Here is a 107,258-nt window from a genome sequence, read left to right as displayed (position 1 = left end):
AATGCAAATTATTGGGTCCTATTCCAAACCTACTGAACCAGAAACTCTGAGGGTGAGGCCCAGCAATCTGTTTTACCAAGCCCTCCACGTAATTTTGATGCCTGCTAAAGTTTGAGAACCACTGTACTAACGTTGGTTGCCCTAAGATGGCCTTCAATCAAGAAATAATTTACTAAGGTCCTACATGCACTGCAGTATGCTGGGTGCGGAGCATCATGGATGCAAAAAAGACAGTCTAGTCAAGGGAACAGGACATATGCTTGTGAAAAGTAACCAGTTATAGTTGATAGTCGGCAGTGCGTTCTCAACATGCCACACAGTGATGCAGGTAGAAGATTCCAAGGAAAGTTCAGTGAGTAGGCCGGGTTGCCAAAGATTTTAGAGCTGACTCCAGCTAGGCCTTAAGGGAAGAGAAAGACTTTGGGGGTGGAGGTGAGGGAAAACAGGTAGGATTTCCAAGAAGGGACACTGGCGTGAACAAAGGCAGGATGCTCAAGAAGGGGATCACCTTACGGGCAATGAGGCTGTTTTCTTCTCTCTTCTCAACACTACTATTCCTGTAATGTTTCTTTCCTTGGGACTTACCTTTCCTTTTTCATGGTTACCTTCTTGTTCACTCATAAACTCAGTGGGGAGGCCACACTGGTGTGTGCGCAGGTTTCTGTGTGCTGTCCGTGAGCTTAGGTGCTGGGGTGTACGATGTGGTTATCTGAGGACGTCTGAGGAACCCTCCGCCTCTGTCACGGGGGTTGTATGTGTAGAAGGGCCTGTGCCTGCTGTACATCCGAACGATGAGTGTTCTGAGCGTCGGCATAAAGCTTACGTGGTGGGGTAGGACATCGCAAGCCGAGTATCTTCGCGCTCACAGGTCCTGAATGCCAAGCCGGCAAACCTCAGAGTGGGCGGGGCCAGGTCCGGGAGAGGCGGGGCCAGGCTGCGGGGCGGAAGCTCATGTCCGGCGGCGGCGGAAGCGCGGCCTTTGTGGGGCAAGATGGCGGCGCCCGGGAGGTCTTAGAGCAAGTAGGTGACTGGGCTGGAGGAACGGACTTCAGGGGACCCCGGCGGAGGGCTCTGTGCAGGGTGTTAAGTTCCTTTGTCGGAGCCTGCCCGAGTGTGTTTGGTCTGCACAGGAGCGGCCGCGGCGTCTTCGGTGCGGAGATCCCGGGCACGGCCTTCCATCCGCGGGTAGCAAAGGCTGAGTCTCGGTGATTTCTCTCTGCTGACGCGGTGGTCTAGGGGCGCCCGCGACCGCAGAGCCCTAGTGGCAGTTGTGGGGCCCGACTGTATACAAGTTTTGTAATTCTTTGGGGAAATTTTTCCCGAAGTATTTTATTCTTTTTGATGCTATTGTAAGTGGAATTGTTTTCTTAATTTAATTTTCTCATTGTTTTTTGCTAGTATATAGCAATACAAATGACTTTTATATATTGATCTTTTACAGGGCAAAGTTTTTAATAATTTGAATATCTCTAGGTTAGGCATGTTCTCTCCAGTTTGATACAGATTCATCACTCCTTGGTATGACACATTTATCTGCCTGGCTCCTGATGGCATTTTCCTTATTTCCCCTACAGTTGTTCCTGAGAGTTTTTATCATCCACAGATTGTAAACAATCTAAGTTGGCAGTAAATATTGTTGCTAGGCTGATGACATCAGGGAGGGCTAAATAAAGAGGAAATGACAATAAGGTATGAATGAGGAAGAATGAGTTGACATGAACGGAAGGAAAAAGAGAGTCTTCTCTGATGCACAATAAAGAGAATCAGGGTTCCATTGCAGAGGGCCCATCATTTTTATTGCTTTTAAGGGTGAATGAGAGGGAATCCCCACACTGAAGCAGTACTGGAAAGAGTTACACTGGGGAGGCAGCTGGAGTGTCAAGATGCTGTCAAGACCAAAGCCAGGGGAGTCCGAGGTGGACCTGCTGCGCTTCCAGAGTCAGTTTCTTGCAGCTGGTGCAGCCCCTGCGGTACAATTGGTGAAGAAAGGAAGTAGGAGAAATGGTGACAGTAAACCGGACCAGCCTCCAATGCAGGATCACCGGGATGTGGTGATGCTGGACAGTGAGTGGCTGTGGCTGTGAGGCTGAGAAGGAGAGAGGGTGCAGCCTTAGGGTCCCCTTCCTCTTCATATGTGGCTGGATTCTGCCCCATCATTATTTCAGACATTGCATAGCTTCTGTTGCTTCAGCCTCATTTTTACATTTGAAGAAACTGAGGCTCAAAGAGGTTAAATGTCTTACCCAAGGTGACACAGCTTGAGCCAAGGCCCCCATAGAAGCTGCCTTTCTTTCTTTGGCTTCCCCTTAGACCTCAGTCTCTTCCTGGGAAGGTATGAATATCCTCACATTTGGGTTTTTGTCTTTCTCAGATCTCCCAGATTTACCCCCAGCCTTGGTTCCTGCTCCTCTGAAGAGAGCCAGGCCCAGCCCCAGCTGTCCCCTGCCTGAACATGAGGACCCTGAAGAGAGGCTGAACAGGCATGATCAGCACATCACTGCTGTCTTGACTAAGATTATTGTGCGTCTCACCCTGGCTAAGTGGGACGAGGTGTCTTCAGGCAGCAAGGATATTGGGTGGGGGTAGTGAGCCTTATGAATAGAGGATGATTCGGAAAGGTGAGACTTTATCAGGTTGGGGGCTGGTTTAGAGTCACTGTGCCCTAAGAAGCAAGGTGGGTTCATGACTCCCTAGATAAGGTTCTAGTCATACAGAACTGGGGCTGGTGGGATAGGGTCCAGCCTGGGAAAATCTCTATGTCTTCATTACGTTGTGCTTTCTTGCTGCAGGAACGAGATACGAGTTCAGTGGCTGTGAATCTGCCTATGCCCAGTGGTGTTGCTTTCCCTCCTGTATTCCATCGCTTACAGGGGAGACAGGTAGGCAGGGGTAACCTTAGATGGTGCTTAGGGGACAGTCAGGTGAGCCTCATAGTGCATCTTCCCCCGGTTGATAATCTTAATAATTATAAGCAATTCTGTTGTTAAAGCAGCGCCATACTAAGCACTTTATAGACATTACTTCATTTAATCCTCGTAACAACCATGTAAGGTAGGTATCATTATTCCCATTTTTCAGATGAGGTAAGTGAGACCCCTGCAACGATAAATAACTTGTCCAACACCACACATGTAACGGATAGAAGAGCTAGAAGTCCAACCCAAGACCTATGCTCCTATAGAGCCCTGCTTTTTCTGAGACTAGGGTTGCAACCCTGGAAGATTGAGCAAGTCTCTTGTATCTTTTTGTTCCAGGGACTTTGGTATAAAGAGGTTGAGAAGAAAATGGGGTAATGAGCGTCAGTCACCTGGGTTTTCTTTTTGTCCCATAGGGGAAGACAGCAACATCTGGTAAGAGAAGCATCTTTGCCCAAGAAATTGCAGCAAGGAGAGTGTCTGAAGCCGGAGTCCCACCAGTTAGAGAAGTTGTGTCTACCCTGGACCCACCAGAGGGTGAGCTGGGACTGAGGAGGCTTGGGCTCGCCCTTTTTGTAAGACACGATCTTAGTCATCTTTGGCTATATGTCTTCCCTGCCTCAAATATGAAGTGCATTTGAGCCATCTAAAGAGAAAGCTGCCTCTATCCCCACTTAGAGTATTGAGTGTGGGTAGCTTGGGTCCACATCTGGGTCTTAGGTGCAGGGAGAGGTCAGGCTATTACTCAACCCTAGGAGAAAGGAAAAGGATAGAAGTGTCTGCCAGAGACTGTAAAATAAAGATGTAGGCCAAGGCTCCTTTAATGATACAAATTACTAGCAGAGGAGCTGGGAACAGGCCCATACAGGCCGGTGGCTTTCTAGACATCCAAGAGAAGAGTCAGAAAGTAGGATGTTTCTGAGGGAAACCTTCTCATATAAGTCCAAGGGGAAGAATGAGTGGAGAGATCACCACCCCGACCCAACCCCAGGGTGTCTGGAGTTCTATGCCAGACCCAAAGGCGTCTTCACTCCGTGCCTGGGAAAGCTCTGGGCCTTCATCTGTCTCTAGGACTAATGGGATTAGAGAAGAGGGCCAGAAGGCCCAGTTAGGGTGAGACGATGAAACTCATCATACACTTCTTCCAGGTGCTGTGACCTGTGAGGCACTCACACCTAGGGAGCAGGGCAGCCAGCTTCCCTGTGGCAGCTACAGCTTCCAGGGACCCCATCTGGTCACAGGGAAGGGGCTCAGGGGCCAGGAGGCTGAGCAGGAAGCCCAGATCATCCATGAAGAAAATGTAGCGAGACTGCAAGCCATGGCTCCTGAGGAGATCCTGCAGGAACAGCAGCGGTTGCTGGCTCAGCTTGGTAAGGGCACCTGGCTTTCCTGCCCAGACTGGGCTAGGAAGGGACTGCCATTTATGGAGGAAGGCTTACTGTGAGTGCCAGGCACTGTGCTGAGTACTTTAATGCATTATTTCATGCTGTCTTCAAACCGTTCCTGTGAGATAGGTGGTACTAACCTCATTCACTTGTGGAAAAAAAAAACTGAGGCTCACTACTTAAGAAATCCTCCCCAAGGTCACAGAGCTGGTAAGGAACACAGATGAGGTGTAAACCCAGGTGTATCTGGTGTCACAGGCCCGGCTCTTAACCCCTGTACTGTGTGTACCATACTACGCTAGTGTGATATACACTGTATTATTACAGCTTACTCTGTAAGCTGTAATAATACACTGTATTATAGCACAGCCACAGAGTGCTCTGTTATATGACGCTATACTATGCTACACCTCCCTCCTCGTGTCTGTTCACCCAAACAGTAGCACCAAGTCAGTCTTGTTCCAAACTGTATATCTAGCACCTATATAGAACATAGCATATATTAGGTTTTTAGTGAATATTTGTGCATAAATAAATTAGCTGAAAGTGAGAGAAATTATTCCCCTAAATGCTTACTCTTTGGCCCTAGTCAGCATTCATTCATTTATTCCCCAGGCACTTATTTGGGCCTCTGACCTGGAGCCAAACACAGGGATGGGCAGAGGGACCTGGGTGGGTCAGGGGACTGTGAAGGGTGGAGTGAAAGGTGGGCAGGCAGGTCTCTGACAGATATGGGTCACTGGGGCCCCAAGAGAGCCCAGGGGGCCCAGGTCAGGGCTGGGAAGTGGCTTGTCCTGGCACTCATAGGCAGGCAGCATTCAGCACGTCTCAGGTCTGTAGGAGGCTGGGGTGGATCTGCCCCCACCTACTCTCCCCTCCATCTCTCCTCCAGATCCCAGCCTGGTTGCCTTCTTGAGATCTTGCAGCCACACCCACGTGCAAGGAGAGAAGGCCGCAGAGGAACAGAGGCCAGGAGGCCCCTCTGTTGAGGTCACTGGAGAGGAGCCCATCCTGCCAGCTCATCATGCCAGTGAGCCCAGGCAGGAAGATGAGCAGGAGCCAGGAGCCCCAGGTTTGGAGGAGGGTGAACATCTTTTTGGGAATAAAAGTAGAGGAAAGTATCCCTTCTCCTAGGCCCGGCGGAAGGGAAAAAGAGAGAATCTTCTCTCTGCTTGGACATCTAACATTCATCCTCATTATTGGCTTGAAATCAGTCTTCACTTGCTAATGCATATATTCTTCCTGCACATGCTTCCTGTTTTCTAGTCCTGTGACTGTTCCTTCTCTCCCTTCCCTGGTAAGAGGCAGCAGAGTGTGGTAGCTGAATGGCCCCCTCCGCCAGCAGACCATCTGCCCTCTGCCTTTGCAGTAGCTGCCCCGGCTCTGGCTCCATCCGTCCCACAGTTCTTTTTGCCTCTGTTCTCAGTGTTGTGAGGAAGGTGGCAGGGCCAGGGTGATGGGAGAGGAAGAGTCTGACGCAGGTCTTATGGATATGCCAGACCTGAAGCAGAGAGGCCAGTGGGAGCACTCATTTCCCAGGAACTGGATTATTTTATTAGTGATTAACAAAAGAAGAAATTGGATTATGAGAGCCAGGAACCTCCTGCCCCTGGATGAGCTCTGGGCCTACTGAGCAGGTTGGGTGGGGGTTGGGGTGAGGAAGGAGGAGGATGCTGTGGGTGTGTATCTGTTATCTTGCCGTGCTGAAGCGGTGTAGCTGCCCCCTCCTTATTGTCCCCACTCTTGCTCCTTTAGAAGGTTGGTACTAGAGAGTTGAGAACTATGTTTTCCCTGGTATATGTGGTCCTCCCTTCCTCCTCTCTTCTCTTCCTTAACCTCCACCTCTTCCTCTTTGCCCTCCCAACAAATCATTGGGGTCAGCAGGGGGCTAGAGCCCAGGAATGGGTATGTTCTGTCATATCTGAGACATTCGCCCTATTCCCAGGAGTTCTAGCCCCTGGGCCATGCCATTAGCCCTAGCTGAGGGCAGAGGCTGCCAGACCCTTGGGCAGAGGTGGATGTGGCAGCTGCTGGGTGATGGCTGGGACCCCAGTGGATCAGTGAGCTGAGACCCTTAGGGAATACTGCTCTGCTTCTATCCCCCCAGCTCTGGCACTGCCCATGACCCCCCACAAAGAATGGCTGCACATGGACACTGTTGAGCTGGAGAAGCTCCATTGGACCCAAGACCTGCCCCCACTCCGGCGGCAGCAGACGCAGGAGGTGAGGAGGGCCAGCTGGCCTACAAGAGGTGGGCGGGGTGGAAGTGGGGCTGCAGCTCTTGTACCAGCTCTTGTATCAGGCCCTTCTCTTCCCCCGAGCTTGAGAAACATCTGTCCTTTACACTCAGCCTCCTCTCCCTGCCTTGCCCCCAAGGCCAGAGGAGCCCCATTTCCATTCGGGGGTAGAGTCAGGAGCTATGTCCTGAGAGGCCTGGGATTAAAGGTGAGGAGTGGTATGGGGAAGTTGCTGCTGCCCCAGCCCGTGATCCTTTTTCTCTCCCCGTTAGAGGATGCAGGCCCGATTCAGTCTTCAGGGAGAGCTACTGGCCCCCGACGTGGACCTTCCCACCCATCTGGGCCTGCACCACCATGGAGAGGAGGCGGAGGTGAGGCGTGGAGCCCAGGGAGGACTGGGCAGCTCTCCCTGCTTTTCAGCCATGTGGAAAAGGACCTCTGATCAGTTGCCTTGGACTCCTATGTGCTCTGTTCCAGTCATGGCCTTGCTGTCCATTCAGGTTCTTAGGCTCGAAATCTTTTTCCTCGTTCCCTCACATTCCAGTCAGTTGCCGGAACCTGCCAATTCTGTGTCTGTTACCTCCCCATGATGTTTCCTAGATAAGAGCCTTGCTCCCTCTTGTCTGCTCAGTCTTCCACTCTCTCTGCCATGCTATTCTGTCCCTCATGGGGCTGCCATACTGATTCCCTCTCGTCAATCTCAGGCCATGCCTTACCTTGGAAAGTTTCCTGGCTTCCCTCTGCTCACAGAATACAATCTTGGCTCCTTAGCCTGGCAAGACAGTCCTTCCACAGTCTGTCCCTGCTGACTCTACAGCTCTGCCTCCCTCACTCCTGCTGGACCTTCTCCTGCCTTCTTCCCACATACACCCTGTGCTCAAGGACCTCCAGGGCTCAGTTCCTGAAGCCCGTTCTGGGGAATGCCTTTACTGTTTGTTCCGTGCCAGGCTGTTGAAGCTCTATCCACCCACTGAGACCAGATCACTTTTGCAGGTCTCCCTTCTCTCTCTCTCCTGTTCTCTGGTTGCAAGGTAAACACTGATTACTACCTTCTTCCTGACCTGCCTTATGCTGTGGTTACTGGTATGCAAGTCCTATCTTCTGTACCAGTTTGAGGATCCATGGAGAGCAGAAGCAAGAGTAGCACTTACTTCTCTTTGTCTTCCCCTTGACACCTAACTCAGTGCCTGGCATATAGGGTTGCTGCGTGTTTGTTGGAGGGGGCTGCCCTGTGTCTTGGCTCCTTCTGACTTCTTGTCCCTGCCCCAGAGAGCAGGGTACTCCCTTCAGGAGCTGTTCCATCTGACGCGCAGCCGGGTGTCCCAGCAGAGAGCACTAGCACTGCATGTGTTGGCCCAGGTCATCGGCAGAGTGAGTGGACTGCTGGCCTGGTCCTGTCCCCCCACCCTTCACCCCCCAACCTTACACTTTCCCACCTCCTGCCCTTTTCACTCTAGCTCACTAGCCCATACACTGGTGGTCTGTGGGTCAGACTGGGAACGGGACAAACCCAGGGTCGGAGGTCGGCAAGTGAAGGGTTAGGACAAAGACTCTATAACTTCAGCATCTTCAACAAGATTTTATCCTCCTGCCCCTAAGGCCCAGGCTGGTGAGTTTGGGGACCAGCTAGTGGGCAGTGTCTTGCACCTCCTTTTGGATGCTGGTTTCCTCTTCCTGCTGCGCTTCTCCCTGGATGACAGAGTGGATGGGGTCATCGCAGCTGCTGTCCAGGCTCTTCGGGCTCTGCTGGTGGCTCCTGGAGATGAGGTACAGCAGGGATAGGAACGGGGTTTCGAGGCATCAGGGTCCCTACTCCTCCTGCCAGGCCTGCCCTCATTGCTAAGGCTTTGCCGGGCAGAGCAGAGATTGGGATGGCAGCATCAGCCTCTTCTCCTGAAGGCCCCAAAGCCCAGGAGCCTTGCCTCTGTCCTTGGTGGGTAGCTTCTGCCCTCTCCTCCTGGACCCATTTCTTGGCCTGACCTCTTCTTCTTTTTCCCACCCTCACTGTTTTTCCTCTGGCAGGAGCTCCTCGACAGCACCTTCTCCTGGTACCATGGAGCTTTGGTGTTCCCTCTGATGCCCAGCCAGGAGGACAAGGAGGACGAGGATGAGGACGAAGAGCCCCCAACAGAAAAAGCAAAAATGAAGAGTCCTCAGGAAGGAAACCGGCCTCCATCTGACCTGGCCCGACATGATGTCATCAAGGTAATGTGCTGGGGCAGCTGCACGTGTCCCATGACCTTGAGGGCAAGCACGTGTCGGGCAGGAGGGTCATCAAGGCCTGGGGCCCAGCTGCATTTGGCAATGAGTTTACCCCTCTGATCCTCAGGGGCTTCTGGCCACTAATCTGCTGCCTCGGCTGCGCTACGTGCTGGAGGTGACCTGCCCCGGACCTTCTGTGGTCCTTGACATCCTGGCTGTGCTCATCCGCCTGGCCCGGCATTCCCTGGAGTCAGCCACAAGGGTGAGAAAGAGAAGGAGGCAGGGAATGGGCAGAGAGCATAGCTGGGCCTGGTCTTGACCCACAGCCTCCCTACTTCCCCTTTCCTCCTATTCCCACAGGTCCTAGAGTGCCCTCGGCTGATAGAGACTGTGGTTCAAGAATTCCTGCCCACCAGCTGGTCCCCCATGGGGGTGGGGCCTACCCCCAGTCTACACAAAGTGCCCTGTGCTACTGCCATGAAACTACTTCGTGTCCTGGCCTCGGCTGGTAGGAATATTGCTGCCCGTCTGGTGAGCAGGACACAGGGCAGGGATGGGAGACTCGAGACAGGGCTGGGTTGGGGGGCTAAGCATGGCCCCTGGACTCTGGGTGGCCTGCTCATGCCATCTTCCTCTTCATATCTGTTCCAATTGCTTAGAAATGCAACAGAAATCACCAGGCAGGAACCTAGTCACCTGGAGCCTAGTGTATCCTGTAGCCCTACTCTGCTGTCATATGAAGGGAGGGCTCTCTGTTCCCTGGACCCAGACCAGAAGAGCTACATACACATAGGCACCCATCACCTGTAGCCAAGTAGCCCTAGAAAAGGTGCCCAGCAAGTGCTTGCTAAAAGGAGGGAAGGAGAAAGGGAGGGAGGGAAGGAAGGAGGAGAGACGGGGGGAGGGATGAGGTAGTTTCACCCTTGCCCAGAGCTATGACCCTGTGGCACTAAGAGGGACCTGGAACAGGGCTGGGACATTGGCTGAGTTGAGCCAATCTCCGTAGTGAGAGAACCTCAAGCTTGAAACTTGGGACCCCCAGCTAACTCTGATCCCCAGACTCTCTGCCCACCCCCAGTTGAGCAGCTTTGATCTCCGGAGCCGCCTGCGCCGCTTTATAGCTGAGCCTCCGCAGGAACTGGCCTTGCCCCTGGAGGAAGCCGAGACTCTGAGCACCGAGTCCTTCCGTCTGTGGGCCGTGGCCGCCTCCTATGGCCAGGGTGGTGACCTTTACCGGTGAGGAGAGCTGGGGGTAGGTTCCCTTGTAGACCCCCGTGGTTCTGCATTCTTGCCTAACCTGGTGACTCAGCCTTGCTCAGGTTTCAGTCTTGGAAGGAGGCTGAGAATGAAGAAGAGGGGATTCTGGGAGGAATGAAGAAGGCTTAGGGGTCAGGACTAGCTGGGGAAAGTGGAACAAAACAGGGTTAACCACATTCTGTGCACAACAGCATTTGTGTCTTGGCGAAATCAGATTTACATTCCCTCTTGGGGGGAAGCTTTGCAATGCTACCTCCTTCCCTTCAGCCCCCAGCCTTCCTTCCCTCTTGAAGCCTTCCAAGAGTACCCAGCCCTGGGCCTCTTCCTCCTGCTCCTCCTTAACCGGCTGCAGATCCCTGGGCGGGGCCTTGCCTTGTGTCTGACATGTCCATCTCCCTTCGTACACTGAAGGCAGTAATTGTTCTCCCCCAGGGAGCTATACCCAGTGCTGATGCAGGCCCTGCAGGCTGTACCCAAGGAGCTCAGCCCCCACTCCCCTCAGCCCCTATCCATGCAGCGGATAGCCTCGTTGCTCTCTCTCCTCACTCAGCTGACCCTGGCAGCCAGCAGTACTGCCCCTGAACGCAGCAGGTAGGTTACAGCCCTGAGCTGCCAGCAGGGATGTCCTACCAGGAGCTCTGGGACAGGTGGGAGTGCTCCTCCACAGGGAGAGGGTTGCTAGAGCTTAAAGGGGGGTTAAGGTGCCAGATCCTCACTGCAGCCCCTTTTGGCACTCCTGTAGTGACTCTGCTGAGGCCAGTCTGTCGGCCACCTCTTCCTTGATCACTTGGACACAGGTGTCTGGGCTCCAGCCTCTCGTGGAGCCATGTCTAAGACAGACCTTGAAGTTGCTGCCCAGACCTGAGATGTGGAGTGCCCTGGGCCCAGTGCCCACTGCCTGCCTGCTCTTCCTGGACGCCTACTACCAGGCCTGGAGCCAGCAAGTGAGTGTTGCCTGTCTGCCTTCCACCATGCCCTGGGTGTCCTGCCTCCATCTTACCCCTCCACCCTCTTTCTCCCTCTGTCTCTGCCTCTCCACTCCTGCCTCCCCATTCCCACCTTTTGCTATTCTCCACCTTTTTCCTCCCACCTTTCCTCCTCTTTCCACCTCCATATCCAGTGGAGCTTCCAAGGAGCCATGTTGGTGGGGACCAGAGACCCCAAACAGCAGATCAGTCTCCCTGGAGCCTTTATGCTCTCTTAGGAGCCCTAGAGAGTGGGTGCCGGAGCAGCCTCGGGGTCTTCTCTCCCTCCAGAAGGGTCAGAAGGCAGAAGCCTCCAAACACTGGCTCTTTGGGGCTCTTGGAATCATGGGCTTAGCCTGGGTTCACAGGGTCTAGGAGAATAGGTGTCCTTGGCCATCAGCTCAGTGAGCCCCTTGATCCTCCAGCCAAGCTTGTGCCCAGGGGACTGGCTTCAGGACATGGAGGGCCTGTCAGAGGAGCTGCTGCTGCCCTTGCTGAACCAGCCCACTCTGGGCAGCCTGTGCGATTCCCTTGGGTATGTACTGTGTGTGTGGTTTTGTGGAAGGGAGTGAGGAGGCGGTTTCTCTCCTTGTGGAATTCCTGGGTTTAGCTTCCTAATTCATCCCAAGTGGAACCCCTCAGCCTGAGGGAAACCTGAATCCCTAGCAGGCAGCAGTTACGGTGAGCTCTGAGGAATGTGGGCACTGGTTTGCACAGCCAAGCCCCTGCTGGCCTTGGTCGCAGACCAAGCAGCTCTTTTCCAGCCTGGCACATATCAGGCCAGAGCCCCCGTCAACTTCTCTGTTTTGCCCTCAGGCGCTGCTCCCCTCTCTGCAACCCGCTGTCCTGTGCTCCAGCCCCTGAAACTCTCTCCAGCCTCGTGTCACTGGGCTGTACAGGAGGCCGCCCCCCTCTCAGTCTAGCTGGCTCAGCCTCCCCCTTCCCGTTCCTCACTGCCCTCCTCTCTCTTTTCAACACCCTGGCCCAGATCCACAAGGGGCTATGTGGCCAGGTGAGCTGTGGGCGCCTGGTTAGGGGCCAGACAGGGGACCAAGATAGCAGGAGTCAGAAAGAAAGGGGGAGGGTGCCCCTTGGGAAGGGAGGCCTTTTCTGCCAGTAGCAATTTCTCTGAGTTTGGCTAGGGAGGAGGGAGCTATCTGGGGAGCCCCAGAAAGAATCAAAGTCACCTTCTAGATCTGAACAAGCTTGCTTTTCCTCAGCTGGCCGCCATATTGGCTGCCCCAGGACTCCAGAACTACTTCCTCCAATGTGTGGCTCCTGTGGCTGCTCCACACCTCACACCCTTCTCTGCGTGGGCCCTGCGCCATGAGTACCACCTGCAGTACCTAGCACTCACTCTGGCCCAGAGAGCGGTGGGTGTCCCTGTCTGTCTGTGTCGGTTCCTCCCCACCCCGCCCTGCATTAGCTCCATCCTGCTTCTCTGGAACCTGTGCCGCTTCTGGCAGACCGCCAGCTCCTGCTTTCCTCCAGACACGCCAAGGCTCTGTGCCCTTCAGCATGTATCCCTTTGCTTATCTCCTCTTCTTCACTGCTTTTTGCTTTGTCCCGTCTCACCCTCTCTCCCTGCTGCCTCCTGGTTGTTCTGTCCACAGGCAACACTCCAGCCAGAGCCGGCCACAAATGCTGTCCTCCATCATGGTGTGGCCTTGGCCCTGCTGAGCCGGCTGCTGCCCGGAAGCGAGCACCTCGCCCATGAGCTACTGCTGAGCTGTATATTCCGGCCAGAGTTCCTCCCGTAAGTCCAGGGTTGGTGGCATCAACTCAGCCCTTTGAGAGGCTGCTGTGATTGTTGACAGAGCAGCCTTGAATTTGCAACTAGGAGACCTGGGTTTCATTCTCTTTCTTCCATGGATTACACTTAACCTGTCTGACCTTGCATTTCCTCATCAGTGAAGCGAGGATGAGGATAACCACACTAGAGAATATCATGAGACTTCAGTGTGACTGTATGGCTAAAAGTGGTATATAAACTAGCTACACACATGTAATAGCTAACAGTTACTCAGTGCTTACTCTTTGTCTGGTAGTCTCTTAAGTATTTGTCTATATTTTAAGTATTTTACCTGTACCATGAAATAGGTATTATTGGGGCCAGCCCTGTGGCGCAAGCGGTTAAGTGCGCGGGCTCTGCTGCGGCAGCCCGAGGTTCGCCAGTTCGGATCCCGGGCGCGCACCGACGCACTGCTTGGCAAGGCAAGCCATGCTGTGGCAGCGTCCCATATAAAGTAGAGGAAGATGGGCACGGATGTTAGCCCAGGACCAGTCTTCCTCGTCAAAAAAAAGAGGAGGATTGGCAGATGTTAGCACAGGGCTGATCTCACAAAAAAAAATTACAAAAAAAAAAAAAAGAAATAGGTATTATCGTTATCATCTCCATTTTACTGTGAAGAAACTGAGGCACAGAGAAGTTCTATAAATTCGCACCCAGGCAGCTGGCTCTAGTGTCCATCCTCTTAAGTGCTACACACACTGCATGGCAGGTTATTAGGGGAACAGGGAGGAGTAGGATTGGACCTAGGAGCCGCTGGGAAGCCCTGGAGAGCTGGCATGGCCTTCTGGGTGCTGTGGTTCCAGCCCTCATTTTTGTCTTTTGGATTCTTTTACAGGGAAAGAGCTTCAGGGGGTCCTGAGGCAGCTGACTTCTCTGACCGGCTGTCCTTAGGGAGTGGCAGGGACCCTGGGTGTAGACGAGGGCCTCAACTAGCTCAGGCCTGCCAGGACCTCCCCAGCATTCGCAGCTGCTACCTGACCCACTGCTCACTGGCCCGAGCCAGTCTGCTAGCCTCCCAGGCCGTGCATCGAGGGGAGCTACAGCGAATCCCAGCCCTGCTGCTCCCTGTGCCTAAGGAGCCACTGCTGCCCACTGACTGGCCTTTCCTGCCATTGATTCACCTCTACCACCGGGCCTCAGACACTCCCTCGGGGCTCCCTCCTGCTGACACTGTGGGCACAGCCATGCGGGCCCTGCAGTGGGTGCTAGTCCTAGAGAGCTGGCGCCCCCAGGCCCTCTGGGCTGTACCTCCTGCTGCCCGCCTGGCACGGCTCATGTGTGTGTTCCTGGTGGACAGTGAACTGTTCCGGGAGACCCCAATACAACATCTGGTGGCAGCCCTCCTGGCCCAGCTCTGCCAGCCTGAAGTCTTGCCAAACCTCAACTTGGATTGCCCACTTCCTGGTCTGACGTCTTTCCCTGACCTCTATGCCAACTTCCTGGAGCACTTTGAGTCTGTCTCTTTTGGGGACCACCTCTTCGGGGCTCTGGTCCTCCTTCCCCTGCAGCGTCGGTTCAGCGTAACCTTGCGTCTCACCCTCTTTGGGGAGCACGTGGGAGCCTTGCGAGCTCTGGGCCTGCCTCTGACCCAGGTACTTTCTCAGCCCAGCAGAGCCTACCATGGGCACCCACACTGGACCTTGGGGGCAGTCCCAAGCTGTGGGGAGCTTTGGTGGACCTCAGTTCCTTATCTTACCTCTGAGGGGCTTTGAGGAGATTAAGAGAATCCATGAAAAGGTTTTTTTTTTCTTGTGCTGAGGAAGATTAGCCCTGAGCTAACATCTGTGCCAGTCTTCCTCTACTTTGTATGTGGGTTGCTGCCACAGCATGGGGAGAGATGGGGGAGGGAAGTGGTGTAGGTCCGCGCCCGGGATCCAAACCCCCAAACCTGGGCTGCCAAAGTGGCGTGCATGGAACTTAACCACTAGGTCACGGGGCTGGCCCCCATGAAAAGGGTTTAACATGGTATCTGGCATATAGTGGATGTTTGTTATTATTAACAAACATGGCTCTTGCTCCTGAGCTGCTATAATCTAGATAAGAAGAGATGTACTAAAAAACCAACATAGTTCTAAATCATTCAAATTCTAGGTGTTAGTCAGGATTCAGAGAAGGAAAAGATCAAAGTGGGCCTCCCATAAGGAGAAGGCTTTGTAGAAGTGGGGATTGATCTGGGTTTTTCAGGTTGCGTAGAATTTGGATTGTTGAGGAGGAAGGGCAGGATGTACCTAGTGGAACAGCATAAGCAAAAGCTCAGAGGCAGAAAGGAGTATGACGGTGGGAGGAGGGAGGAGTCTAGAACAGATTTCAGTTTGGGAACTTGTTGGAAACAAGACTAATAAAGCCTTAGAGGGCCTCAAATATCAGGCTAAGGAGTTAAACTTATAAGCTGTAAAGAGTTACTATTTTTTTGTAAGATTTATTTTTTTTATTTTCATTATAACTTATTCTGGTAAACTTAAAATATAAATATTTTAATATATAAATACACGATATTTGTATATAAAATATAAGTGTATATTTTATATAAAAAACTAAAAATATAAAATATTTTTAAGAATTAAAAAGAACATTCCAGTTATCCGTAATGCCACTGCCCAGTGGTAACCATTTTGATTTTGATTTGTCTTTTTCTAGTCTTTTTTATGTGCATATATATTTTTATAAAATTGGGATCACTGCATAATGTTTTCTTCATTTAACATTACATAATAAGCATTCCCTACATCATTAATATTCTAATAAATCAACATTTTTTATTATTACATAATAATCCATTGTGTAGGTATCCCCCAATTTATTTTATCAGAACCGCTTGGTGGGCATGGAAGTTGTTTCTGATTTTTTGCTATTTTAAGTAGCACTGTAATAAACACCATTGGACATTAACTTTATCTCTATTTCTCTCATAATCATTTCTGCATGGAATTAATAATAATTTTTAGAAAGAGAATTAGTGGTCCAAAGAACATGAACTTTTGAAAGATTTGACAATATAATTGAGCAGTTGAAGATGACATTTTGAAAGTTTTAATTTTACATAGATTAAACAAGTAGTGGTAGGCAGTAAAAATTCACAGCTTCTTCTGTTTCCCAGCTTCCCCTGCTTTCCAGCTCTTTAGTCTTTCACCTTGATCCTTGTGGCAGAGAGGGACACGTGTCTGTCTAGGACCTGATCTCTGCCCTCATGACTTGGTTCATGTGACCATAAGCCACCCACCCTGCATTCGGGTGATACGCATTCCCACCTTCACCCAACATGTCTCATTTCCCCTGTCACAGTTGCCTGTGTCCCTGGAGTGCTACACAGGGCCTCCTGAAGACAACTTGGCCCTCCTTCAGCTCTACTTCCGGGCCCTGGTTACTGGTGCACTCCGTCCACGCTGGTGCCCCGTGCTCTATGTTGTGGCTGTGGCCCATGTCAACAGCTTCATCTTCTCCCAGGACCCAAAGAGCTCAGTAAGTTACATCCCCATCTCCAGAAGGAGGAAGGGAGCCTGCGATGAGCTGCTTCTGGGGAGGAGGTGAGGGCCAGGCAAGCCAGTGATGGGTACCAGCCCTTGGCCCAGTGCCACCTGTCCCTGTTCTGCCTCTAGGACGAGGTAAAGGCTGCCCGCAGGAGCATGCTGCAGAAAACTTGGCTGCTGGCAGATGAGGTAGGTGGGGCACATCCTAGATGGGGGGAGAATAGAGGGTCTTCGGGGACAGAGATCTCAACAGGATCTCACTACCCAATTCATGAAGTTTCCTCCCTTTTTGTAGGGTCTCCGGCGGCACCTCCTCCACTATAAGCTTCCTAATTCTGCCCTCCTGGAGGGCTTTGAGCTCTATCCCCAGTTGCCGGCTCTGCGTCAGCAGTACCTCCAGAGACTGACCTCAGGGATGCTCCAAAATGGGGGATCAGAGATCTAGTATAGCTACTACAGATGAAGAGATGGATGCATTCTCCTGGGGTTCACCAGCAGATACCTGGCCAGACAGAAGGGCTTTGTGTCCTACGGGTGGGCAGGAGACAAAGGAGCAGAAGGCTTGCCTTCCTGGAAGCAGGCTGTATGAACTTTTCTGGAGCAGGGTAAGCCCTACCCTTAAATCCTGATATCTGGAGCTCAGGATCTGGGGCTTCTGAGGGTGTGTGCTGGGAGTGAAGGGTGACTTAGCTACTTAACTCCCTCTTGGGGACAAGGCAAATTTAGTATCCCCGCCCTCCTCCCCAGCCCCAGGCCATGGTATATGAATGCTATAGCTATGCATTGAAATAAAAAAATTTTTTATCTCTTGGGAATCTGATTTGGACTGATTTCAGACGTGTTAGTTCAGGATTGGTATTGAGGGATGGGTTATCCCAGGGGAGAAGCAGGACTACTGTGAGAGAGATGGGAGAGGAATCATGAGTGGGAGGTGAAAATTGAGTCCACATCTGGGATAACAAAAATGTGAGTCCCAGTTCTAGAGTGGAGCCAGACCAGGGCAGTGCTCTTGAGAACAGGGCCACTTCTGGAAGGACTCTCTCTGCAGTTGACTTGAAGTATAGGTGTGCTTAATGAGGTCAGCATCTTGTCTTCTTGTGGTCCCCTGTTTCTATCAACTGCTGTCCTGGGACGTGAAGAAGCCAAAAATCAGACTGGTGCAGTAGCTGTCTCTTAATTGTTTAGGTAGCAGTACCGTAGACTGGGTTGCTTATGAACAACAGAAATTTATTTCTCATGGTTCTGGAGGCTGGGAAGTCCAAGATTAAGGTGCTGGCAGATTTGGTGTCTGCTAAGGGCCAACTTCCTGGTTCATCGACAGCCCTCACATGGCAGAAGGGACATGGGAGCTCTCTGGGGGCCTGTTTTTATAAGGGCGCTAATCCCATTCCACCCATGAGAGTGGAACCCTCCTGACCTAATCACTTCCTGAAGGCCCCACCTCCAGATGCCCTGACACTGGGGATTAGGTGTCACTGTATGAATTTGGGGGCACACAAACATTCAGTCTATAGCACTGTCCTACAACACCCCTTCCACTGTGGACTTTATTGGTGGTTAGGCACAGGCTGGGGAGGAGTGGGTCAAAGCATAAACTCTGGTTCATCACTTCATCTTTCTTTTGGTAGAGTTTCCAGGTTGTTGTTTTGTCTGAATTCTAACACATAAACTTTCTTACAGTGTCATTTGCTGTGTGGAATTACTTACCATCATTGTTTTTACAGGTCATCAGGGTGAGTGCAGAGTGCCCTGTCAGTAGGTAGAGAGAACCCACTCCCCATAAATGGAGCTGCTGAACACAAAACTATACAATAGGTTTTATTAAGCGACTACTATATCTGCAAACAGCAATAGTTCTCAAGCTTATCATGTGACAAAACTCATCTGGAGAGTGTGTTAAAATGGATTGCTGGGCTCTACTACGAGTGTTTCTAATTCAGTATGTTTAGGCTGAAACCCAAGAATTTGCATTTCTAACAAGTTCCCAGGTGATGCTGCTGTCCAGGACCAACTACACTTTGAGAACCATTGGCTGACAGGGACCTTGCAAAGTAAATTCTGTGACCTCAAAGTGGGGTGTCTACAGAGATAAATAGGGCATGGGGACCAGAGATTTTACAAAATCACTGTTATGTCTACACCTAGCACTTATACTCAGAGACTTTACCAAGTAGCTAACTACTATAACTTCTTTTTACCGGTGTTTTATAGTAAACGCAGGCCTCAGTCTTCAAATTAGTATTTTGAGCACAAGAATGAGGACCCCAGACACAATCACCTGAAAGCTAGTGGCCCTCACAGTTGCAGGGTGCCTTGTGGGTTACAGAGGAGTTTCTCTTCATAGGATTTTCCAGGTGGTGAGGACATTGTCTCCGAGCAGTTGTGACCTGTGCACCATCACCCGTTGACTAGGGATGCTAGTACTAGCATTCAGAGCTTCTGACATCAGGTCTAGGACTTCACTTGGCTTTCACATCACAGTAAGAAGTTGTGCAGTTAACACAGGCAACAGAATTGTATGAGGTGAACCCAGAGATCCATGTTTCTGAGGGTGTCGGCAGGTTCAGCCTGGCAGTCACAAAGGCACTGAAAGACACAAGTAATGGCAAGTAATGATGCTTTGGGGCAGTTTAAAAAGTACTTTCCATGTGTTATCACCACCCCCCCCACACACACACAACCACCGCTGCCGCCACCACCAGTGAAGCGCACACCCGCCTACTCCTGATGTGAGAGACCTAGAAGCCCAGCAGGGTGTCTGGAGCATGGCGTGCCACTTTGTCACGCTTCTGCCTCAAAAGTGGTGGTGGCTTCCTCCTCTGCCTCATACGCACTACGTTCCCTGGGGCAGCCAGCAGCAAACCCAGTGGCTAGAGACAGAGAGCCCTTGGGTGAAGGCGCTGCAAGCTCTGTTCAGGAAGCATGGGGACCTGGCTGCCCACATGCCCCTCCCTTCCCTCCTTGGCATCCCAGGGTCTGAGGTGGGTGTGGCCAGGCCGGCTTTAGGACCTGGCGGTGACTAGAGAGCGGCTGTACACTGCTATGAGCGGCAGTCTGGACCGAAGTGGCAAGATCTGAGCATGCATCCCTAGCTGCAGTGGGCTGAACAGGGGATGGGCCGCCCGGGCTGGCTGCTGCTGTGGCTCGGAGCCGCAGGTAAGTGCCTTCTGGCAGTCAGCGAACCGTCCAGCCAGAAGCACCTTCCTAGGGTTAGGGACGGCGGTCGCGACAGACCGAGTCCCAGTGGCTCCTCCAGAGCCTCCACCCCTCGCGGCCAAAGCTCCCAGGTTCGTGTTCCGGGAGGGCATGCTGAGAAGCGCGGTGAGTGCCTGAATCCGAGGACCCGGATCACGCTTGGGAAGGAGGGACAGGCCCTGGGGTCTCAGCACCGCCCGTGGGCGGAACCACCACGCTAAGTCAAGGAAAGGATGGGGGCCCTGCAGGACTGAGCTCAGTGCGGCCCCCAAGTCATCCACTGGGAAGGGCTCTCCAGGGGAGAAACTTGCAGAGGTATCAGTGGGCACCCCGCGGGGCCTCGGCGACCAGAGTTGGGTTGTGGCCGGCTTCCAAGCGCTGGTGTGCACTGGCTAGGTGGGGTTAGGGGCGTGGCCGCGAGAGGCAAGGGCTGGCTGTCGAGAGGTTATATATCGCTTTATTTCCCGTCCTCCATTAACATCCTGCTCCCTCTCCCAACGCTGCTCTCTCCCTGTCAACTTTCAGGCACAATTTTCTGCTCCAGCTCAGGATCCCAGGCGCCTTTTCTGCCATCTTCGCTTCTGCCGCCGCCAGCTCCAAGGCCCCGGGTCCCGAACGTCACCGCCCTGCTTAGCGGCTTGGAGCCAGCCTCTCCCCTAATTCCCCGAGGTGAGCTCCGAGCTCCTTCTCCCTTCTCCGCTCACCACGCCCAGACCTTTGGGCCGGGGGGTGGGGGGGGGGACAAGTGCTCTATGACCCTTTCCTCCCTCCCTGCTCCCAGGCACCCAGGGGCCCTGGCGGTTCTCCACCTGCGGGGCCAGTGGTCCGCGCGGGCCCACACAAACACAGTGCGACGGGGCGTACGCTGGCAGCAGCGTGGTGGTGACAGTGGGGGCCGCCGGGCCTTTGAGAGGAGTGCAGTTGTGGCGGTCGCCCGGCCCCGGCCAGTACCTGTAAGTGCGGAGCAGGGAGAGAGGTGGGTGGAGAGCTGGGAGTCGGAGGTTCTGCGGTTAGAGGAACGAAGGCCACATGCGCACCACATTGCGTCTTAGGGCATACCGCAGCGACCTGCGGACTGGGCGACCTTGACTGTCCCTTCTTCCAGCGGAACCTGGGGAAGGGCCGAAATAGTCGCCACCGAGTTAGCTCGTCCCGGAGCCTGTTCCTGTCCAAGCAGAGGGCCCCAAACTAGCGGCGGCGCCAAGGGATGGCTTGAGCCTCCCCTATCTCCATTAAGCCTCCTTAAAAAAGTGTAAAATGTAATTTTTTGGTGTGCAAACCTAGTCTCTCCATCTCTTCAAAATCGACTACGGCCTCTAAGTGCCTCAGATAAGAACTTCTGGGGCCACCTCTGTCACCAGCCTCTACCCCAGGCGGGCGGCCTGAGGACCGATGGTCGAGGGCTGTGGACTCAGCGCCCGCTTTCCGCAGGATCTCCGCCTACGGCGCCGCGGGCGGCAAAGGCGCCAAGAACCACCTGTCGCGGGCGCATGGCGTCTTCATCTCGGCCATCTGCTCCCTTCGTGGTGGGGAGCCGCTTTACATCCTCGTGGGGCAGCAGGGAGAGGACGCCTGTCCGGGAGTAAGCGGAGCCTGTGGGAAGGGGGCGTCTGAGGCGCCGCAGGGCGAGGGCAGGGTGGAGGGAGGCGCGCTCCTCGGTGTTCAGACATCAGCCCCGCGAGGGGAGGGTCCCGGGTCCGCTGATTCGGGCGCGCGGTGCCCGCAGGGGAGCCCGGAGAGTCAGCTCGTCTGCCTAGGAGAGTCTCAGGCCGCTGAGGAGCACGCGGCGACCGATGGGACCGAAGGTGTCCCAGGGTCGCGGCGCTGGGCAGGAGGTGGCGGGGGTGGCGGGGGCGCCACCTACGTCTTTCGGGTACGTGCTCGCCCCCGCTGCGGCCACTCGCGCCCCCAGCGCTCAGCGTCGGGGTCCCAAACCTCTCCCCGCGGGCGCGCGCACACGAGCTCTCCGTACCGGCCTGGGGGTCCCCAGATCCCGGGGGCTGGCTGGGAGCCCCTTGCCTTACTCCAGCCCGGGTGGCGGGAGCCCTCGCCCGGTGCCGGGTCCTCACGTGACTGCCGCTGGGCCGGTAGCTGCGCGCCGGCGAGCTGGAGCCGCTGCTGGTGGCGGCCGGAGGAGGCGGTCGGGCCTACCTGAGGCGGCGGGACCGAGGCCGGGCTCAAGCCGCCCCTGAGAAACTGGAGGACCGCTCGGCGGCGCCCGGGAGCAGCGGGAGGAGCGGGGCGGCAGGTGAGGGCGCGGGCCACGGGGAGAGGTGGGCCTGCTCCCCACCCCGCTACCAGCCGTCCCGCCGTTTCTCCGCAGGTGGAGGGGGCGGCTGGACGTCGCGGGCCCCGTCTCCGCAGGCCGGCCGCTCCCTGCAGGAGGGGGCGGAGGGCGGCAGGGGCTGCGCCGAGGCCTGGGCTACGCTGGGTTGGGCCGCAGCCGGAGGCTTCGGGGGCGGCGGCGGGGCCTGCACTGCGGGCGGAGGCGGCGGCGGCTACCGGGGTAGGTGCATCGTTGGGGAGGGCAGCTGGGCAGCCCTGGGGTGAAGTGAGGTTAGAGCCTTAGAACAGGCCGGAGTCCCTCAAAAGGATTAGCGGGAAAGGCGTTGAGTCCCGCTCCAGGCCAGAGCAGGTAGAGAGCTCTTAGAAAAGGTGGTCACATAAGTTGCAAATCACACGTGCAGACAGGACGCTCTAGATTTTATTTAAATCCAGGACCTCTTCCATCACAACACGTCCCCCCCTTGTTCTGCAGCAGTCCCAGGAACTTAGAGCTGGGCGAGTTGGCAAGCTGGGCAGGGAGGCAGACAGGCAGGGATAGTTTAAGTAAGAAATTCTCATGTGGTCTCTGAGTCAGCATCAGCACCACCTAAGAAGTTGTTAAAAATGCAAATTCTCAGCCGCCCTCCAACCTACTGAATCAGAAACTCTAGGGGAGGGTCCCACCATCTGTGTTTTAATCAGTCCTCTAGGTGATTCTAATACACCCCAGAGTTTGGAAACCACTAGTGTAAAGAAACAGAGCCTTTGAGTCTATCTGGGCTGTGCTGTTCATAAGTACTTTATACACATCATCTCCTACACATTATCACAGAAATGGAATATGTGGGTTGGGCCTCTCCCATTTCATAGCCCCCCCAGCCCTCGCCCTGACTGCTTGGCTCCCACTTGTGAGCTGGCAGCACCTGTATTGTAATGCTAGTGTGGAGAAGCTACACTGGGGTTTCCACCAAGAGACTCCAGCTTCCCCACTGTTCATAAGCCAGTTTTCCAGCTGTGAGGCAGCTGTGTGCCCCTTCCTCCCCGCATTTTGTAGCCAAACCTTCTATCACTTTCAATTTCCAGGGGGTGATGCCTCAGAGACTGACATCCTCTGGGCTGATGGGGAAGATGGAGTGTCCTACATACACCCCACCAATGAGCTCTACCTGCAACCTCTGGCAGGTATTGGCCCCTGCCCCTGACCTTTCAGCCTGGCCTAGCCCTTTTCCTCAATCCCTGAGCCCACTCCCATCTGAGCCACCAACTCCGCACTGTGAACTACCTGTTCTTGCACAGCACAGGAACATTTGGGACCCGGGCTGTCAGTTGGATGTCGCTTGGAGCATTCTGGGGCACTTGCCAAGTATCTCCTTGCCATGAATTCTCTTTAAATACCTGCGAGCTTAAGGATCCCTGAAGAGGGAGTGTGCAGGCTTGACAAAAGTCCCCCTCCCACCCACCCTTAAATGCCAGGCACCACTCCTTGTTCCAAAGTCCAGGGCTAGAATTAACCATGTAGCTGGAAAAAGTCTGTGTGCTCCCCCCTCACCCTGCAACATCAGTTCTTGTACTCATAGTCACAGAGAGCCATGGTGAGGTGGAGATCCGCCAGCACTTCAACTGCAGTCACTGCCTTCTCACTGACTGCCAGTGGCAGGCAGAGGTCTGGTGGGCCGAATGCATGTGCCCAGAGGGCATGGAGCTGGCTGCAGATAACATCACCTGCATGGGTATGTCCTGCCTTTGTCCAGGGTCTGGACTCCTGGGGCCATGGGCTGGGAGGAGCAGTAGGGCATGGGGAAAGATGCCTGCTATGTGCCAGGCACTGTGTTGGGTGCTGGGTGGGGGACTGGAGATGCATCAGTGCATGCTCTGCCTTCAAGGAGCATGTAGGCTAATGGTCTAGTGTGGGAGGGGAGATGCCTGTCTACATCTATATCTAGATATCTGGATCTAGAGCTAGATCTATCTCATGGGGACAATTGCCATGGGAGGTGTCAAGTGTTTTAGGGGTTCTCAGGAGGGAGAGGTTGTGTTTGTCCAGGATAGGTGGGGAAAGCATCATGGAAAAGTTAACTCTTGAGTTGTGTCTTGAGGCGTGGGTAAAACTTGGGGTGGAGAGATAGAGAGGAGCTTCCCACTGGAGATGTCTCTCTTTCTTCCTAGACCTGCCCACCCCCCAAGGCCCTCTGGTTCTGATGGTGGCTGTGGTGGTGACCTTGACACTGAGTTTCCTTATGGTGTGTGGGATCCTGATTCTGGGTATGGAGCGTCCAGCAAGCACGGCTGATTCAAGGCTGCCCATCTCTCCACTGAGCTGTGATGGGCTTCTGTGGGGTCTCAGGGGCAGCCATGGCTGATTTCAAGACCCCTACTTCTAGAAGAGCAGTGGTGGACTCTTCTGGGATTCTAAGAGTAGAAGCAGCTGGGGAGACCTGGGGAAAACATTTACCTTAATGGGCATCTGGAGAGAGTCCTGGTCAGGGGGAAGCAAGGCAGGGCAGGTCTGATGGGCAGGTAGAGAGTACGCCATTGTCCCTCCCATCCTCAGTGAACCATCAGAAGTGGCAGGGCCTGTGGAGGACAAGGCTGCCAGGCCCTGAGCTCGTCGAGCTGAGCAAGCTTCGAACCTCCACCATCAAGACAGCCCCAAACCCCTACTACTGCCAGGTGGGGCTTGGCCCGGTCCAGTCCTGGCTTCTGCCCCCAGGGCTTACCGAGGTTTCCCCAGCCAATGTCACTCTGATCAAGTGAGTCCTCCCCCTCCTTCTGAGAACCTGTGCACTCTAAATCCCTCTCCCCCATCCTGCTCCCTGCTGTGGTGAATTATGGATCCTAGAGAGCATCTGGCCCAAACTCCTTGGGTAGAGGAGATGGAGGCCAGAGAAGCTCCAAAAGGGAAAGTAACTTGTCCAAGGTCAGCTGTCATCCCCAATTCTGGGATGGTAGGGACCCTAGAACATGATTCCTTTGGAGCAAAGGTTGCCTCCACCCCAGGATGTCTGCAGGGACCCAAGGGAAGGCCTCACCACAGACTCCCACCCCGGCTCTGACCCCATGCCTGCCCTCCTTTCTGCCCTGGGTCTGTGCTAGACAACATCGCCCCTGCAGGGCTTGTACTTGGGGATATGCCATGGTGTAGAGCGAGCTCAGATCCTCAGCTAGGGCCAGCTGGGCATATGAGGGGAAAGGGAGGTAAAGGAGGCCCTAGACCCTCTAGGACCCTTCCTGGGGCCCAGCCACCCACTCCCTTCCAACCTGTCTCCCTGCAGAGCCCTGGGCCATGGTGCCTTTGGAGAAGTCTATGAGGGACTGGTAATCGGCCTTCCTGGGGACCCCAGCCCCCTGCAGGTGGCTATCAAGGTGAGACGGGGTGGGACTTCTGGCTGTGGGTAGGAGAGCAGGGCTCCATGGAGGGAGGAACAATTGCCAGCACTAGGGTCAGCCTGTCTCCCTGAAGAGTCAGGGGAGCTCATGAGCTCTGTGCTCTTTTCCTCCCAGACCCTGCCAGAACTTTGCTCTCGTCAGGATGAGCTGGATTTCCTCATGGAGGCACTCATCATCAGGTGCACCTGGGCCGGGGGCAGGGGTGGAAAGTGGGAGGGAGGCACCAAGAACTGCCTGCAGGAATAGCCTCTCTTCCCCCTGGGGCTGAGAGGTAGCAAGTCTAGGGACACAGGTCCCCTCCGGTTTTGTGGAGCCTAGAGCATGGTTTCTCTCCCTGCTGGTGTTGGGGTATGTGCACCACTCGCTCAGCAAGTTCAGCCATCAGAACATTGTGCGCTGTGTGGGGCTCAGCCTCCGAGCTGCCCCTCGCTTAATTCTGCTGGAGCTGATGTCTGGAGGGGACATGAAGAGTTTCCTGAGGCACAGCCGGCCGCACCTGGTGAGTCCCTTCTCCCAGCTCTCCAGGCCCCTCTAAAGACCCTGACCATGTGTCCCCAAACCTGCATGGACTGATGCGCCCTCTGCCCAACCCAGGGCCAGCCATCACCTCTGGCCATGCAGGACCTGCTCCAGCTGGCCCAGGACATAGCCCAGGGCTGCCACTACCTGGAGGAAAATCACTTCATCCACAGGTTGGGAGTGATCTTGGTTCAGGGGACCCCCAGCCTAACTCCCTCCCCAAGGAACAGCCCTTCCACATAACTTTTGAGGAAAAAGATCAGGGCTGGAGCTTCTGAGTTCTGGTAGTGATTTTTTTTCCCCTGACTCTGCAGGGACATTGCTGCCCGGAATTGCCTGCTGAGCTGCACGGGGCCTAGTCGAGTGGCCAAGATTGGGGACTTTGGGATGGCAAGAGACATCTACAGGTATGGGGCCTGGGGAGGTGGGGAAGGCTGCTGCTCGAGGGGAGTTTATCAGCACCCGGATGGCATTCGAACAACTCATCACTCCCCTCCTCCCTCCTGTAGAGCCAGTTATTACCGCAAGGGGGGCCGGGCTCTGCTGCCAGTCAAGTGGATGCCCCCAGAGGCCTTCCTGGAAGGCATCTTCACATCCAAGACAGACTCCTGGTGATAACATGCCCTCCTTCCTCCCCTGCCTTGGGCCACCTCATGTGAAGGAAGGGGAGGCTGCGCCTGATGGGCTTCATTTGGTGCCCCTACTTGTGATGCAGGTCTTTTGGGGTGCTGCTCTGGGAGATCTTCTCACTGGGCTACATGCCCTACCCTGGGCGCACCAACCAGGAGGTGCTGGACTTTGTCGTTGGAGGGGGACGGATGGACCCTCCCAGGGGCTGTCCAGGGCCTGTGTGAGTATGAAGTGTTGCCCAGAGAAGGAGGTCCTTCACAGCCATGGGTGGGCACGAACTCCTGCCTTCTCCCAGGTACCGTATCATGACCCAGTGTTGGCAGCACCAGCCTGAGCTGCGGCCCAGTTTTGCCAGCATCTTGGAGCGCCTTCAGTACTGCACTCAGGTGTGCCCCTGACCTGCCCTGACCATCCTGGTCTTGGGGGTCAGCAGGGAAGACATAAAACAACACTATGGCCCCCTGCTCCCCTACCCTCCCATTACAGGACCCTGATGTGCTGAATTTACCCCTGCCAATGGAGCTGGGGCCCACTCTGGAGGAAGAAGGAGCTTCTGGGCTGGGGAGCAGGTCTTTGGAGGGCCTAAGATCCCCACAGGCCCAGGAGCTGAGTCTGGAGAGCTTGAAGAGCTGGGAAGGGAGCCTTCTTGGCCCCTGGCTGCCCTCTGGCCTCAAGCCCCACAAAACCAGGGGCCTCCAACTTCAGAACCTTTGGAATCCCACCTATGGCACCTGGGCCCCAAGGGGCCCTGAGGGTGAGGACTCAGGCATTGATGGGAGCAACAGCTCCTCCCTTCACTCCTCCTCAGGCTTCTAGGTGGCTTGTTCTTCCAGTAGCCTCTGTCCCCTGCAGTCTGTGCTGCGTGTCTGGGCCTGTCTCAGGACTTTCCATCCTGGTAACCAGCCCCAGGCCACCCCAGCCTTTGATCTTTGTGACTAGAGGCCACCTGCCCCCCCCACCCCCCCAGGTTTTGGGTGGGGCGTTGAAATTGCCTCCTGCAGGAAGCCTTCTCTGGATTGCCCTTTCCCCATGAGCGTCCTTCACCTGGGCAGCCCCCAACCCTACAGATGCCTTTAATAAAGAGCTCTTATCTTCTCCAGTGGTCTGAGTGGACATGAAGGATGCAAGGGAACTAAGAAAGACAGGACCTTGGGGCTGGCCCTGGTGGCCTAGTGGTTAAGTTCACCGTGCTCCACTTGGGTGGTCTGGGGTCGGTTCCCCAGCATGGGTCAGAGGGCATGCTGTGGTGGTAGCTCACATACAGAATAGAGGAAGATTGGCAACAATTGTTAGCTCAGGGTGAATCTTCCTCAGCAAAAAAGAGGAAGATTGGCAACAGATGTTAGCTCAGGGCAACTCTTCCTCAGCAAAAAAAAAAAAAGAAAGAAAGAAAGAGGGGACCAGAGGAGGGAGGGGATAGGCCTGAGTTGCCAAAGCTGGTGTCTTTGTTTTATTGGGAAGGGGAGTCCATTGTAGTGTGGGCGGTTAGACCAGTAGATCTAGTGCCTGCGAAGTAAAATTCGTTATCTGGCCTCTCTGGAGGGGTATGGAACCCCTTCAGAAGAGCTGGGCTGAGGAAGAAGCCCATTGTCCCACTCTACCCCGCCCCCCCCTTAAATTAGTGTCATCAGCTCTGGGAACACTGGGGCTTGTATGGGGGACAGCCCCCGGTGCGTGCAGTGCGTCCCATAGTGGTTGGCACCTGGCCCTGGTAGACCGTGTGAACCTCCCCGCACGGCGGGGTTTCAGTCTCTTGCCCTCATGCTCTTCGGGGACGCAGCCTCAGGTCCATCTGTCAGACCTGCCAGTCTGCGCAGACAGAGGCCTAGCCTCATCTCTGGGCCAGGCTGGCAAGGATGCCAATGAGATTGTCCAGCCCCAGCAAATAGCCGTCCTCGCGGTTGCCCTCCTCCCAGGGCCGCCGGTGGTCCAGGGTCTGGCCGTCGGGGAGGGGCGTGGTCTTGCCGAAGTCGATGAGCCACACACCGGCGCGATGGCAGTGATCATGCACGAAGAGGAGCGAGCTGCCTATCACCTGCCGAGCCCCACAGGGTCAGGTTACGGGCTCTTTCCCGGAGCAGCCTTCCACCCTATTCCCGCTGTAGAGCCCTCAGAGACCACAGACTCAGCACCTGAGCCTACCCCTCTTACCTCGTGCCTCCTAAAAAACTCAGAGACCTCCAGGGTGTCCCGGATCTGCTGCAGGCGGTTCAGATACCTCCTCTGGAGAGGGTAGGGGAGGAGAGGACGAAAATTAACTAAACACTAATTGAGCCTCTGCTAATATTAGGGGCCACGATGCATGCTCGGCTTGACAAATACCGTGGTGAGGAAGACAGGCCCCCACGTGGCGCGCAGCCCGGAAGGGAAGGAACGTACAGCAATTACAACAGTGCAATAAATGCTACCATGGGGGTCACGTAGGCAAGGGCACTAGACCGGATGACCTGGGGGCACCCCTCGGTTTCAGGCTCCCCAACACCTCAGGGTTCTAGGATCCGGTGCTCACCAGCACTTCCGCATCCCCTTGCACAAACTCCTCGAAGACGCGAATCACCTGTTCCCGGCTTCGCGTGGTCTTGAAGTCGGTGCTGCAGGAGCCATCGGCTTTCTGAAGGAGGTGGGACAGGAAGCGTCAGGGACCCCATACCCACCCGAGGGGAGAGGATCAGGTTAGAGCAGCAGTACCTCCCGGGACCTTGGCTGCCAGGGACAGCGAGACGGCTGCCAGAGGGTGCCTCTTCAGGGGGTGGGGGTCGACAGGAGGGCAGACACCGCGCGGCGGGGCTGGAGTGGAGGAAGGGCCGGGGCGGTGCAAAGCGAAGCGGGCCTGGCTCACCTTGATGCCCTCGATGCGGAAGCCGAGCGTGGTGCTGGAGCTGATGCCTTCTCGCCACTGCATGTAGCGCGGCTTGGTGACGGCGCGCTGCGCGTGCTCCTCCTCAGTGGGCGCCGCAGGGTCTACTGCCAGCATCTTCTTGTACATGTCCTTCCGCAGCTTGGGCCGCTCGCGGGCTTTGGTCAGCTCCTCTTCCAGGTAAGTCCTACGGAGGCGAGGCAGCGGCGGGGCATGAGCGGGCGCACACCCGGACCCCGTCGAGCTTGGCCTTGGACACGGGTAGAGTGCTCGCCCCAGCCCTGGGCTCTCGCCGGGTCCCCGCCTCGCCCGGCAGGGCCCGCGTACCTGATGCCCATCTTGCAGTCAAGTACGCAGGGCCCATCGAAGCCGTCGAGCAGGTCCTGCAGCTGCAGGTAGCTCTCGCCGTCGCGCTCCACCACGCCGTGGAAGGCAGGCACGCAGCCGCGCAGCGCGTCCGCCATGAGCCGCGCCAGGCAGTAGCGCTCCGGCTCCGAGCTGCGCTTCAGGATCAGCCCGCTGGTGCCCGCCGCCTTGAAACTCCCTGCAGATGGGCACCGGTTAGCGCTGCCTAGTCCCTTCCTCCCCCGGGCACCCACCCTCCCCACCCGCGCCTGCCCCGTGCTCACCTGTGTGCCCAGCCAGCTGCACCCAGGCGTAGCGCTTCTTGAAGGGGCTCATGACAGGCAGATTCACCATGGTCCGAATCTTCTGCCAGTGGCTTCTCTGAAAGCAACACAGTCCGGGTCTGCATGTCAGCGTCTCAGCAATGCATGAGACGCTGGAACAAGGTCTCGCCCTGCCTCACCCCACCCCACCCCACCCCACCGCAAGCAGCTAGGGCCCGATGATTCGTTCATTCATTCATTCACTCAAGGAAAGTGTATTGTGAGCCTGTGTGGCGGACACTGAGACAGGCACAGGGTGGTGACAGATATCCAGCTTCTCGAATGTGCTGAAAAGAGCCCTGGACTTAGTGTCAGAGGGCGACCTCAGGTTTGCAACCCAGTTCTGCCGCTCAAAAGCTGCGTGGGCACGTTACTAAACTGCTCTGTCCAGGTTTTAGAACTTTTGTGAGCATGAGAATCACCTGATTCTCACCTTGTTAAAAAATGCAGATTGTCAGGATTACCACAGGGAAATTCTGAGTAGGCCTAGGGTGGGACCAAAAATTTGCATTTCTACCAATGCCTCAGGAGATTCTGGGGCCTGAGAAACAAGCCTCTGGGCGTCAGTTTCTTCATCTATAAAATGGGGAAATAACCACTCTCACTGGGTTGTTGTGAGTAGTAAGTGAGACTTGAGTATAACAGGCTCCCCTCCCCCCCATTCCTTGGCATGGTGCAGAAGCCGGACAAATCTGGATTATTGATTCATTCACTTGGGACAATCGGTTCTTCTCATTTAGGGATACAGACAAACACAGAAACAAACCTTTACAAAGGCCCAGAGCAGGGAGGCCAGCCTGGCAGGGTCTGGAGAAAGGATGGCTTGGGACTCCCAAGACCCTCTTGGTATCCCTGGATGCACTATCACTCCTTGCCACTTGGCAAGGCCCAGGGCACCCTTGCTCTTGTTCTGGACCCAGAAACTTGAGCTTTGAAAACAGGATGCAGGGCTGAGGACTTGTCATCTTAGGTGAAACTGGGAGGGAAATGTAGATGTTGGTGTACCTCTTGCCTCATAACCATTGCTTCTGGCCTCCACCCAATCCTGAGAATATCTCACACTCGGGACCTTTCCTCTTCCCACCCAGAACTCATCAGTCCTGTGTCTACTCTCTGAAGTACACAGGTTTGCTCATCCAAACTGTGGGTCTGCTGCCTCCTCCCAGGGGTGCCCGCCTTGTAGAGGAATTCCACACGTGTGCCCCCACAGGGCTGGAACCCAGAACTCCAGCCTTACTGACCAGAGGGAGTTCCAAGAGGGAGAGGGAGAACTGTGGCAGTGGCCAGAGGAAGGCTGCTGACCATACAGCCTTTTCCCATGGGATGGGAAAAGTTAGTATGGGGTTAGTGACAGAGCACTGGATGGGGAGTCAGGAGTTGGTTCTAGCCCTGGCTGTGTCACTTTCTAGCTGAGTGAACCCAAGCGAGAATTTCATCTGTGTGAGCCTGTTTTTTCTGGGAGGACATAGCTGCTGCCATAACCCAAGCCACCACTTACTGACCGCCTACTGCACGCCAGGCACTTCTCATCCTCCATCAGACAGCATTGCTCCTGCTTTCCTACTGAAGTCTCTACATGGCACACTAGGCTGTGATCACATGTCCAATCCCCAGGTATCTGGGGGTGTAGCCAGAAGCAGCCCACTAGAAGCATGACATCTCTTTCAAAACTCCCTTTTTACTCTTTAAATATATGCAAGGTTTGCATTATGCTGCATAATAAATCCAAGTTTTATTATAAAACTCCCACTTCCAAATCCTCAAATAAAATTCCAGGAAGATGTATGTGCCATGTGTATTCAGTGTCACCATCCTAAACCTCTTCTCCCACACAGTTTGAGAATCATGATGATGATGATGATGATGCATATGCACAGCGAGTGCATGAGGTGGTAGCATTATTGCCATTTTACAGAAGGAAATCAAGGCTCAGAGGAGTTAGTCCCTGCCTCTGGCCTCCCAGTCGCTGGCTTAAGGTCTCTACCAGCCTGACCCCCTACCCATGTTTCAATTGCCCCAGGAGGTTCCAAAGTCCATGCTACCACCCTGACTCCCTTTGGGTGTCAAATGGAACCCCACAAGAGAAAGAGCTTTGTACAAGGTGAGGAAGATTCGCTCTGAGCTAACCTCTGATGCCAGAAGCCCCAATCTTTCTCTATTTTGTATGTGGGTCACCACCACAGCACGGCTAATGAGTGGTGTAGGTCTATGCCCAGGATCTGAAGCTGCAAACCAGGCTGCCAAAGCAGAGTGCACTGAACTCAACCACCAGGCCACGGGGCTGGCCCCTGGTGTGAGTGTTTTGATCTCTGAGGAACCACTGAGATCTGCCTGGGAACCCCTCTCTGTTGACTGGACACTTTTGCCTTCATCCAAAGGAATGGGTTTAATGGTGGGGCTTTGGGCAGCCTTAGGGGCCTACTGGCAGAATTTTGGGGACAATGGGACTAAAACGGACTTAGAGGGTACATCTAGCTCTGTAGCCACTGCAGTGGAAGAGGGAACCAGCCATGGGTTAGGTGAGATGGGAGAACTGCATCATCCTTTCTTCTGGGAGCACGTGGGAGCAGTGAGTGGGGCTGGAAGGTGGAAGGAGGGCCTGGTAGAAGAGGATTTAGTACCTGCAGTTCTGGGCTACAACTCGCCCTACCCCAATTTTGTGAGGATCATATCAGCCAAGAGCAGCAAAGACTAAGGCTGGCTCCAGCCATGCAGGTTACAAAGGACTTTCACACCCATCACATCATCTGAGCCCTCCCAGCCACCTCCTGAGGTTGGTATGACAAGATTTAGCTCCCCGGCCAATAATGGATATGGTCAGACATGGAAGGAGTTGATGTCATGGAAGTCACTGCCGTCTGTCTTCCGTCTTAGGGAGCTACCTCCTCTAGGGAATGTAATGCATATAAAGATGCATGTATCCAAAAAGGCTCCTGGAGGATCACTCATCGGTGGGTGGGTGGGGATTTTAGCACATGAACAACAGCAGGGGAGATATTTTTGAGCAGGTAAGGCTTTATTATATGGATATCAGAAAGCAGATTTATTATGTTACAGAGTAAAATCTAGCTTAAAAGAGGGCCGAAGCCCCATCTTCTGGCCCAGCCTACTCCCCACAGAAGTTTGGGAAACCAACTCACAGCCAGAGGCTACCCAGCATCTAGAGGCAAAAAGCCCAAAAGAGCTGACTGTGTGAAAGAGTCTTTGATGAAGTCACAGGAGGACCCTCTGATGATTCCTCACCCCTGGGGCTGACAGGGAGCCTCTCTCTCTGGGCAGGGCTTGGCTGGACACTTGCCTCAGACTCTCCTTTGTCTAAGCTCCATTTAGAAGCCCTGAGGACTCCTGCTTCTTATATCACACCAGATACTCAGTGTATCTTCCGCCAGAAGGGACCCTCTGCTGCCTTTGGTACTCATCCACATACTCCCTGACTCACACTAGCTACCTCTGGTCATGCAGTCTCTACCAGCCCAACCCCCTTCCCACATTCTCACTGCCCTATCAAACTAGCACTCCCTGTGGTGGTGGTGGTGAGAGCAATCAGTTTAAATTTATAAAGTGATTTGCACTAAGGTATGAGTGACCCACGACTTCACCCTCCCAGGGGCATTTGCTTTTTAAAAAGGAAATCTGTTAACCTAAATTCTGCTCTATAATTAGCGAGAAGTGAAGTGTGGGAGTTCTGAGTCCAGGACGGCATGGCATCCAGGTCTCCTTACCCATCCTGGAGCACAGAGAGAAAAGAACCAAATGAACAGGAGCCAAACACCCTCTCTTCCACTAGAGCAACACCCGAAAATTGTTGTAAGATAAAAGCAAGGCCTAGGAATACAGTCATGCCAGCTGCCCTTGGGGATGGGCCCCCAACTCCTCTCCTGACCTATCTGGGTTTCTCTGCCCACAGCTGTTCCCTCTACCAAGGAAAAGGCCTCCGGAGGGAGGCAGGCAGGCTGCCCAGTCTCAAGGCAAGCTGTGCGGGGCTCCTAGGAGGAGAAGGGGAAGGATGTATGTGCCAGGCAGAGGCAAGGTAGGGCCTTCCCCGGGCTCTTTCTGCTCCGCCCTATTCCTGTTACCCGCCCAGGCCCGAGGGTAAGGGGCTGGCGAGCTGGGAGCTCCCCGAGCGCTGCCGCAGGACCCTTCCCCCAGGTGCATCCTTCACGGTCAGCCAGCCGGTGGGCTCAGCTTTCGGCCTGGGGAAGCCCGACAGGCAGCCTGCCCGGGCGCACTGTGCCGCTCCCGGACCGGCCGCGAGGCCAAGACCGCGCCGGGCCCTTCCACGCGGACGCAGGCGGCCTCTGTCAACAGCCCCTGGCTTATCTGCCGCCGCCGTGGCTGTTTGCCTTCGGGGAGGCCCCGCCGGCTGGGGGTTGGGAAGGCCTGAGAGACGCAGCCTTGGAGCTGGAAGGGCCCTCAGCGGCCATCTGCTCCAGCTCCTGGCCGCGCCGGGAGACAGCGAGGCCGAGGGTGGGAGAGGCCGGCCGAAGACGCCCAGGGCACAGCTGCGACTGGTCCCCGGAGTCTTGACCCCCGCCAGGCTGCCTACGTTGCACGCAGGCCTGGGCCGGGGGACCTCCTCTGCCTTCGGGCGGAAGGGGGAAGCCGGGGGCTGCCTCCGTGGCGCCCTTCCTCCTGCGCCCGCCTCTCAGCTGTCAGAGATTTGAGCGGGGAAGCGGGGGACCCAGAGCTACTGCTCCATATTTTCGGAGGAGGTGGGGAGGGAGGAGTCCTCTCATTGCCCCACATTCCACCTCCTTGGAAACCCCTTGGCGGCACCCGCCCCCCTACATGGGCCAGGGTTGCACTGGGAACAATCACGGGTCAGGGGTACACTTAACCCCCGTGGAGAAGATAGGGACACCCTGCACCCTACACCTCGTGGCGGGGTGTGTTCTTGCTCTGTGAGACTTTTTTTTTTCTCTTGTGTCACTTACAAACCATGCAGCCCTCTGGGTAATGTTAAGTCTCAGGGGGTAACTGAGTCACAGATCGCCTGCAAGTGGTTACAGTGTCTCCCCCGCCTCATCCAATCCGAGAGTGCAGCGGAGCCCGAGTCCAGCAGGCCTAGGCCGCGCCCCAGTGCTTTCCCCACAGCGCCCAGGCAACCCCGGCGCGCGGCCGCGGCTCTCACCGCCCTTCTGGGCAGGTCCGGAGCCACCAGAGCCTGAGGGGCGCCCTTCGCCTCTCTCTGCGCTCCAGGGACACTTGCATAACGTGGATCTAGAGCAATTCCTTCGCGTTGACTGTGGGTAGTTAAAGTACTTGGCCTTGGTTAAAACGAGGGGGGCCAGGACGGCTGTCCTGGGCGCGGCACACCCCTAAGGGGCAGGCACCGGGAATGACTTTACCGCACCCTGACCTGTGTTATCCGAGGGTCAAACCTGGCCCCGGAACATCCAGGCTACCAGAGGCGGAGATTAGCAGGCTGATCCCGCCCTTTCAGCCTCAGTTTACTTTCTTCCAGGCCATAATTAGGAGCAGTAAACCGGGGAAGGCTGCGTTCCGCTCCCTGTCGGAGCTCCCAGCCCCGCGCCCCTCCCTTCCCTGCGCCCAAGCCTCGTGCGGGCGCCGGGAGCAGACGGTGGCGGCTCCCGAGCAAAGCCTGGAGCGCCGCTCCACTCCCACTCAGGAGAGGGAAACCCTGGCAACGGCGGGGGTGGGGCCGCGGCCGGGAGAGGGGGCTGGGAGAAAGGGAGACTCGTTCACCCCTCTCCCTGCGGGAGTTCGCCGGTCAAGGCCAAGCCCCTCCGATCCCTCCGGCCCCACCTCGCAGCCAGCAAGTCGCGCTCCCTCCTCCCCACCCGGTCGCTATGGCCGATCGCAGACTCCTCCTCACTCTCCTCAGACGCCCCAGGACCCGGGCCGCGACCCGCCCGTGGAACCGGGGTGAAAACTGCCGAGGCGAGAGGTCGGCCTGGCGCCTCCCTCCGAGCCCCATGTTCCTCCTAAACAGCGAGAATCGGACCCTCCGCGGAGGGCGCTTCGGGAGGAGTCGGTCCTCGGAGAGCTCAGAGCTGGGTCCCCAGCGAGCAGCCCCCGCGCCTGGCGCCGGCCCCGCCCCCGCGGCCCGTACCTGACCCAGGTCCTCGCCGGCTTCCAGCTGCACGTTGCCTCGGCTCCGGCTCTCGCTGTCGCTCAGCAGATCGTCCTCCGAGTCCTCGGGCAGCGACGAGGAGCCAGTGGAGGAGAGCGACGAGGTGGAGAGGCGGCGCGGCTGTTGCAGGTGCGACGAGCCCACGGCCGGCAGAGACCCGCCCTCCGGCTCCGGCGGCCCGGGGCTGGCCGGGGGGACGTCCGGCTCCTCGGCTGTCACAGTTAACTGCGGGATCACCGGGGCAGGGGGAGCCCGAGGAAGCCCATTGGGAACCTGTCCCCCACGCCGCTTGGCCCCGCGGGCCCGGGGCTCCCCTGCGGCGGCGGCGGCAGCGACCGCGGCGCAGCGCGCCTCGAAGAGCAGGCGCAGCTCCCCAACACTCCGGCGCGGGGCCCGCTCGAGCCCCGGGCTGCAGGGTCCCGCGCCTCCCGCCCGCGCCATGCCCGTCGGGCCCCCGGGCAGTGTCATTTCCCGCACAACAGCCGCGGCGGAGCCCACCAGCCCGCGGCGCGGCGGGGACTGGAGACGCTCGGCGCCCCCGGCTCGAGACTGCCCCGAGGCGGAGCCTGCGCGGCCGCCCGCCTGGGCCCCGCCTCGGCCGCGCCCCCCGCCCACTCCTTTCACTTTCAGAGAGAGCGCGGGCTTCCAAGCGCCCCGGCCGGGCAGGGAGGGCTCTCTGTTGCTCCTCGGGTGGCCGGGAAGCCCGGACCTCGTGCGCACAAAAGCACTGCCCGGCCCTCGCGGCCTCTCTGTGCCCGCCCTCCAGGAGACGGGAGGGGCCGCTCCGCCCCCGGGCCCTACTGTCTTCCCTGACTTTGGGGCTGGGAAGGATTCCTCCCGGCGGCTCCAAGGGCCCTGACCCCGCAGGGGAGGAGCTGGTCTTGCTCTTGCTCTCCCGCCCAGTCCTTTCCGCGTTCCATCCATCCTGGGCCAAGGCTTCCAGGTCTCCGGGGCTTTCTTCCACCCGGGGCTCCTCCAGCATAGAGGTTAAGCCATCGGCTTCCCAAAGAAGCCTCACCCCAGAGCGTGCGCCCAAGTGGGGACTCTGTCCCGGGAACGAGCTGAGGCTTCTTCCCCCAAGTTGCTCACTCCCCGACGGGTAGAGAACAATGTCAGGGGCGGGGCCTGGATCTCTACCCTTGTCCCTGCGGCAGCATCCCTGGCTACTGGCTGGTGGGGACTGAGCCTTTCTTCCTCCCTTCCTTTTGGAGTTCGGGGTTTGGAGTCTGCTGTGTGGCTTGTAAGCAAGTCATTTCACCTCCTCGAACTGCTGATTCTCCTCGCGAACTGCTGATTCTCCTCCGCAGGGTTGTTTTCCACTGCACGGGATTGCTGTGAGAATAAAATAAAATGAGATGTGAAGTCTCTAAAACGTTAGCACAGTTTTAGTGTGGGTGGTAGAGCCAGTCTCAGGTCACCATGCTCTACTTGTGATTTTAGGCAGTCTCTTCACCCTTCCCAGTCCCATTTCCTCACCTGTGAATTTAGGAAAACCTCACTTGACCCAGAGTTGTGGCCGTGAAACTGGGACCAGAGCGCTGATGTTGGTGACGTGTTTCATACACTGCAACGTGCTCATCGGTGGCATCGTTGTGGTGGGGTCTTGGCCACTTTACATGTTAGTGGTCAGCTGAACTGCAAGGCTGCTTTGAGTAGAAGGCAGTATTTCACCGTGTTTCCTGTCTTCCCCAAAATGCCAGGAGTGAGGATCCCTCATCAGGGGCCTGGTGCCTAGGGATCCTTGTGGGTCCTGTGGGGAGAGAGAGCCCCCAGAACGATTGCCTCTGACGCTGATGAAGGCCAAAAGGAGGAGCTTTCCTTCCCTCATCTCCCTTCAGCCAGGATTCAAGGATGGGCCAGGAGGAGAGAGAAGGAGCATTCAGAGCGAGAATGGGAAACTTGAGCAAAGAAGAAAGGAGAAGATCCTGGGGGAATTGATGAAGAAAGTAGGAGTAGAAGAAAGAGTAGGAGAGGGAGAAGAAACTGAGGGAATGGAGTGGAAGAAAGAAGGAAATACGAGAGTTTGACTACTTGAGTCCTCTGTGGAGAGCCTGGGGAATCACATGGCTACCTTCTCCAGGCACAGAGGTCTGGAGGAGCCTGTGTGTGAGGGTGTACTCTAGAGCCTGAGGGCCCAGGAGCACCCATGTCTCCTGCACTCACTTCTCTCCCTCCTTTGGAGCTACCCGGGGTGCCGGGGTCGGGGGAGTCAGCAAGGACCTGTCAGGACTGGAAAGGTGGGGAGGGAACTGAGAGGAGGGAATGTGGACCGCCCACATGTGTGCCAGTCAATGCCTGGGCCATGGTGGAGGCCCAAGCAGGCTGGGAGTTGGTCTCTGTCCTGGCTGCCAAGAGAAAACTCAGGGGCAATTCCTTCTCTTCTTGTATCAGGCACTTGCCCAAGGGCCAGCAACTGAAGAAGAGCTCTTTGCAGTACCAGCCCAGGTGTTCCAGGTAAGGGCAAACCTGGGAATGGGTATTGAAATGAGAGCTAATTTTGTAGACTTTTAGAGTGGGAAGGGCCTTTAGATGCTTCCTCTCCTCCTCACTCACATACAGGAGAAGTAACAAAGTGGTTAAGTGACTCAGCCAGAGAGGTTAAGGCACCTGCACAAGGCCACACAGCTAGTTGGTGGAAAAGCCAGAGCGTGTCCTGGCTCGGTCCCCTGCTGTCTATTCCTGTGCTTTGCTCAGTTTCTCTCATGAACATCTTGTAGCTCAGTCCCTAGTTCCTTAGCCAATGAGGGCAGAGTCTGCCTCCACCTACCACAGGCAGAAAGCATAGGGCACATAATGGGGCAGGGCCTGGGGGTCCCAATATAGCTGTGGGACAAGGTCAAGGGGCTGTCATGTCCTCTTAGTCGAGCCAGGAATAACATTTCAAATCGATCCTGGAATCCTGTTCTTTGTGCCTCAGTTTCTCCAGTCCTCGAGGCTGTGAGTAGATGGATGTGAGTGGAGGGATGTGGAGAAAATCAGACTGTCCGCTGGGTAGGTGTAGGTGTAGAAGTAGCTTCTTGTGTGCTGCACAATATGGGAACACAGGGACAGAGAAGAATGTTTCAAGGTTTTGATGGTCACTGGGCGGCTGATCTGAGACAGGCCATGAGAGTCCCCATGCCTCATCCACAGGCCAACTACATGTCTGAGGAGAGAACTTATCTTTCTTCCTCTTGTTGGCATCTCAGCTCAGGGATCCTCCTGCACCCCAGAGGCCTGCTTCCTGGCATGTCTGAGTCTTCACCCCTCTCCATGGCCTTCAGGATTTATCAGGCCTGAGAGCTACATCCCTCCTGGGGGCACCAGAGATGGGAAGGGGGAGTCTGGAAAACGGGATGTGTGAGGTGACAGGTTTCTGCGGGCCTGATTTTATTCCCCAGCCTGCCTCATTTAGCTCTGCTCCTCCTCTACCCCACCCCCAGGGCAGCACCAATGGCCCCAGGGGCAGGAGCAAGGTGACCACTCACCATCCCTTGCCAGGCACAGTGCCAGTTTCTGCTTCCCAAGACCACAGGCAGGGCCTCTCACCTGGGGAGAGAGGATGGAGCACAGTCTTTGACCTGTGCTTCTGAATGGGCCACCTATTGCTTTGAGGGGACTTGAAGGCATCTCCAGAGAGAGCAGAGTCTCTGTGGTGTGTGTTGGGGAGAGTGGGGGAGAGGGGGTGGCAAATGTTCCTCTAGACCGAGTGGTACAGGTCTCATTCTAGTCAACCACTCCCAGACATGCTCTGTGGGGCTTGGTGTCCTCCAAGGGACTTTCTGACCCCAAGATTCCAATTCTGTGACAATACCTGTGATTCATTCGTTCATTTGCAGAGCAAACAAACTGTCATTGAGTAGCTGCTCTGAACCAGGCATTGTGCTGGGTGGAAGGGATATAGCAATGAGTAGCTCCTATGATGACCCCACCCCCAACACCCCTCCTTAGTGGGAGTGGTGGTGTATCGTTTTACACTGTCTTCCAGAAAGGACCCAAGGAGAAAACAGGTCCCAGGATGCTAAATGGCTGCATTTACTTTGTTTCCAAGGAACTGTGAGTGAGAGGTTGGTCTGTCAGCTGCTTCATGCAAACCATTCCCCAACTCTCGTCAGTCTGATGCCCTTCTCTGCCCACAGCATACTAGAGAGGGTGCTGGAGGGCTGGCCAGAGCCAGGGCCAATGGCAGCCTGAGGATGGGGAGGAACTGGAGGTCTCCTTCCTCCTGGAAAGAGGAGTGAATGCCTGTCTTCACCTGACAACCCCAGACCCTTTTCCTTGCCTCTGGGTTTCTCCTCCTCCTGGCAATCACTGACCCCATAATTGATAGACTTCACCGGAATATTCTGGGATTGGGTGCTAGCATAGTTTAACAGGGCTAGGCATCTAGCAGCATACGCTGACCCTCCACCATCTGAATCACTCTCGTCAAAAATGAACAAAATGTGTCACCACAGCTTTGTATGCGCAATAAGAACATTTTCTCTCCTGACACTTCAGAAACAAGGTTTCCCATCCCTCCCAGGAGCCTGTGTTCCTGTGGTTCTCGCTCCTTCCTCTCTCCAGAACTCAGAACCCGCAAAATCTCTCCCAGTGGCCAAGTGGAGGCAGAAGGGACAAGGAGCATCTGAGGCCAGGGACCGTGTCGAGGCGAGCGCTCTAAGAACGCGGGTGCAGTCGCCTCCATCCCCCACGCCCCCACCAGAGACCCTCCCCAATCTTGTGACCGCGGCGGGGTGGGTGCAGCCCCAGAATCCATGTGTGATCGTTCTGCCCGCCCAATGATCTCCACCCCGCTGCTCGGCGACCCAGTCCACAGACTGGGTGGCCGGGCGGAACCGGGAGCCACCGGGAAGCCGCGCGCAGGCCCGGGGTCCATGGAGCGAGTGCCCACTCCACCCTGGCGGAGGCTATTGGCTCATAGGGCCCGTCAGGGCCGACGCACACCCGCCGGGGTGAGCGGCCGCTTCCACCCGTCGCAGCGCGTGTCTCGCGGCCTTGGGTCGACCCCAAAGGACCGGCAGCCCGGGCTTCTCCTGCAGGCAGCGTCGGCGCGCCCGGGTCTCATTCTCGCGCGCGCCGCGGTCCGGAGACAGGACGGGAGGGCAGCGGTGGGGTCGAAGGCCCCGGAGCATGGTGGCTCCGGCTGGACATCCGCTTGTCCTCCCGTCCCCCTTCCCTCCACCACGTTTACTGGGCGTGAACTAAGTGCTAGGTGGCGCTGGATGCCGGGGCTCCGGATAAAAATGCCGCCGACACAGGTAGCTTCCAGACTGGGGGTGGAGACTCAAAAAACAGTACAGCGTGGTGAGTGCCAGAGGGAGGAGCCAGAGGGAGGTGCTCCCAAACCCGAGTGGAAGAAGGCGATCGGGGAAGGCTTCCCGGAGGAGGTGACCTTTCAGTTGCGCGCCGAAGGGCGGGGAGGAGTTCTCCAGGGAAAATCGATGGAGATGTGCATTCCAGGCAAGGTGAACGTGTGTGTGGCCTAGCAAGATGCACGCAAAGTAAGGTCATCAACAGCTAAGAGACAGAGAGAGAGAGAGAGAGAGAAAATCTGACAAGAAGGTATAGAGGTAGTTAGTCATCATGGGAAGGTTCAGAATTTTGTGGGACTTCTTTACACTTATTTTCCGGTTTGGTGTCGTTTTTATGTTTTAATTACTCTTGGTGGAGCTGGAGTGGCGGCGAGGTGGCAGCCTTCGGAGCCACTGATGGCTGGCAGCAGGACAAAGCTTTCAGTTCCGCCATCAGTAAAGAAGGTGTGTGTTGGGGGCTGGAGAGAGTAGCAGCAGCGAGGGGCTGGCAGACTGCAGCTCTGCTTCTCTGGCGGGTTCCCCACGCCAGCCCCGCCCCAGCGCCCAAGTGTCGGAACCGCAAGCTGGAGGCGGAGTTTCTTGGCCCTCGAGGTGGGGGCTGCCAGGAGTCTCTGGGCTGAGCACTCCAGCTTCAGGTCGTGCCCTCCGCCCCACGCTCAGGCTGGGGCTGTTCTCTTGCAGCTGCCGCCACCTTCCTCTCCCCCCGCTGCCGCCTCCATACCGACCCCTACCACTCTGCCCCACAGTCTCTCCTCCAATGTCCAGTGGCCTCCACTCTCACTAACAGCAGCATTTACTGAACCCCTACTGGGAAAAGGAACACTTAATCTTGAACACAATCCTGACAGATCTTATCTTAAAGATAGGGAACTTGTGGCTCAGAGGAGTTAACTAGCTCAGCCCTAGGTAGTAAGTGGCAGAGCTGGGATATGAACCCTGCACTGAGCCTGTGTGCTTTGTGGCTCTCCCTCGGGTCCAGAGCAGCATCTGGAAGCCCTAAAAGTGCCTGTGCTACAGTGGCTAAGCCCCTTCCCTGGGCCAAGAAACTCCACCTCCAGGTTCCGCTCAGCCGGCACTGGGGCTGGCCTGGGGGGGCCTTACAGAGAAGGCAGGCTGCTGCTGTTCCCTCCGGCCCCCACAACACTCTTCCCAAAGGAGCTCAGCAGCCCCTTTTGGTCAGGGAAGTCGCGAAAAAACTCTGAGCTGGGGGGTTGATGGCTTTTCCACTCTGGAGGGCTGCTGGACACCGCCACTCAGGATTACCCAAGGAAAGGCACGTCCCCGTCTCCCGCACCACAAACTCCCAAAGATGAAGTTGACCGACCCTGTACTCCTCTTCCCTCTGCATCCCTCCCTCCCAGGCGGTCAGCTCCCTTGCTCCCCCAGCTAGGGAGCAAGTGGCTGCCCCACAGCACCAGATCCTGGGAGACAAACGGACTAGGCTGTCCTCTGCTCAGAATCCCTGCTATCTAGAACCCAATGGAGCCCACTGCTCCCAACATTCAGGTAGCAGGAGTGACAAGGAGTTGGAGAAAACCTCATCGGACACAGCTGCTGGATGAGCCCCAGGGACCCACCTCTCTCAACACCAGATGCAGGATTGGACTGTAATCCTTCTATTGTGATTGTCACCTCCTGCCTTCCCATCTCTATAGGGGAGTAGATGATCCAGGAGCTTGCTTCCTAGCTAAAACATGGTCAGAAAGATCTGAGACATAGCTTCAGCCAGTGGGGTATGGAGCCCTTACAGATCTCCCTAGCTTGAAGGCGTGAGGGAGGCATATCAATATTTCCTCCATAGCCACACTCACAGCCCCTGGGTCCCCCTTCACACTCACAATAGGCAGAAAACAGGATAGTAAAGGAACTGTGCTTAGGCCAACCGAAGCTGGAAGGACCAGACTCTCACTAGGGATAGGCAGTGTATCAGGCCTACCTACCTAGTTCTGTTTAGGCTTGTTGGTATCTTCCAAGGTAGGAAGGAAATCAGGCCAATTGGAGGGTGCCCTGGCTCTAGACAACTATCACACCAGAGAGGCTTCTGAGGAACCAGGCTGCTGAAGGGTTGAAAACAGCCACTTTCACTTGGGGGGTGTAGGGCTAAGAGAAGGGGAAGGAGAGACATGAAGCCAGAGGCTCTCTTGGACTTGCAAAACAGGACTTTGAGAGTTGCCACTCAGGATGCAATCTTTGGACCAAATCTGGTCCCCTTGTTAAAACAGGGCATGAAGTTTATTTACAAATATCTGTACAGTTTGAGTGACAGGTCAGGACTTCACAGAAACAAGAAAACAAAAGCATTCTTTTTGAAGGGAAGTTGTAGGCAGTAGACTTTCCCTGCACCTGTAGATCATGAGCTAGGCATATGGACATTGGCCTTTTTGCTTCTTGGAAGGAAGTGAAAAAACAGCCTTAGGTGCCGCACCCTTCAACACTGAAACTACATGGCGGGGTGGGGGCGCGAAACGGGGGGCTGCTGCAGCAACTCCCCAGCACAAGAAAGACTGTGAACGACCACGAAGCCCACCTGGTGGGACAGAGCCAATGTCTTCTGCCTGGTCAAGATCTCAGTTCAGAGGCCCCGCCTTTGTTGAGACGGGAGACAAGCCCTCAGTCTCGATTCCAATCACCAAGCAGGCAACTCAGGTGGAAAGTTAACTTTCGGTCTTCTTTGGTTGGCTTTTCTCCCTGCTGTTTTGGCGTCTCAGAACAAAAGTTCCAGCACCTGCATGTGGGGAGGTAGTGGCAAAGGGGCTACAGTGTGATGCAGTTTTAATAAAAATTTTATTACACAGCCATAATGTAATTGACACTTCTCCAAATCCAAATGATACTAAATACAGATCTACATGGTGGATCAGAATGACTCCAGCAAATTATATGGATTCTATAATTTCATGTCTTTCAAAACCAGAAAGAAAAAGAAGTCCAAGTTCATCATGATAGGAGAGGTCCCATCAGCCTCCAGGACTCTGCCGGAGTCCAGGCAATGTTTAACAGTCTGTGATTCCACATTTACACAATAGTCTATAAAGGGTTTCGGTCAATGGACTATTCAAGTATATATGATTTTAATCAGTCCGCTCCTTTGCCCAAACAAACTGTGTCACAGCTACCACATAGCTGTGTTACAGTCATATTTATCAATTTTACAGTCACAATACTTTTTAAAACCCATCCATTGCTGATTTTTTTTAAAATAAAAAAGTGTAAACTAAGTTAAAGCAACACTGAGGCTTTACTAAACCCAGAAGAGTTACCAAGTTCATTTTTATGGTTAAATACAAATTAAATCCATGATTTCCCATCATCCCACCTCCTTACAGAAAAGTAGGATGAAGAACTACAAAGCAGAGCTTCTGGATTCCTCTCCCTCTTGTGGAGTCGGCAGCTCTCAGCTGTTCCTTTAGCTTAGTTCTTGATATATAGTCAACTGTACTTTGTTCTGAAAAGATCTGTTAAATGCCACTTTTATTTACACTTGGAGCTTTACACCTGAGAATGATTATCAAGCAGTCAGCTTATCTCTTTTCAAACATTTCATAAAGACACACGCACTTCTTTGCTGGCCTCACCCTAGCTGCACAACAATATATATGCTTACCATATATATATGTATACACACACACACACACAGAACTGCACATGCTTGTAACATTTGCAACCTAAGTCTTTTTGTGTTCGTTCTCTCCACATTCATGTTGAATACTTTCTCTTAAAAACAAAACAAAATATTATTCTTGCTGAAACAGCAAAACAGAATCACTAGGAAGAGACAAGTACATGGGGTGGGAAAGAGACACTCCACGTTCAGCTAAGCAGCTGTGGGCTGCACCCATGGGACAAGTAAGACACCTGCACTGCCCTCCCTAGGACCTGGCCTTGGGCTTCCCTCCCACCTGCCAGGACACAGCCTACAGGGCAGGGGCCACACTGGGGAGTTTTCTCCGAGTTGAGGAGGTGCTGGGGAAGAGGAGGTGGGGGAGGGGAAGTTACACAGCTACAGCAGTCAGGCCTGTTTAGTAAGAAGAATCACATTTAATGAGTTTCTTTCTTTGCAGTTTCAGATGCTCAAGTACAGCTGAAAAAAATCTGAAACAGCTATAGACCCATGACGGACTGATACAAAGAGTACTGCATTTAAAAAAATGATAAAAAATCCACACACTTACAGACACACACACACACTCTCTCTCTCTCTCTCTCTCTCTCTCTCTCTCTCAAATAGACCCCCCAGACAAATGTACACTTTTTGGAAACTAAATTGGTTTTGAAAACCTCTCTTCTGCAGAGATGGGAAGAACAGCAAGATGAGGAGAGAGGTAGGAGGACTGCAGGTGCCCGGTCCCCACTCCCTCCGTAAGGGTTGGTGCCAAACGTTTAATGGTTGGGTCCATGGCAGTCCACAGAGAAGACTGCCCAGTGTCGCTGCTATCGCCACCAGAGGCTCCAGCAAGAATCCCAGCTCCACAGTAATACTGAATGCGTGCAGAGTGGCCAATGATCTGTGCTGGTTTAAAAAAAAAAAAGGCAAACACAAATCTAAAGACATGGATAAAGCCCAAGAGAGCCCAGGTCCACACTGGGTGGGGCCTGGAGGTTGGTGGGAGATGGTACAGACAAGGGAGGTCTATACAGCAAATGGTTTATATTACAGATGACTGGCAGTTCAGAGTCTCTTCCCAGTTCTACTGCTGCTCCAGCCCAAATAGGGCAAATGAAAAGAAAGGAGGCAAGGTGGGGCACGTGATGGGGCATGCAGGGTCAGAAGCAGCAGGCTGGGTGTGTTCAAATAAGCCCCCGTCGCTTTTTGTAGTCCTCCAAGTTCAGAGATCTCCTGGGAGCCCCGTCCTTGGCTGGCGGAGCCTTGGAGGTGATGGCCAAAGCCTTTGACTCTGTGAGAAAGAAGAGAAAATTGGCATCTGAAGTACCTACAAAGTCCTTTTAGTCTTGAGCTTCACTCCTTCAGGTAGGTGGCCTTCCTGACTGTCCCTGTTCCCTCTCAGAACATACCTGCAGCCTGTCTTACTCGGGCCTCTAGAAACACTGATGAGCAGACACTCCCATTTCTTCCCTAAAATCAGCCCTCCCTGCTGGCAGAGAGAGCTGTGGAGCCAGCTGGTCCTCGGCTGTCACCACTCCCCACCCTCACCTACCTGAGCTGGGAACCTGTAAATCAATCTTCACATCGAAATCATGTACTTTGAACAAGTCTTCTGAGAGGTCACTGGCCGACTTCGAATTCAAATCTTTATCCTTTCCCTGACCCTGCAATATGAAGAGAAAAACTAATCAAAAAAGCATAAATACAAGAGGACTTCAAGCAGCAGCAGCCACTAATGGCAAAGCTCTTGCTCAAGTTCATTACATCTTCCTACTAAGGCCCTTTTCCAATTCCTTCTCTCAGAGGGAGGACAGGAGAGGCCACAAACAAAGAGGTTTCTTCTCTGAAGCCTAAAAGCAAAGAGGAGGGAAGGCTCATGTCTGTGGTGTGAGGGCAGAAAGGGTGGGCTTAAGACAACGAGCCACCTTTTTTTTTTTTTTTTTTTTTGTGAGGAGATCAGCCCTGTGCTAACATCCACCAATCTTCCCCCCTTTTTCTTTTGCTGAGGAAGACTGGCCCTGGGCTAACATCTGTGCTCACCTTCCTCCATTTTATATGGGATGCCGCCACAGCATGGCTCACCAAGCAGTGCGTTGGTGCGCACCCGGGATCCGAACTGGTAAACCCCGGGCCACCGCAGCAGAGCGCGCACCCCCTTGAGCCACCTTCTGACCCAGATTTCAGGAATTCCTGGGAGAGTGTGGGCTCCACAGGAAAAGACCTGACTTAGGCAGAAAACTGCTTCTAAATGGGCAGTTTCTCTGGGTTAAACATTTTAGTTTTCAAAGAGCTTTCACTTTCACAACCGTCTGGTCCTTACACATCCTCTGCCCTCCTAATTATCCTGTGAGGGAGGCCGGGTAGAGTATTATCTTCATTTTACATATGAGAAAATTGTGGATAAGAGGGCTGGATGTCAGCTGCCTAGAGCCACAGTCAAGGCTTTAGTTAAGTGGTGGTGTTGGGTTTAGAATTTAGGTTGTCTGATGGGCCGGCCCGTGGCTTAGCGGTTAAGTGCGCACGCTCCGCTACTGGCGGCCCGGGTTCGGATCCCGGGCGAGCACCGATGCACCGCTTCTCGGGCCACGCTGAGACCGTGTCCCACATACAGCAACTAGAAGGATGTGCAACTATGACATACAACTATCTACTGGGGCTTTGGGGAAAAAAAGGAAGAGGATTGGCAATAGATGTTAGCTCAGAGCCAGTCTTCCTCAGCAAAAAGAGGAGGATTAGCATGGATGTTAGCTCAGGGCTGATCTGCCTCACAAAAAAAAAAAAAAAAAAAAAAGAATTTAGGTTGTCTGACCAAAATTCAATAGCTGTTTATTACATTTGTGAATAACTGGGATGGAGGAAGGATGGCAGGTGGGACCCCATGGTCCTCCAGGTGGGAAAATCAAGCCCAGACTAGGCGAGGTGCTGGCTCTGGTGTCTGACCAGGAGCCAAGCTCCACAGGCCACAGGGTACGTGGTACTGCACTTGCCTTGCTCATTTCCTTTGGAGCATCTGGTAACACTCCAGAACCATACTTCGCATTCAGCTGGGCCAAGATGGCAGCTTGAACAGCTGGGTCTCTGGACTGAGAGAGAAAATAAGTTATTTTAGAGATTGTTCAACACTCACACAGTCCTACTGCCAGATTCTTTCCCAACTACTACCACCAACATCACAAGCACCACAGTGGACCCATCAGCAGCTCAGTGGGGTTCTCCTCAAGGCAGCAAAAAGAGGCAATTAAAAGCTTTGAAGCCAAGCCCAGCCCAGCCAGGCCCTAGCTGGGTGACCCAGCCCACACATTCCTAACGTCTGCTGCACTAGTAAAGCCACCCTGGCATGGGGGCGTAGTCCATGGGTTCCTATAAATCCATGCCAGGTTTTCACCACCTATGTGTCCTACAGCAAGATAAAAAAGGAAGTATCCAGACCCAAGAGTTTGAGGCAAGCAAATCCCACTAAGACAACATTATTTTTAACTTCTCTATTAATCTCCTAATGGAATTTATTTTATGTCCCAGAATCTAGGTCCTGACTGGAAACGTCCTCTTTAGGCACTCACGTTAGAAACGATGGTAGGTTTGCACTGCCGCCTGGTAAAGGGATCCATCTGTTGGTTTTTCATGTTGTGACTTTCAGCCTGAAACAGACAGCATGCATTACAGAACACTATCTCCTTCCCCCTCCTCTCATTCATCATAAGCTTACATATAAATAACAGACTGTAAAGGCCTGAAAAAAGTCAAAAGCTGTCTATCATCCTTTTTCCTTCAAGAACACCAGAGAAGATATGGGAGCAACAACCAAAAGAACAAAACTGGAAATCTATCAAAATGAATACCTGTGGAGTAGAATCTAAGGATGGGAGGGGTAAGACAGGGCAGAAGACTGCTGCTTTTCATTATAAATTAATAAATTATATGGGTGTATGTGCGCATACAGAGAGTGTACGTGTATGTTAAGTGTACATATTACTTCAATAATTTAAAAATAAACTCAAAAAAGATGTAGACAAGATTTCATACCAATTTATTAATTAAAATTGTTTTTGGTGATCCAGATAAAGTTGTCTTACTCACCACAAGGGCCTTCTCAGACTCCACAATGTTCCACTCCCGGTTCCGCTGGTTGATGTAACTGTGGGGTGAGTAAGAGGGATGAGTCAGTGGTCTGTGAGAGGAGGGAGGGAACCACTGGGCCTGACCCAAGATACGTGGAGCCAGCGCAGCACAGCGTGTCCAAGGCCACAGGCTGGCCTGATAACTGTGGCAAGGTCCGTGGGCCAAGGATGGAGCCCAATCAAAACAGGCACCGTGACACACCTGATAGCAGATATGTTCTTGGTCCGCTGGCGGTCCAGGGCCTCTGCCCGCTCCTCCAGCTCGTTCAGCTGGTCTTGGATTTGTTTGGCCTTGTCCTGATCCCCAAGGTCCTCAGCCATGGCCTGCACACAGAGAAAAGTGTGAGTTTTTGGCTGTGACTAGCTCTATATCAAGTGTCCCCTTACTTCCAGCATGGGCAAGATAATCTCATGTGATGAACAACTGACAGGAGATGTGAAAGAATATTGAAAACAAACTTTACAAATGCAAGGTATAACTTTTATTATGGTAGTAACACCTTCCCATATAGCTACCTGGCTGTGGGGCCCCTGGTAGCAGTGATGTGTACCATTAACCTCAGAACCCAGACCCCGTATAGCTAACTCTCCCTCACAAGGCTCACCCCACCCTGATGTGAAGAATGGAAACACCCACCACAGCTGGGCCTGGCAATATCATTTGTCTGTTCAGACTCAGTGCTGATACTACCCTGGGGTCTATCTTACATGAACTAAAACGACTAGAAAGTAGGGAGACTGGAACAAGCAAGATCAGTTCCAACTTATAGAAAGGAAACTGGCCCATAGAATACTGCCTATGTGCCAAGAAAGCACTGTGTTGCTTACATTCGAGTCCAGCATTTTCTTCTAATCCTGCCACCACTAACTTGGGCAGAGTACGAACAAGTTTGATTTCCACATCTCCTTACAGGACAGGGAAAGAGGTCTGAGTGCATCCTTACCTTTTCCTTTAGCAACTGAGTCTTCTTCATAGCGTAGTTGGGTGGGGCTTTCCTGAACCTTTCTTTCTCTTTTACAATCTGTACCAGAGAGGAGATAGCAGCAGTGAGGTATTCCTAAACTATTTTTGTAGATAGGCTAAGTGAGCCCATTTTTGAGGCGAGCAGCTAGTTAAAAGAGGGCTGCTCTTCCTATAGCAGTGTCATGCCCCAGAAAGAGAGCGAGTTCATTCCAAGGGATACTATGCTGCTTCCGGGGTCACGGAGATTCTTCTGGGACAGTCTGAAGGAACATGCACCAATAAACAGCAGCAAGCCAAGGGCCTGGTACTGTAAGGCTAGCCACTGTCCAAGAGAACAGAGATCAAAGAATTTTACCAAAATGGTTTGGAGAAAGAAAACTCTTGAAGGACCAAGCCTAGCAGGAAACAGATTCCTGATTCCTGAATACACTTCTTTAGTCTATGACTTCAAATGAGAATGTATAGAAAAAATCTTGATGAACTACAAATAATAAGGTAGCAATATTAGTATTTCCTCATCCTCATGCAATATTAGCAGAGCTATCTAACAAAAATGTCAAGATAAAGGGAAAGAAAAGAAAGTCATGATCTGCTCTAACACTGGTTCTTGATGAACCTCCAGGCTCTGGGGTACCAGGTTTCTTACCTCTTCAATGTCCTGATCGTTGAATTTATAATTAAGAGCTTCTTTAATAGATAATTCCTTCTTATTGATTTCATCTAGAGTGGGCAACTGCATGCCAGCAGAGAACATCTGGACCAAAACATGATAAAAGGTTATTAATATGAGATTTTGCAAAGAGATGCTCTCTATTTTCATGAACAACTGCCAGGTGCTGTCTATCCACTTACCGCTTCTTTCCACTTCATAAATTCACTTTCAGTGAATTCCTGGTTTGAGACAAACTCTAGGCGGAATACTCGTTGGTCATTGCCATGCCTACATAAAAAAGACAGCATCTCCAAAAATGGGTACATTGACTACAGTACCAGCAAAGCAACCCTACCAGGCTGTACTACCTATCGTGGGTCTCAATCCTGGCTACCTTTTAGAATCATCTAGGAAGATTTCTAAGAATTCCAAAGCACCACTCTAGATCAACTGAATCAGAATCTCTGGGAGTAGGAACCAGGGACAAAAATTAAACAAACAAAACCTCCCACGTTGTTCTAATGGGCAGCTAGGATTAAGAATCAAAGCTAGCACTGGAAACAAATAGATTGGGCCAGTGTTTCAAAAGTCCATTTACAATAAAACCCGTCACAGTCAACTGGCATCAAGAATATGAAATATTACATAGATATCTGAATGACAAAGACACTCTATTCCCTAGAAACGAAGAACACTGTCTTTCTACCGAGCCTTGTGCTGGCAAAGTTAGGTGAGTCAGTGCCGTTCTCCTAGGGACAGTCACTCTCTGCATGTCATGGCCACTGCCTACCCCAACTGGTTCTTTTTAAACAGACCAGGAGAAATGATGGGGATGGGAGAAGGGAATGGAGAGTCCAGAGACCAAACTGGGCCATGGTAGAGCCGTGTCTATCACTTGCTATTTGCAGTGAGCCTGGCAAACTACTTCTATTCCTTCCTATATGGGGTTTTTAGAATTTTCAGGCTCCAAGAGGGCAGGGATTGTGTGTCTATTTTGTTCTTGCCTCTCCCCCGATGCCTAGAACAGTGGCACGTAGTAGGCATTCAGGACACATCCTGTTACTGAAGAGGAAACTAAGTCTGGAAGGGTGACTTGACTTGTCAAAGATCAGGTTAGTTAGTGATGGAACCAGGACCAGAAGCAAGCTCCTGACCAGGCTCACTGAGTCAATGCCTGCAGGGCTCTGGGAGGAGGGGATCTCACAACCTGACTTTTTCCTTCTATATCCTACTGTCTCACATCCCTGATTTCCCCTATGAGACAGAGATCCTACTTTCCCTATACGAAAAGATAGAATACAGGTTTCCCTCCAAGTCCTCTGTGGGGACAACACAAACAGTGTTCACTGCAACAAGAAACATCACACTGGGACAGAGTCACAGCCCAACAGGCAGTGCCTGTTTGCAGTGGGAGCAGAAGCTGCCACAGAAGTGCCTCTCCTACCGTAGTTGTAGCCCTTTGTTTGTTCTGGTGCCACCAAGCTGGTAAACTTTGGCGGTTTCCACAACACCAGTGATCTCAGCAACCTGTGAAAGGGCAGAGACACCGGTGAAAAACAGACTCTTCCAGAGCTCTCCACACCACTCTGTCTCTGTCTACCCAAACACAGGTGAGGGATCCTGCACTGAGAGGAGCCCCCAGCTGCCAGGTATTTAGGCACTTTTCTCAGGTTTAGAACTCTGATGGCCAACCAGCAGGAGCCCCGTGCCCAGAGTAGGCAAGTGCCAGGAGAGGAGGTAGGTAGCCTGGTGGAGCGCGTTACAAGCTTCCCCTCCAACTTAATTCTACTTTACCAGGGGATGTACTTGGGATTTCAAAGGTCAGTTTTATTAACCAAATGTGAAGACCACAGAGGTGAGTTTCTGTTGCCAAGCTTTCTGGGACATGGTATGGCTGGTCTTCACAGAAGGAGGTAAACACATGTTAAAACCATACAATCCAGAACAAAAATAAACAAAAACAAAAAAGGAAAAAAATCAAACAGCTATGTTCCAGCCATCCAGACCACAGAAGCAATGCTGGAACCCACAAAATAACCTCTATTAGGTTGGAGGGTTTTTTGTTTTTAAACCTCAATATAATTCCCTGTTCCAAACGTCACTTAATACATAACAGGGAAAATTTTCACTTATTTATTTTTCAAATGTACAAAGGTTCCAGATTACGTAACTCCCAACAAATACTTCATAAATGTCTCTGTTCTTGCTTTTATACGGAAGGAGGATAGAGAAAATTATTCTAAATCCCCAATTTTAGAATAACTTTAGAAAATTATTCTAAAACCCACAAGTCCCTTTGGCTCCAAGTACTCTTCCTGGCAGCAAGTCATGCATGATCCCCGGTTACCTCAGATTGTCACTATTCTAAGGGCACCTCGATTAGAGTCTATTTTGCCATTAAATGGTAGCATAAGAGTGACAGATTTGTTCAATAGCTCCAGTCAAGAACTGTTATATTTAAAACATGGACAATTGTCCAAGGAAAGAAACACCAACCCGGTAAACTGGTTTGCTGTTGTGGTTTCCGATGCCAATCCGTACAAAACATCCTGTGACAGTTTTAGCAAAGAAGGGCATGTGACACCAACGTTCTAGCTTATGCCGTGATAATCGAACCCGATTCAATTCTTCGGGTAAGGAGACTGGTTGTGATTTTGGTGGGATCTCTTCTTTCCTGTGAGGAACAAAGGGCACTGGGAAAAATGTTCATCAAAGAAACAGATCAAGATACATAAATAATACCATCTTCTTAAAACTTAACCAAAGTACATGTGATTAATGCAGTAGGAGAAATAAATGAAGCAACAGGAAAGAGTGGTAATAGAATCCTGTTCCTAATCAGTAGTGTGAACTGTCTTGAACAAAGCTGCCATCCCAGATAACCTATCAGAGTAAGAAAACTAATGGAAGCTCCTGGCCAACGAGAAGATGACATGAAGTCAGGTCCCACCTGCCAGGCCCAGATGAAATGTCCAGGAATGAAGGCAAAGAGCAAAAGGCAGGAGCATAGGTTTGGGCTGATGTACTGGGAAACTCGGTCAACAGTTCAGGGTATGAACCAAACAAAGTTCACAGCCCAAACAGGGAGATTTTGGAAACTACACTAAGCTTCTCCTCAAAAACCCCACCTATCCTGACTACTAGACCACAACGTAGACTTACTCCTCCTCTTCATCAGACGACGATGTCCGGGATGAACGGTCTGACTTTTCACTGGACTTGTCGTCCTCTTCCTCCTCCTCATCGTCAGAGTACACCTCACTGGTTTTTAATGGCTGTTTTTTGGCGAGGAGCTCAGCTAAAAAGAAAGGGGAAATGTTTACTTGGGTTCTCTTAATAACAAACTGAAACATCTTTCATCCTTGGAAAAGAACTGGCACATGAAAAGGACTCAAAAGATAGCTCCATCCTCTCTGGACTAGACCATGATTACTTGGGCTACATGCAGAAGTGAGTTAAACCAGAGAGTTAAAATCATTCAGGCACCAAATGTCAAGCCCCAGTAGACAAAAAAGGGCTGGAAGATTGTCACTAAGTGGGCACAAAGGGTCACCAACTCTACTGACAGTTGTCTTTTATTGCACTCAAGAAACTTGAAGACGGGCAAGAAAGATGGGGAAAAAACTTATGTCTTCAGGGAATCTTTGAGGAAAATTTTATTTTGAATTTACAGTACTATTTATAATAGCAGAAGACTGAAAACCACCCAAATATCCACAAAGGGGAGTGCCTGAATCACTGCTGGTACATCCACCCAATGGACTACTATGCAGATATGAAAAAAGGAATGAGCCATTACTCTAGATTTTGAGTCAGAAAATGTTTTTTAAAGGGTCAGATAGTAAATATTTTAGGTTTGTGCTTTATATGGTCACTGTCTCAACTACTCAACTTTGCTATTATAGATAGAAAGCAGCCATAGACAATTATGAAACAAACGGTCATTGCTGTATTTCAACAAAATTTTATTTACAGAAACAAGCAGTCTACCAACCACTGCTCAACGTAAAAACTAAGGAGTGATCTCTAGGATATAGGGTTAAGTGCGGAAAGAAAGGTAGAGAAAAGTGTGTCAAGTGTGCTACCATTAATCTAAGATGGGACGTATTTACCTATTATGGGAGGGAGGTAAGGGGTGAAACAGAAAGATACGGATGCTAAACTTCTTTGAAGACACATTGGTTGAAAGATTTGATTTTGAAACCTTGTATTTTATGTAATCATAAAACAAAACAATAATAAAAAGTCATCTCTACCCATCACAAGCAAAATGAAACAAAGTATTCATCTGACAGCACACTACGCAAAAAGAAACTGTAACAAGTGACTTTAAAATAGTCATTTGAAAGACAGACACATAGACCAATGGAATAGAGAGCCAGAAATAAACCCGTGCATATACGGTTCATATGATGTTCGACTAGGGCGCCAAGACCATTCAATGGGGAAACGACAGTCTCCTCAAAAAATGCAGATGCAAGAGTAGGAACAAATGACTGTTGATCTGAGTTTAGGGGCAGTTTGTTATTTCACATTATTGTGCCAAAAGCTAGGCGATGGAGTTGGTAATATCACAAAATGAGAGACAATCAGATATTTTGTGTCTCCTGAAGGAAGTATACACCACCACTAAAACTTAGCCTTCCCCAAAAAACAAAATAGAAACAGAACAAATCCAAATTTGTCCAATTCTCTACCTCTCACTACAAATTACAGGAAATTCAAGGGACTAGAGGAGCACATTCAATAATACCAGTGGGATGAACTCAGCATCTGTGAGAAACTACAAGATAAACGGCCCAGTTTTTTTCGACAGATAAGCTGCAAGGGGGAAAAAGGAGAGATGGACAGGAAAACCTAATTAAGTGACTTCAGGGACATATTAAATCACAATGTGTGGATTTTATTTAAGATCCTGATTCAAACTAACAAATTAGTATATTTTATTAAGGGATTCGTTGTTACTATTTTTTAGGTATTATATTGGTATCTTACTTATGTTTAAAACACAAGTCCCTATCTTTTAGAGATACATATTGAAATATCTGCGGTTGAAATATAATGATGCTGGGATTTATATCAAAATAACCTGATGGAAGAGGGAATATAGATTTAACAAGATTGGCCATGAGTTGATTGTTGAGGCTGGATGATGATGGGTTCACGGAGGTTTTTTTTTTTTTAAAGATTTTATTTATTTATTTTCTTTCCCCCCAAAGCCCCAGTAGATAGTTGTATGTCATAGCTGCACATCCTTCTAGTTGCTGTATGTAGGACTCGGCCTCAGCATGGCCGGAGAAGTGGTGCCTCGGTGCGCGCCCAGGATCTGAACCCAGGCCACCAGCAGCAGAGCACATACACTTAACCGCCAAGCCACGGGGCCGGCCCCATGGAGGTTTATTACACTCTTCTCTGTGTGTGTTTGGACTTTCCCATAATAAAGAGTTAAAAAGGGGGAAAAATAAAAACAGGTACCACAAAGTCAACTCATATGATCAAAGACACAAAGTAGCCATTACATTTTCCCCACTTACCTGTTCTGTTCTTCCGTTTTTCTCGCTCTGCTTTTAGCTCCTCCATGGCTTGAGATTTCTTATCTAGTTTCTCATCCCGTTTGGAACGCCGTTCCTTGTTGTGGGATGTTACCTGGGAAGGGAAGGAAAAGTAGGATGGCTCTTTTTACCAAATGCTGATGATAAGATTTTCTATACCCAACAATTAATCATTCAGTTCTCCACTGTGAATCTATATTGGTTGCAGAAACTGAAACTTGTTTAAGGGGAGAGAGCATCCTCTTGTGGACAAAGAGGACAGAGCAGTAAAGTCGGCCCTTGTTTTACCTGTCTAATAAACAGAAAGCCTAAGAATTATAGGAATACACTTTCTGGAAGGACACCCTAGATCATAGCTAATATTTGCTGATACTGTCAACAAAGCTTTTTGTGATGAATGCACAGATGACTAATTTTCCCAGCTACATTTATTACCAAGTCCAGGATGACATACACCTGAGTAAACATCATAACCAATATGGCTACCTGGGACAGGATGTTTACCAACTGTCCCTTAAGGGATGCTCACACACCAGTGAGCTGCTTTTTATTTTTTTGTGTGTGTGTGAGGAAGACTGGCCCTGAGCTAACATCTGTTGCCAATCCTCCTCTTTTTGCTTGAGGAAGACTGTTGCTGAGCTAACATCTGTGCCAATCTTCCTCTACTTTACATATGGGACGCCACTGCAACATGGCTTGATGAGCGGTGCATAGATCTGTGCCCAGTATCCGAACCGGTGAACCCTGGGCCGCCGAAGCAGAGCGTGCGAACTTAACCACTACGCCACCGGGCCGGCCCCAAGTGAGCTGCTTTTTAAAGGTAGACATGAGTGAAGAACTTCTAAGGAGTTAAATAGCGCATCTAACGGTGAAACAATATATACAGAGATTAACAAAACCTACAAGATGAAGACAGCACGTAATAGTCTTGCACTAACTGACCTAGGCTCATTAATATAAACCCATCTTTTACATAAACACACACACGCACACTCAAAACAGAGGTTTTACTTTTGTGTGTGTGTGTGTGTGTGTGAGGAAGATCAGCCCTGAGCTAACATCCGATGCCAATCCTCCTCTTTTTTGCTGGGCTAACATCCATGCCCATCTTCCTCTATTTTATATGGGATGCTGCCACGGCATGGCTTGAAAGCAGTGCGTCAGTGCACGCCCAGGATCCGAACCTGCGAACCCCGGGCCACTGAAGCGGAGCACACACACTTAACCGGTGCACCACCAGGCTGGCCCCAGAGGTTTTACTTTTTTGATAACGAGGATCATTGAATCTCCTACCTGAGATTCTTGAATCTGTGTCAGCTTTTTCTTCTCCTGCTCCTCTTCCTGCTTTTTCTTTTTTTCTTTCTTTTCTTTCTTTTTGGCTGTTTTCAGTTTTTTCTTGATTTCAAATCTGGTTAAAAGACATTTGTTTGGTTTTTAAGTGGTAACGAAACATGTGTAAAGACTGATTTCTATCAGATAGGAAAAAGGAAGTAAGAAGGGGGAAGGAGTTAATAAACGTTTTGGCTTCCTGCATACAACTCCAATGTACCTTATAAGTACAATAAAAATACTGAATATAAGTACACCAAAAGTACCTGAAAACCTTAAGTTGGAATAGACTTAAAATGAGAGAAAACATTCAGGATACTGTTGTATGCTGTTGGTAACACACAGCTCTTCCTCAGCCTTCACATAATAGAAGAAAATAGTTGATTTCTGGATCAACTCCAATGGTGTTCCATTAGACATAGAATACAGCCACAGAGAGCCACTGTCACACTTTTAAGGTGGTGAGGACAAAGGATATATTTGAAAAATACCACTTTCCAATCTTTCTTCATTAGGAAAAATGCCCCCCGCATACCTACCCCAGCAAACGTGCATAAATACGCTATTCTCTTAAACAAATGCAATCTCGCCACCCTCCCTATAACAAAAACCAGGCTTTTATAAAACAAAACTATTTTTTTGTGAATTTAAGGAACTTTATGGAAGGGATAAAGGAAATAATTAAACTCTTATGATAACACTCTAAAATAACCCCAATTGCCATTTTACTTAGTTCCTAACACAGTACTCAAAAATGTTTTGGGGCCAGCCCCATGGCTTGTCGGTTAGGTGTGCACGCTCCGCTGCTGGTGGCCCGGGTTCTGCTGGTGGCCCGGGTTCGGATCCAGGGCGCGCAACGACGCACCGCTTCTCTGGCCATGCTGAGGCCACGTCCCACATACAGCAACTAGAAGGACGTGCAACTATGACATGCAACTATCTACTGGGGCTTTGGGGGAAAAATAAATAAATAAATATAATTATAAAAAAAAAAAATTTTTTTTGTCCTTTTCACTCATAATTAAGGTTGTTAATGTACTTTTATAATGTGAGATAGGAGAGCACTCTTATGAATTTACTCCTTTTAAAAACAGTTAATAAATACACAACACACTCCTAAATAATCAATGGATCAAAGAAGAAATCACAAGGGAAATTAGAAAATAATTTGAGATGACTGAAAATGAATACACAACATATCAAAACTTATTAGGATGTAGCTAAAGCAGTGCCTAGAGGTAAATGTATAGCTGTAAATGCCTATATTTAAAAAGATGATAGATTTCAAATCAATAATTTAACCTCCACCTTAAGACAGTGGAAAAAGAAGAGCAAACTAAATGTAAAGCAAGCAGAAGAAAAGAATCCATGAAGATTAGAGCAGAAATTAATGAAACACAGAAGAAAAAAACAATATAATCAATGAAACCAGAAGATGGTTCTTTGAAAAGATCAACAAAATCGACAAACCTATGGCTACACTGACCAAGAAAAAAAGAGACAAGGCTCAAATTACTAAAATCAGGTATGAAATCAGGTATCACTATTGACTTTAGAGAAATAAAAAAGATCATAAAGGAACACTATGAACAATTGTATGGCAACAAATTAGGTAATTTGGATGGAATGGAAAAATCTCTAGAAAGTTACCAACCACCAAACTGACTCAAGAAGAAATAGAAAAACCCGAATAGATCTATAATAAGAGATTGAATTAGTAATTTAAAAACTTCCCACAAAAACAAACAAACAAAAAAACCCTCAGGCCCAGATGGCTTCCCCGGAGAATTCTACCAAACATTTAAAGAAGAATTAATACCAATTCTTCACAAACTCTTCTAAACAATAGAAGAGCGGCAAACACTTCTCAATTCATTTTATGAAGCCAGAATGAAGCCAGTATTATCCTGATACCAAAGCCAGACAACAACATCACAAGAACAGAGAAGTATAGACTAATATCTCTTATGAATACTGACATAAAAATCAACAAAATAGTAGCAAATTGAATCCAGCAATTTATAAAAAGGATGATACACCATGACCAAGTAGGATTTATCCCAGAAATGCAAGGTTGGTTCAACATAAGAAAATCAATCATTGTAATATACCATATTAATATAACACTTAATGGTGAAAGGCTAAATGCTTTCCCCCTAAGACCAGGAACAAGACACGGATGTCTGCTCTCATCATTTCTATTCAACATGGTACTGGAGGTCAAGAAAAATAAATAAAAGGAATCCATATTGGAAAGCAAGAAGTAAAACTTCTCTCTTTTTGCAGATTACATGATCTTATATATAGAAAATCTTAAGGAATGCACTAAAAACTATTAAAACTAATAAATGAGCTTCAGCAAGGTTGCAGGGTACAGGATCAATATACAAAAATTAATTGTACTTCTATATACTTGCAATGAACAATCTGAAAATGAAACAAAGAAAAGAATTCCATTTACAACAGCATCCAAAAGAATGAAATATTTATGAATAAATTTAACAAAACCAGTGCTAGACTTTTACACCAAAAACTGTAAAACATTTTTGAAAGAAATTAAAGAATACCTAGAAAGACACCAGGTTCACAGATTAAAAGACTTAATATTGTTAAGATGGCAATACTCCCAAATTTCATCTGTAGACTCAATACAATTCCTATAAAAATCTAAATTGCCTTGGTGTTACAGAAATTGACAAGCTGATATTAAAATTCATATGGAACTGCAAGAGGTCCCATAAAGCCAAGACAATTTTGAAAAAGAACAAAGTTGGAGGACTCACATTTCCCAAGTTAAAAACTGACTACATAGCTACAGTAATCAAAACAATATGGTACTGGCATAAAGATATACATATAGATCAATGGTATAGAATTGCGAGTCAACAAATAAACCTATGTATCTATGGACAATCGATTTTTGACAACAGTGCCAAGAGTGGGGAAAGAACAGTCTCTTCAACAAGTGTACTGGGACAACTGGATATCTGCAGGCAAAAGAATGAAGTTCAATCCCTACCTCACACCACATACAAAAATGATCTCAAAATGGATCAATGATTTAAATATAAGAGCTAAAACTATACAACTCTTACAAGAAAACATAGGGGTAAATCTCCATGACCATGGATTTGGCAATAGATTCTGAGATATGATACCAAAAGCTGGACCAAGAAACAAAAATTGTACTCCATCAAAAGTACAAATTTTTGTGCTGGGGCCGGCCCCGTGGCGTAGCGGTTAAGTGCGCGTGCTCCGCTACTGGCTGCCTGGGTTCGGATCCTGGGTGCGCACTGACGCGCTGCTTCTCCGGCCATGCTGAGGCTGCATCCCACATACAGCAACTAGAAGGATGTGCAACTATGACCTACAACTATCTACTGGGGCTTTGGGGGAAAAAAAAAGGAGGATTGGCCATAGGTGTTAGCTCAGAGCCGGTCTTCCTCAGCAAAAAGAGGAGGATTAGCATGGATGTTAGCTTAGGGTTGATCTTCCTCACAAAAAAAAAAAAAATTTTTTGTGCATTAAACAACACTATCAAGAGAATGAAAAACACAACCTACAGAATGGGAGAAAATATTTGCAAATTATATATCTGATAAGGGTCTAGTAACCAGATTATATAAAGAACTCTTATAATTCAACAACAAAAAGACAAGTACCTTGGTTAAAAAATGGGCAAAGGACTTGAACAGACATTTCTCCAAAGATATATAAATGGCCAATAAGGACATGAAAAGACGCTCAACATCATTAGCCAACAAGAAAACGCAAATCAAAACCACAATGAGATACTAATTCACATCCAACAGGATAGCTATTATCAAAAAAAGGTAAAATAACAAGTGTTGGTGAGGATGTAGAGAAACTGGAATGCTTATACATTGCTGATGAGAATGTAAAATGTTGCAGCTGCTGTAGAAAACAGTTTGGTGGTGTCTCAAAAATTTAAACATAAAATTACCATATGACTCAGCAATTCCTCTCCTAGGTATATACCAAAAAAAACCTGAAAATAGGTACTCAAACAAATATTTGTACATGAATGTTCACAGTAGCACTATTCACAATAACAAAAAGGTGGAAACAATCCAAATATCAATCAACTGATGAATGAATAAACAAAATGTGTATATACATACAATGGAATATTATTCAGTCATAAAAAAGAATGAAGTACTAATATAAGCTACGTGGATGAACTTCAAAAATATACTAAGCGAAAGAAGCTAGTCACAAAAAACTATGTATTGTATGATTCCATTTATATAAAATGTCCAGAAATAGGCAAATCTCAGAGAAAGTAGATTAGTGGTTGCCTAGGGCTGGGAGGCTTAAGAGGAACTAAGAAATGACCACCATTGAGTACCGGGTTTCTTTCTAGGGTGATGAAAATGTTCTGAAATTAATTGTGGTGATGGTTACACAACTTTGCGAATATATAAAAACCATTCAATTGTACACTTTAAATGGGTGGATTCTATGGTGTGTAAAATATATCTCAATAAACTGATTTTTAAAAGTTTTTTTTTTTTTTTTTTTTTTGTGAGGGAGATCAGCCCTGAGCTAACATCGGTGCTAATCCTCCTCTTTTTGCTGAGGGAGACCGGCTCTGAGCTAACATCTATTGCCAATCCTCCTCCTTTTTTTTCCCCAAAGCCCCAGTAGATAGTTGTATGTCTTAGCTGCACATCCTTCTAGCTGCCGTATGTGGGACGCAGCCTCAGCATGGCCCGAGAAGTAGTGCATCGGTGCGCACCCGGGATCTGAACCCGGGCTGCCAGTAGCGGAGCGCGTGCACTTAACCGCTAAGCCACGGGGTCGGTCGTAAAAAGTTAATAACAGCTTATATTTACACAATGTTCTTATACGTATTGTCTCGCACAAGGCTTACAACAATCCTCAAGGAGGAAGCTGAGGTGGGAAGAGAGTAAGTGACTAATTCAGATTACCTGGCCAGGGAGTGAATTGAGCTTAGATCCTCTTCTGATTGAAAATGTCAGTGCTCTTTTCACCCCCAAGCTACTTTTTATGCTGCCTGCACTCAACTTTAAAAATAAAAGGAAAAAATTTTAAAAAGAGGCAGCCCTAGAATAGGTGAAGAATCCAACAACCGAAAATGACATCTCACTACTGGCACCACTGGCTATAAAACAGGATGCTAATGGTATTTACATAAAAAGATTGTTATTAAGATTAAATGAGATCTATACAAAGACCTTTATTAAGTGAAAAAGATGGAGGAAATTTCTGAGTTACTATACTGTACTGCCTTGCAGCTAAACAAATGAGCTACCAAAAAATCTCAATTTTCTGTGAATGGCTCTGAACTTCTGCCTTAATTATCATCACTGTAAACATTCTTCCAGTCACTAAAAAAAAGTCACCAAATCAGTCAACTGCCTCAATCATAGAAGGTGAAAAACACAGGGCCTGCCCCATGGCTTAGCGGTTAAGTGCGCCCGCTCCACTGCTGGCAGCCCGGGTTCAGATCCTGGGCGCGTACCAACTCACTGCTTCTCCGGCCATGCTGAGGCCGCGTCCCACATACAGCAACTAGAAGGACGTGCAGCTATGACATACAACTATCTACTGGGGCTTTGGGGGAAAAAATAAATTTAAAAAAAAGGTGAAAAATACAAAAACCAAGCCTGAGATAAGCAAGCCATTACTCGAGCTACTCTGTGATTTTATCACAGGGTTCTATTGGCCTTATCTGAGAATGTCTTGTTACGCTCTCCACAGTTCAGAAATAGAGACAAATTTTAGAAGTCATTTCTACCATCTGGCAACTCTGACAGTTTCTTAAGACCTGTTTGTTCCAATACAGGTAACCTTGGAAGCATTCACACTCAAAACAAATGTATTACTTGCTGCTGACTGAAAGCCAAACATTCTTGTCTAGGATAACTCACTATACTTAATATGGTTTCCAGAAGGGACAAACAGGCTCCCAGATGAAATGGAACCAACTGCTGCCAAAGCAAATGCTTCTATTTTTCTTTCATGATATTAGGTAGGTAGGGAAGGAGCCTAGTTCTGAGGACTATTTTATTACCTGAGACAAAGTGAAGTTTATTTTTACCTTGAAATTCTGTTAGAAGGTAAGGAAGAACTTTTTCCATTTAAATATGGCAAAAGTAATTCAGAATACTGAAGCAGTTTCTGAATATCAAAAAGCAATTTAACATTTGAGTTTTTAAAAAAATACAAAAAGGATAGTGAGATGCCTAACTCGTAATAATGTAAATAATGATGAGAAATTCCAAATCTTGAATCCTTTGAAGACAGGGCTCCAAATGTGAATTCTGGAAAATTATTTTATTATTTTATTTTATCATTAAGGAATTACTACCTTACCTTCTTTTCAACACCTCCCTCTTCTCTATGCGGTTGAACAGTTCTTGCTCTCTCTCCTTCTCTGTCATCTGTTCCAGACGGGCCCTGTCTTCCTCATCTCCCATGAGGTCTTCTCCATAGCCATCATGGAACTCTTCATCTTCTGAGGAAGAGTCTGAATCGGAACTGGAGGAGGAGCTGTTGCTGTCAGAATCTGACACTTCACCTGCAACAAGGACCCAAACATAGATTAAGCTATGCTACAGAAGACTGAGGCCACAGGTGACCCCAGAGAGTTGATAATCATTACCCCTTGGTTCTCCTAGGTAAAGTGCCACATGGCCACCTCAACTCCCTTGGGAACAGTTCTTGGTCTGCCTTTGGCAAATGCAAACACAGGTTAGAGAAATTTAGGCTGGAATAAGAAACCAGCATGCTCTTTTTAATTCAAACTTTTTATTTTGAAAAAATTGCAGACCTAAAGAAAAAAGTTGCAAGAATAGTTTGATTCGCATACACCTTTTACTTAGGTTCACCCATTGTTAACATTGCCAATTTACTTTCTCTCTATCTACACGTATAAAATTACGTACACATTTTTGTTATTTATTTCGCTGAAGTGAGAGTAAGTTGCAGAGATTGTAACCCTTCAACCCTAAATACTTCTCGTAAAATAGATTCTCTCTTAAGTAACCAATTATACAATTATCAAATTCAGGGAATTTAACAATGATGTAATACCATTATCTAACATAGAGTCCATATTCAAATTTCACCAATTGTTCTAATGCAGTCCTTTACAGCCACTTTTCAGCCAAAGGAGGACCCAATCTAGGATCACATTGCATTTGGTTGCCATGTTTCTCTAGTATCCTTTAATCTGTAACAGCCTTTGTCTTTCATGCCATTGAATTTTCAAGAGTATAAGCCCAAAAATTATCTAACAGAATTTTGTAAGGTGATGAAAACATTCTGTTTCTGAATAGTAGTCACCACACGTGGCTACCGAACAAATGAAATGTAGCTAGTCCAACTAACTGAGAAACTAAATTTTTCCTTTTAAGTTTTAATTAATTCAAATTTAAATAGCTACAGTTATCAAATGTCCCCCAATCTGGGTTGGTTCGTTTCATCAAGAACTTATTTAGGTTATGAATTTCTGGCAAGAATACTCCCTAAGTGATTGTGTCCTTCTCAAAGTATCATATCAGGAAGCAGCTGACATCTGTTTGTTTTATTACCAGGGATATTAATTTGGATTACTTGCGTCAGGTGGTGTCTCCCAGATTTCTCCTTTGTAGTTAATAAGTATAGGGAGATACTTTGAGACTGTGTAAACATCTGAGTCCCCAACAAACTCTCACCAAATGGTTTTAACACTCACTGATAATTCTTGAGTAAATCAATTATTACTATGATAGTTGAAAAATGGTGATTTTCTAACTATCATTTCTTCTACATTTATTAGTCGGCATTAAAAAAATCAATGTTTTAATTTTTTTCAAATGTCTTTTTTTTTTTTTTTTTTGTGAGGAAGATCTGCCCCGAGCTAACATCCATGCCAATCCTCTTCTTTTTGCTAAGGAAGACCGGCTCTGAGCCAACATCCACCGCCAATCCTCCTCCTTTTTTTCCCCAAAGCCCCAGTAGATAGCTGCATGTCACAGTTGCACATCCTTCTAGTTGCTGCATGTGGGATGCGGCCCCAGCATGGCTGGAGAAGCAGTGCGTCAGTGCGCGCCCGGGATCCGAACCCAGGCCGCCAGCAGAGGAGCGTACGCACTCAACCACTAAGCCAGGGGGCTGGCCCAAAAAATCAATGTTTTAATGAGTCATTAAACTGCTTAGTGAATTCCTAATGAAACTAGCTCTTGATAGGACAAAGGGTGGCATAGAAAAAGGTGGCATATACCACGAATGAGTATTAAGTTAAACTAGTAATTTCATAAGAACTATGCCTGACTCAATTTGAGGTAACATTCACGGGCATGTGCTTAAAACCAGGTTAGGCCAATTCGATACAAGCCAGTTTGTATATAAATATTAGTTTTAAAAAGAAATGTAAAGTTGACCATTTTAGTCCTGGAACAAGTTCACTTTCAAGCTAGTGTTAGCAAAAATTCTGGAATTGGTTTCAAAATAAGAACATTTTTTACTGAGTTTCATATCTGGTTCAAGGATTTTCCTCCTCAGTCAGACCATGTGTAATCAAGAAAAAGTGAAGGGAAGGCACTCAGGGTAAAGTGAGTTGAGACTCTTATGCAGGGACTCCTCAGGGGTTCCAGGGGCCTCACTAACCCTTTGGAATGGCATATATTTTTCTTGCTTCATTCAGATTCTCAGAGGATCCACGACCACTGAAAAGGTGATGGCCCACTGCAATAAAGGCAGAGGCCATGCTGTATTGCAGGCACCTTCCCCTCCATTACTGACTCTGCATCTTCAACCTGCCAGGAGTGGAGTTCACTCCCAGGATCTGGGCTGCTTGGCTCACCTTCCTCAGGGGCTGAGCTCTCAGCTGAACTGTCTTTGTCTGAACTGCCCGAGGAAGCAGTTTTGTTGGTCTGTTTCTTCATGGTTCCTTTCTTCTCTATTTTTCTGGCCTTTCCTTTCTTCTTATTTTTATTGCTCCCAAATGTCCACTATAAGGAAAAAAGAAAAAGAAAACTGAAACAGGGACTTCACTGCGAAAAGTTGAAAGATTCAAGAGTCAAGAGTCTCTGACATTCATCAAAATGGTTACAACAGTCTCTATGGCTTTGAAGCCAAAACGAATACACTTTATACGGAGAAAGATATGGATTTTTGAAAGCTTGGTTAAAACTTCATAACTGCTGGGGCCAGCCTGGTGGTGTAGTGGTTAGGTTTGCACACTCCACTTCGGTGGCCCAGGGTTCGCAGGTTTGGATCCCAGGCGTGGACTCATCAAGCCACACTGTGGCGGCGGCCCATATACAAAGTAGAGGAAGAATGGCACAGATGTTAGCTCAGGGACCGCCTTCCTCAAGCAAAAAGAGGAAGACTGGCAACAGATGTTAGCTCAGGGGCAATCTTCCTCACAAAACAAAAAAAAACCTTCATAACTTCTGGTTTGTAATTTCTTACAGATAGTAGATAATTAATAAAATAAACAAAATTTAACTAATGTACTTTTTATCACAACAGAAAAACAAAGATATCAACTTTATGGCAAGTCAACTGAGTTAACTAAAACTCAGTTGTTGCAGAAAACAGCTTCTAATGTTTCCTGTGGCAGAGAGGGCAGTAATTGCTAGGGGTTGGTAGGTCTGGGTTTCAGTACACAGAGGATGGTTTAGTTCTGGAGTGGGTTCCAGGGAAGCAGAGAACAAAGTTCGTGTGCAGGAGAAAACTGCAGAAAGCACAGGGAGAAAGGATAAGGGCCACTCCTTGGCATAGATGGTAGCACTGGTACCGACTTCAAGGAGGCAGAAAGTAAAGTAGACCATTATATACGTGTATGTGTTTATCTTTTTAAAAAAATCTGCATATATTGCAACATAATGTTTAAATTGGATCATAAACAGGAGATCCCATACATCTAAACATAAGGAACCTGCAATTTGCATTATCAAAGTAACAGGCAGGCAATACAGTTAGTTAATCACTCCAAGGCCAAAAACACTGTCTTTATCAAGCACTTTAATTATGGGGCTGAAAGACAATACAATCATTTTAAAAACTCACAAAAACTGTTTAGTTACATTAAACCACACCTCCTTTGAAATTTTAACTTGTCAGTTTAGGAGTATGATTTTACGAGTATGATTTTAGGTGAAAAATACTTTATTTTATGTACTATATTTTATATAGTACTATATTTTATATATTTTATATAGTACTATATTTTATATACTTTATTTTATGTACTATAAAGGATAATCATCTTTCCAGCATCACAGATTGAATTATAAATCTGGTATTAACATAAAATTTCTACATCTAATATTTAACAATAACACAAAGTCTTTGCTCCTTCTATAATGTGATTGTAAATTAACCTACCTCCCAATAGCTAAAATCATAAGTAAATTAATTTTGGATATTTTTTGGGGGGTGGGTGGATGGGTAGTTCTGATGAGGTTTCCATCTTAGAAATGTTCTATATGAGCTTTTTTTTTTTTTTTTTGTGAGGAAGATCAGCCCTGTGCTAACATCTGCCAATCCTTCTCTTTTTTTGCTCAGGAAGACTGGCCCTGGGCTGACATCCGTGTCTCATCTTCCTCCACTTTATATGGGCCGCCGCCACAGCATGGCTTGCCAAGCGGTACATCGGTGCGTGCCCAGGATCCGAACCGGGGAACCCTGGGCCGCTACAGCAGAACGCGCACACCTGACCACTTGCACCACCAGGCCGTCCCCCTATATGAGCTATTCTTAAGAACCACAGTCTTGTTTACCTTGATAAAATATTATGAAAGGGTGCCATTTTAATCTTCTGACTTTTCATTTTAATTTACTCCTATTATTTAATTTAAATTTTTATTTTTTTGGTGAGAAAGAGTGGCCCTGAGCTAACATCTGTGCCTATCTTCTTCTATTTTGCCTGTGGGATGCTGCCACAGCATGGCTTGATGAGTGGTGTAGGTGCCCAGGATCCAAACCTGCGAACCCTGGGCCGCCGAAGTGGAGCGCGCTGAACTTAACTACTGCACCATTGGGCAGGCCCCTTTATTTTTTATTTTATTTTGTTTTTTGCTGAAGAAGATTAGCCCTGAGCTAACATCCTCTGTCACTCTTCCTCTTTTTGTATGTGAGCCGCCACCAGAGCATGGCCACTGACAGACGAGTGGTATAGGTCTGCACCCAGGAACCAAATCCAGACTGCCAAAGCAGAGCGCGCAGAGCTTAACCGCTAGGCCACGGGGGCTGGCCCAACTCTTATTATTTTAACTGCCACTTTATTATTGTACTCAAGAGCTAGGAAGAAGGGACAAGTGAAAATGAAACAATCACATGTTCTAGAATGATACATTAAGTGAATGAATAGTGACTTCTCTGTATAAGTGAATTTACTTCTCAAACTTTAACATTTCAACATCTAAATTATTTATATAGAAATCCTAATGCTTCTCTTCTAAAGACTAGGTGTCTACCATTTTAAATTTTACTCATTAAGGAAGATAACTTTTAGGTGAGTCTGAAAGAATCTAAAAGAGCCTAACGTGTTCAATTTCTTAGTTAACTGAGCTAAAATAGATCCACTTGCTATGCTGACAATACAGATATTACTAGAGGCAATAATGTGTAGGACATCTTTTGCATTGGCTTTGGTCATGCACATAATAGACAGTCAATATTTATTGGTTGGTTATGAAAATGGACATCACCTACCTCTTCCAAACAAGGTGTCTTGGCCCTTTGTACCACCTAATAGAAATACGAAGAGGCCCAAAGCTTCATGAAGGTTGAGCTACCGGGGTCACATGTGTGTTAGAGTGACTAGGTCTATTTTTGCCTATAGATTTGGGTTTCTCATGTGCAATAGAGCCAAATTATGAACTCCCCAGGGGGAAGAAAAGTTTTTATGAGAGCCAAAAAGGCCTAAATGTGAAGTCACAGAGGTGAATCTAATTCAGGAGGTACTAGGAAGCTATCTGGCTTCCTCATCCCTCCACCTGCTTCAATCTGCCACTGCCTGAGCTTAGCAATTGTCACTCATTTGTAGTCTATGATGTTTATTCTTTGGGGGAGAGGGAAGAAAGATAAGATGGAAGCAAATAAAATCTTTTGATTTAAAAAAGGCTTTTCTGGTTAAACCTGAGTGTGGGAAGGGAACCTCATTGTTTTTCCTTCTAACAATTTTCAAAAGAAATGAGACAACAAAGCTGGCTCACCTCCCACGAGGCTGCCTCAAGAGGGTCTGTCACACCAGTGGCAAACCACCAAGCTCACTATATGTGACAGGGTTTTAGGGGAATTATAATAACGTAGGTAACTTTACTTGAAAAAAATAAATTTCTTATGAATATACCTTTCAATACTGAGAAGCTAGATTAAGCTACTTGTATATTTACTTTGTAAAAAAGTATCTTACTTTTGGGAAACCTTTAAAATCTAATCTTAAGAACAATAAATATTCATTATCTGAAGCTTTTAAAAAATAGAAAAGTATTTTTAAAGTTAAAAAAAAAATCACCTATATTTCTACCACCCAAAGATAAATAATCACTTAAAATTTGGGGGCCAGTCTCATTATTATTCTTATTTAATATAGAGAAAGAGACTCAAATGGGTCCTGAAAATCTCCCAAAGATTTTTTTTTCTGGAGAACAGATCACATCTGTAATATTTTACATTTACTCCTATAAACCAGAGGTTCCTGAATGTTTTTTGGTCTAAGTACATATTTTAAATATTTGCCCAGTACCTCTTCTCCCAAGATCACAGAATCTAATAAACCACAAACGAGATGGTCAAGGCTTGTGGCAGGCAAAATCCATAGGGAAATATCTTAATCCAGCCATTAGCCCAGAGATTGGTCATCTACCTCTGCAAAAGCCTTATTCTCTTGACTCTGAGACAGGCAGAAAATGAACTCTTTCATTGCTAGAGTGTGGTAGTAAACGGAGTCTAAAGAGTCAAGGACAGGATTAAAGGGATGCTCTTAGGCTTTCCCCATCCAGCAGAGAGTAGAAGAAATGACCTGGCATTTCTTTATTTGTTTTGGGAACTATGGCTCTACTGAAAGGCAAGCTCTGTTGTAACCTTAAAAGTGCCCTAAAATGGACCACACAGAAGGCAAGAATACGAAAATGAGTGCCTGCTGATCTGCATCTGAGCTGAGTAGAGGCCAGAGCATCCCCCAGTGAGAGCTGCTCAAAAACAATCTGGGAAAGGGAAAGGATCCACTGTCAGTCAGGACTCTCCTCCATACTGCCATTCTGCTTTCTCAAGCATTCTACATGTATGTGGGCAACACCAGGGAAGTATTATGTATACATGCAGTGAAGAAAACCTAAACAGAGACTAGAAGGAAGATGTTTTCTTAACTAATTAATTAAAAGATTAGCAGTTTGACTCTCACTGATGTAACAGATACTCTAATGGACAGCAATTATCTAACGATACAAAGCGGGTTAGTACTACACAGCCCTTGCCAGCCTGAGTGTGTGTGGGGTGTTATAAGCAGGTCCCTACTCCGGGAAGCAGCTGATCTTTCTGGCACTCAGCTGAAAGATAGGAAGGAACATGAGGTCAGGAGTGGTTGCTTTGGACTTGGGTAGCACTGAGATGATGAGCATTTGAGCATCCTGGAGGTAGAAAAGCAAAGAAACTTCAAGATTTCAAAGAGGTTATATCTCTCATGGGCAAGGAAGATCATATTCTAGGTCTTAGGACCCAGAGCACAAACCATTGCAGCCAGTTACTCTGAAATGAATTTACAAGTGAAATGAAATACTTTGAGGTAAGTAGGGTTCAAGAGGAACAGCTGGGCTAGTGATAACCTACACTGAGAATGGGGATTAAAAGAACTGGAACATAGCCCAAGCCCTTAACCTGAGACTGTGTCCTTATCCACGAAGTAGGAATAATAACACTGCTTTGACCACCTATCAGGATAGTGTGAGACTCAAAGGAGACAGAATAAAAGAAGTTTAGAGCACATCAGAAAGTAGGCAGTTCTATATAAATGCAGGGGACTATTTCATGATGGGAAAAGGAAATCAGAACTTCTGTGAGCATGTTTTCTCATCTGAAATAAGGGAGTACAGATGACCTCTATGACCCTTCAGAGTTTTAAAGTTGCAGGATTCCATACGAACTGAGTGTTATACTAGGTCAAAGCAACTGTCAAAGAGTTCTGTAGTTATTATTTTAGATCTTGACAGTGGTCAGCAAAGAGGTGTGTGGGGAGGGCCTGGTTCTTGATTTAGGTGTTTTTTTTCCTGAAGGTAGAAAAGGGTCAGTAGAGTTGAAGAGTAAATGCAATTTAACATCAGCCTAAAGAACACGAAGAATACTTTGGCTTTCTTTCCCCTTCTAGTATGTAATTAATCAGACAAAATACAAAAGACACTACTGTATTTTATAATCAGGCAATCACATATATTTAACTGGAAAACACAGAGAATCCCAACACTCAATCACAAAAACTTATAGTCTGATTATGGAGACAAAAACAAAAGTGAAACAGAAGTGATATTAAAAAATGTAAAATACAATCAGTACTCCATTTCACTGTGTGGTAGGAAGTGTCAGAACTTGTAAACAAGTCTGAGCAAGTGGTCCAGGAAAATCACTTTATTCTTCCAAAGTCTTGTGATGAGATTTTAATGGTGTCTAGATAAATGAGGTGCTACCGTATGGTTATCCACATAGCCAAGAACCAAGCAATATGTTAAAAAAAAAAAAAAAGGCTTGTAAGCAATCCAAATAGCTGTTGCTAAATTCAAGTACTAAAGCAGAGTATTCCAACCTAAACTCTACGGGGTCCCCTGGTTTCCTGACCCCAGAGCAGATCAGACGCAGGAAGTTGGAAGTAGAGCAGATTACCAAGAGCCGAGAACAAGGGCCACTTCTTACCTACAGTAATGGAGGAGAAAGAAAAGGTGTAAAAAGCAGTACCACACAGCTTGATATTTTGGAAGTCATTACTTCATAGTACAAGAACTGCCATTCATAATCATGACTAAATCAGCATGAAAAACAACTATATGTAATACCAAAAATTTTTTCAAATATAGTGGGTTTTTTTGTTTTTGTGAGGAGGATCAGCCCTGAGCTAACATCCGATGCCAATCCTCCTTTTTTTTTTTTTTTTTTGCTGAGGAAGATTGGCCCTGGGCTAACATCCGTGCCCATCTTCCTTTACTTTATATAGGACGCCACCAAAGCATGGCTTGACAAGTGGTGCATCGGTGTGCACCTGGGATCCGATCCTGCGAACCCCGGGCTGCCAAAGAGGAGCATGCACACTTAACCGCTGCGCCACCGGGCCGGCCCCTCAAATATAGTGGTTTTATATTTTAAACTTTCAAGCATTTAGTTTCAGTATTGGGATAATTCATCTATGTGGAACATCTTGTTCCAGAGGAATCGTGTGTATGAAAACTTTCCTAAACAAGTATACACACAGGAAAACAGCTTAGCAGTGAAGGCCTTTATCAGAAGCATGTGCTAATAATGTATTATCTGTATGGTAAAGCAATAACCAAATGATCTTGGGTATCTAGGCTGACTTCCTAGAAAAGCTGTTACTAAATGAATTTATAAGTATAAGTTGTATCATTTTCCAAAATGTTCTATTAATAAAAACATTGGAGCCAGCAAGAGATAACAAGAGTAGGAAAAGGAGTGCAACTAGATCAAAGTGGGAGAGCCCCAAAGATCAGATGGGATAAGAGAAAAAGAGAAGGAAGAAACTTCAGAAGGAAATAAAGTAGAAAAAAATGGAATGGGGGAAAAACAAGAAGAGACCAGAATCTCTGAAGAGGCCAGTGGGGTCATCAATGCAACTAGGAAGGCTGACAAAAGTTCTGAGGAAGAAAAAATAGGAGTGACAAGTGCTGAACTTCAGGGCCGGGCCAAACGCTTTTCGTTCTCAAAATCGCTGAAAACAAGACTATGTATGAAGCTTTTAAAAACAGTAATTCTTTTTTTTTTTAATTTATTTATTTTTTTCCCCCAAAGCCCCAGTAGATAGTTGTATGTCATAGCTGCACATCCTTCTAGTTGCTGTATGTGGGACGCAGCCTCAGCATGGCCGGAGAAGTGGTGCGTTGGTGCACGCCCGGGATCCGAACCCGGGCCGCCAGCAGCAGAGCGCGCGCACTTAACCGCTAAGCCACAGGGCCGGGCCCCAGAAACAGTAATTCTTGTTTAGGCAGAGGGTATTAGAACATAATTCAGCTGTTTCCTCACTTTGTCTAACGGATTCAATTTCAAACAATAAAATAAGGGTTTTCTTGGTATCCAATGTGATTTTTACCGGTAACAAGTGAAAATCTAGGCTTTCTCCTTATCTAGCCACAGCTATCTGTTTCTATATGATCCACCATGTTCCTAAAAAGGACTCTGAACGACTTGATTTAGGATTCTGTTCCTCCTAACAAACAGACTTTTTTGCTTCGGCCATTTTTTTTACCCCATTTCATGAGTAAGTGGCTGCTACCTCTCCTTCTCTTAACCTTGTTATTTTTCCTCCTTGCTTCTCCTATCAAAAGCTTTCAAGGACAGGCAGTGACAGCCCCAAAGTGCCACAGCACAGCACTATAACCTACCACTGATGTGTGCTTTCCAATTTCCTAGGCTTGGTCAGTGTAAACCTTACAGAAAGAGTCTTGCTTCTTAGTTTTACATGTGCCACAAGATATCACTGAGAACAATTCATTTACCAAAAATAGCACACAAGCATAGTCTCTTTCATTAAACTTAGGTTTCTTCCCCTGCAAAGATACTATACATGAAACCTCTACTATTCCCTCCCTCATTGATCCTTATACTTAATGTCCAATACACCCACTTTTTCTGGATAGGAAACTTTCTTAACTTCTCCCTATTCCCACCTTTCCCCCTTGATCAATTACCTAGATATCTTCTTGCTCTAAAATTAGCGCATGTCTCTCCTTATAACAAACCACCCATTAAACTTCTAACTCAGTTGTTCTTGACCAGTTTTGTGTCCTAGCAAATCTGAGGTGACCAACATACTTCTTTCTACTTGTATACATTGCTCACTAATGACAATAAACAATAAAAGAGGGACCGGCCTGGTGGCGTAGCAGTTAAGTGCGCACGCTCCACTTCGGCAGCCCGGGGTTTGCAGGTTCGGATCCTGGGCACGCACCGATGCACTGCTTGTCAAGCCATGCTGTGGTGGCGTCCCACATAAAGCAGAGGAAGATGGGCACAGGACCAATCTTCCTCGGCAAAAAGAGGAGAATTGGCATCGGATGTTAGCTCAGGGCTGATCTTCCTCACAATAAAAAAATAAATAAATAAATAAAAGAGGTGGGAGGGGAGAAGGGTTGAAAGGTGTATTTGAAAAGACTCCAGCGTAGCTTCTGGTACAGGTAGGTTCCATCTGACTGAGAACTGCCAATTTAACAACCAAATTTCTAAAAGGCTAGTCTGTAGGTAATAAGGATATAAAAGCCCTAGCAGAAATTAGAAGACATAACAAATTATGTCAGTATGTGGTTTTTACCTACAGAGATGTATGAATATTCATTATGAGACAGCAAAAAAAGCAAGAGCCTCTGTCTCAAACTTTATATTCTAAAGATTTCTCAGAAGTCCCCTATCCATTCTAAAATATCTCTATGGCAGCCATAAATCTGAGTGCACAGTAAAACCACTGAGTTCTCCAGTGGTTGGTAGGATTTTTTAAAAAAGATTTTCTTAATCTTTCTGAACAATTTGCTTAATTGTCCAAAATAATGAAATATTCACCCTAAGTTTGAGATGCTCTGTGCTAAGTAGCCTGGGCCAAAGAGTGATAAAGCAGGCCTAAGAACAGGCACCTTTCAGAATGGCTCTGATATTGAGGCTGCTCTTCCAAGCAAGGGCGTGGGGGTAAGGAGACTGAAGTAGAGCTGCAAGAAGCTTGTGGGCCTGGGGGGCTGAGACCTGGAGGCAGTAGCAGGAGCCAAGAACCCTGCGGGGGGAAAGTTACTCAAAGCCTCACTCCCCACTGGGCAGGATGCAGCTTGCCTGTCAGCTTTCTCTCCACTAAGTGCATAAGTAGTGGGTAGTATCCTAAGGCGAGGACTTCTAGACTTGGTTAAGTAGCTGCAAGTGACAAAGGGAACCCTAAGCTATAAAGGTTTTTACGGATGCTGGGTTTACTCCAGCACAAGTTGTGGGCTCTTCTAAAGCTGCAGAGGTGACACACACTCTGTCCTCCTGGTAGAAGCAGCTAAAAAGGATGAAGGGAATCCCTACAGTTACTGCATACTTAGGACTCTGATTTAACGATAGGAATATGGAGAACAAAATACTTTAAAGGATAGTTATTGCTTGTATCTTAAGAAATTGCAAAGACCATCAACATGTTGTAAGGTATTCCAGACACAACACGGATTCAAACTTAATAGAATGTTGGAGGGTAAACCCACAGCTGCTGACTTCTGAAACACGAAAAAAAAGTAGTTGATGTATGAATAGTGGGAAAGGGATTGTTTACGATTTTCCTGTATTGTCTATGCATCAAAAAACAGAAAAATGGAAAAACCAAACAAATAAGCAAATTAATTCCTAGAGCCCACTGCTTTTCTAACAGATTGGGTTATTTTATTAATGTAAGAGGAATTAAGGTTCCTCCACTAAAAATAAATGAAACAAAAGAATAAAACTCACATATTCACTGCCTCACGCTGTGGAAAGCAATTTTAGATCTACTAAATTATTTAAGATTAAGAGAACATCACTACAGTCAATCAGAATGCAATCATTCCTAATTTGCATATGCAGGGCACTGGTAAATACTGTTCTAGCTGTTAACTAAATTTCATTATAATAAAAAACATTTTTTACTTTAGTGGAACTTTAAAACAAAATAAATACATTGTTAAAAATATTTTCCTAGACTGCAGAGTAAGAGATTAAACAGAAAGGTGATATCCAGCCTCTCTCTAGGAAATTACTAAGGGAAAAAAAGTATTTTAAATCCAATGAGGAACATGTAGGAGCGCTTCGAAGACCCTTCCCCTCATCTCTCTCTTCCAGTTAAGGTTCTGATCTAGGGCCTTTATTGGTGGTGGGCAGTTTGGGAAAGTCATCTTGGATTAAACAATGAACAGCTGGATTTTCCTCCTTAAAAGTTAATACCATCACTCCGAGGGATGTTGATTCAATCTCCCTAAAGAAAGCTTCTTGTCTTGCTGAAAGTATTTCCCACGAAAATATGGCCTTCTTGATAGTTTTTTTTCTAACATGAAAGTGGGATTAAAAAGATGAGAAAAAGATAAAGAAAAGAGATGATGACTAACAGATTGCGCCCCTTCATCTACCGTAGGGCTGAAAACGAGACTAAAGAATGTCCTGCAGAGACACTCACTAGGTAACTAGCAGTACAAGGAACATGACAACCTGAGAGTTTTTCTTACACAATTTTATTTCCTTAAGAAGTTCCCATAAATCTTAGGCTATAGGTCTCAGTTCAAGAAAAAGAGGCCATCAGGAGTCACCAACTCAGGGACCCTCAAATACCCATCAGCCCCAGGGGCTTAGCCCCTCCACACCCACCTCATCATCACTGTCGGACGTCTCAGAGTCTGAGGAGGCTGCAGGCTGACTCACAGGCGGCTCCTTCTCCTCAGAGTCACTGCGCTTCCGCTTTGCCAGGGACAAGAGCTCCTAATAGGGCAGGAGTAGTTACATGAGTTTTGTTCAATAGAGAAGAAATATGCAAGAATCATAATATGCCCACCTCCCTAGATCTCTTCTAACTTCTTTGTGCTTTCGATTGAAGGACATCATCATGAGAATTTTTATCACATGAACAGACCGACTGCCAGTATTCCTAAGTGCTAAAGAAATGTTTTCAAAATCTGTCCCCCCTCCATTTCAGATATACATTCCCCCTAATGGAAATGTATATCTGAAATGCAAAAGGGACTAGAAAACTGAACTGGAGGCTACTTCCAAATTGTCACCACTTCCTCTATAAGCTACAGAAGCACTGATTCTCAGGAATTGATATGAGATGAACCATGATTACAAAGGTAATTTGCTCACTGTTAACTAGTATAGCTAACAAATACTCTGAGTATCTTTTTACCGTGATTCATGGTAAAATTGGCATTTGTGGGACTGTTCTGAATAAGCTGACAAACTACAAGTTTCTGAGGTCATTTTTTATTTTGAATGCTTAAACTAGGGGAAAAAAAAAGTATATTTCCAGTGGTTAATCTAGGGTCTGACAACAACCAGTAAATGTGCTGGCCACTACATCAGAATCCTAATTTGACAACCCCAGTATTCCCATTCACCACCTCTGTCTTGTCCCGGTGAGTTAAGACAGATTAGAGGGAGAGGGAGATGCCATGAAGTAAGTCAGGGCAACAACCAGGATTTGCTCTCCCACACGGTTCCCCTCTCCTGTTACTTCTCCCCAGCTCAGTCCAGTTACTCAAAAACGCAACCAAAGGATACTTCCTCTGGTTCTTGCTCCCTGCTAATATCAATACCGGTCCACAATTACACCATACTTACTAGATGTCAGATACTTTCCGAAGCATCTACCATTTAATCTTGACAACAAGCTTAAGGTAAGTATTGTTATCATCTCCATTTAAAGACAAACTAAGGAGCAGGAGAGTTTAAGTAACTTACCCAAGGTAACACAGCTAGTATATGATAGAGCCAGGATTCAAACCAGGGCAGAGAGAATCCTAGCTCCTAATTCAGTCATGGTTTACTAGTCTAAAAGGTTTTCCATTCTGCCAAAAAAGAGAAAAATACAACTAATAAATACTGGTAGTATTATTCCTTGATGATAATGGTGCTATACAACTCCTAGGTCAAGTGCCAAGACATATTTTAAAATAATAGACTGCTACAAAGTTATCTGTTTTCTTCTTCCAGTCTCTTTCTATTTTAGGAGTATACCCTCCTTGGCCAGAATGAGAAAATGACCTTCTCAGATTAACAGCTGACATGTTCTCCTCTTCATAAGCAGTCATGAAATGTTACTCTTCTCATTTCATTAGAGAGAGCTAGCACACCAACTTCCTGAAAAGGCTGAATATCATAAGAACACTCTACTTTCTCATACCAAAACAGTAACTCCTATTGACCAAATGCAAATTACAGCAATATTTGTGTGTTCATGGTCTTTTTAAAACTTGGGGTGTAATTTACATACAGTACCTTTTATCCTTTCTTATGTACATACAGCTCTATGAGTTTGACAAATATGTACATAGTTTAACCACTCCCACAATCAAGATATAGGACAGTTCCATCATCCCCCCAACTATTGTTGTAATTTGCATTTATTCAATAGGAATTACCATTTGGGTATGAAAAAGTAGAGTGTTCTTATGATTTTCAGCCTTTTCAGGAAGTTGATGCTCTTCATTTCCCTCTCCTCATCCCCTGGCAAGCACAGACCTGTTTTCTGTCCCTATAGATCTGCCTATCGTAGAATATCATATAAATGGAATCATACAGCATGCAGCCTTTTGAGTGTGGCTTCTTTACTTAGCACAATGCATTTGACATTCATCCATGTTGCAGCACGTATCAGTAGCTTGTTCCTTTTTATTGTTAAGTAGTATTCCATTGCATGGATGTACCACACTTTGTTTATTCATTTACCAGTTGAAAAACATTTGGGTTGTTTCCATTGGGGGAGATTAGATGTTCATGTACAGGTTTTTGTGTAAACATAAGTTTTTATTTCACTTGGGTAAATACCTAGGAGTGGGATTGCTGGGTTATACGGTAACTTGTGTATGCTCTTTACTATTATCTTTTTTTCCACATTACCTTAATGCAAATTTATGAAATTCAGGAAGATTTCTGGTAAGTAATCTCTTTCCTGACCTTTTGAGGTTCACAAATGCACTAGAATTCTGTTTCAATACCCACTCATTCTAATAGGGTTTTGGATATGCTATCAACCAAATTTCTTCCCTGAAACATTAATTATTACAAGCAGTAGACATTCACTAAAAGTTACTGTAACTAAAGTGTTAAGATGTTAGTACTGCCTTCCTGTTAAAGAGGTTCCATTCTATACTAAAAACCTAACAACTGGCTCTCCTTCATCAACAAACAATTGCATCTGATTGACACAGTTCCTCTTCTATGACATTCAACACCATATTAACAATAGTATGGAGACAGCAAAGACCTTAACAATGTGAAAGATACCCTTTCCACAAGCTGAGAACTATACAGGAGGTTACCAGTAGAACTCATGGCAAGGCTACTCTTTATAGATAAGTCCTTTAATATTCTATTGAGGCTCACAAGTACGGCTGAACAGACCAACGTGCAATGGAAAGGTCTTTCCAACAGTGCACACATGAAGAGACCATGAGATATGCTACCTGCAGGGGTTGATTTATTCAACACCCGTACTCAAAAAAGCCAATCTAAAACTGATTCACGCACAGGGGGTGGTCCATCTGCGGCTCTCTCCTGCCAGCCCACTTCACTGTGCCACGCTGGTTGAGACAACGTTTCTGTGTGTCCAGTGGTTCTCTTCACCATGGTCCCTGTATTTCACCTCATCCAACAAAAACCTTCCCTACTTATCCCGGCATTCATCTAGGGGAATGGCAGTGTGGGGTGCCAGCATGGTATATCAAATTTAAGCTGAACTAAAGATCTGCTTAAAGTAATGCCAATGCCCAACATACTACAGGAATGGCTGTGTAGGGCACCATATCTGGTTTCTAGAGCAGTTTCATTCTATCATTGCTTAAAAGCTATATTTAACATTAAACCAGACTGCCAAAACTGAGACCCTACAATAAAGCAAGTCTAATTGTACTAAGTAATGTTAATTAAAATAGTATTCTTCTGGTTAAGATTATAATTCTAATCCACCAATATGTGAAGACTCATAATCCTTAAGATTTAAGCCCCCTAGCCCATCATTCACAAAAAGTGTACTTTTTTGATGTCATGTCAGGATCAACGTGTAACAAAGCAACTTAGCTCCCTCTTACTTACTTAAAGGAAATTAAATCTCATCTCTTTAATCAGATCTCCCATGATCATATGACAGTGGGATACATATTCTGCACCCCAGAAAAGGAAAAGAAAAGCCTATATGGATAAACCTCAGAAGTTTTTATAGCTAATTAGCATGTTGAGCTCTTTTTCACTTATTCATTCAAAAATATAGCTAATGTAAGTAATTACTACCAGCTAGGGTGACCAAACATCCTGGTTTTCTCAGGACTATCCTGGTTTTAGCACAGAAAGTCCTGAATTCTGGGAAACTCCTCAGTTCCAGGCAAACCAGGACAGATGGTTACCCTTCTACCAGCACCTATTATGTACTCATAGCACCTATCAAGCCTTCGGTAGATAGTCATGAAGAAAAGATACATAGTCCTTCACCTCATGGAATTTAAAATCAAGTGAGGGAGACAGACAATAAACAAGTAAAGAAATAATTAATTATATCTATGATAAGTGCTAAGACGGAGGTGAATCAAGCAAATGGGAACCTAACCGCAATAGGGTGATCAGGGGAGGCAATGGCATTTAGGCTGAGACTAGAAACTCTAGGGGAAGAAAGAGGGGTGCAGTTTTCTGGACAGAGGTCTCCAGATGGAATAGCTAAGGCCCTGAAGCTGGCAACAACTTGACTTAGTCAAAGAACTGAAAGAGAACCAACCAGTGTGACTGGAGCTTAGCAGGCAAGCGGGAAAATGGAATGCGGTAGGCTAGAAGTAAAAAGAAACCAGATCATTCAGAGGTTTATAAAGCAGGATCAGGAGCACGGATCTTATCTGAAGGCAGTGGGGAGCCATCAAATGGTTTCAAGCAGGGGAGGAACCATCCCTCGAGGGTTTTAAAGAGCACTCTGACTGACGGGAACAGACTAGAGGGGCCAGGGTGGAAGCACGGAGAGGAGTCAGAAGGAATCCACAGCAGCGTCATCACAGTGTATGGTGACCTGGACAAGGTAAGTAGCCACAGGGACAGAGAGAAGTGGGAGGACTTGAGAGATGTTGAGGAAGGAGTAGTAATTCACAGAGGTTTAAATTTGAGATGTTAATTACTATTCTTTCTTTCATATCAAACTTGTTGGTAGAGGAACATGATTCCAACAGTGGACATTGGTTACTTTACAGAAGTAAGGAACAGAGCCAGGGAAGTATTTCTGTTTTGTTGGAACTATTTCAACAAGCTATTTTTATAATAAAAAAACAAAAGAAAACAAATCAAAACAACGAACATACACACAAAAACCCTTCTGAAGTAATAATTCCAAAGTGGCAGCAGAACAATCCTTTACGTTTCACATGATTGGCACTAAATGTGGCAACTTTCTCTTAAAATTGCCAGTAAAGTAATTATAATTGTAGATAAAATACTAAATTATATAAATGTCCACAATGTCATAGAACTGACAAAATGAAATCAGTTTTAAACCCATTCAAAATAAAAAGTACTACAAGTTAAAAAACAAAATTCTACTATTGTTACTTGTTTTTACTTAGCTCCCTCTCCTGATATACCTAATATACTTTTTTTTTTTTTGCTGAGGAAGATTTGCCCTGAGCTAACATCTGTGCCCATCTTTCTCTATTTTGTATGTGGGTTGCTGCCACAGCATGGCGCAAGTGGTGTAGGTCTGCACCCAGGAATCAAACACAGGCCGCTGAAACAGAGCACGCCAAACTTAACCACTAGGCCACAGGGCTGGCCCCTAATATACTTTTTAGTTAAAGCACATTTCTACCCATTAGAGAAGGGCTATCAGTATTACAGTAGAGGGGCTGGAGCAAGAACTCTCAAATTGAGTGTCCTTTATCTCTAATATAGTAATCCTACTATAACAAGAAAAGTTAGAAAACTTTCCACTGTGGATATGCCGAGTAGTATTTGTTTATTCAATAAAGATCTATTAAGTGCCTACTCCGTCGGGCAGGCATTATTTTCAACTACCTACTTGACATCCTACTTGGGTATCTCATGGACAACTTTAAACTCAACACATCCAAGACTGAACTCATGCTCTTCATCTCTAAACCTGATCTGCCTCCAGGGCTCCCCGTCTCATGCCAGAACCTCCTCTTCCTCACCCCAACATCTAATCAGTCATCAAGTCCTCTCAGTTTTATAACCTGAATTTTATGCCCAATAGAATCTTTCTGTCATCTCTATAACTACCATGTCTGTTCAAGTTGGCATGCAGTCAACAAATACTGACGGGGTGCCTGTGGCAGACCTGGCACTGTGCTAGGCGCAGGAATACTACGGGGAACTAATAGCCTTGGCCTCCTGAAGCTTCCATTCTAGCGGAAATTATGCTCTCCACCACCTCACACCTGGACTCCTCTATGTGCCACCTAACTGGTGCCACTTCTCCAGATTACTCTCCACATAGCAGCCTGAGCAAGCTTTTTAAAAGACAAATCTGAACACTTCTTCCAGCCTAAAATCCTTCAATGGCTTCTCATTACCCTCAGAATAAAGTCCAGAGTCCCTAACATTGCCATCACGGCCCTGCCAGTGGTTTTAAAACTTCTTCTTTTTAACCCCAGCCCACATAAATTATAAATTATACCTTATGACCCAGCATACACGTACATGCATATACGTGAAACAAATTTCACGAAACTTAACTTTACTGATCCTTACTGACACACTTGATGTTTTCTATTCGATTCAATTTCATTTTCATTTTTAAGGCTAGTTGTGATCCACTAAACTGGCTTTTCTATCCTCAAAGGGTGCAAACAGAGACTCCTCTGTAGCTTTGTCTGTACCACTCTCTCTCCAACTAGGTATATTCCAGTCACTCTGCGATTCTTTCAGTTTCATGAGGGTGCTCGGTCCTTCCTGCCTCAACGCTTTTGTACCGGCTGGTCTCTCAACCATGAACACTCAACATGTCCATGTCCTCTTCAGTCTCCTAATCTCCTCTTCCCTAACACATATTCCAGGTCTCGGGTTAAATGTCACTCTCACCAGGCTAGTATAGGGTTCCTGGTCATACTCTCACAGTATCCTTGCTCTTCCTTCACAGCCTGTAGTGCAGTTGTAAGGAAATAACTCTCTCCCTGACTCCCTCTCCCCACCCGCCCCCAATCTCCTCAAAGGTGGCAACTGCTTCCATTTTGTTTACCAAATAGCCCTAGTGCCCAGCACGGTCTAACACATTTGTTGAAAGATAAACCATCTCTGACCTTGGGAACCTTATAGTCTAGGAAGGGAGCAATAAGTACACCAACAGAACCTGTGTGTCAAAAGATGGGTTTTGAATTTTTCCTAAAAGCCTCTCTGTTAATGTTCCCATGGGACTCAATCTTCTGGGGACTATTTCTAAAGAAAACCCGAGTGAAATTAGCAAATCAAGCAGATGCAACATTATGACACAAATCAAGAACTTCACAAGTTAACACTGACACTGCTTACAAGTTCATCCTAGATTTCAAATTCTGCTCTAACGTAAAGAAGACTGTCTTAATGAGAAGCACAATTTTTAAATTTCCCAAGTTTTACAGGGAAAGTTTATGAAAAGATACTTTATAACAATGATATTTGTAACATATAATGTCTAAAAATAACCCCTAGAAAATACTTAAGGGGCCTATTCTTTCAAAGACAAATTTAATTATTGTTATTTCAAGTAAGGTAAGCAGAGAAAAACAGGACATGACAACATAATCACCATTTTAAAGAAGAAAGGAAATTATGAAATAAAGCATCCCAGTACGCGTGTAGCTCAATTTTTTTTCTTGAGAAAGGCAGAGTAAAGTTTTTATAAATACTGAGTTCTATTGATCTGAATAGAGAACTCTGATTCCTTTATTATCTTGGATGCATTTCATTTTATAGGACCCAGTGCATAAATATTATTCCATAAAGAGTGACACACATTATCTCCATGGAGGTGCATGATGAGCTAAAAGGCCTCAAATTCTGTTATTTTTTTCCTAGAGGCACCAAACACAAGTATCTTCATGATTTGCAATTTTAAAATGTTGAAGAAAGGGTGTGGCAACATAAAAAAATAAAGTCACTATCAGGTCACATGTGAAAAGAAATCCTACAAATTCTCAAAGTCTGCGTTTTAAAAACCTTTGAAAGTTAAAACAAATTTTAAAATACTCTGATTCAGTTACTACATACCTCTTCCCATCAAGAAGAAAGGAAAAAAAGAAACAGGCCTCAGTACAAAGCATCCCAACAATTCAAATAGCTTCAGAGATTTAGAAGAACCAGCCAGCAGCTATGCCACCTTAAACATCTCTGTTAAGTTCCTTCAGTTACACATGCACACACAATGGCCAAGACAGGAAGCTATTTTTCTCAACCACTCAGAGTGTCTTACTAAAAAGATTAACTTGCATACAGACAGTGGTCTTGATTAACATAAATAAGTACCTCGGCTGTACCTGGTAAAAATGCAGAGTCGAGGGCTCTATCCCCTGAGGGTCTGATTCAGTAGGTCTGGGATGGGAGCCCCTGCAAAGTACATTTTAAATAAGCAACCTAGGCAGCTTCTGACATAGGTGTCCTCCTCCCCCCACCAGGAAAAACCAGCATAGAAGGCTCATCTGCCTCACCTTCAGTAAGGACTAAGTTGGAGATAATAATTCTGACATGATGGCTTAGACTCCTATCTGGAAAACCCAGGGACAAAGGACCTACTTACTGTGTTCCACTCTCACATTAGACACTGAGAGATTTGTCATGGTTTGTTCTTTTCCGCAAAGACCATATACTAGACAGCAAATATGATGTTATACTCACAATGAAGACCCAGAACTAGATGGAGCAGCAGCCCAAGGCATCTTGGTCAGAAAAGGCTCAGAATTCATTAATTTTTTTCTGAAGATTCATAAAGACCCCCAAACCCGGCTGACTTTGAACTTCTCCTAAAGGTTTCTGGTGAAAACTTGTAGAGGGCAGAGATCTTTCTCTTTCATTCCTCTGAGAGCCTGGCACAGTGCAGACCGATAGAACAGACCGATAGATAGAAGGCAGTGGTGCCTCTGTTAGGATGTGCAGGGAAAGGGAATTTTGATCTGGTTTCCATCTGATAAAAGAATGCCAATGAGTGGTTGAAGAGGAGGAAGCTGAAATTGCTGTTAAAATATATTAGGTATTACTTACAAATTTCATGCTAATTTCTTTTTACAAAAAGATAGAATTAGGTTTAAAGTTGCAATCCCTTCCAGTTCCCACTTTGGCAAAGCTCTGTGTGGATCAGGTAAAATCTCTCTACCACAAAGGGAAGCTCTCAATTCATTTCATTTGTTAGAATTCTGTGGAAAATCACTAAGGACAGAATAATTTGCAGCTTAGTTCATTTATCATCAGAACAGATGTCTTGAGAGCGCTCTACCAAGGAAGCCCCCCTAATAATCTTTTAAATTGATGTAACAATTTCATCTAAGGTATTCAATATACTTTACCAACACGAATTCTAGCAACATGGAAAATGGCCATGAAACATCATTCTCATTTTGCAATATGAAAAATTAAAAGACTAACAGATTAAGTTGGTATAGTAGAAAGAGTATAGGCCTTGCAATCCTGCAGATTTGGGTTCCAATTCCAACTTGACCACTTACGAGTTGTGTCAATCTAGGTAAGTTACTTCTTCACCCTCCATTTTCCTCATATGTAAAATGGGAAAATGATATCAACTTCACCATAATTTGAAAACTTGACAATGTAAATAAAGCACTTGATTAAGGTGACTAGTTCACCCCTGGCACTATGTAAATGGTAACTGATGTTATCGGAAATAGATACATTTCTAGATCAGAAAATAGTTAAAAAAAAAAAAAGGTTCTAATTCCCCTAAGTGCCAGTCTAAAATTATCAACCAAACTTTTAAAGTCAAGAATATATTTTTGATACTTTTGTAAATTTCAGGAGGCTTTCAGTGAGAACATTTTCGACTTACCTTTCAATTCCTATCACAAAACAAAGTTTCTATTCCTTTGACCGTTCTCCACAGGCCCCACTACTTCACCTCCATAACCATTTTCAAAACAGCCTTCTTTTCTTCAACACATCTCCAGTTCCTCCTTCTTAAAAGTCCTCCCCTTTCACGCCCTAATATTTTAGTCCTGAGACCTCTGGCTTAATACAAAGGACCTCCAAGAAGCCATTTATACAAAAGCTTTAATTTGCAAGTGCTTGTACCAACATGAATTCTTACAAATACTTGATCCTTACAACAACCCAATTAGATGCACAGGCTGATGCTGTATCTAGACTTCACAGTTACAACCAAAGATAACATAGCTAGAAAACAGCACAGCCCAGCCTAGAACTCAAAATTTCAGATTCTAAGTTCAGTACTCTCTCTACTCAACTTATAAAGCTACTACTTCTTGCATATTCTTTCTTTATATCATTTGTTCACAAAACATGAGGGAAAACCCTCTTTGTTATCTCCTAGTATCACCAGAGCACTGCTACAAAGGAAAGATTTCTCCCTACAGTATTTTCTGGAGTATATATACAGTTCAAGCAACCCCAAGACACTGAAACCAAAAGTTACTTTCAACAGTTCCCGCACAATCCTCAAGTAAAAAAGAATTCTGGGATACTGCACGAAAGAGGCCTCGGCCAAAGTCCCTCTATGCCTCCCTATATATTTTCTCCACTTCTGCCCTCGTTCCTCCTCCCAAGACTTTTCTTCAGCCTGACATCTCAACGGGGACCTTTCTCAACCACAAACGACCCTAGTTGCCAAACAGATTCGTGCCCACAGCAAAATCTTCCTCGCCAAGCACGGCAGAGGTTCCCTGGAACATTTACGAGTGTCCCTGCTCTTCGTCCACATCCCTTGTCTGAAAAACTTTCATCTTCTAGAGTCCGCACCTTCTCGGCACCACCCCCCCACCCCCCACCACCGCCCCACGCTCACCCTTGCACCTCGTCCAAAACCTCCTAGCCTCCCGGGTTGGCGGGCGATACTTCCTATCTCCCCGGGCCCGGATCGCCTGGTCTACAGCCCGCCGCCCCGATCTGGCCCGGGCAGATCGCGGACCCCTCCTGTCTCCCGAACCCGAGGCCCACCAGCCCAGTCCCTGCCCCGCCTCCCCGCCCAAGGCGCCAAGTCCTCGGGGGCTCCGTCTCCAGGCCCCGACTGGACTCAGAGGGCCCTGGGCGCTGCGGGGAGGACAGGTAGGAGGCGGTAGCGGCGGTCCGGGCACGGGGCGAGCCGGACGCTCGGGCTAGGAGGCCCCGGGCCCGGCCGGCTCCCAGCTCCTGTGGCCCGGACTCAGCCCTCCCGCTCCGCCAGCCCGCGCCTCCGCGGCCTGCCCTCACCTGATCCAGGTTCTCGTCGCTGCCGCTGTCCTCCGTGTCCGAGTCGATCACGACGCGGCCTTTCCGCTTCTTTACCATCGTCGTCCCCCGGCTGCCACGCCGGACGCCGCCCGGACTCCCCTCTTGCCCGCCTGCCAGTGGGACCGCCACTGCCGCCACCGCCACCACCACCGCTCGACCCACACAAAGGCGACCGCGCATGCGCGCTCCGCTCCGCCCCTGGCCCCGCCTCCCGCTCGGCGCACGCCGTTCGCCGGCGCCCGGCGCCACGCCCTGCCACGCCCCCGACGCAGCGTGGGAGGCGGGGTCCCTCACCAGGCTGGGTTCCCGGCAGCCTTACCCGGCGCGGGCCCCTGGAAATATTGGGTGTGTTGCTGCTTCGGGGCTGAAGCTCTGTGTGCTGCCCATCTGTCGTGGACTGGAGCCGCAAGCATCTGGGTTCTCTCCGAGGAGCCTTTCAACTGTCTGAAACTATCAAAGTGTCGAGGGCGACGTCAGGGGCCGCCCGCCTGGAAGACACAAGTCGCCGGGACCATGCCGCGGGCACCCGTTGGGAGATGAAGTTTGCCTACCTGAGCAGTGCAAGTGACAGCTGAGCTGGGACCTGGAGGAAGCATCTTAGTTACGCAGAAGAAGAGTAGAGGGAAGGGTGTTTCAAGCAGAGAACCGCGTGGGCAAAGGCCCAGCGATAGCAGAAAAAGTTGGGTTCAGGAAACTGGAAGTTCATTGCGGCCGAACACATGGTGTCGTGTGTGGGAATAAGGCTGCAGAGAGACGCAGTGGCTACATCATTCAAAGCCTAATAAGCAGTATTTTGAAGTTTGAACTTTAGTATTGAAAGATCTTAATGACATTATTAGATTTGTTTTTTAAAAAGATTACTCTGGCCGAAGTGTAGCGAATGAATTAGAAAGGAGTGAGACTAAGAGCAGGGGACCAGTTAGGCTGTTGGCGTCCTTTTGACAAGAGACGATGGTGTGCTGAACTAAGGAAGAAGCAGTGGAAGTGGAGAGAAGTGGATGGGTTCTGGATAATTTGGAAGATAGAATTCCCAGGACTTGGAGATTAGTTGGGAGATGGGTAAGGCAAGGTCCCAAACACAAATGTTGCTGATTCTGGCTTAGGAAGCTGGTGGAGAGTGGGCCCTTCATCAAGATAAGGAACACAAGTGGAGAGGAGGTTTGAGAGACTGATGTGGGTAGGAAATAAGTTCAGTTTTATGCCTGTTGAGGTCAGCTGATAAAAAGGGCAACTCCAGAAGTGATTTCTTTGTGGGATTTGGAATATATGGTAGGGAGCATAAACAATAATAGTTTGAAACTGTTCTCAAAACTTTTTGGAGTCCATTAAATCTTTATTCTGGTAGTGAACTTGGGAGTTAGACCCCGTTCTTCCCTAGGCATTCCTTGGCACAGGCAGGCTCGTGAGTTCTTGCTCTCTGGCTCCCTTTTTCTTTTCCCCTTTACTGTCTAAATTTTATTTTCTCTAGAAAGCTTATAATACATATCACAAATGTGCAAGCCTTAAAATAGTAATAAAAGAAAATATCATATACATAGAGAAATCCCTGGAATTAAACACATACCTAGGTGTCCAGTTTGCTGCCAGTTAGCTTGAAACAGTGTTCAGGATTAAGGTAGACAAAACCAAATAAGGCCCAGCTACCCCTTGACTCTAAAAGATTTTTCCTAAGATATAACCCCTAGACTTCAGTCCCCTAACATATCCTTGAAACTGAGCCTGTGGCCAATATGATGTAAAATGACCAGGCCATCGGGCCGGCCCCTTAGCGGTTAAGTGCGCGTGCTCTGCTGCTGGTGGCCCGGGTTCGGATCCCGGGTGCGCACCGACGCACCGCTTCTCCGGCCATGCTGGGGCCGCGTCCCACGTGCAGCAGCTAGAAGGATGTGCAGCTATGACATACAACTATCTACTGGGGCTTTGGGGGAAAAAATAAATCAATAAAATCTAAACAGACCACCCCAGGGGACAAAAGAGGTTCTTTTCTTTTTTAGGAAGATTAGCCCTACACTAACATGTGTTGCCAATCTTCCTCTTTTTTTTCTTTTCTCCCCAAAGTCCCAGTACATAGCTATGTATCACAGTTGTAGAGTTGTAGCTGTTCTATGTGGGACGCCACCTGAGCATGTCTTGATGAGCCGTGAGTAGCTCCGCGCCCAGGATCCGAACCAGTGAATCCTGGGCCACCGAAGCAGAATGCGGGAAGCTAACCGCTATGCCACCAGGCTGGCCGCACAAGACATATTTTTAACATCTGTTGTTTTGAGAAAATGCAAAATGACAAAAACTACTGTAGATTTAGTAACAATTTTATTCTTTCTTTCTTTATTTTTTTTGTGAGGAAGGTCAGCCCTGTGCTAACATCTGCCAATCCTCCTCTTTTTATTTTTGCTGAGGAAGACTGGCCCTGGGCTAACATCCGTGTCCATCTTCCTCCACTTTATATGGGACGCTGCCACAGCATGGCTTGCCAAGCAGTGCCTTGGTGCGCGCCCCAGATCCAAACCGGCGAACCCCCGGCCGGCGCAGCGGAGCACGCGCGCTTAACTGCTTGTGCCACCGGGCTGGCCCCTTTAGTAACAATTTTAAATGCACTTGTATTCTGTTCCTTACAACTATATCTTAAAATATATTTGAAAATAGTAAAACATGTATGTATGTGAACTTTCAGAGAAGGACTGGGGAAGTCATTACGGTGTGTGTGTGCCATGGTGTTGCAGGGTCCTCCTTTTGGTGACCTGACCATCTCTTAATTACTGGATTCAGGGTCTGAAAACTGGCTCAGATCAGAAAGTGGGCAAAGGATGGTCACTTTTATGGGGCAACTGCTCTCAACCCCCTCGTCACCCAACCTTGATTTCTTGTGATTAAAAATTGAGGAGTACCCTTGTTGGCTGCCCACCTATTTTGCCCTTGGGGATGCTGTGTTCTGTTAACCATGTCCATAATTCCCTGAGGGTCAGGGCTCTTTGGCTGTCACTTGGACCTTTCCGCTCATAATAATTGCATCTACCTGGCTTCTGGCAGTTAAGTGCTGCCACCTGGCCTCTGGTTTCAAGATCCTATCACCCCATTGTTGTTAGTGAGCCTGGTTTTGTAACAGCTTCCCCTGCTGTCAGTCCTGATCTACACAGAACCACCGCTGAACTTTTAGTGGTGCTGGTGCCCCTTTTACCATCACATTCCTTATGGTCTTGGTAAATGGAGTATCCTCTTGTCTGCCCATGGAACATAATCATTCTTTGGGATTTCCAATGTTATATGGTACATCTACTTCATTGTGCTCACTTCTCTGAGCCTTTTAATCCCTTCCTACACCATCTGTCTTGGCAATTCTGGCATTTCTTACCTCATGTGGGCGGTTGAGTTTTCCATGCTTCTAATAGCCATTCTAGTGGCAAACTTGCACCATTTCCTGGGGTCCTTGGCAGAGTGGTAAATTCTGTATCTCAGGAGAGTGCTCCCAAATCAATAAACTCTCCCTAGTCCAATTTCATAATCTGGTCCCCTTGATCAAGCACCCTCAGAATCCAGTCCCTTGCTGCTCTCTCAGCTCCTGCCATTACATGCTTGGCTGGTTCTGCAGCTCATTTGGAGTATAGTCCCTTTCCTTCCTTATCAGGCCCAATATGTACCCGATTGGGGTATGTAGTGTTTAAATGCTAGTTATTGGCCTACTGTCCAGGAAGGAGGTAAGGGCAGATTTTGATGAGGGTACATACCCTTACAGGATACAGGCCTCTGCACTGTCTACAAGCAAGAGAGGAATGCTGGATGGTGGGCCGTTTCTGCAGGTTCGGGAGAATTTAGGAATTTAAGATCTTCAGGGGCATCAATCAGATATCCCCATCCCATATGTCATAGTCCCATTATTTCCCAACTAGGGCCCTTAGCTGACCTGCCTTGCTTGGGAGTTTAACATTGGAGCTCAGACTACTCTGATGATTATCCTGGCCACAGCTTTCCCTGCCCTCTCACTGCAGGTGTTGAAGCCCTTTTCATATGCTATTAAGGAGGCCCTCTGGCTTTCACATTTGGCATTCAGTAACAGCGACCCAATTTCACTATCCTTATAGCTACTATGCACCGCCCCATATTTTTTAAATGCCTGATACATCCCATCACTAGTACATTCCCTTCCACCAGCATACTTTCCCTACTCACCAATGATGACATAGTTAACAATTGGACCACTAGATCTTCGTTTCCAACTGTGTGGTGAGTGACCCAGCTTCTAAACCTCATTTTATTGCCTGCTTTCTCAGACCACTACTAGCACCACTGTTGCAGGTTGGGTTCTCCAAGAAGCAGACTCTAAGATGCAGTTTACTGTGCAGGATGTTTATTAGGAAGTGTCCCTGGAATTGACAACCATGGAAGGGAGGGAAAGTAAGAGAAGTTGAGCTGCAGTGCATACCTGACAACAGTGTCAGCTGATCACATGGGCACTCTGCAGCTAAAGTAGATGGTCAGAGTTGTCCCTCATTGGGCTGAAATGGCCAGCCTTTATAACCCTGCCTCAGTCAGTCATTAGATTTGGCCACCTGAGAAGGCTGTGACCCTGGGCAAGGAGTCTCTCTGCAACTTAGCTAGATGCTGAAGTATCTGAGAGCTAAAGGCCATCAGCTGGGCCAGCAAGTCCCTCCTTCCTGGTTGATGCATCTCTGTGTCCATCCAGAAACTGAGGCACAGAGATGTTCCCAAGGTCACACATAAATAATGGAGTCAGTCTGATTCCAGAGTGGTGCTCTTAACCGCTGTCAGATATTTGGTGCCTCTGCCTAGTCCAGTAGACAAGCAGCTACAGCCTGCTTATCCAAAGCACACTGGAAATAACTTCTGTTAAAACAGGTGGAGAGGCAATATTGTAAAGGTGGTCTAGACAGGGCAGGGGGGTAGAAACACAGTAGCCAGAAGGGGGACTAGGAAGGGAGAGTTTTCTAGTGCATCTCCAGTGCTGCAGGAGAGAGGGGCCTTGAGCAGCTGGCATGCCCTATCACCCTAGCGACACGCTTCTAGGAGCGTGGGAATGGGTGATATGCCAGACTGCGGTGGATTGGAGAAAACATCACTTAGCCTCCAAATCCATCTGCTCTGAAGCCCCCTGTTCTGCAAGCAGCCCCCTAATCCAAGAAGGGTCTCTCTCCTGGGAAGAAGCTATACCGCTTGGCTGACACAAATATTCTTGGCAAACATACATATCAGGGTAAATTGTTGGTCGATTTTATGAATCATTCTGTCTTTGGTTAGTGGGAGCTGGTTCACCAGAGCCTGATCACTTTTCAAAAATGAACTGAGCAGCCAGACTTTGAGGGGAGAGGAGCAATGGCAGCCGGGGGCCCCTGAGCTCAGGTTTCCCTCAGCATGATACCATGCTTTTCTTGTACCGCCTCTTCCTCTTTCTCCACTACTCTTTCTTACTTCTCTGCCTTGGACTACATGACTCTCTTATTCAGCCTAAAATCATCCCCTAATGCCCCATATTTTCCTACCCACTACTCTCACGTACTTCTGTGGTTCCTAATATTACTACTAGAAGGTGGCATGGTCAAAATCCTTTGCTGTGCTTTTTTTTTTTTTTTGAAGAGGAAGAAGGAAGAGAAGAAAAAAGAGGAGGATGGAAAAAGAGGAAAAGATGAAATAAAAAGGAAAGGAAGAAGGCAAACTGTGTTGAGGGCAGAGCCTAAAACTGAAGTTTCTTTCAATGTCACGTGTAGGCTCTTTATTTATTCAGCACATGTTTTTTGGTTTTTTTAGCTTTTTTTTTAGCTTTTATTTATTTATTTTTTCCCCCAAAGCCCTGGTAGATAGCTGTATGTCATAGCTGCACATCCTTCTAGTTGCTGTACGTGGGACGCGGCCTCAGCATTGCCCGAGAAGCGGTGCGTCGGTGTGCGCTGGGGACCCGAACCCGGGCTGCCAGCAGCGGAGCGTGCGCACTTAACCTCTAAGCCACGGGGCCGGCCCAGCACATGTTTTTTGGACACTAACAAGTGCCACACATATTTCTAGGTTGTGTTCCTTTGAGTAAAGAGTAATTTGGAGAGTTGGGGGGAAAGTGGGGCATGTTTCAATCACTCTTTCCCAGATCTTCTAAATTCTTTTTTTTTTTTGGTGAGGAAGACTCACCCTGAGCTAACATCTGTTGCCAATCTTCCTCTTTTTTGCTTGAGGAAGATTAGCCCTGAGCTATCATCTGTGCCAGTCTTCCTCTATTTTGTATGTGGGTCGCTGCCACAGCATGACTGACGAGTGGTGTAGGTCTGCACCCAGGATCCGAACCCACAAACCCAGGCCACCAAAGCAGAACGCATTGAACTTAACCACTAGGCCACAGGGCCAGGACCTTAAATTCATTTTTTAAAGTACAAAATTAATATATGCCCGCTGTAAATAAGAAATTAAAATACAGAAACGTATAAAGTAAAAAGGAAGCCCTCACCCTCATGCCCCTCCTCTCACAATCTCATTCCCCAAGAATAACTCCTATGACCAGTTTGGTGTGTATTGTTCCAGACTTTTTGGGGAACACATGTAAATACACCCCAAAACAGGATCGTGCAACATGTCTTATCCTGTAATGTCACCTCTCCCAGCAGTGTTACACTGGCTTGACTGCCAGGCCAGGGTGGCACAAGGGAGTCTGAGAAGACACTGTGCATGACTACCAGGTAATGTCTACCACCATAGTCCTGAGCTCTGTGACTAATTTGTGCATATTGAAAGCTTATTAAATGGGAAACCTGGGCTTCCATGTCTGTAATTGTTCCTTCCTGGTAAGTAAGAACTGATTTTGGGATGTTGTAAGGTCAGCTCTCTCTCTGGCCTTTCTCGGTATAGCTCCAAGGTTCATAACCTTTTGTTCCTACCTCAGCACACATAACAGATGCCGTCTAGATTTGGTACATACATACTCTCAAGTGTCCTCTGTACTTAAAATGACACTCAAGAAAGCCCGTCAGAAGGCCAGGGAGTGAAAGGGATGTTGCCATAAGGACAACTTTACATCTTTAGAATTATTTTTTTTGTTAATTATTTGCCAACTTTGATTTTTGAGTTGATTAATGACTCAATACTTGACACCTATATCACCACTGATTGTAACACATTCCAGACCACTAATACAAGCCAAACTTGTGGCTTCTTTAGTGGCATAAGAGTCCTGATTTACACATTCATGTGTCAAACATTCAATTAAGCACCTGCTGTGTGCCAGGCACTGATCCAAGTGCTGAGGAAACAAAGGTGAACAAGACACTGTCCCTGTTTACAACCTAACACAGAACCTAAAGTTCTTCAACTTGACTGAGAAGCACCTGGGAGCTTGTTAAAATGCAGAGTCTGATTCAGTAGGTGAGGCCATGGAATTCACATTTTTAACAGATACTCATGGGATTTCCTCATAGGTTATGAGAGGGTCTCACTTTGAAAAACGCTGGTCTGGACACAGAGAAGCCCAAAATCACGTAAGAGGTTCCGCATCAGGGACTCTTTTCTATGCCTGATGTTTTCTGGAGTGAGCTGTACATGCACACGATAATATAAGATTCCAAAAGCTGAAGTTAGGGTGACCATCTCAGAAGGACTTGGGAAGATTCAAAATGCAGAAGAAATGCAGCCTTCTGTAAACAAGTTGTCTGTCAATATGTAAGAGTTTTTAGAAGATTCCGAAACACTAATCTACTCACTTGATAAATATTTACTTACAAATTGCTTTGTCCCAGGTACAGGTGGTCATTGCCTTCTGTCTAAAGCTCCTCCTCAGTCCTGTGTTCTGTTACTTTTATTTCTCAGAAGCCTTACTCTATTGATTATTGCTCTTCTTATCGTGTCTTCAATCTTTCTTTTTCTGCTGGCTCCTTCCTTTTTTTTTTTTTTTGTGAGGAAGATTGTCCCTGAGCTAACATCTGTACCAATCTTCCTCTATTTTTTGTATGTGGGACACTGCCACAGAGTGGCTTGATGAGCAGTGTGTAGGTCCACGCCCAGGATCCAAACCTGCGAACCCCGGGCAGCCAAAGTAGAGCACACGATCTTAACCACTACGCCACCGGGCTGGCCCCCTGGCTCTTTCCTTTTAACACATCTCTTTCATCTGAAAAGTAAAAATGTCTTTGACTTTTTGTCTCCTCTTGCTATAATCGTATTCTATTCTCTTCCTCACAACCCTATCAGTTAGGATGCTTTTGGCTGCCAGTAATAGAAAACTCAACACACATTGGCTTAAACAAAAGCATCTATTAGCTCACGTGACAGAAAAGTCCAGAAGCAGATCTGGCCTAAGGCAAGGCTTGATTCAGCAGCTCAAATGATATCATTATTCTTTTTTTGTGTGTGTGAGGAAGATCAGCCCTGTGCTAACATCTGCCAATCCTCCTCTTTTTTTTTCTTTTTTTTGCTGAGGAGGACTGGCCCTGAGCTAACATCCATGCCCATCTTCCTCCACTTTATATGAGACACCGCCACAGCATGGCTTGCCAAGCAGTGCATCGATGCGCGCCCGGGATCTGAACCGGCAAACCCCTGGCCGCTGCAGCGGAGCGCACGCACTTAACTGCTTGCACCACTGGGCTGGCCCCTCAAATGATATCAGAAGGAGCCTAGTTTCTTTCTGTTCTTGGCTCTGCCTTAATCCTTCATGTCCCACCCCACTCACACCCAGGCAGCTTTAGGTTTATATTAGCTTTAGGCAACCCCTCCTCACAGCTGCAAAATGGCTCATATCCTCCCACCACATCACTCCGGGTAAAATAGAGGATCTCTCTCAGGAGGTTCCAAGGAAGAGAGAGGAAGCTGCTTCTTCCTAGAAGGCCTCAGGACTCCTTGGCACTAACTGGGTTAGTTAGCAATTTCTTTTTTTGGGGGGGTGGGGTGAGGAAGATTGGCCTTGAGCTAACATCTGTTGCCAGTCTTCCTCTTTTTGCTTGAGGAAGATGGTCCCTGAGCTAACATCTGTGCCAATCTTTCTCTACTTTGTATGTGGGGCACTGCCACTGCATGGCTTGATGAGTGGTGTGTAGGTCTACGCTCGGGATGCAAACCCACGGACCCTGGGCTGCCAAAGTGGAGTGTGCAAACTTAACAACTACGCCATCAGGCCAGCCCCAGTTATTAATTTCTGAACCAATCCCTGGGGCCAAAGGGATGGGCTGTGCCGATTATATTAAGCCAGTTAGGGCAACCCTTGGAGCTGGATTTGGAGTTAATCCCCCCCAAATGATGTGGCTGAGAATGGAAGAGGAATGGTTTTCCCAACCATATTTGGGGGCACTGTACTACAAGGAGAGGACATGAGGACATGTTGCTTAGCAACCAATAACAGAGGCTCACTATAAGAGCCATGCTTCTGAACGCCTAGGCCGTGGTCATGGTTGTGCTTTCTCATCTTCCATTTATTCTTTAGCTCTGATCCCAGGACAAGAATTGCTCCCCATGCCCAAATCACTAATTACTGCCAAATCCATTGTTCCTTCTCAGTTCTTACCTTGTTTGACTTGTTGGGATTATTTGACGCTGTGGACTACTCCTCTCTCGACTCCCTTGGCTTATGTGAGGCCGCTTTCTCTAGATTCTACTCCTGCCTCTCTGACCACTCTTTCTCAGGCTTCTTCAGTTTCCTCTTCCTCAGGTTGTCCTTTAAATGTTGGTTTTCCATTTTGGGCCCTTTTTTCTTGTCAATCTGCATACTCTGTTGCATCCAGCCTATTGCCCAACATGATGGCTGGCTTATAGTAGCACTCAAATAATATACTGAATGAATGCATGAATGAATGGATGAATGAATGAATGAATGAGTAGTCACTCAGGATTGAACTCCACTCCGCTAATAGGATTCCCGGGACTGAATAACCAGCTGATTCTGCTCTCCAGGTATCCAGACATGTCAACAGACCTACTGCACATCTCCTCCCAGATGTCCCACAAGTACCTCAGATTAACATGTATAAACTAACCTCCTAATTCTTATCTCTAAACCTGTTCCTCCTCTTTTATTCACTATACTAATTGATGAGATCACTGTTCATCCAGTTATCCAAACCTGCTCCTTGTTATCCTTCCTCAAACCTCCCTCAAATGCTTCCTAAGCCTCCTGATTCTATCTCCTTAATACATCTCCCTGTCCCCTTCATCCATTGCCCCTGCACCACCTTTGTTTAATACTCTAAAGTATAACATTATTCTCCTTACCTTCTCCTCAGCCTCTATGCCATCCCCCATCTCTTAAAGCCACCCTGTGACTTGTTTTTAGAGAACGTTTTAAAAAAGTCATATCTGATTTGTATCTCTCCCTTCAATGAGCACCCTTTGTCCTGAGGATCAAGTCCAAACTCTTTGGGCTTGGTGTAAAACGTGCTTTGTGGTGTGGTCTGGCACAGACCATCTCTACAACAGTGTTTTTCAAATTGTGAATGGTGACTGATTTGCAAGTCATGAAATCAATCTAGGGTCATAAGTAACATTTTAAAAAATGTAATAGATAGAATTGAAACTATCAGAGTATATTGCATATAATAATGGAAGTATTGCATGTTTCATTTATATGTTACATAAGTGAAGGATAGGCTAGGTTTTGCTATGGTAACAAATAACACCAACATCTCAGTGGCTTAACACAGCAAAACTTATTTTTCACTCATGCAAAGTCTACTGTGGATCTCAGAGATGCTCTAGGGCAACTGTCCTCTTGTTGGATTGGTGATACAGGGTGATTCAATTTTGTGGTGCATCTATCTCAATATATGCTTTCACAATCATTGCATCAGGGGAAGAAAACATTGGATAGTCTTGAACCTGAAATGAAATGCTTTGGCCAGAAATTGATCAATGTTACTTCTGCTCATAATCCACTGGCCAAGACTAGTTACATGACTGCCTAATTCTAAGGAGGCAGAGAAGTATAATCTTCCAATATGCATGGAGGGATAGAAGAACTGGATGTTGGTGAGCACTAGAAAATTCTACTGTATTAATATGTATGTGTATACCGGGTCATAATAAATTGCATTTCTTACTGTGGGTCACAGCAAAACAAATCTTTGAGAAACTGCTCATCTGCTTCCTTCTGCCTCTGGCTTTGCCACACCCTGTGATCCATAGGAGTGCGTAGAATTACCAGACCTGCATTCAGAGGCCAGTGCTACCACCTTCCTGCTTCTGTGAAGTTGGTCAGGTCACCTAACATCTCTGAGCTTCCCTCTCCTCAGAGGTAAAAGAGAGAAAGGACATCTATCTTACAATATTGTGGTAAGGTGTAAAAGACATGGTACAGTCAATGTCTGGCCCTAGGCTTGACTCTGTGTGTGAATTTAGTCAATAGAATTGTCACCATTCTGCCGAGCAGAACTCTTACATTTCTCCAGATACACGGTCTGTTTCACAACTCCATGCCTTTGGGCAGGCGTGCTTTCTCACCTAGATTGCCTTTCTTCCTCTCATCTGTCTGTTAAATGCCATAACCTTCAGTACTCAGCTTGTGTCTTTGCTCTAGGAAGTGCCCAGATAAGCAGATATGATACAGAGCAGTGGATAAGCAGCAGGTATCCTGGAGATAGCTGACAGACGTGGTTTGAATCCCAGCTCTACCACTTCACCAGCTGTGACAAGCTTGTGACTAGCAAGTAACCTAACACCTCTAAGATGCAGTTTCCTCACCTGTGAAATAGATATAACATAAATACCTGCTTCATAGGATTATCGTGAGGATTAAAAGAGAAAATGCCCAAAAAGTCTTAAGTTCAATGCCATGAGTACTCCTTCCACCCCTCTTTGGGCCCCCCTGTACCTAGCACCTCCCTTGACTATAATTCCTCTCACACTAGGCTGCAATTATCTGTTTGGTAACATGCCCAGTACTAGACTGTATACTTGTTGAGCGCTGTCCCAGAGTCCAACAATAATAGCTAGCTTTTTTTGAACACTTAGAAAAATTCCAAGAATTATGCTAAACACTTTACATATATTATCCCATTTAATATTACTTGGAAACTACATCAAGCTTTTGCTACCTACTCAAGTTGGACAACGCCTCTGCTTCTTTTCTCTCTGACTGCAACATAGGGAACTACAGAGCTTCACTCATTCATGTCCTGATGCACAGCGGCTTCAATGTCCTCTGGTCCCAGATTTCCAAATGATGCTCTTAGTGTTCATTTCATTTTGAGCAAGAGGGCTTCTCTTTGTAGTGCCCTGTTCTTGATCTGCCTCATTTTGTATCCTTTGTCATATTATCATTTCGGGCATTTGGCTGCCCTATATCTACAAATAGGTAGACTGTCCCCTGCTGTCTCCATTTCTAATCTGAGTGGGTTTCAGTTTTGTTATGAACAAAGCCACAGTTCAGATCTGGTGGAGCCCACTGCCTGGGAGCTCCTGGGAGGCTAACGGAGAAGATGACACATATGTGGCTCGGTTAACCTAAATAATAATTTTTCCCCAAACCCTTGTCTTTATTTCCCTCCCACAATGACTCCACCCTCTCTTCTGCCTGCCATTATCATGTCCTTCCTTCTTGATTTGAACAGTTTCTCTCCTTTGTGTTAGTTTACAAACTGGCCCCCGTACATGGAGGGCAAGGAAAGACTGAAGGAAGAGGTACACCACTCCACATTGGTGGGTGGCAGGTTTAATAAGCAAGGGAACTTACATACAAGGCTTGTCTTGGGCAGCTGCAAGATGAGCAGATCTCTGCACTCACCCACCAAATCTTAAAATTTATATAGAGGCCTTAACTGGGTTCAGTCACGTATACCATCCAGATGGTCTCAACAATACCTTACTCTCTCAAGGTTATGTCCTTGGAACAGCTCCCACTGTGGGAACAGTAGGCAGGGCATACATTCCAAGGACAGGGGAGCAGGTGAGGAGCCTCTGATTGTCGGAGTCTAGCTTGAGGGTCAACTGGCGGTCACGGTCACATCCTTTTGATTACCTCCTCCAACACCTTCAACCTCCCTTTCCCCTCTGCTAACAAATACACATTGGGTTTCCTATACTAAAAAAAAAAAAAAAAGAAAAGGAAAAAAAGCAAACAACTAGTGAATAGGATATGCAAATCAAAACCACAATGAGATACCACTTCACACACATTAGGATAGCTGTTATAAAAAAAAAAGGAAAATAAAAAGTGTTGGTGAGGACGTGGAGAAATTGAAATGGTTGCGTATGTTGGTGGGAATGTAAAATGGTGCGGCCACTAAGGAAGATGGTATGGTGATTCCTCAAAATATTAAACATAGAATTACCATATGACCCAGCTATTCCACTTCTGGGTATATACCTAAAATAAGTGAAAGCAGGGTCTCGAAGAGATATTTGTATATCCATGTTCATAGCAGCATTAGTCACAATAACCAAAAGGTGGAAACAACCCAAATGTCCATCAATGGGTGAATAGATAAACAAAATATGATATATACGTACAATGGAATATTATTCAACCTTAAAAAAGAAATTCTGGTACATGCTACAACATGGATGAACCTTAAAGATATGCTAAGTAAAATAAGCCAGACACAAAAGGATAAATATTGTATGATTCTATTTATATGAGGTACCTAGAGTAGTCAAATTCATAGAAACATAGAGTAGAATGGTGGTTGCCAGGGGGAGGGGGAATGGGGAGTTAATGGGTACAAAGTTTGGGAAGATGAAAAAGTTCTGGAGATGGAAGATGGTAATGGTTACACAAAAATGTGAATGTACCTAATGCCAGTGAACTATATGCTTACAAATGGTTAAAATGGTAAATTTTATGTCATGTATATTTTATTACAATAAAAAAGCAAGCAAACAAACATTGGTGTAGCCTGATCACTAATCTCCATTTGAATAGTATCATTTTATGATTTTATGACTTGTCACTTCTCCCAGTTTCAATTCGTCCTATTTCCAGAGCTTTTCTGGGCCTCAGTTTCCTCATCTGTACAATGATAATGGCAGCTGCCTCATGGGCTTGTTTTGAATATTAAACGGTGTTAACACGTGTACCATACCTAGAAAAGTGCCTGGCACATAGTACATACTCAATAAATGTTAACTGATATTATCATCTCTCCTAATAAAAAATTTAATTTTCTGTCTAAAGTTGCATTACTTTTAATTCTCTCATTTGCCCCTTAGTCCCCTAAAATCAAGATTCTGTACAAGCTGCTTAAACTGTTCCTATAGAGACTATAATCAACATCAATGAGGCCATATTTGGCCTTTTTAATATTATGAACCTTGGAAATTGTTGCACCGTATTTTACCTTGCACCACATGCACTCTCCTTGCTTACTCATTAGGGGCATGACCGGGTGTCTAACAAGTATGTAGCAGAGCATAGGCACTGTGGGAAATACTGGACTCTCATGCGGGCCTTTCTCTGTCCAGCCCCAGGGCCTTTTTGCAGACCTGCGGTGTTTTTTCTCCTTGCCCTGGGAACTGGTGTTCTACCCCAGAGCCTTCCTCAGTCAGCCCTCTCTACGCATCAGGGTTCTTCCTCAAGGGGTGAAATACAGTCTCTTGTTCCAACAGGTGCCTTTATTCTGAAGAAGGAAATTTGCCATTTTGACTGTAAATTCTGCAGACTGGGTGACCCTCATCATACCAGCTGATCCTCAGCATACTTGAGCTGCTCGGGCATGATCCCCTCCAGGCGCTTCTACACAGGCACTTGAACCCAGAAGTCACCTCTTACATACAGGTAGGAGGTAGGTGGAGCTAAAACAGGTGGGTTCATTTCAAAATGAAAGTGGTAAATCTGTGTGGAAATATAAGGCAGATTGAATGCTAAATGAGGTTACAGTGAAGTAGTAGAAGTAGGTGAAACCTCAAATGGGGTGAAAACTTGAGGACTAAATCCTGAGGAACTCTACATTTGGGAAGAAGGGAGAGAAAATGCAGGATAATTCCCTACTGGTTAAAACCATCTGAGTCCATATTACCTGACTCTTCCGAAGGTTTAATCTGTGGCAAAATTTGTATGTGACTTAATCCTGCTTCCCATATCATGTTTATTAATCTCAGCCTCTCACATGCTGACCGATTCAGGAGTAATTCACAATTCTCTCTCCACTATCTAGTACTACACTGTTCAATATGGTAGCCACCAGCAACATGTGGCTATTTAAACTTAAGTTAATTAAAATTAAATAAAAAATTCAATTCCTCAATGATACTAGCCACATTTCAAGTGCTTGATAGCCACATGTGGCTAGTGGCTACCTTCTAGAACAATGATATATGGCTCTGATATAGAACATTTCCTTCATCACAGTTCTATGGACTTAGGAGTTCTCTGCCTGTTTGCCTGTATTTCCCACTGGGTCTACCTGGATGTGCTATTTTTATTAAAAGAGAAACTTGACCCCAAGTTGGTCAAGCTGTACACTTACAGATAATGGCACAAACTGGGATATATTAATTAGGACTAGGGTTACTCGTGGGTGATAAACCCGAATTAGCAGTGCCTTAAATAGGAAAAAAGTTTTTTCTTTTTCGTGTTGAAGTCCAGATGTAGGCAAGCCAGGGCTGTTTGGGCTATTCCGATCAGAAAGTCCTCAAGGTCGTAGGCTCCTTCCTGCTTTCTGTTACTTCTGCAGGAGGTTGCCCTCAACCTCATGGTCCAAGATGGAGTTTTAACTGTCATTTCCAAGTTCTAGGAAGTATTATGAAAGCAAAGGGGAAGGGGAGAGAAGACATGCGCCAGCTGTCTTTTAAGGAAAGCTCCTAGCAGCTATCATGTGACATTTCCACTTCCATTGGGAGCGGCAAAGGAGGCTGGAAAATGTAAGCTTTATTCACATGCCCAGCTAAATATTCGATTACGATGAAATGAAGGAAGAACAAATCTCAGGAAACAATGAGTAGTGTTCCCCTCAGGGCTGAGCCCCCGAATACGAGGACCGGGTTAGGAAACGCCAGTCAGAAACGGAAGCTATGAAGTTCGTCCAATTCTTGCACCCTGGCAAGCGAAGCTCAGCCAAAAGCAGTTCAGGTTGAGGAAACGTAAACGCTGTGGCAGGTGCAGCAGGTCTCCCCAAACCCCAGTCAGGAGGGGACTGTGAGAGAGCCTCCTGCATCGTGAGTGCAACTGTAAAGGAGGATAAAACGGCCTCAGTCCGAAGTGACTGTCACGCTCATATATTGGTGGGGGACGGATTGGGCTTTACCTGCCTGGAGTCAACTAAGACAAGAGTTGTAGAAAAAGAACACATCTGCGTCCAGGTATTTATTAAAGTGATATCACAGAATGCCTGGCTTCAGCCTGCGGTTAGAAATATCCCCCAAATAAGGATAGACAATTCGTTCTGTTTAATGGAAAACCTGCTTGAACACTGTCAGCTTTCTAATTATGTGACCCTCCTCGCCCCCTAGTCTATGTCTGGCCTGCAAGGCAGGCTTCCCCACCAGGAGGGACTGTCCTGGATAGATGGTCTTGGATCTCAAATCAGGCCCATTTTCTGTTGTAGGTGAATAAATGGACATTCTGAGCCAGCTCTGATGGCTTCGTGGTTAAAGTTCAGTGCACTCCACTTTGGTGGCCTGGTTCAGTTCCTGGGCATGGAACCACACCACTTGTCTGTCAGCAGCCATGCTGTGGCAGCAGCTCACATAGAAGAACCAGAAGGACTTACAACTAGAATATACAACTATGTACTGGGGCTTTGGGGAGGAAAAAAACAAGGAGAGAGAGAGGAAGATTGGCAACAGATGTTAGCTCAGGGGGAGTCTTTCCCAGCAAAATAAATAAATAAATAAATTGACATTCTGGTTTGTCATTTTTCTTCCTGTGAAGTTGCTTGGCATGAAGTAATCCTTTGAGTAAACAGATAAAATCAAGTTCCTAGATCAGCAAAGCAGAGAACTAACCCTGGACCTGTAGTGACGCCACCATGACCCCAAACTCCCACAAGGTAATCTTCTTTTCTGAAATCATTTATTTCCTTTGCCTGGATCATACCCTGATCATCTGAAGAGACTCCATCAAGAGATGGAATTGCTGAGTCATATTTGCCAGAACCACTGCAGTATTCTTTGTGGGCCTGTGTTGCTACAGCCCTTCCTAAAGGTTTTCATGAATTTGCCTTTTGTTTGGCCCTTGAGGCAGTTCCTACTCTATGTCTAAATTTGTGCAGGTTACTGTAGAAGACACATATTTTAAAGTACATGACAAAATCACTACCTTCAAGGTTTTTACCCTTCTGTTGAAGAGAAAAGGCTCGTACCCATAAAACAATGAATGAGCAGTTTAGTCATGCTTATAATCTAGTTTTCATTTGAACATAATTAAGTGCCAGTGTATATAGCACAAAGAATAAATATTATAGGATGTCAGAAGGAGAGCAATCATTATGAGATGGATGCATTAGGGAAAGGTTTTCTTTTTTTTTCTTTTGCTGAGGAAGATTTGCCTGAGCTAACATCCATTGCTAATCTTCCTCTTTTTGTATGTGAGCCACCACCACAGCATGGCCACTGACAGACGAGTGGTGTAGGTTGGCGCCTGGGAACTGAACCCAGGCCCACAAAGCGGAGCATGCCGAACTTAACCACTAGGCCACCAGGGCTGGCCCTAGGGAAAGTTTTTAAAGAGAGCATGAGATTTAAGGTGTGTTTTGAATAGATCGAGTCAATGTTATCAATTAGGACCTATTGGTTGCAAGTGATAGAAACCCAACTCAGATTAATTTAGGTAAAAGGAATTTTTTGGTGCTCAGAAATCAAGGAAAGACTAAATAGATAAGGCATGGGAGGATAACAGACACAGCTGGGCCTCAGGAACAACTAGAACTGGCAACATAAATGCTTGACTGGACCTTCTTTTTTTGTGTGTGTGAGGGAGACCAGCCCTGAGCTAACATCTGATGCCTATCCTCCTCTTTTTGCTGAGGAAGACTGGCCCTGGGCTAACATCTGTGCCCATCTTCCTCTACTTTATATGGGACGCCGCCACAGCATGGCTTAACACGTGGTACCACAGTGCGCGCTGCAGATCTGAACCCCCGGCAGCTGCAGCGGAGCATGTGCACTTAACCACTGGCGCCACCAGGCTGGCCCCTGGACCTTCTTTTATCCTCTCATTTCTGTCTCCCTCAGCACCTTGATTTTCTCTCTCACTGCAAACCAATTTTCTTCACGGTATTAACAGGCAGCTCAGGAGCTCCACAGGGGACACCAGGGTTAAAAGGGCTCTTTTCCAATTTTAGTTCAGAAAATCCCAGGGAATAACCTGATTGGCCCAGTGCTGATCAGACGTCTACCACTGGAGAAATCAGCTGAGTTGGGGTGGAGAGTCATGTAAACACTTGAGACCAAAAGTTTGAAATGCAGAAGAGGGAAGAATACTAAGCAGAGAAAATATTAACTCCAGTATGAGGAGGAATGAGTGTGGTTTAGGTAGATACCAGCTGAGATGAGAAATTGAGGGTAAGTACAAGTAGTATAGAGGTAACAGAAGATTATGGAGGGCTTAGAATTTATGCGGTGGCATGCTTGGAGGTCAAAGAAATATGATGCTTAGCTCTGGGTGCCACAGTTTAAAATAGGAATAGACAAACCATTGTATCCAGAGTAGGATAATCAGTAGATTGAATGTAAGTTGTATAAGGGCAATAACTATCCGGGTTTGGAAAGAAGTAGGGAAAGATCAAAGACAGCAAAGAGAACTCAATAGGACTTAGGGTCAATAAGAGGAGGTTTTAAGGAGAGAAGCCAAGGATAGCCAAGGGTTTCCAACTTAGAAGATGTGGGCATTTGCAGAAATAGGGAAGATAAGAGAAGGAGTTAATATTGGTAAATGATACACTGTTTTAGACATATCACATTTGCAATGCTGGTGGTATATCCCACAGCTGGAACTGCTATCAAGAAGTTGGAAATGTACGCTGGAGTTTAGGCAAAGAGATTATCGAATTGTCTGTAGATAACATATCTGAAACTAGAAAAGAGGAAGGCGCAGGCTGTGCTTTGGAGACAACCCACTTTAAGGTTGTGGGAAGAGAGAGAAGAGTCAGTGAAGGAGGCGGCTAGGAAAGGTTCGAGGAGGTAGGAGAACCAGGCAAGTGTAGAGTCTAGAGAAGTCAAAGCAGAATTTCAGGAAGGAAGAGATGGTGGCGTGGAGACAAATAACGGAGGAAACTTGGAAAAGGCAATTGTATTTGGTGAGGTCTTTCAGATCCCTGGAGAAGAACGGTGTTAATTGCCAAATCCATCCTGAGAGCTGAACTCCTGTTAGCACGATGCTAGGTGCTGGGGACAGGAAAAGCAGCACAGATTCTGGACCCAAGAAGCTAAGAGCGCGGCGGAGGAAGTGAGAAGTGAATGCATAATTAAGACACAATGTTCAAAGGGTTTAAACAGAGATGTGCACAAAATGCGAGAGAAGACTGAGGAGTGGGCGACCCCACCGGGCGGGACTGGGGAAGGGTGGGGAGGACGGTTTGCTGTTCCGGTGCGTGGTGGGCCTCCAAACATTCCACGGGGGCAATTCCAGCAGAACCAGTCCTCTGAGGCCATGGACAGCTCTTGGGGGGCTGCAGGGAGATGGGGCACGAGGGGACCCCGGCACCTGGGGGCGAAGGAGAGTTAGCAATATTTGGGTCCTATTTGAAAGATGCGAG

General features: G+C 47.7%; 4 protein-coding genes across 8 annotated transcripts; 2 read left to right on the top strand and 2 right to left on the bottom strand.

Moving 5' to 3' along the window:
* Positions 1–977: 977 nt before the first annotated feature.
* Positions 978–17,035, top strand: RPAP1 (RNA polymerase II associated protein 1). Of its 3 annotated transcripts, none has more exons than XM_087425455.1 (25): positions 978–1,020; positions 1,809–2,064; positions 2,372–2,520; positions 2,790–2,879; positions 3,332–3,452; positions 4,064–4,285; positions 5,193–5,372; positions 6,408–6,523; positions 6,810–6,908; positions 7,807–7,908; positions 8,137–8,304; positions 8,560–8,742; positions 8,867–9,001; positions 9,100–9,270; positions 9,818–9,975; positions 10,429–10,587; positions 10,739–10,940; positions 11,387–11,496; positions 11,778–11,973; positions 12,182–12,334; positions 12,575–12,717; positions 13,589–14,345; positions 16,036–16,212; positions 16,350–16,409; positions 16,516–17,035. In XM_087425455.1, the coding sequence occupies exons 2-25, from the start codon at positions 1,884–1,886 to the stop codon at positions 16,663–16,665; spliced, it is 4,182 nt and encodes a 1,393-aa protein (XP_087281581.1). In that variant the 5' UTR covers positions 978–1,020; positions 1,809–1,883; the 3' UTR covers positions 16,666–17,035. The 3 variants fall into 3 exon arrangements, with proteins under 3 accessions (XP_087281581.1, XP_087281589.1, XP_014636069.1); XM_087425463.1 differs by lacking the exon at positions 978–1,020 and adding an exon at positions 1,030–1,349; XM_014780583.2 differs by lacking the exon at positions 978–1,020 and having other exon boundaries at positions 1,030–2,064.
* A 94-nt stretch (positions 17,036–17,129) lies between these two features.
* LTK (leukocyte receptor tyrosine kinase) lies at positions 17,130–27,600 on the top strand. Its single transcript, XM_004421993.3, has 20 exons — positions 17,130–19,376; positions 19,941–20,084; positions 20,197–20,368; positions 20,847–20,997; positions 21,142–21,288; positions 21,507–21,663; positions 21,739–21,921; positions 22,764–22,862; positions 23,258–23,410; positions 23,847–23,942; positions 24,232–24,430; positions 24,953–25,043; positions 25,182–25,246; positions 25,437–25,566; positions 25,662–25,759; positions 25,901–25,993; positions 26,096–26,197; positions 26,302–26,436; positions 26,512–26,602; positions 26,703–27,600. Exons 1-20 carry the CDS (start codon positions 19,334–19,336, stop codon positions 27,030–27,032), a joined length of 2,679 nt encoding a protein of 892 aa, XP_004422050.1. The 5' UTR covers positions 17,130–19,333; the 3' UTR covers positions 27,033–27,600.
* Positions 27,186–36,352, bottom strand: ITPKA (inositol-trisphosphate 3-kinase A). Its single transcript, XM_004421443.3, has 7 exons — positions 35,815–36,352; positions 29,703–29,799; positions 29,401–29,617; positions 29,056–29,260; positions 28,726–28,827; positions 28,368–28,439; positions 27,186–28,251 (listed from the first exon to the last, which is right to left on the bottom strand). The coding sequence occupies exons 1-7, from the start codon at positions 36,301–36,303 to the stop codon at positions 28,048–28,050; spliced, it is 1,386 nt and encodes a 461-aa protein (XP_004421500.1). The 5' UTR covers positions 36,304–36,352; the 3' UTR covers positions 27,186–28,047.
* Positions 36,353–43,894: 7,542 nt separating this feature from the next.
* On the bottom strand, positions 43,895–87,852 carry RTF1 (RTF1 homolog, Paf1/RNA polymerase II complex component). 3 transcript variants are annotated; one of them, XM_087425422.1, is made up of 20 exons: positions 87,637–87,747; positions 84,741–84,810; positions 77,983–78,089; positions 76,894–77,004; positions 66,182–66,329; positions 63,709–63,913; positions 57,313–57,427; positions 56,002–56,113; positions 53,630–53,765; positions 52,964–53,141; positions 51,912–51,994; positions 50,668–50,755; positions 50,462–50,569; positions 49,796–49,873; positions 49,054–49,175; positions 48,811–48,868; positions 48,294–48,371; positions 47,721–47,816; positions 46,286–46,397; positions 43,895–46,024 (listed from the first exon to the last, which is right to left on the bottom strand). In XM_087425422.1, the coding sequence occupies exons 5-20, from the start codon at positions 66,261–66,263 to the stop codon at positions 45,918–45,920; spliced, it is 1,758 nt and encodes a 585-aa protein (XP_087281548.1). In that variant the 5' UTR covers positions 66,264–66,329; positions 76,894–77,004; positions 77,983–78,089; positions 84,741–84,810; positions 87,637–87,747; the 3' UTR covers positions 43,895–45,917. The 3 variants fall into 3 exon arrangements, with proteins under 3 accessions (XP_087281548.1, XP_087281555.1, XP_004421499.1); XM_087425429.1 differs by lacking the exon at positions 77,983–78,089; XM_004421442.3 differs by lacking the exons at positions 77,983–78,089; positions 84,741–84,810 and having other exon boundaries at positions 87,637–87,852.
* Positions 87,853–107,258: the final 19,406 nt, after the last annotated feature.

Source organism: Ceratotherium simum, chromosome 3 (genome assembly GCF_057802395.1).
Source record: "Ceratotherium simum simum isolate JZ-2026a chromosome 3, ASM5780239v1, whole genome shotgun sequence".
Classification (NCBI taxonomy): Eukaryota; Metazoa; Chordata; class Mammalia; order Perissodactyla; family Rhinocerotidae; genus Ceratotherium; species Ceratotherium simum.
This window is presented reverse-complemented; position numbering and strand designations above follow the sequence as displayed.

Bases quoted from the DNA above. Each gene is read 5' to 3' on its own strand.
- RPAP1 (XM_087425455.1), top strand. From the start codon at position 1,884: ATGCTGTCAAGACCAAAGCCAGGGGAGTCCGAGGTGGACCTGCTGCGC. The intron at 12,718-13,588 runs GTAAGTCCAGGG...ATTCTTTTACAG, and splicing joins TTCCGGCCAGAGTTCCTCCC to GGAAAGAGCTTCAGGGGGTC. The intron at 14,346-16,035 runs GTACTTTCTCAG...CCCCTGTCACAG, and splicing joins TGGGCCTGCCTCTGACCCAG to TTGCCTGTGTCCCTGGAGTG.
- ITPKA (XM_004421443.3), bottom strand. From the start codon at position 36,303: ATGACACTGCCCGGGGGCCCGACGGGCATGGCGCGGGCGGGAGGCGCG. The intron at 29,618-29,702 runs GTGAGCACGGGG...GCCCATCTGCAG, and splicing joins GCAGCTGGCTGGGCACACAG to GGAGTTTCAAGGCGGCGGGC. The intron at 28,440-28,725 runs GTGAGCACCGGA...TACCCTCTCCAG, and splicing joins AAGGGGATGCGGAAGTGCTG to AGGAGGTATCTGAACCGCCT.
- RTF1 (XM_004421442.3), bottom strand. From the start codon at position 87,837: ATGCGCGGTCGCCTTTGTGTGGGTCGAGCGGTGGTGGTGGCGGTGGCG. The intron at 49,874-50,461 runs GTAAGAAACCTG...TCTCTGGTACAG, and splicing joins ACGATCAGGACATTGAAGAG to ATTGTAAAAGAGAAAGAAAG. The intron at 48,869-49,053 runs GTGTGTCACGGT...CTCACCCCACAG, and splicing joins AAGAACATATCTGCTATCAG to TTACATCAACCAGCGGAACC.
- LTK (XM_004421993.3), top strand. From the start codon at position 19,334: ATGGGCCGCCCGGGCTGGCTGCTGCTGTGGCTCGGAGCCGCAG. The intron at 23,411-23,846 runs GTATGTCCTGCC...CTTTCTTCCTAG, and splicing joins AGATAACATCACCTGCATGG to ACCTGCCCACCCCCCAAGGC. The intron at 26,603-26,702 runs GTGTGCCCCTGA...CTCCCATTACAG, and splicing joins GCCTTCAGTACTGCACTCAG to GACCCTGATGTGCTGAATTT.